Below are 122,967 nucleotides of genomic sequence, written 5' to 3'. Positions count from 1 at the left end.
TCCACGGCGCTCAGTGTTTTATTAACAAAAAAGTAAAAGGTTTAAACAAAACACAAACTTTGACAAAACAAAACTTTAAAGCCAGCACAAGTAGCGTTTGTTTTCTAATTCTTCTCAAATGTATCTCCTCTAGTGTGTGCTTGGGATGCAGTGATACTGTGTGTGTGTGTGTGTGTGTGTGTGTGTGTGTGTGTGTGTGTGTGTGTGTATGCTTGGGATGCAGTGATACTGTGTGTGTGTGTGTGTGTGTGTGTGTGTGTGTGTGTGTGTGTGTGTGTGTTTGTGTGTGTGTGTGTGTGTGTGTGTGTGTGTGTGTGTGTGTGCTTGGGATGCAGTGATACTGTGTGTGTGTGTGTGTGTGTGTGTATGCTTGGACTGCAGTGATACTGTGTGTGTGTGTGTGTGTGTGTGTGTGTGTGTGTGTGTGTGTGTTGTGTGTGTGTGTGTGTGTGTGTGTGTGTGTGTGTGTGTGTGTGTGTGTGTGTGTGTGTGTGTGCTTGGGATGCAGCCTCCATTCTCCATTCTCCAGCCTCCAGTCTCCAGTCTCCAGTCTCCAGTCTCCAGCCTCCAGCCTCCAGCCTCCAGTCTCCAGCCTCCAGCCTCCAGTCTCCAGTCTCCAGACTCCATTCTCCATTCTCCATTCTCCATTCTCCAGTCTCCAGCCTCCAGCCTCCAGTCTCCATTCTCCATTCTCCATTCTCCATTCTCCATTCTCCAGTCTCCAGCCTCCAGCCTCCATTCTCCATTCTCCATTCTCCAGTCTCCAGTCTCCAGTCTCCAGCCTCCATTCTCCATTCTCCAGCCTACAGCCTCCAGTCTCCATTCTCCATTCTCCAGTCTCCAGTCTCCAGCCTCCAGCCTCCAGTCTCCAGCCTCCAGCCTCCAGTCTCCAGCCTCCAGACTCCATTCTCCATTCTCCATTCTCCAGACTCCAGCCTCCAGTCTCCATTCTCCATTCTCCATTCTCCATTCTCCATTCTCCATCCTCCAGTCTCCAGTCTCCAGCCTCCAGTCTCCAGCCTCCAGCCTCCAGCCTCCAGTCTCCAGCCTCCAGTCTCCAGCCTCCAGCCTCCAGTCTCCAGTCTCCAGTCTCCAGTCTCCAGTCTCCACGCACCAACACCCAACCCCGTGAGCTTGAAGCACACACCCTTTTATACAGCTGTACTGAAACTCGATTGCTAATCAATCATTCAATTTGAATCTCGGTACATCTGCACGTGAATTAATTTCTACTCCCATTGCTTCAATACTAACACCTCTTTTAATCTGCATTGTGCCATCCTTGTGTCTGAATACAAATATACATTTTAAATCACTCGTGCTACATAACCCTACATTATATCTCGTGAACCAATACACACACCAACAACACACTACATGTGATACAACAGCAAACACAAAATACACAGAGGGGAGGGACACCTCGCCACAGTGTGTTTGTGTGTTGAGGAGGTTGATTCAATCAACAGATGCAGTGACACATGAACTGAATCATCTCCCCGTGTTAGCCACAATGCAAAACTCCCTTCTTAGAATCTGATTAACCCAACGCCATACCTTAGGAAAATTGTATTGCACGTCACAGCACAGAACAAACGGACGTGTGCTGCTAGCAAAGACATGCTCGCAGAGTTTAAACAAAGCAGTACTGTACTACTTTACTCTGTTTCCATGTGTGCTGTGCATGGCTGTTGAAAGGGATTTCTGAACTGAAATGTAGTGTAGTCATCAGGTTATTGTACCAGTACTGCTACGACATCATTTTAACTTGAGAATCCCTGTTTATGTTATTAAAAAAAAAAAACTTTCTTTAGTGCTGGTTTCAGTGATACATTTTCAAGAAAATGGTTGAAACAAAAAAAAAAAGAATATACTTTTTTTTTACAATGGGAAAATTAAGTGGAAAAATATCTATTTTTTGAAAGACAGCCATTCCTACCAGAACAGTTGGTTTGTGGAAGTTGTTGATTTTACTACTTGTAGGGCATGAGGTGTGTGATAAAAACGCCATTGCCTTGATTAATCGAGCGTGTGAAGGGCTGCTTAAACCTGCGTCATGTTGACACTCCCTGGATAAATCTCTGTATCTCAGGTTCAAACATACTGAAGAGATTGCGTATCAGTACTGCACCACAGATTCTGAGAGATCGATAACAGACACGCCCCTTTCGACTGTTGCACATACACGCCTCTTGACTCAGACTTGCTGCAATGATAAATAGCTGATAAGGCTGTTGTATTCCTGGAAGCAAGACAAACAGAAAACAGACAACACTTTATCTTTACAGGTCAGTAATTACATTAAAATTAATTCAGCCTCTTGGAAACAACCAGACATTAAAAGCAAACACAGAGTTCAATACAATAACTGCTTGTTTGTCGAAGCCTCTTATCTTTGAGAATGATTTTTCATTTTCACAAATCAAATGTTGAGAAAGTAATACAATATAATAATATAATATAATATTATATTATTTGTATAATATATAATAATATAATATTTGTGGGTATACACTGTATAGGAAAGACAGGCAGGACAGAAGAGGAGGAGGGGTAGCGCTATACATAAGAAACAGTCTTGAAGCCCAGGTGTTAAACCTGGACAAAGAAAATAAAACCGAATCAATATGGGTCAGAATAACAGACAAAAATTCAAAAGGCATAATAATAGGAGCATGCTATAGACCGCCAGATTCAGACGGTGAGCAAAATAATCTGTTATACAATGACATTAGAAATGTGTGTAGCAAAGGAGAAGCCATACTAATGGGGGATTTCAACTTCCCCCAAATAAAATGGGAAAACCCGGTGGGTAGCGCGAAGGATGAAATAGAAATGGTGGAAATGACAAATGACTGCTTCCTAACACAATTTGTGAAGGCACCCACTAGAGGGGAGGCATGCCTTGATTTAGTCTTTTCAAATAACGAAGATAGAATAACTAAAACAGAGGTCAGAGAACCACTGGCAAACTCAGACCACAACATGGTCTCATTTGAAGTGTTTTTTAAATCCTCAAAAGTAAAGACTAAAGCTAAGGTTTACAATTTTAGAAAAGCAAACTATGAAGGCATGAAACAGAGACTAACAGAAGTAGATTGGAGTAAAATAGAGAAAACACCCACAGAAGAAGGATGGTTGTTCTTCAAAAACGTAGTACTAGAGGCGCAAAACAATTATATCCCTAAAGTAGACAAATCCAAATGTAAAACTAAATTGCCAAAATGGTTTAATAGATCAATTAAAAAAAATATTCAGCGAAAAAAGGCACTTTACAGAGCATTAAAAAAGGACCAAAAAGAAAGTACACAGAAAGAGTACACAGAACTGCAAATGCAAGTCAAAAAGGAAGTTAGAAAGGCCAAGAGAGAAATAGAAATGAACATTGCTAAGGGAGCTAAAACCAATTCCAAAATGTTTTTCCAATATTACAACAGCAAGAGAACATTCAAAGAGGAGATTAAATGTTTAAGAGATACAAATGGCAAAATCGTAGAGGAAGAAAAAAAAATAGCAAATATGTTAAATGATTACTTTTCACAAGTTTTTACAAAGGAAGATACTGACAACATGCCCCACATGTCATCCAGTTCCTATCCAGTTTTAAATAACTTTAGCATAACTGAGGCAGAAGTGTTAAAGGGACTAGGAGCTCTTAAAATAAACAAATCCCCTGGGCCGGATGAGATCCTCCCAGTAGTACTCAAAGAAATGAAAGAAGTAATTTACAAACCGCTAACCAAGATCATGCAGCAGTCTCTTGACACAGGGGTGGTACCGACAGACTGGAAAATTGCAAACGTAATACCGATCCACAAAAAGGGAAACAAAACTGAACCAGGTAACTACAGACCAGTAAGCCTGACTTCTATTATATGCAAACTTATGGAAACTATAATAAGATCCAAAATGGAAAATTACCTATATGGTAACAGGGTACTGGGAGACAGTCAACATGGTTTTAGGAAAGGGAGATCGTGTCTAACTAACTTGCTTGATTTTTTTGAGGATGCAACATCGATAATGGATAATTGCAAAGCATATGACATGGTTTATTTAGATTTCCAGAAAGCTTTTGACAAAGTCCCGCACAAAAGATTAATTCTCAAACTGAACGCAGTTGGGATTCAAGGAAACACATGTACATGGATTAGGGAGTGGTTAACATGTAGAAAACAGAAAGTACTGATTAGAGGAAAAACCTCAGAATGGAGTGTGGTAACCAGCGGTGTACCACAGGGATCAGTATTAGGTCCTCTGCTATTCCTAATCTACATTAATGATTTAGATTCTGGTATAGTAAGCAAACTTGTTAAATTTGCAGATGACACAAAAGTAGGAGGAGTGGCAAACACTGTTGCAGCAGCAAAGGTCATTCAAAATGATCTAGACAAGATTCAGAACTGGGCAGATACATGGCAAATGACATTTAATAGAGAAAAGTGTAAGGTACTGCACGCAGGAAATAAAAATGTACATTATAAATATCATATGGGAGATATTGAAATTGGAGAAGGAATCTATGAAAAAGACCTAGGAGTTTTTGTTGACTCAGAAATGTCTTCATCTAGACAATGTGGGGAAGCTATAAAAAAGGCTAACAAGATGCTCGGATACATTGTGAAAAGTGTTCGAATTTAAATCAAGGGAAGTAATGTTAAAACTGTACAATGCACTTGTAAGACCTCATCTTGAATATTGTGTGCAGTTCTGGTCACCTCGCTATAAAAAAGATATTGCTGCTCTAGAAAGAGTGCAAAGAAGAGCGACCAGAATTATTCCGGGCTTAAAAGGCATGTCATATGCAGACAGGCTAAACGAATTGAATCTGTTCAGTCTTGAACAAAGAAGACTACGTGGCGACCTAATCAAGAATTCAACAAATCGAAGACTACGTGGCGACCTAATACAAAAAACAATGCAAACAATGTAATGCCATAACCTGTTTTACTGCATGTGGGTTACAAAGCTCTTATCTTTTACCACCTGGTCCCAAAATGAAACATCTTACCGGTAACATTGCAGAATGGTGCAAAACTGCAGAGGACAGGCTTTGTGAATATGGTGTAAAGTCACAGATAAAAATTCCAGGTGCAGGGTTGTAGTGACAGTCCAGGGTTCTTGATGCCATGCTTCACCCACCAGCAAACATCTTCTCTACAGTAGCATCCTGACTTTACAACTACTGCCCTGCAACTCGAATACTGTGTGTGCCTCAGACTGTGTGTGTGCACACGCTCCCCGACTACTGCACTGCAACACGAATACTGTGTGTGCCTCAGACTGTGTGTGTGCACATGCTCCCCGACTACTGCACTGCAACACGAATACTGTGTGTGCCTCAGACTGTGTGTGTGCACACGCTCCCCGACTACTGCACTGCAACACAAATACTGTGTGTGCCTCAGACTGTGTGTGCCTCAGACTGTGTGTGTGCACATGCTCCCCAACTACTGCACTACAACACGAATACTGTGTGTGCCTCAGACTGTGTGTGCCTCAGACTGTGTGTGTGCACACGCTCCCCAACTACTGCACTGCAACACGAACACTGTGTGTGCCTCAGACTGTGTGTGTGCACACGCTCCCCAACTACTGCACTGCAACACGAATACTGTGTGTGCCTCAGACTGTGTGTGTGCACACGCTCCCCAACTACTGCACTGCAACACGAATACTGTGTGTGCCTCAGACTGTGTGTGTGCACACGCTCCCCGACTACTGCACTGCAACACGAATACTGTGTGTGCCTCAGACTGTGTGTGTGCACACGCTCCCCAACTACTGCACTGCAACACGAATACTGTGTGTGCCTCAGACTCTGTGTGTGTGCACACGCTCCCCGACTACTGCACTGCAACACGAACACTGTGTGTGCCTCAGACTGTGTGTGCCTCAGACTGTGTGTGTGCACACGCTCCCCAACTACTGCACTGCAACACGAATACTGTGTGTGCCTCAGACTGTGTGTGTGCACACGCTCCCCAACTACTGCACTGCAACACGAATACTGTGTGTGCCTCAGACTGTGTGTGTGCACACGCTCTCCAACTACTGCACTGCAACACGAACACTGTGTGTGCCTCAGACTGTGTGTGTGCACACGCTCCCCAACTACTGCACTGCAACACGAATACTGTGTGTGCCTCAGACTGTGTGTGTGCACACGCTCCCCAACTACTGCACTGCAACACGAATACTGTGTGTGCCTCAGACTGTGTGTGTGCACACGCTCCCCAACTACTGCACTGCAACACGAATACTGTGTGTGCCTCAGACTGTGTGTGTGCACACGCTCCCCGACTACTGCACTGCAACACGAATACTGTGTGTGCCTCAGACTGTGTGTGTGCACACGCTCCCCGACTACTGCACTGCAACACGAATACTGTGTGTGCCTCAGACTGTGTGTGTGCACACGCTCTCCAACTACTGCACTGCAACACGAATACTGTGCGTGCCTCAGACTGTGTGTGTGCACACGCTCCCCAACTACTGCACTGCAACACGAATACTGTGTGTGCCTCAGACTGTGTGTGTGCACACGCTCTCCAACTACTGCACTGCAACACGAATACTGTGCGTGCCTCAGACTGTGTGTGCCTCAGACTGTGTGTGCCTCAGACTGTGTGTGTGCACACGCTCCCTACCTTCGTAGTTTCCTGCACCCGTTTAATCAGCAATCTGGAAAGGGATACACTTCCCATTAATATAAATATTCACAGCAGCAAACGCCTGAGGTGTCGTGTTTGTCAGTCCCTTGGAGAGCAATGGAATCTGTGTGTGTCTCCACAGCTCAAGGCTCGAGGGTTGTTGTATCCTTTCCAGTGGGCTGTGTTCGGTTTGCACAGATCACCCTGCTCTCAAGCCTCTTCATTAAATGCATGTCAATGAAGTGCTATGGGAATCAGTGAGGCGCATGGCCAGTGCTGCAGGCTCTCCACTGGGATACAGTTCAACACATCAAATCACTTCCTCTCTACTTATCATTTACTAATAATTACTACTGATTGTGAGCATGCTGCTCCATACATGAACAGCACAGTCAAACCACATGTTTAACAATGAACCACAGATCATATGGAACAGATTATAAACACATTTTGTATTTTAATTGTTTTAGACTATAATTTAGATGCACATAAATATTTTTTTCACCAAAATAAACAGTGCTACAAAATAAAATGTTTATTGTTAGTGTGCAGCTGCATGTAATGCTGAGAATTATTTTCAGTATGGTCTCGTAAGGTAAAAATCTTAAATATGTCAAAACGATTTACTATAGTTTACTGAATACTGCGTTGAGCCATAGGTCTGTAAGCTGCTGCTTACTATTTCAGTTGAAAAGCTGTTGAAACTGCAGCACCTGTGAATTACCCACACAGCTCTGGGTACACTGTCTGGGTCTCAACGCTTAGACTTCTTTTTCTTCTTCTTCATCTCCACGATCTCGCTCACGCTGTCCCCGTCGTGGCTGCTTGGCTGACGGATGACCTTCTTCTCCAGCTTGTACTCCTGCTCTCCCACCCAGGGGTCTCCCTTGACCAGGTACTCCCCTCCCCGGTAGGTGATGCTTACTTCTGTTTTCGGGTAAGTGCCGTAGACCCTGCGAAGGTCATCCTTCACGAATTCAGGAACCTCCTTACGGGCCCCGTTGATCCTCTCCAGCTTCCCCCAGCGCAGCTCCCCTTTCAGGGTGAAGCCCTCGGGCCAGGCTCCACTGCTCTGAGGCTCAGGCATGCTGCTGCCGTAGCCCTGGTAGACAGGAGGGTACACACATGGCCTCTGGGAGTACAAGTGAGGGTTCATGGCACTGAAAGGGTTAAATCCGTAGAAGTGGTGGTACTCCACTTGGCCCCCCTCCTGGTTCGCTCCCCAGTCATTCAATACCAGAGTGAGGGGCCGGCTGCTGTAGATGGGGGGCAGGAAGTGGGGGTGGTGGCCCGTCGCTCTCGCTGGCCTCCAATGCCAATAAGGGTTGGTGCTCATGAACGCGCCGGGATGGTAATGCTGAGGGCCAGCATGTGTGTAGTAAGAGCTCATTGCTGAAGATGCTGCTGCATCACCACAGAGAGCGCTCCCTCCTCTCCTAGTTGCACTGAATGGACTTATTTTGTGCTGCAATTAAAGGAGGAGAAAGTGACGTTTATAAAATGTATAATCTGTTAATATGCATTTCCATGTCCTGTGCAGGTAGGTATATACATCCCCAGTTTTGCTGCTTTCCTAGAAAAAAAGGAGAACATTTCTGGGGACCATTTTACTTGTGAGATGTCTTGTTCAGTAAAATATTTAACACATTTTTTTAAAGAGAAGACGATTATCTATCCATGGATACCAAGATATTTAGTAAGTAAAGAGACAAATGTTACAATATTCCACGAATCACAAATCAAACAGAAACACAATAAACTGTCAGTAAAACCCATTGTGCTCCTTCACTATTTCAGCTCCACACTGACAAGCACTCACCTTTCCACACTCCAAACTTGTTCATTTGTTGCAGTTTTTTTGTGAATGGAGCATTTCCTCCGAGGCCAAAGACTCAGAAAACAGAACAAAATTTCCCCAGATCTAGAAAACAAACACAAACCCTCCCTGCTGCTCCAAGACCAGCTGCCTGTGAATTGAAAGGGCTGTGTTCTGTGTTTGAGTTCCACCCTGCTACTGGTTGTAGTGTCGTGTGTTTTGCTTGATTGGGTCTCATGAACAGTCAGGAGTTCAAGCAGCCCCTCCCCTTACTGACAGCTCTGTTTACTAGGAGCATCATGTGAGTCAACTGTAACCAGGCAGCAGACAAACAAACAGGGAGATAACTAAATAAGGGAAAGGACAGCAAGCAGAGTGACATGACTTCCAGGGTTGTACATAGATGCTACACATACATACATACTCATACACACTTACACACACACACATACATACACACACACACACACACACACACACACACACATACATACATACATACACACACACACACACAACACACATGTTGTCTGTACATGTATATATACATACATACATACATACATACATACATACATACACATACATACATACACACACACACATACATACATACATACATACATACATACATACATACATACATACATACTACACAAACTTACACACACACAAACACATATACATACATACACACACACACACACACACACATACATACATACATACATACATACAAGCATACATACATACATACATACTCACACAAACTTACACACACACACACATACACACATACATACATACTCACACACATTTACACACACACACACACACATACATACATACAAGCATACATACATACATACACACATACATACTCACACACACACACACTCATTTCTCAAACACATGTATTAAACATTAATATAGGAGTTTAAATACCAGGACTGTGATTTGAGGTCTACTTGGGAAAATAAAGATTGTTGCATCCCCAGCACACACAAAGGGTGTATATCCTATGATTGTAATTACCAGACCTGTGAACAACTCTGTCACTGTATGTGTCTGTGCTGGCGAGCTGTGTCTCTGCTTCAGAATGACTGCAGTGCACAGTGTCTGTGCTGGATAGCTGTATCTGTGCTTAGAATGACTGCAGTGCACAGTGTCTGCGCTGGATAGCTGTATCTCTGCTTCAGAATGACTGCAGTGCACAGTGTCTGCGCTGGATAGCTGTATCTCTGCTTCAGAATGACTGCAGTGCACAGTGTCTGCGCTGGATAGCTGTATCTCTGCTTCAGAATGACTGCAGTGCACAGTGTCTGCGCTGGATAGCTGTATCTCTGCTTCAGAATGACTGCAGTGCACAGTGTCTGCGCTGGATAGCTGTATCTCTGCTTCAGAATGACTGCAGTGCACAGTGTCTGCGCTGGATAGCTGTATCTCTGCTTCAGAATGACTGCAGTGCACAGTGTCTGCGCTGGATAGCTGTATCTCTGCTTCAGAATGACTGCAGTGCACAGTGTCTGCGCTGGATAGCTGTATCTCTGCTTCAGAATGACTGCAGTGCACAGTGTCTGCGCTGGATAGCTGTATCTCTGCTTCAGAATGACTGCAGTGCACAGTGTCTGCGCTGGATAGCTGTATCTGTGCTTCAGAATGACTGCAGTGCACAGTGTCTGCGCTGGATAGCTGTATCTCTGCTTCAGAATGACTGCAGTGCACAGTGTCTGTGCTGGCTAGCTGTATCTCTGCTTCAGAATGACTGCAGTGCACAGTGTCTGCGCTGGATAGCTGTATCTCTGCTTCAGAATGACTGCAGTGCACAGTGTCTGCGCTGGATAGCTGTATCTCTGCTTCAGAATGACTGCAGTGCACAGTGTCTGCGCTGGATAGCTGTATCTCTGCTTCAGAATGACTGCAGTGCACAGTGTCTGCGCTGGATAGCTGTATCTCTGCTTCAGAATGACTGCAGTGCACAGTGTCTGCGCTGGCTATGACTAATGCCAGAGAGTCACTAAATAAGAACGAATGATATGTAGTTAACTAACTAACTAAATAAATAAAAGGGTCCAAGGATCCGATGCAGTCTAGCGAAGTGCGAGAATGAGGAGTCTGTACGTGGAGGGTGTATCTGCTCTGTTTCTCACTGGGAGGCGCAGTGTGATGTCTTTAATTGAATAAGTGTAAAGGCGTGACACGCTCTGGTTCATTTTGAGGATTTTTAAAGCGTTCTGAAACATATAACCAGATAACCTCTTAGTTTCGATAATGTTATTGTCCAAAATAAAACTGTGCAACAACGGTAAAACAACCCTCGATGTATTCCTAGCAGTTTGCCTATTTTCCCCAGTGCACTTTCAGTTTACTCAGTGTAGCGTGAAGTGTCTCTTTTTTAATTCGGGGTCAAAACAATGTCTCACTGTAATCTGTACTCTCAGTCATGCATGCCAATCGAAGATAGCTTTCACTAGACTTACCCACACATACTATCGCTGGGTTTATTTTTGTCTTGCGAAGAATCCCAGTCGTTTAAAATTAGGTTTTTTGGGTTTTTTTGTGCCCTTTTTATCATTTGTCTTCTGAAAGATTTAGGCCTGCTCTTTAGCTGCCACGTGCCTATATCAATGAAATCAATGTTACTATGAACGCGTTTCTCTGTGTGACTGAGAGACACGAACGGCTGAACAGGGATCAATTCAGTTCTTGCAGGATAGTAGAAAAGTCGAGGTAAAACACAGAGAATCAGAACCCCTAGGTATGTTTGACCTTTGTACAGTGAATTAACTGCTAAAAAGTGTATTCAGTACACACCCATAGCTTGCTAGCAGTTACTCATTCCTAGTGTTCCCAACTACTTTTCCATAGTTTGGCAATTTGTACCGTGGCATGTCTTAACAGCTTGAGTTTGCTCTTCTAAACTTGGTTTCAGCTGTGCGGTCAAGTCGACAGCGCCTTTAGTTAAACTAGTTGTCTTGTCTCAGCAGACAGTATTTCTCATATGGAACAGCCTGAACGACCCTCTCTTTGGCTGGATCAGTGATCGCTCCTTCCTCGGCTCACAGCAGTAAGTCTCTCCTTCTTGTTCTCTTCCACCCCTGTAAACCGCTTCCCTGTCGCCCTGCTTTCAAAATGAAGAAGTAATAGCCGGCCCGTCTCAGATTCGAAGTCAAGTGCTGACGTGCTCACATCCTGTAGAATGTCCTGAATCAGAACTGGGTTGTGTTCTAGCTTCATGTATGAACACAATGCCAGGGTCAGTCACATGGAAGAAAACTACACATTCACAATGAAGTGAAAGGGGTCTGTATCTCTGGATTACATTGGGAGGCTGTGGAGAGTGTATGAAGTGTTCATGTCATAATCCAAGGCATGTTTAAGCAAGAAGAGAACCCTCTGCTCGAGACATTTAACTGCAGGAGGCGGGCCTTACCGAGAGTAAAGCCCTCTTTTAATAGCTGGAATGTAAAAATGAACAGAGTGCATTCTATGTAAAGTTGCAAGCATAGTTTCTGCTGGAGTCCCGCCTGGACACTTGTGTTTTAGAAAGTACTAAATGATCGTAGAGTATATCTTCTCCACCATGAATTCTGTTTCCGTCTGATTTCTCTCCACCTCGTGCTCCCTGTAGAGCAGGGGTTCAGATCTCAAACCCACAGGTGGTTCTAAAGAGGCTGCAGGCTCTGTCCCGGACTGGCCCGCTGTTTGCACTGTCCTTCCTGGTGTTCTGGGTGTCCTGGGCCAGGCCTGGGTTGCAATTCTTCATCTGCCTGTGTCTCTACGACGGCTTCCTCACCGTAGTGGACCTCAACCACAATGCCTTGCTGGCGGACCTGGCCGTGTTGGCCAGCGAGAGGACTCGGCTGAACTTCCACTGCTCGCTGTTCAGTGCCCTGGGCTCCCTGTCCGTCTTCATGTCCTACTCCTTCTGGGACAAGGAGAACTTCTTCTCCTTCAGAGTGTTCTGTGTGGCGCTGGCTGCCTTCTCCGTCCTGGGCTTCAGCGTGGCCTGCTGGCTCCTGCGTCAGAGGTTTCGAGGTAGAGCCAGACAAGACGAGAGGAGGACTCTGTCCTGAAAGAGTATGTTTGTGCTTCTTGAGGAGTGCGAGTAATGTTTTTGTAGAGGTGTTTCAGTACTTGGGGTTTATTACAGCTGTCTTTATGAAGGAGGTCATTCTAGTTGTTTTGAAGAAGGATGAAAACGAACAGGACTGAAAGAGTGTGTTTGTATTGTTAATGGTTTATAGATCTTTCAGTTCTAGGGTTTATTAAGAAAGATTGTAGTTGGTCTTAGGTTTGAAGGAGGGTGGATGATAAGTGTGCTGTGGTCTGTAATCTGTGCTGTTGCAGTAATTGTCTCCCTGCTGTTCCCCTTGGCACTGGCAGGCTGTGTGTTGGACAGGCCCCTCTTGCTCAGGAGAAGGTGCTGACACTGAGGCAGTACCTGAAGCAGCTCTCCAAACACACAAACTTCCTCTGGTTTGCCTCCATGAACCTCGTCCAGGTACCTGATAATTCCATGTTACCTGTGTTTATGTTCTCAATAAATGAGTAAATGATCTTGTGTAGCGCACAAACAGTCTAGCGTTGCCAGGCTGTTCTAAATCTCAAGCGTGCAGCACTGCCTTGACAGCGTCAGTATAATGAGGCTGTGTGTTTACTCACCCCTTGATTTGCTGCATCTTAATTAGGCACCAGAGATAGGGCAGCTCATATTTTACAGCAAGAAAGGGAAGCTCCTGAACTTTATCTGCTCCGGTTTTACCATACACTGCTGAAGGAATATTCATTTATATTTTAGAGAGAATAATTGTTGTGATTTGTTCAACTGCTTTCATTTAGAGCCAATTTAATTGACTAACACTAACTTCAATTTAAATATTGTGTTGCCACTATGAAGATAATTAAGAGAATACTGCCCATTGCAATGTTGATCAGTGTGTTGGAATTGATTAAAAGGAAATGGGGAATTAATTTTAAACAGGAGTTGGAATTGAAAGATGAATTGACCCGACTCTGGCAATGATTAACAGCCGTCTTTAATCTTCCAGGTGTTTCACTGTCATTTCAATAACAATTTCTTCCCACTGTTTCTGGAGCACCTCCTTTCGGACCGAATCTCAGCCTCCACAGGATCCTTTCTGCTCGGTAAGAAACGTACAGGACAGCTACCTGCTAATACTGTACCAGACAAACAGGAACAGTGCAGCTACCTGCCAATACTGTACCAGACAAACAGGAACAGTGCAGCTACCTGCTAATACTGTACCAGACAAACAGGAACAGTGCAGCTACCTGCTAATACTGTACCAGACAAACAGGAACAGTGCAGCTACCTGCTAATACTGCACCAGACAAACAGGAACAGTGCAGCTACCTGCTAATACTGCACCAGACAAACAGGAACAGTGCAGCTACCTGCTAATACTGTACCAGACAAACAGGAACAGTGCAGCTACCTGCTAATACTGTACCAGACAAACAGGAACAGTGCAGCTACCTGCTAATACTGTACCAGACAAACAGGAACAGTGCAGCTACCTGCTAATACTGCACCAGACAAACAGGAACAGTGCAGCTACCTGCTAATACTGTACCAGACAAACAGGAACAGTGCAGCTACCTGCTAATACTGTACCAGACAAACAGGAACAGTGCAGCTACCTGCTAATACTGCACCAGACAAACAGGAACAGTGCAGCTACCTGCTAATACTGTACCAGACAAACAGGAACAGTGCAGCTACCTGCTAATACTGTACCAGACAAACAGGAACAGTGCAGCTACCTGCTAATACTGTACCAGACAAACAGGAACAGTGCAGCTACCTGCTAATACTGTACCAGACAAACAGGAACAGTGCAGCTACCTGCTAATACTGCACCAGACAAACAGGAACAGTGCAGCTACCTGCTAATACTGTACCAGACAAACAGGAACAGTGCAGCTACCTGCTAATACTGTACCAGACAAACAGGAACAGTGCAGCTACCTGCTAATACTGTACCAGACAAACAGGAACAGTGCAGCTACCTGCTAATACTGCACCAGACAAACAGGAACAGTGCAGCTACCTGCTAATACTGTACCAGACAAACAGGAACAGTGCAGCTACCTGCTAATACTGTACCAGACAAACAGGAACAGTGCAGCTACCTGCTAATACTGTACCAGACAAACAGGAACAGTGCAGCTACCTGCTAATACTGTACCAGACAAACAGGAACAGTGCAGCTACCTGCTAATACTGCACCAGACAAACAGGAACAGTGCAGCTACCTGCTAATACTGTACCAGACAAACAGGAACAGTGCAGCTACCTGCTAATACTGTACCAGACAAACAGGAACAGTGCAGCTACCTGCTAATACTGTACCAGACAAACAGGAACAGTGCAGCTACCTGCTAATACTGTACCAGACAAACAGGAACAGTGCAGCTACCTGCTAATACTGTACCAGACAAACAGGAACAGTGCAGCTACCTGCTAATACTGTACCAGACAAACAGGAACAGTGCAGCTACCTGCTAATACTGTACCAGACAAACAGGAACAGTGCAGCTACCTGCTAATACTGTACCAGACAAACAGGAACAGTGCAGCTACCTGCTAATACTGTACCAGACAAACAGGAACAGTGCAGCTACCTGCTAATACTGTACCAGACAAACAGGAACAGTGCAGCTACCTGCTAATACTGCACCAGACAAACAGGAACAGTGCAGCTACCTGCTAATACTGTACCAGACAAACAGGAACAGTGCAGCTACCTGCTAATACTGTACCAGACAAACAGGAACAGTGCAGCTACCTGCTAATACTGCACCAGACAAACAGGAACAGTGCAGCTACCTGCTAATACTGTACCAGACAAACAGGAACAGTGCAGCTACCTGCTAATACTGCACCAGACAGTGCAACAGGAACAGGAACAGCAGCTACCTGCTAATACTGTACCAGACAAACAGGAACAGTGCAGCTACCTGCTAATACTGTACCAGACAAACAGGAACAGTGCAGCTACCTGCTAATACTGTACCAGACAAACAGGAACAGTGCAGCTACCTGCTAATACTGTACCAGACAAACAGGAACAGTGCAGCTACCTGCTAATACTGTACCAGACAAACAGGAACAGTGCAGCTACCTGCTAATACTGTACCAGACAAACAGGAACAGTGCAGCTACCTGCTAATACTGCACCAGACAAACAGGAACAGTGCAGCTACCTGCTAATACTGTACCAGACAAACAGGAACAGTGCAGCTACCTGCTAATACTGTACCAGACAAACAGGAACAGTGCAGCTACCTGCTAATACTGCACCAGACAAACAGGAACAGTGCAGCTACCTGCTAATACTGTACCAGACAAACAGGAACAGTGCAGCTACCTGCTAATACTGTACCAGACAAACAGGAACAGTGCAGCTACCTGCTAATACTGTACCAGACAAACAGGAACAGTGCAGCTACCTGCTAATACTGTACCAGACAAACAGGAACAGTGCAGCTACCTGCTAATACTGTACCAGACAAACAGGAACAGTGCAGCTACCTGCTAATACTGTACCAGACAAACAGGAACAGTGCAGCTACCTGCTAATACTGCACCAGACAAACAGGAACAGTGCAGCTACCTGCTAATACTGTACCAGACAAACAGGAACAGTGCAGCTACCTGCTAATACTGTACCAGACAAACAGGAACAGTGCAGCTACCTGCTAATACTGTACCAGACAAACAGGAACAGTGCAGCTACCTGCTAATACTGTACCAGACAAACAGGAACAGTGCAGCTACCTGCTAATACTGTACCAGACAAACAGGAACAGTGCAGCTACCTGCTAATACTGTACCAGACAAACAGGAACAGTGCAGCTACCTGCTAATACTGTACCAGACAAACAGGAACAGTGCAGCTACCTGCTAATACTGTACCAGACAAACAGGAACAGTGCAGCTACCTGCTAATACTGTACCAGACAAACAGGAACAGTGCAGCTACCTGCTAATACTGTACCAGACAAACAGGAACAGTGCAGCTACCTGCTAATACTGTACCAGACAAACAGGAACAGTGCAGCTACCTGCTAATACTGTACCAGACAAACAGGAACAGTGCAGCTACCTGCTAATACTGTACCAGACAAACAGGAACAGTGCAGCTACCTGCTAATACTGTACCAGACAAACAGGAACAGTGCAGCTACCTGCTAATACTGTACCAGACAAACAGGAACAGTGCAGCTACCTGCTAATACTGTACCAGACAAACAGGAACAGTGCAGCTACCTGCTAATACTGTACCAGACAAACAGGAACAGTGCAGCTACCTGCTAATACTGTACCAGACAAACAGGAACAGTGCAGCTACCTGCTAATACTGTACCAGACAAACAGGAACAGTGCAGCTACCTGCTAATACTGTACCAGACAAACAGGAACAGTGCAGCTACCTGCTAATACTGTACCAGACAAACAGGAACAGTGCAGCTACCTGCTAATACTGTACCAGACAAACAGGAACAGTGCAGCTACCTGCTAATACTGTACCAGACAAACAGGAACAGTGCAGCTACCTGCTAATACTGTACCAGACAAACAGGAACAGTGCAGCTACCTGCTAATACTGTACCAGACAAACAGGAACAGTGCAGCTACCTGCTAATACTGTACCAGACAAACAGGAACAGTGCAGCTACCTGCTAATACTGTACCAGACAAACAGGAACAGTGCAGCTACCTGCTAATACTGTACCAGACAAACAGGAACAGTGCAGCTACCTGCTAATACTGTACCAGACAAACAGGAACAGTGCAGCTACCTGCTAATACTGTACCAGACAAACAGGAACAGTGCAGCTACCTGCTAATACTGTACCAGACAAACAGGAACAGTGCAGCTACCTGCTAATACTGTACCAGACAAACAGGAACAGTGCAGCTACCTGCTAATACTGCACCAGACAAACAGGAACAGTGCAGCTACCTGCTAATACTGTACCAGACAAACAGGAACAGTGCAGCTACCTGCTAATACTGTACCAGACAAACAGGAACAGTGCAGCTACCTGCTAATACTGTACCAGACAAACAGGAACAGTGCAGCTACCTGCTAATACTGTACCAGACAAACAGGAACAGTGCAGCTACCTGCTAATACTGCACCAGACAAACAGGAACAGTGCAGCTACCTGCTAATACTGTACCAGACAAACAGGAACAGTGCAGCTACCTGCTAATACTGTACCAGACAAACAGGAACAGTGCAGCTACCTGCTAATACTGTACCAGACAAACAGGAACAGTGCAGCTACCTGCTAATACTGTACCAGACAAACAGGAACAGTGCAGCTACCTGCTAATACTGTACCAGACAAACAGGAACAGTGCAGCTACCTGCTAATACTGTACCAGACAAACAGGAACAGTGCAGCTACCTGCTAATACTGCACCAGACAAACAGGAACAGTGCAGCTACCTGCTAATACTGTACCAGACAAACAGGAACAGTGCAGCTACCTGCTAATACTGTACCAGACAAACAGGAACAGTGCAGCTACCTGCTAATACTGCACCAGACAAACAGGAACAGTGCAGCTACCTGCTAATACTGTACCAGACAAACAGGAACAGTGCAGCTACCTGCTAATACTGTACCAGACAAACAGGAACAGTGCAGCTACCTGCTAATACTGTACCAGACAAACAGGAACAGTGCAGCTACCTGCTAATACTGTACCAGACAAACAGGAACAGTGCAGCTACCTGCTAATACTGTACCAGACAAACAGGAACAGTGCAGCTACCTGCTAATACTGTACCAGACAAACAGGAACAGTGCAGCTACCTGCTAATACTGTACCAGACAAACAGGAACAGTGCAGCTACCTGCTAATACTGTACCAGACAAACAGGAACAGTGCAGCTACCTGCTAATACTGCACCAGACAAACAGGAACAGTGCAGCTACCTGCTAATACTGTACCAGACAAACAGGAACAGTGCAGCTACCTGCTAATACTGCACCAGACAAACAGGAACAGTGCAGCTACCTGCTAATACTGTACCAGACAAACAGGAACAGTGCAGCTACCTGCTAATACTGCACCAGACAAACAGGAACAGTGCAGCTACCTGCTAATACTGTACCAGACAAACAGGAACAGTGCAGCTACCTGCTAATACTGTACCAGACAAACAGGAACAGTGCAGCTACCTGCTAATACTGCACCAGACAAACAGGAACAGTGCAGCTACCTGCTAATACTGTACCAGACAAACAGGAACAGTGCAGCTACCTGCTAATACTGCACCAGACAAACAGGAACAGTGCAGCTACCTGCTAATACTGCACCAGACAAACAGGAACAGTGCAGCTACCTGCTAATACTGTACCAGACAAAGCTATTCCAGGCACTGCTTGGGGCTGCTGTGTGTGTGTGTACACAGGTGCTGGCACCGCTCGGGGCTGCTCTGTGTGTGTGTGTGTGTGTGTGTGTACACAGGTACTGGCACCGCTCGGGGCTGCTCTGTGTGTGTGTGTGTGTGTGTGTACACAGGTACTGGCACAGCTCGGGGCTGCTGTGTGTGTGTGTGTGTGTGTGTGTGTGTGTGTGTGTGTACACAGGTACTGGCATCGCTCGGGGCTGCTCTGTGTGTGTGTGTGTGTGTACACAGGTACTGGCACAGCTCGGGGCGTGCTGTGTGTGTGTGTGTGTGTGTGTGTGTGTGTGTGTGTACACAGTACTGGCACCGCTCGGGGCTGCTATGTGTGTGTGTACACAAACACACAACATGTGTACACAGGTACTACCGTGGCACCGCTCGGCGTGTGTGTGTGTGTGTGTGTACACAGGTACTGGCACCCTGCTGTGTGTGTGTGTGTGTGTGTACACAGGTACTAGCACCCTCGGGGCTGGTGTGTGTGTGTGTGTGTGTGTGTGTGTGTGTGTGTGTGTACACAGGTATGGCACGTGGCGAGCCCCGGCGTGGTGTGTGTGTGTGTGTGTGTGTGTACACAGGTACTGGCACCGCTCGGGGTTGCTCTGTGTGTGTGTGTGTGTGTGTGTACACAGGTACTGGCACAGCTCGGGGCTGTGTGTGTGTGTGTGTGTGTGTGTGTGTGTGTGTACACAGGTACTGGCACCGCTCGGGGCCGCTGTGTGTGTGTGTGTGTGTGTGTGTGTGTGTGTGTGTGTGTACACAGGTACTGGCACCGCTCGGGGTTGCTCTGTGTGTGTGTGTGTGTGTGTGTACACAGGTACTGGCACTCGAGCCACCGACGACAACACACACACACACACACACATGTGTCCAGACGTGGCACCGCTCGGGGCCGCCGCTGTGTGTGTGTGTGTGTGTGTGTGTGTGTGTGTACACAGGTACTGGCACCCTCGCTGCTGTGTGTGTGTGTGTGTGTACACAGGTACTACACAGGTGTGTGTGTGTGTGTGTGTGTGTGTGTGTGTGTACACAGGTACTGGCACCGCTCGGGGCCGCTGTGTGTGTGTGTGTGTGTGTGTGTGTGTGTACACAGGTACTGGCACCGCTCGGGGCCGCTGTGTGTGTGTGTGTGTGTGTGTGTGTACACAGGTACTGGCACAGCTCGGGGCTGTGTGTGTGTGTGTGTGTGTGTGTGTGTGTGTGTGTGTACACAGGTACTGGCACCGCTCGGGGCCGCTGTGTGTGTGTGTGTGTGTGTGTGTGTGTGTGTGTGTGTTGTGTCATACCGTGGGTCGAGCCGGGACGAGACTCACACACACCACACACACACATGTGTCCATGACACGTGTCGAGCACAGCTCGGGGCTGTGTGTGTGTGTGGTGTGTGTGTGTGTGTGTGTGTGTGTGTGTGTGTACTGGCACCGCTCGGGGCCGCTGTGTGTGTGTGTGTGTGTGTGTGTGTGTACACAGGTACTGTACAGCTCGGGGCTGCTGTGTGTGTGTGTGTGTGTGTACACAGGTACTGGCACCATCAGGGCTGCTGCAAAATAAGATTCTCCCCTCTGTCTCCTGATCTCTTAAGTAATCCTTTAGCTTAGTTCTGTTTTTATTTTCTATTTAAAATGTGTACATGAGGTCTGTCCTTAAGATGAAATACTGCTCGTTACCCCAGACCCTCCACCTCCCTCCCCTTCTCTCTGTCTCTCCCTGGATATGAAATACTGCTCGCTACCCCAGACCCTCCACCTCCCTCCCCTTCTCTCTGTCTCTCCCTGGATATGAAATACTGCTTGCTGCCCCAGACCTTCCACCTTCCTCCCCTTCTCACTGTCTCCCCCAGGATATGAAATACTGCTTGCTGCCCCAGACCCTCCACCTCCCTCCCCTTCTCTCTGTCTCTCCCTGGATATGAAATACTGCTTGCTGCCCCAGACCTTCCACCTTCCTCCCCTTCTCACTGTCTCCCCCAGGATATGAAATACTGCTCGTTACCCCAGACCCTCCACCTCCCTCCCCTTCTCACTGTCTCTCCCTGGATATGAAATACTGCTCGCTACCCCAGACCCTCCACCTTCCTCCCCTTCTCTCTGTCTCTCCCTGGATATGAAATACTGCTTGCTGCCCCAGACCTTCCACCTTCCTCCCCTTCTCACTGTCTCCCCCAGGATATGAAATACTGCTCGTTACCCCAGACCCTCCACCTCCCTCCCCTTCTCTCTGTCTCTCCCTGGATATGAAATACTGCTTGCTGCCCCAGACCTTCCACCTTCCTCCCCTTCTCACTGTCTCCCCCAGGATATGAAATACTGCTTGCTGCCCCAGACCTTCCACTTTCCTCCCCTTCTCACTGTCTCGTCTGTCGCTCTGTCTCCCCCAGGACATGACATTTTCCAGCGAGACCCTCTGCAGGAAGTGGTCCGCACCCAGGAGATGTGGAACCCTGCCTGGTTCAGCACTCTGCAGCAGGGCTGCTTCTACCTGCTGGTCTTCATTCCCATCACCTGCGCCTTCCTGCAGCTGCTGGCCTGGTCCCAGTTCTCATTTCACGGCAAGCGTCTGCAGAGCATAAAGTTACAGAGGCAGAGTGCTTTACAGGAACTTCCTATTGATGTGAAAGATATCTGATCAAAACTTTAAACAACTGCCAAAGCTGGAGGGGCACTGTGCGTGTGCGTGTGCGTGTGCATGTGTGTGTGTGCAAACCAAACCTGCCTTATTTTGATAGAATAAACATTCCATTCCAGAACAATTTAAATATGGACCACAGACTATGGACCAAAAAAAATGGTTTTACTTAAGCTTGGATGTTTTTAAGGTGTAAAAAGAGCATGGATTTGTCTGTGTGTCTGGATTGTGCTGCTGTCCGAGTGCAAGTCAATTCAGCAGCACCACCTCTTTGATTGAATGGCTTTTACAGCTCGTCCATGTGGTGTAAATTACAGCCGTTTGAGAATACATGGAATCACATTAGTGTGCCAAAACAAACTTTCTAGATTTTTAAACATTGGATATATTTTCTTTTACACATTTTTTAAATGAACTATAGATCATAGAACAGGAGCACACATATATGTAAGCCAGTGTATGAAACATGATCGTGTGTGTATAGATAGATAGGGCTGAGTGTGTCAGACTGGTAACCTGCAGACTTGTTGGTTTTATACTTTTTTAAATGTGTTTTAAACCTTAACCCTTTTATTTATTTTAAATTAATGAATAAGGGATTTATGTGGACTCTATTGTGGTTGCTTTTGTATCTTGCACAGTAAAACATGCTTCTGTAACATTTTATTACATTCATATTAAAAAGGGTAAAAAAAAACCTTATTTGAAACCAGTACTGTGTTTAGAGTTTACATAATTCAATTGTGCTTTTCTGTATCCCTCTGGCCGGGGCTATTATGGAGGCAATCATATATATAGATATAGAGATATTTATATAGATATTTATATTGAGACATTGGTATCAAATTGAGATTAAGGAATGTCCCCACCAGGCTTAAACAGATCCCTCAGGCTATGGGCACCGTTTATTGGTAGGACTAGTGAAGGCTGTGTGGTCTAGTTCTTATGAGGAGGCAGACTCACTGACTGACTCACTGTGTGGGACCCTGAGCAAGTCACTTCACCTCCTTGTGCTCCATCCTGCAGATGAGATGTTAAATCAATGTCCTATAGTAAGTGACTCTGCATATAATGCACAGTTCACAGCCTACCTTTATAAAGTGCTTTGTGATGGTGGGCCACTACAAAAGGCGCTATATAAAAATCATATATTATTATTGATGCATACGGAGGTGATGCTGAGTACTGCAGGCTGGGTTGTGGAAGCAGCCACTCCGATAGGTTGATTCAGCGTGACACTGCAGGCAGGATGCATTCAATTAAAAGAACAGGACACGGCCATTGTAATCTGACAGCAGGATGTGCTCAGCTTCATTTCAAGTCCTGGCGCTGGGAATGGAATTCCCTGAATGCTTTGGAACACATCCCATAAGAAAGGCAATGTGTGGGATAGCACAGGTACAGCACTGAATAAACACGTTATATATACACATATACGATAGATACTGTCTGCCAGGGACAGTGGCTGTTACCTGCACATCCTCATCTAAACTCATGTCACCTCTTATTGTCTTCAAATGAACGCATGAATCCCTTTCAGTTTCTTTATCTAAACTATTTCTGTTCTTTGGTTGCATATCAATAATTGTCTTTATGCACAGGTCTGCTAGTGTTATGTAAGATGTAATGTCTTCTGGACAGTAAACTAAGGGGTATTTTCCTCTTCAGTAAGCTTGATTCTTCTCAACAAATCTTCTAGAATTCAATCAAAACAACAAATAACTGGTCACATTTTTATTTATTTTTAAAGTAAGAAGATTACATTCTGTTCTGTCAGTCAGAGCCCTGGCTGTGAGTCCCGTGCTTACAGTAGGACTGTACAGCAAGCTGCTGTTCTTTACACATTGTATGCTTATACAGAATCGATTTCATTAATAATTAGTGCCTGAAAGCAGCACCCCTAACTCCCATCATTTTCCTCTTACACTTCCAAAGTACACTTTCAAAATCTCATAAAAAATGCAACTAAATCTGACACTCCCATACCAAGGCTTGTCACAGAAAACATTCCTAGCTTGTCTTTTATTTATTTCAGAGGATTTTGAAAAAAACAAACAATATTGGTCCATTGCCAAGTAAAAAACGAATTAGTGTCAGCAAATCAAGACAAAGCAGCAATGGAATAACACAAATAATACTCAAATTGTGCTTACAACTGAAAGAGATAAGGAGATTAAAGAAGACAGGACCCATTATTGGTCACACACTACAGACCGGACAGTATTATAAAACACAGACATTTCCCTTCAGAAACCCTGTCTACTGTCGTACAGTAAACCATGCTAATGTGAGTGCAGATATGAAGTGAAGTTCAACCCATTACTTGTTATGGACAGTGCTTGCGTTGTCTTATCATACAATTTCCCAATGTATTTACCTAGAACTTCAAAAGCTGGTCAACAATGTACAGTATCTCTTAATCTCTACACTTAAAGAAGAGAGGCTTACAAAAAAAGTAAAAGCATATAAATAAGTCAACATGCAGTGCACATTCTGAAACCCCCACGGCTCTCAGTGTCCTTGTCAAACAGTGCACTAGATATATTAGCCTTGCCTAGCTTTGGCGCTTGGGTGTATTGAGTTTCCAGCCTCCAGTACATGGGGAGGGATTTGGACAGGGGATAAATCAACAAAACCCTTACAAGAAACAAAACCACTGCTTATACATGGATCTACACAATATATGAGACAAACACGTGAATGAAGGCATTGCAATGCATGAGACAAACACGTGAATGAAGGCATTACAATGCATGAGACAAACACGTGAATGAAGGCATTACAATGCATGAGACAAACACGTGAACGAAGGCATTACAATGCACGAGACAAACACGTGAACGAAGGCATGGCAATGCACGAGACAAACACGTGAATGAAGGCATTGCAATGCACGAGACAAACACGTGAACGAAGGCATGGCAATGCATGAGACAAACACATGAATGAAGGCATGGCAATGCATGAGACAAACATGTGAACGAAGGCATGGCAATGCATGAGACAAACACGTGAACGAAGGCATGGCAATGCATGAGACAAACACGTGAACGAAGGCATGGCAATGCATGAGACAAACACGTGAACGAAGGCATGGCAATGCATGAGACAAACACGTGAATGAAGGCATGGCAGTCTTGGTTTTAATACCTTGAGAGAATTCACGTGTGTCTATGATTAGAGTAAAGCTGGTAAAGACTCACACTGCTATGCAATGACAATCTTTATATTCAATACTTAAAGTATAGTAGAAAACAGTGAATACTGTATTCCAGGAATAATATTCATGATACAGATCAGACACAAAGAGGTCAATACTCCCAATGATAATTGATGAGCAGTAAATGCACTGCAGCCTGATACTACAGTTTAACATTTATTAAGCAAGTGGATACAGGATAGCGTATCATTGGGATCTGTCCAGAATCACTGAACAAAATGGCTAGACTTTACCAAAACATATTCTAAATACCCAAGTGTTTTATATGAGACGTACATGCACTCACATATATATATATATATATATGTATATACACACACACACACAGCTACATTGGGTGTATGCTGTCTATATATACATACACACACACACAGGTACATTGGTGTAAGACAAATGGTTAAATTAAGTCAGTAATTTGGTAGCAGAGCATCTTCAAAGACACACACTTCTAACTCATTCCTGTCTCCCGCTGCTGAGCTCAGCACCAAAGACACAATAAAAACAGCAACAGTAACAAGACCTTGAAGGGGCTGGAAAGGCTGACGCAGAGCCAGAAGCAAGTCCTTCAGTCAGGACAGGGAATGAGAATGGGGGAGAGGAGCTGGCCACTGGTTTTGTGTTTTACACCAAAATGGACCCTGTGTGTGTTTGTTGGTTTGATTTTCACCCTCCCCTCTCTGCAGCTCCCCTGCCCCTCTCACACACACCAGCGCGCTCCTCACTGCAGTGGATCAGCTCAGAGCAGGCCACGGCGCCCTCCAGTGGTCATTAGAAGGTTTTCCTGTGGATGGCTCTGGCACCATCTTCTTCGTACTCCTTCTTAGAGACCCACATTTTCTTAAAGGTGTCCAGGGAGGCCAGAATGGAGCCGCTGCGGGAGACACAGTTTAAAAAAACAACAGGCAGATTGACGGAACAACAATTTGCATTTTAAGGGCCCAATTTTGGAAAGGGGTTTCATTTTCAGTGGAAACGCCAAAAAAATGATTCCTTTTCAAATGTGTTAGCAATAATATACAAGCATAATCGAAACCTGTCCAAAACGAGTCAGAACTCAAATACAAACACACACATTCTAATCTTTTTACTCATTTTGTTATCTGTGTATTTGTGTAAAATTGCAGTACAATGCAACAGTGTAAACTTAACAGATTGTTTGTAGTTTGTCATTAAACAAACATACATAATATACTGGCAAATGCACTGACATTTACCAATGCAAAGTTCATTCACTCCTAACAAAATGACACCTTGTTCAAGTAATGGTTAGTTATATAGCTGTACCAACAACCAACAAGTTCCATTTTACCTTCTCCAGTAAATAAAAAAATAATATGTAGGAAGACTGTATACACATATATGCATTTCACATCGGCTCTGAGAGTCCCAAACATTTATTTACAGGCGCTATACGCTGTTCTGTAACTTGCATATTAAATGATTTCAATGAATATCTCTCTCTCTCGCTCTCTCACTCTCTCATTCTGTTCAGCGATACATTATTCCAGTTTATTAGAAAGCGGACTGTGTTGCTGTCCCAGCTCTTGTCTAGTCACTGAAGGTTGAGCTGTACAGTTAAAATCCTATGATACAGTGAGGTATGTGGAAAACATTTATGTTTGTTAATAGTTACTTATTCTCTGAACTAGAAGTCAATGAAAACATACTGGGCAGCTCTTAATTTAATATTCTTGGTTTGTAAAAATGACTGCAATACTGTCATGCAGGCTACATACGTCTGGCATATACATTGTTATCAGTATATAAACTAAGAAGCATGTGGAATGCAGATGACATTCAAAAGCACCTGTTTTAGCTCTTTAGTTTGAATGAATGCGTTAAAAAGAATCACTTTTCTATATCTGCAGTGTAGTTTATTGGCAGTGTACTACCATTCCTCAATGATACCATCACCTGCTGCTAACACAGGAGCCATGTTGAAAGCCAGGGTGAACGGATCTGAAGTGCTGTCACTGTTTTTATACGGCAGATAAATTATCCCACTTTGGTCTTTGGAAAATAAACTCTGAATAACTAATGAGCCAAACTAGTGGATAGATTCCCGCCGTGCTTTCTGCAGCTTTAAAAGTGGGAAAAACAGAGGGGCAGAAAAAACAGGGCAAATAATGGAGTACAGTGCTATCTTCCAGCAGATCTGCTTTGAAAATAACCCCCTATATGTTTACTCTATACACTTTGAAATCTTGTATACATAGCAACACACTTTCTTAGGGACAGGCTGCTCCATGTTCTCCACTGACAGGGGAGTGATTTGTGCAGCAGTGAGTAGCCATGAGGTCCCAGAATCAATGATGTTGAAAAGTAGTCTTTAGTTTCTCACATAGCTGTACCCTCGGAGGAACAACTGGGAATACAACGAATGACTCTATTAAACTCACCCAATCCAGGTAGAATATAACCTCTCCTGAGGAGCAGAGATCTGGAAAAAAGAAAACCCAAAGTCAAGGCAAGAAGAGGATTTCACAGTTTCTTACTGTGGATAACTATGTCACTGTCCGGTTTATACATAGGTTGATTTGAACTTACTTTAATTTTTACATCTTTTGGAGCCAGCTTCTTCACTTCACTCAACAGTCGATCTCCAAATCCTAAACAAAAACAAATCCAGCAATATTAATACCACATGTAATAACTGAAGTGTTAAGTGTTTACATTTCAAGAGTTAAGTGTAAATGAGCTGATGCAACAGGGACATCTACTCTGTGTCACGATAGATAACATATATCAACTATGCTTTAAAATAAATGATAGAACAGTAGCACCATCTAGTGGTAACACAGGTAAAAATCACGGGTGGAATTTAACCTAAAATCATTTTCATTAAATCGATAACCAGCATGTCAGAAGAACAGTCACAACATAGCAGACAACAGCTGTTTCAATCAAAACCACACAGCACATGCGCTAGTATGTTTCACCTAACTGCTGAAGTTCAAGCAGAAATGTTTATGTTTGATGAACTCTGCATGCAGTGACCCAAGCCCAGCAGACACACCCTTCACTTTCATTGTGCTGTCTCGTGTGTGTTTGTGGGGGTGTGTGTGCAGCCTCACCCCTGAACAGCGTGGAGCCCCCTGACAGTACAATGTTTGAGAAGAGTGTTCTCCGCAGGTCCAGGTCAGATTTCTGGATGGCAAAGACCAGCACCTCATGGATGCCCTCACACTCCTCTCCCACCAGGTCTGGTCTGAACAGCAGCTCAGGGGCACGGAACCGGGCCGGGCCGATCTGCAAGCACAACCCAAAAGACACAGAACTGTGGAACTGCAGAATCAGCAGAAAAACACTGCTCTGAACTGTGGAACTGCAGGATCAGCAGACAAACACTGCTCTGAACTGTGGAACTGCAGGATCAGCAGACACACACTGCTCTGAACTGTGGAACTGCAGGATCAGTGGACACACTGCTCTGAACTGTGAAACTGCAGGATCAGCGGACACACTGCTCTGAACTGTGGAACTGCAGGATCAGCAGAAAAACACTGCTCTGAACTGTGGAACTGCAGGATCAGTGGACACACTGCTCTGAACTGTGGAACTGCAGGATCAGTGGACACACTGCTCTGAACTGTGAAACTGCAGGATCAGCAGACACACTGCTCTGAACTGTGGAACTGCAGGATCAGTGGACACACTGCTCTGAACTGTGGAACTGCAGGATCAGTGGACACACTGCTCTGAACTGTGGAACTGCAGGATCAGTGGACACACTGCTCTGAACTGTGGAACTGCAGGATCAGTGGACACACTGCTCTGAACTGTGGAACTGCAGGATCAGTGGACACACTGCTCTGAACTGTGAAACTGCAGGATCAGTGGACACACTGCTCTGAACTGTGAAACTGCAGGATCAGTGGACACACTGCTCTGAACTGTGGAACTGCAGGATCAGTGGACACACTGCTCTGAACTGTGAAACTGCAGGATCAGTGGACACACTGCTCTGAACTGTGGAACTGCAGGATCAGTGGACACACTGCTCTGAACTGTGAAACTGCAGGATCAGTGGACACACTGCTCTGAACTGTGGAACTGCAGGATCAGTAGACACACATTGGTTCACGGGCATGCCGCAGGATAGCGTCTTGAAGTATGTGCTATGGAGAAAACAGATTGCCTGTGATGAATACAACAACAGTAACAGTATACCTCTAGTCACAGAAATGATGCAGTTATGTTATTGTTACGAGTCGTTTCTTGTTTTGCTGTATTCCTTTCAGAAATAAAATGCAAAAAGGCTTTTTTTTCATATATTTCCATTGATTTCAGCTGTATCAGGATTTCACATACAGGGTTAGTCACGCAGTTTTAAAATCCCCAGCGCTCTCCGGGTTTGATCGTACCTCAATGGTGCTGCCGTCTGGCAGTGTATACTGCACTTTCTCTGTGTCCAACGCTTCATCCTTCTGGGGGTTGATGGAGAGGAAACAGGCACGCTGGAAAACAGAACAGAAATCAAGAAATAACTTGTTATTCTCCAGACAACCTTGAAGGATTCACTTCTCTTATTCCTCACAGCCAACCATGAACTGCAAAATCTGCTGTGTAATACACGTTAAATATGAGAACATAAGAAAATGTTTGGTCCGTCTATGATCGTCCGGTTCCTGGTACCTGATTGATGTTCTAGATGCAAAGTCCTCTGTGTTCACATTCCACATACCTGTCAACCATACCAACAAGCTAAACAGCTCCTCCATGAGTGGCAATGTGTCTGCTATCAAATAATCGCCACGTACCTCTTTGATGGTTTTTACAATCTCAAACTCAGAGGAGGTGTGGAAGTCGTAGCCCTCCTTGCGCAGGTAGAGACGCAGGTAGCGGGAGACATCGCGCCCGGCGATATCGATCCTCATGATGGAGTGGGGCATGGCAAAGCCCTCATAAATGGGCACTGCGTGGGTCACACCGTCCCCCGAGTCCAGGACCACCCCTGTCGTCCGGCCAGTGGCGTACCTACAGGAGACAGGGAGTTCATTGTAAAGGATTACCTCCCATCAATCTTCAGGGAACTCCTGTGATAATAAAGGTCCTCAGAATCCCAACTGGACAGGCAGCTCAGACCCTACTCCACTATATCCCTCAGAGGAGTATCTGGGAGCAGTGAAACAAAGGTAAAGACAAGTGAAAACGTACAGACTGAGCACTGCCTGCATTGAGATGAAGAGCGCGGGAACATTGAAGGTTTCAAAGAAGACCTCTGCAGCCCGTTCACGATTCTTCCGTGGATTTAGGGGGGCTTCTGTCAGCAGCACTGGGTGCTGGGAAATAGAAATAAAAAAACAGGATGAAACCACACAACAGGGGCCTGTGACTCATAGCCCCTTTCTAATCAACAGGGGACCTGTGACTCATAGCCCCTTTCTAATCAACAGGGGGTCTGTGACTCATAGCCCCTTTCTAATCAACAGCTGGCCTGTGACTCATAGCCCCTTTCTAATCAACAGCTGGCCTGTGACTCATAGCCCCTTTCTAATCAACAGCTGGCCTGTGACTCATAGACCCTTTCTAATCAACAGGGGCCTGTGACCCATAACCCCTTTCTAATCAACAGCTGGCCTGTGACTCATAACCCCTTTCTAATCAACAGGGGGCCTGTGACATATAGCCCCCTCCGTAGATGCTGTACCCAAAAATATATTAACAAGTAAACTGCAACATTGTAAAGCTGATCAGAAGTTGTGATCAATTACCAAAAAAAAGTTTGGTTTTGTGGAGTACTTCAATTTTTATTGACTCTATATAATCTATTAAACCATTCAACTGGTCTCAAACTGGGAAATGTACAGGGCTGAGTAGCTTCATCATCACACTGGTAGGAAATATCCCCAGTATATTAAATTCTGACACACAGGCTTGGTTTGACTCTTAACTACGAAATCCAATAGAAATGTGTTACCTCTTCAGAGAAAGTCTGAAGCTGGTCCTTAGAATAAACATACTGCCAGATGCGCTCCATATCATTCCAGTCCTTCACTATGCCATGCTCCATTGGGTAACGGATTGTTAGCAAGCCCCTGTGCTCCTGAGAAGAGATATGGTTACAAAAGGTTAGTGCAGTGTGGAAGGGTGGTGGGTAATTCACTGACACAGGAGACAGACAGGTGAATTTGGCAACACCGCACAAATGCCCAGTTTTATTTCAGGGTGCTGGTTTTTCTTTAGTCCTGCAGATGGCGCTGTGGGTCCGTGGTCTGATTTACCAACGATGGTAAACAGAATCATGGGCATACCAAGCGATTGTACACAATACCGGCGCCCTTGCAGGTGCTTCGAAACAATAATTCAAAACAGAAGGCACAAAGAAACAGGGAAAATAAAACAGTAACAAAAACTACAAAGAAAAGGTGCTGCACTTTGCAGCGATATCCCGGTCGCCACTACCCGCGCGACCCGGATCACCGTCCTACACTGCCGGCTCACTAGCCTGCTCTGATATACTCATCAGGGGTCTGCCCAAGGGTTCCCCGCCCTCAATATCTTGCTCTGCACCTCCGTTTCTTTCTCTCCCACTGGTTCTCGGTCGTTGACCAGCGCGTCCGCACTCTCGGCGCGTTTAACAGGGCAGATCTGAGGAAACAACAGAGCGTTAATTTATAGGGCTAACAATCTCCCAAGACACGCCTCTCAGCCATTCAGAGAGGGGGAAAGTCCACACACCCACTTTCCCACCTCCCCGTGTCACTGCCATGACTCACAGGCGGTTGCTGGACGACTGCCGCCCTCTTCCTGCAGCCCTGTGAACAAGCCAGCAGAGTCAGCACAGATCTCTCCCTGTTACAGGCAGGTATTGGCATCTAAAACTGTCACCTGTCAAATCTAAAGTGGAAAACTGCAGAAGCTGTTTCTGGTAAGGTTACACTTTCCAGTATTATACAATGCAAGACATGCTACTGGTAACACAAAGAACAGTGGCTTTCAAAAGGCTTTGCTTGAATCTTTGCAGAGCTGGATATTTAATAGGTCAGCCCCTTTTAGAAAGAAGACCCTTCTTTCCAGAGGCCCTGCTCCCTTGTTGTGTCTTTCACAAGTGCCACTGAATTTAACATGCAGACAGGATCTGTTTCAGCATTATCCAAAATAAGGTAATCTCAAACAGGGCAGTGTATCCAGATTATTAAAAAGCTGTGACTTTATACAATACCATGCAATACAAATGCATTTGTATATAGCGCCATCACGCCATGGCATCCCAGAGTGCTGTCCAAAGTTAAAAACACAACAAGATATGTACTATATACTCCAGCTACAACCATTTACATAAAAGCACATTAAAAGAGCATGTTCTCAATTGAGACTTAAAAGAATCCGATGTTTCACCCTCCCTAAGTCAACATGAATACAGTTCCACAGGCGAGGAGCACACCAGCAAATCAATCTGGCTCCAGTTGATTAAAGATGATATTTTGGAACAACTAAGAGTTCTGCATTTTCTAATCTCAAAGAACGAACAGGAATATACAGCGTTAGTAGTTCTTGGAGAGAGGATGATCCTAATCCATGAAGGACAGTATACATTATAACTGCAACATTAGGAATGTTACATATTCCTGTATAGATGTACATTTTCTACTGAACTACGCGTTCGTCTGCTCCTATGAGTGACTGCACCCCAGACCTGAGGTTTTTGTTTAAACATTTTTTTCAGAAAGTTTGAAAGGAGCAGCTGCAAAACACCCGTCTCTGTACGGTGCTTCAGATCACTGTTCTTACCTCGGCCTTCGGACCAATAAAAAGATCCCCTTCCAGGGCACCTGCCATGACACGCACATGCTTTGGCCGTCCAACACTGAAAGAGAGAGGAAGATTACAAAGTGAAGGTAACAGCTCTGAATAAAAGAAATAAACCACTGGATTGAGCTACATGGTGCATAAACCCTGTTGTTTTATAGACCAGAGATAACAACGTCGTTGCCCTTGTTATTACAGCAAAGCAGGGGTTCCCAAATTGTGTGAGAAGCCACCGCGGTATCTCTCCTGCTTGCACACCGCACATCACTGGGTATCTCTCCTGCACACCGCACATCACTGGGTATCTCTCCTGCACACCGCACATCACTGGGTATCTCTCCTGCACACCGCACATCACTCTGTATCTCTCCTGCACACCGCACATCACTGGGTATCTCTCCTGCACACCGCACATCACTCTGTATCTCTCCTGCACACCGCACATCACTCTGTATCTCTCCTGCACACCGCACATCACTCTGTATCTCTCCTGCACACCGCACATCACTCTGTATCTCTCCTGCACACCGCACATCACTGGGTATCTCTCCTGCACACCGCACATCACTGGGTATCTCTCCTGCACACCGCACATCACTCTGTATCTCTCCTGCACACCGCACATCACTGGGTATCTCTCCTGCACACCGCACATCACTCTGTATCTCTCCTGCACACCGCACATCACTCTGTATCTCTCCTGCACACCGCACATCACTGGGTATCTCTCCTGCACACCGCACATCACTCTGTATCTCTCCTGCACACCGCACATCACTCTGTATCTCTCCTGCACACCGCACATCACTGGGTATCTCTCCTGCACACCGCACATCACTGGGTATCTCTCCTGCACACCGCACATCACTGGGTATCTCTCCTGCACACCGCACATCACTCTGTATCTCTCCTGCACACCGCACATCACTGGGTATCTCTCCTGCACACCGCACATCACTCTGTATCTCTCCTGCACACCGCACATCACTGGGTATCTCTCCTGCACACCGCACATCACTCTGGGTATCTCTCCTGCACACCGCACATCACTGGGTATCTCTCCTGCACACCGCACATCACTGGGTATCTCTCCTGCACACCGCACATCACTGGGTATCTCTCCTGCACACCGCACATCACTGTGTATCTCTCCTGCACACCGCACATCACTGGGTATCTCTCCTGCACACCGCACATCACTGGGTATCTCTCCTGCACACCGCACATCACTCTGTATCTCTCCTGCACACCGCACATCACTCTGTATCTCTCCTGCACACCGCACATCACTCTGTATCTCTCCTGCACACCGCACATCACTGTGTATCTCTCCTGCACACCGCACATCATCTCTCCTGCACACCGCACATCACTGGGTATCTCTCCTGCACACCGCACATCACTGGGTATCTCTCCTGCACACCGCACATCACTGTGTATCTCTCCTGCACACCGCACATCACTCTGTATCTCTCCTGCACACCGCACATCACTGTGTATCTCTCCTGCACACCGCACATCACTCTGTATCTCTCCTGCACACCGCACATCACTCTGTATCTCTCCTGCACACCGCACATCACTCTGTATCTCTCCTGCACACCGCACATCACTCTGTATCTCTCCTGCACACCGCACATCACTCTGTATCTCTCCTGCACACCGCACATCACTCTGTATCTCTCCTGCACACCGCACATCACTCTGTATCTCTCCTGCACACCGCACATCACTGGGTATCTCTCCTGCACACCGCACATCACTCTGTATCTCTCCTGCACACCGCACATCACTGGGTATCTCTCCTGCACACCGCACATCACTGTGTATCTCTCCTGCACACCGCACATCACTGTGTATCTCTCCTGCACACCGCACATCACTGGGTATCTCTCCTGCACACCGCACATCACTGGGTATCTCTCCTGCACACCGCACATCACTCTGTATCTCTCCTGCACACCGCACATCACTGGGTATCTCTCCTGCACACCGCACATCACTGGGTATCTCTCCTGCACACCGCACATCACTCTGTATCTCTCCTGCACACCGCACATCACTGGGTATCTCTCCTGCACACCGCACATCACTCTGTATCTCTCCTGCACACCGCACATCACTGGGTATCTCTCCTGCACACCGCACATCACTGGGTATCTCTCCTGCACACCGCACATCACTCTGTATCTCTCCTGCACACCGCACATCACTCTGTATCTCTCCTGCACACCGCACATCACTCTGTATCTCTCCTGCACACCGCACATCACTGGGTATCTCTCCTGCACACCGCACATCACTGGGTATCTCTCCTGCACACCGCACATCACTCTGTATCTCTCCTGCACACCGCACATCACTGGGTATCTCTCCTGCACACCGCACATCACTGGGTATCTCTCCTGCACACCGCACATCACTGGGTATCTCTCCTGCACACCGCACATCACTCTGTATCTCTCCTGCACACCGCACATCACTCTGTATCTCTCCTGCACACCGCACATCACTGGGTATCTCTCCTGCACACCGCACATCACTCTGTATCTCTCCTGCACACCGCACATCACTCTGTATCTCTCCTGCACACCGCACATCACTGGGTATCTCTCCTGCACACCGCACATCACTGGGTATCTCTCCTGCACACCGCACATCACTGGGTATCTCTCCTGCACACCGCACATCACTGGGTATCTCTCCTGCACACCGCACATCACTCTGTATCTCTCCTGCACACCGCACATCACTGGGTATCTCTCCTGCACACCGCACATCACTGGGTATCTCTCCTGCACACCGCACATCACTCTGTATCTCTCCTGCACACCGCACATCACTCTGTATCTCTCCTGCACACCGCACATCACTGGGTATCTCTCCTGCACACCGCACATCACTGGGTATCTCTCCTGCACACCGCACATCACTCTGTATCTCTCCTGCACACCGCACATCACTGGGTATCTCTCCTGCACACCGCACATCACTGGGTATCTCTCCTGCTCTCCTGCACCGCACATCACTGGGTATCTCTCCTGCACACCGCACATCACTCTGTATCTCTCCTGCACACCGCACATCACTCTGTATCTCTCCTGCACACCGCACATCACTGGGTATCTCTCCTGCACACCGCACATCACTGGGTATCTCTCCTGCACACCGCACATCACTCTGTATCTCTCCTGCACACCGCACATCACTCTGTATCTCTCCTGCACACCGCACATCACTCTGTATCTCTCCTGCACACCGCACATCACTCTGTATCTCTCCTGCACACCGCACATCACTCTGTATCTCTCCTGCACACCGCACATCACTCTGTATCTCTCCTGCACACCGCACATCACTGGGTATCTCTCCTGCACACCGCACATCACTGGGTATCTCTCCTGCACACCGCACATCACTCTGTATCTCTCCTGCACACCGCACATCACTCTGTATCTCTCCTGCACACCGCACATCACTGGGTATCTCTCCTGCACACCGCACATCACTCTGTATCTCTCCTGCACACCGCACATCACTCTGTATCTCTCCTGCACACCGCACATCACTCTGTATCTCTCCTGCACACCGCACATCACTCTGTATCTCTCCTGCACACCGCACATCACTCTGTATCTCTCCTGCACACCGCACATCACTCTGTATCTCTCCTGCACACCGCACATCACTGGGTATCTCTCCTGCACACCGCACATCACTGGGTATCTCTCCTGCACACCGCACATCACTCTGTATCTCTCCTGCACACCGCACATCACTCTGTATCTCTCCTGCACACTGCACTTCACTCGCTATCTCTCCTCCATGTAGCACCCTCACAGCGCAGAGTGACAGCCAATCTGCAAGGCTCTAATGATCTCCACCAATCAAGTAACTCCCTTACCAAATATGGTCCTCCCACTCGTTAGTCTCAAATGCACGTCACTGAAAGACCCCTCATTCCACCCTCGCTTTGATACGTAACTGAGAGACTTTCATTCTGCCCGTTGCAGTCGACATGGTGAGAATAATGTGTGGGGAAACTGAGGTGAACAAACTCAGAGCCACACCTCTCTCCAACAACACTGAAGAGAAGGAAAGAACATTGACATCTTTCAGCTGAGTGAGCGAATCACAGCATTCGTGAATAAAATAGCTTTCTGGAAGAATAATTGAAGTCAAACTATGAATCCTCCCCACAGCTTTGCAAGTTCCTGGCTGACAATGAAATTATTCAGCCTCCTACACAGGTCATGGCTAAGCATCTCAGCCAGCTGGAGGCACAGTATGCGTCCCTTTTCCCCCCGACTTAGACATGACAAAGTATGACTGGGTGCAAAACCCCTTTCAGTGCATACCTGATGCTATGGATTTGCCCGCAGTTGAAATCAAACAGCTAATTGACATGTCCTGTGATCGACTCTTGCAAGGAACATATGCCCGACTTTCTCCCCTGGAGTTCAGAGTCAACAGTGAATATCTTGCACTCTCAACAGGCACCTTAAAAGTGATAGTGCCATTGCCAGCACTTATTTGTGTGAAGCTGGACTCTCCGCACTTGTGCGCATCAAGTCTCGATATCAAACCACTGTGGATGTAACATCAAACATTAGATGTGCAGTTTCAACCACACTGCCAGATTTCCAGAAGCTGTGTCACAACATGGAAGCCCACGTGTCACATTACACTTGGTGAGTGCATTAAATAACGTAGTCATGTGTTGCTCTGTTTTTTGGTTGCTATGTGTTTTTTTGGTTGCTTTGTTTTCTGGGGTCACGAACATTTTTAAGTCTCAAAATGGGGTCGTGCAGGAAAAACGTTTGGGAGCCTCTGCAGTAAAGGATCAAGGTGTTAGCTTCACATTCAAGCTGTGCTGACTGGTCAACACTTTGCTTGAAAACCGAACCCCATTGTCTCAGTTCCTCATATATAAATATAGGCAGAAGCAGCAGGCTTCCCCTCCATATATGTGAATGATGTATTCACTTACTGTACATATTAACAAATACAGAAACTAGAAATGTGAAGCTGTATCTCAGGTGGGTATTTTCTTAAGAAGAAATATGTTTTAATGATCCCAAGCCTGCAATCTAAACAGCTTCCAGGATGGTTAATACAGAGTTTTTTGGGTTTTTTTTTTTTTCAATTTGGCAAGGCAACTTCTCAAAACCCGCAGAGTTCACAAAAACTGTTTCAAATGTCTACAAATGAAATTTCAAAAACCGGGGCCGAAGGGGATATGTTGAAATGAGTTCAGTTATATTTAGATCTGGCAGTTAGCACTGCACACACACTGAACAATGGATTAGTTATTATTCTAATAGAAACCTAAGTAAACAAAGTACATATCTGTATTCATAAGAGTAATATCTCATAAGCAAAGACAGTCACATTTAAGCCTCTGCAAAGGCCTGAGGAAACATATATGGCTGCATGAGGAGCTCTGGTAATAATGTGCACACAGCACTATATTGTATTTGTGCTGTACTTACTAATTTGGAAAGCAGTACTTTGGAATCTGGTCCCCTGCAAAACCAGCCTTTATGACACCAGACCCCTGAAATCAAAGCATGTTTACAGATAAGAGAATAACACAAGAATGCAAGGCTAAAAGAAAGAATCAAATGATGCGTCCTTTTTAAAATGACCATAAGAAAGTTAAATGGGGTCAACCATGAGAAAGCCAGGAAATGCATTTTACATTTCATAATAAATCAAATGTACAAGCAGCCAGGAAATGCATTTTACATTTCATAATAAATTAAATGTACAAACACGTCAAGTGGGCTATGTGTTTAAAACCACAGAGACTTCACCAAAACCACACCGCAAGAGGACAGTCCAGCCAGAAAATGTAAACCCCGCCCCTTTTTTGTACTAGAGTGACACCGCATCTATCCAATTACAATCTACACGGGGCTGTCTATCCCCGCGGCGTCTCTATTCTTTCATATACAAGGCCTTAATAAATTGACATTATTGATACAGAAAACAAATGCATTGTACAACCCTATTCCTTGGATATATGAGCGCACAGTTAGCAGTATCTCTGATCACCTTTGTGTAAATGGATATATGAGCGCACAGTTAGCAGTAGCTCTGATCACCTTTTTGTAAATGGATATATGAGCGCACAGTTAGCAGTAGCTCTGATCACCTTTTTGTAAATGGATATATGAGCGCACAGTTAGCAGTAGCTCTGATCACCTTTTTGTAAATGGATATATGAGCGCACAGTTAGCAGTAGCTCTGATCACTTTTTTGTAAATGGATATATGAGCGCACAGTTAGCAGTAGCTCTGATCACCTTTTTGTAAATGGATATATGAGCGCACAGTTAGCAGTAGCTCTGATCACCTTTTTGTAAATGGATATATGAGCGCACAGTTAGCAGTAGCTCTGATCACCTTTTTGTAAATGGATATATGAGCGCACAGTTAGCAGTAGCTCTGATCACCTTTTTGTAAATGGATATATGAGCGCACAGTTAGCAGTAGCTCTGATCACCTTTTTGTAAATGGATATATGAGCGCACAGTTAGCAGTAGCTCTGATCACCTTTTTGTAAATGGATATATGAGCGCACAGTTAGCAGTAGCTCTGATCACCTTTTTGTAAATGGATATATGAGCGCACAGTTAGCAGTATCTCTGTTTCGTGACAGCTCGGCTGCTGTGATGTTGACAGGAGAGGCCGGTTATATTATTATGCAGCCGCAACAATAGACCGTAGAGGCTCTCTCAATAAAATCAAAACGATATATAAATCAAGTATAAATGATTCGCGCAGTTCACCAACCTTGTATTTTAATAGTTAATTCAAGGTCTTTTTTTTAGTATTACTTACGTTATCGATAACAACCGGCTGGTTTGCGATGATGTCGTAAGACTCCATGGCGTGTGAGAGGAGACGCCGGTGTGGTTCTGCGCATGCGCGCCGGGAGTGGAAGGCGCTCGAGTTTGAGGATGTGCAAAATAAATTACTATTATGTATCCGCGGTTCACATGCAATCTAGTGGTCTTTTCTCAAGCATTAATCCAATATGTGTTATTTATTTGACATGCACAACGTTATCCGCAGCAGCCGTTTTGTATTGCTGCAATGTAACATGTTCTTACCTCGTACTGGTATTACCATAGCGTTTAAATATTATATTTATCACTTACTTTTTGGTCGATGCATGTTTGTAAAGAAACGCTGACCAGACTCGTTTCACAAAGCTCTTCCGGGTAGCAGGGTTCCGGGTTCAATTCACTTCACTGCCATAATGATTTTTTTTTTCTTTTTTTTAAATCACATTTGTACTTTACTCGTACAGACTTAAAATATTGTCTTTTCCACCTCTGAACTCATTCCTTAAAACCAGATCCCTTCCACCTCTGGACTCATTCCTTAAAACCCAAGATCCCTTCCACCTCTGAACTCATTCCTTAAAACCAAGATCCCTTCCACCTCTGAACTCATTCCTTAAAACCCCAGATCCCTTCCACCTCTGAACTCATTCCTTAAAACCAAGATCCCTTCCACCTCTGAACTCATTCCTTAAAACAAGATCCCTTCCACCTCTGAACTCATTCCTTAAAACCAGATCCCTTCCACCTCTGAACTAATTCCTTAAAACCCCAGATCCCTTCCACCTCTGAACTCATTCCTTAAAACCAGATCCCTTCCACCTCTGAACTCATTCCTTAAAACCCCAGATCCCTTCCACCTCTGAACTCATTCCTTAAAACCAAGATCCCTTCCACCTCTGAACTCATTCCTTAAAACCAAGATCCCTTCCACCTCTGAACTCATTCCTTAAAACCAAGATCCCTTCCACCTCTGAACTCATTCCTTAAAACCAAGATCCCTTCCACCTCTGAACTCATTCCTTAAAACCAAGATCCCTTCCACCTCTGAACTCATTCCTTAAAACCAAGATCCCTTCCACCTCTGAACTCATTCCTTAAAACCAAGATCCCTTCCACCTCTGAACTCATTCCTTAAAACCAAGATCCCTTCCACCTCTGAACTCATTCCTTAAAACCAAGATCCCTTCCACCTCTGAACTCATTCCTTAAAACCAAGATCCCTTCCACCTCTGAACTCATTCCTTAAAACCAAGATCCCTTCCACCTCTGAACTCATTCCTTAAAACCAAGATCCCTTCCACCTCTGAACTCATTCCTTAAAACCAAGATCCCTTCCACCTCTGAACTCATTCCTTAAAACCAAGATCCCTTCCACCTCTGAACTCATTCCTTAAAACCAAGATCCCTTCCACCTCTGAACTCATTCCTTAAAACCCCAGATCCCTTCCACCTCTGAACTCATTCCTTAAAACCAAGATCCCTTCCACCTCTGAACTCATTCCTTAAAACCAAGATCCCTTCCACCTCTGAACTCATTCATTAAAACCAAGATCCCTTCCACCTCTGAACTCATTCCTTAAAACCCCAGATCCCTTCCACCTCTGAACTCATTCCTTAAAACCAAGATCCCTTCCACCTCTGAACTCATTCCTTAAAACCAAGATCCCTTCCACCTCTGAACTCATTCCTTAAAACCAAGATCCCTTCCACCTCTGAACTCATTCCTTAAAACCAAGATCCCTTCCACCTCTGAACTCATTCCTTAAAACCCAAGATCCCTTCCACCTCTGAACTCATTCCTTAAAACCAAGATCCCTTCCACCTCTGAACTCATTCCTTAAAACCAAGATCCCTTCCACCTCTGAACTCATTCCTTAAAACCAAGATCCCTTCCACCTCTGAACTCATTCCTTAAAACCCCAGATCCCTTCCACCTCTGAACTCATTCCTTAAAACCAAGATCCCTTCCACCTCTGAACTCATTCCTTAAAACCAAGATCCCTTCCACCTCTGAACTCATTCCTTAAAACCCCAGATCCCTTCCACCTCTGAACTCATTCCTTAAAACCAAGATCCCTTCCACCTCTGAACTCATTCATTAAAACCAAGATCCCTTCCACCTCTGAACTCATTCCTTAAAACCAAGATCCCTTCCACCTCTGAACTCATTCCTTAAAACCCCCTTCCAGATCCCTTCCACCTCTGAACTCATTCCTTAAAACCAAGATCCCTTCCACCTCTGAACTCATTCCTTAAAACCAAGATCCCTTCCACCTCTGAACTCATTCCTTAAAACCAAATCCCTTCCACCTCTGAACTCATTCCTTAAAACCCCAGATCCCTTCCACCTCTGAACTCATTCCTTAAAACCAAGATCCCTTCCACCTCTGAACTCATTCCTTAAAACCCCAGATCCCTTCCACCTCTGAACTCATTCCTTAAAACCAAGATCCCTTCCACCTCTGAACTCATTCATTAAAACCAAGATCCCTTCCACCTCTGAACTCATTCCTTAAAACCAAGATCCCTTCCACCTCTGAACTCATTCCTTAAAACCAAGATCCCTTCCACCTCTGAACTCATTCCTTAAAACCAAGATCCCTTCCACCTCTGAACTCATTCCTTAAAACCAAGATCCCTTCCACCTCTGAACTCATTCCTTAAAACCAGATCCCTTCCACCTCTGAACTCATTCCTTAAAAACCAGATCCCTTCCACCTCTGAACTCATTCCTTAAAACCCAAGATCCCTTCCACCTCTGAACTCATTCCTTAAAACCAAGCTCCCTTCCACCTCTGAACTCATTCCTTAAAACCAAGATCCCTTCCACCTCTGCACTCATTCCTTAAAACCCAAGATCCCTTCCACCTGTGCACTCACTCCTCTTTCAGATCTGCAATCTACAGTACAGCGCTGTGGAAATCCCTGGCTCTAAAACTCATGTGGAAACCCCGCCTACACCTGGAGGTCCTGTCAAAGTAACCAACCACACTTCGAAATGTCTCTTCTGCCCGCCTATTTCTTTTCCTGATAGGCTACTGGGGGCATCAGTCTAAATTGTCTGTAACGTTGCTCAAGAAGCAACAAGCGTCTCTTCGGAGTGATTGAGGCAGGTTTATTATCCCTGCTAGTGAACACGGGCGATTAATATAGCAATATAGCCCGGCTTTGCCAAGCCGAACGATAACGCAGTAGCTCCTATTTGTGAGATAAAGATTTATTCTTGGGGTTTATCATTATTTACCCATATCGGTCCTGGCTGTGAGTGATGGATGACATGCGGCCTAGCGGCGGCGCCGGAGCCACGGGTATAGCGTCGTTATTCCCCCCGGGTCTGCAAGCTATTTACGGGGAATGCAGGCGGCTGTACCCCGAACAGCCCAACCCGCTGCAGGTCACAGCCATCGTGAAATACTGGTGAGTAGCGCCGGCAGGAGACGGTAGATGGAATAATTTAAACAGGATAATTGTTTTGAAAAAGCTACATTGCTGTTACTTAAAGAAATCAAATCAAATCATTTATTTAATATTTATGTCAATGGACCAACTTAAACTAGAGTAAACCCGTGTTTTAATTTCGGAAGACTGATTGAATCAAAATATTGGCTCCAAAACTTTCGTGAGGCGTAGCTGCTGTTTGCGTTGGGGTGTAACGGCTCAAGCGAGTAGCGCTCTGGTAGGGTTCATTTGTACTGAAGTTTCCAAGTTTCATTTTTTTAATTTACTCTGGAAACCAAAGTGTGTGCCTGAATTCAAAATACTTGTGACAAGCATCGCCTTCAGACCCATTCGAGGTCCACAGGGCGCAAAGTAATACTAACATCTCGCAGGGCTAGTATTGTATTTCTTGTCTTTACATAGAGCCGCTTTTCCGATTGTGATGAAACATGTTAAAGGTTGTGAATAGGCGTCAGTGTTTCCTAACACATGTGTGTGTGTGTCTTTCTTCCATACTGCAGGCTGGGAGGCCCAGATCCCTTGGACTATATTAGTATGTACAGGAGTGTGGGGAGCCCAGCGCAGAATATTCAAGAACACTGGCACTACATTAGCTTTGGGCTGAGCGATCTCTATGGAGACAGCAGAGTACACGAGTAAGTGTGTGGTGTTTTTTTTTCGTCCCCCCTGTTATTATTATTAGTAAATAATAACACGCCAGGTATGTCCTCACATTATATATTTTGCTATTTATTTATAAACATGTTTTTGGTGTGTGTGTGTTTGGAAAAGGGCAGGGTAGCTGCTTGATTCATCCTGGATTATTGTTGGATAAAGTCCTCCCCTGTAGCAGCATCTTGATATTGAACCTTCATGAATTAAGCCTTGGAGCACTGTGTGTTTCTGTGGTTTATAGTGCAGTTGTTGCTGGCTAGTAGGCTACCTACAGTGCAGAGGGTGAAGGCTCATGGTGTCTATACATTGCACACAGTTGAAGACCGTCCATCACATCCTTATCTCCTTTGTTGATGTGTTTATGCCAGCGCTGGCAACTCAATCAACTGTAATATATTTTCAGATTCAAGTCCTGATTTTGAGTGCCATATATCTACTGTTGTAATGTCAGAAGCCTGTTCTGTATGTCTGGAGTGAAGTCTAGGGTAATGTTGTTGACAGGATTTGTTGGATGTTCATCACATGAAATTATTCACTAGATTTTCTTGGTGGCTTTGGAGGAACCAAGCACATTGGTGCTCTAATCAGCTTGTGTGTATCCTGGCTGGTTTGCTCAGTCAGAAACTGCAGGAGTGTTCACCAGGGCACCTTTGTGCTTTGGCATTGGAGAGGGAGTTGGGGGTGGTGGTGGTTACTGCTTCGTGTGTGGGTTTGTATCCGGATCTATGAAAAGGAAGCTAATACAGACTCGCAGCCTTTGTGCATTTGTTAGGAAAACATGTGAAATGCAGGAGGTCACACATTTAGATTAATTTCATATATATATATATATATATATATATATATATATATATATATATATATATATATATATATATATATATGTATGAAAACATCAAATTTGCTGTGTGGAAGATTGTTTTTTTTTTCTTCTTGGTTTTAAGTCTTAAAGGAGGTAATCTTCATTTAAATTGTAGTTTGAGTGAATTGTATGCAGTTTGATGTTCATGAAGCTGATTCTGCAGAAAACCACTCTACTGGCCTTTTATTGCTATGTCTGCAGTTTTGTTTTCTATGCCCCTGCCTCTTTTCCTAGAAATATGCAGTGCGTGGGCTTCAGCTTTGAATGCCAGTCTTCCTTTCCATCTCATATACGCAGCAAGATGCTGCTCGCATTGTTTATGACTGTTCTTTTTAAATAGACCTTGTTTCTGTTGGAGTCCGATCACAGATCTCTGATTCACTATAATGTAAAAGGCTCTCTAGTGTTGGTCCTTATTTAGGGCCACTGATTTTCCATTCTGGGGAACAGCAAATTCCCTTTTTTATCAATGTATTGATAATTAAACATGGTATTTGAACATAAATATATTGTTGATAGTTCAAATAAGTACATTAATAAGTATTGCCACAATTCTTGTATTTTTTATTAAAGCCTAGATTTTTAGTCAGACTCTTGTTGCTGTAAAGCACCTGAAGACACTTGCATATCATAGTGTTTATAAACATTACTATGTTAAAATAAGCAGGAAAACGTCTTCATTATCATACAACAGCTCAGAAAGCAAACGTCCAGCACTGTTGTGAGAATCAGATTTAGTGCTGGACATCGTAGTTTAGTCAACAGATGAAGGGGGTTTGAAAAGACCTGTTTAGCTTATTGCTGGCATTACAATAACAGTAAGGAATCTGAAACAGTTTAGTAGCAGTCCAGAAGTGTCATGTGAGAGTGATCTTATTTACAGTGCAACAAAGCGTTTTACTGGGATTACAATAACCAGGATCAAATATGAAACTTTGAGAAAGACATGTTGACTGACTCGCTGCTGCACAGGTTCAGTGCTGTGTACCACCCCATTGTAATTGAAACAGAGCCCCTTTCAGTGTAAACACATTGAGCTATAAGAGCTGTGTCTCCAGCCACCGTGTCTTTATGAAACAAAGGGTATGTAGTGCATGGTTATATCCTTTACACAGTAAAGCCATCAATTACCTTTAAGGAATGTTTAGCTAGAAAAATAGCTTTGAGCTCCTGTCTTCCTCGTCAGATAATGTAATTTAATTAAGAAACGGCCATGGTTTAACATTGCTAATTTTTGGCTTTATTAAAGGCAGGTAGCGTGGAAAGAAATAAACTAAACAAGAATTAAATATTCCATTAATTTAGCTTCCTTTTGGTGGAAGCCCTGCTTCGTGCGCCGTACCTTAGGTCTACGTTTCTCAGCGTAGAAGAATGCGGTGCTTTGCCGTTTTTGTTGCCGTCTTTTTCTCTACATGTTTAAGACTGGCAATATGCTCTTTCATGGTATTGACTGGTACATGATCAATCAAATGACAGCAAAACTTGCAGAATAATATCCCACAATAATCAGAACATTTTGTAGCTCTGTCTTTTGGTGAAACATTGCATTTGTCTTTCTTTGTTGGTGCCGCCGCCATGTTGCCCTTCAGCAGAGACGTGTGTGAAATCTCTTGATGAATGGACTCAGCTTGGCTGGGTGTCGTGCAATGGGAGAATCGTGCTGAAAAGTTGAGTCATAGCATACGGTAGGAGTAACATCCAGTCCGAGTGCACTCGGCCAGGCAGTTTAATGCAGCTGATCCATAATCAACAGGGCATTGAAAGTGTCCATTGGAAAAACATCTGGAAGAACCAGAGATTGTCTCAAAACAAACGCATTCACTTTAAAGGCAAATGTTTTCTTTTATTAGACTCCTAAAAGTAAACACATGTTTTCCCTTTAGAGCAACTGGTGAATGGATTACCCTTTTAGAAATCTCTTCATTACATGTCCTCAATGTATTCAGTGCAAGTCTTCATGTTTCCTGATTCTGAGCCCAGTTTGGGTTTGTTTTTTTACAGGAATTGAAATGGTGTCCGCTGGATGGAGACGGTTTAATAGCTGGTTTGTTTTCTTGACAGATTTACTGGACAAGATGGACCGAGTGGATTTGGGTTCGAGCTGACGTTTCGGCTAAAGCGAGAAGCAGGAGAGACAGCCCCCCCGACGTGGCCAGCGGAGCTCATGCAGGGGCTGGCTAGATATGTGTTCCAGTCAGGTACAGCAGTCCTGCACACTTAGTCTAGTTTATAGATACCTGCCCAATAGCATGTGGGTTTTAAAACCTATCGATTTCAGATATGGGGAGAAGCGAATATGATATGAGGCCCAAAAGAATATGTTGGAAACAAAAGTAGCAACTCTGTTCTATTTACAGCTAGCACATTCAGCATGAACTAAATCAAGCAAATTGTTTGTATAAAATGGGTATCTAATTCAACATTGAGGACTGGCAATCCCTGGTCACAGCTGTGTTGAGATACAAATACCTTTTCTTTAACAAGCAGAAAAATAAGTTAATTGTTCTGTTTTGTGTTTCCAGTTCCACAGTGACATCAATAGGGTGCTTGTAAGCAGAGCGCGGGATATTAATGCACTCTGCTCCCAAATTCAGAGTGTGCTTGCAGCAGTTGCTTTAGTGGCTGTAAGAAAATGTCAGGTTAACAATTGCAGGCAAAAATGATTGTTCTAATTCTAGAATGATGTGTGTATAGTCGTCCCATCTTGCTGGTGATTATATTTGAAAGGGCATTATATTGTTGCATTTTTACTATTTTTGTTTTTTGTTCCTTATGTACCACTTCTATACCAATGCTTAATCCATAAGTTTATGTGTTAAGTGTATGCATGGCACAGAGAGACTTCAGGCTGTTATCCTGTTTCCTTTCCTACCATCTGCGGTCAATTTGCATCTGGGTGGCCTTCAGTCTTCTACAGTGATAATGCAGTAGTTAGTGTGTGCTCTCTGAACAAGTCAAACACTCCAGCAAGCGCAGATCCATCGCACCAGTGCCTGTGCTTTCTGTGTTCCTTGGTTGTTCCACTTTATAGTCTCTTCCTAATCTGGAGTATTAGTCAGTGGTCTGTTCTGGTGTTTCTCAGAGGTTCTGGTGTCCGTGCCCCAGCTGTTTTTCCACTGACTGTCTTGTTTCTACTCGGTGTTACCACTGGTGCACTGCTGAAGCACGTTGGGTTAAAGAGATAATTGGAACTGCTGCTTTTTTTTTGTCCTGGGTTTGTGAATTGTATTCCTTAGTGAGCAGCAATAGGGACATAATTGTATACAAGCAGAAAAAAACATCCTTGTATGATTTAGGTTTCTAGTTGGTGTGCCCTGTGAGTGGAAAGATTATCCAGCCCTCTGTTCTGCAGAAAGAAATCATTGACTGGATAGTTAAATATTTGATGGGTTTTTTTAGACTGGTTTCAGGTGGCTGTGTTTTCACAGTTACAATTCATTGGTTTGGTGAATCTTTGAGCCTTGCAGGGAGACAGTAACTCTTGAGCGGGCAGGAACTGGCCTGTTTTCAAAGACTGCCGTTGGTATCCTGGAGATCATTTATATTTGCCCCCCAAAAAATCAGTTTTTCAGTGTTTGGAGTATTTCCATCGAAAGAGGAATTCAGTCTTCTTGGAAACAGGTTCATTGTTGGTAATCTAAGCCAAACATTTGATACAATGTAATCTAGAGCTGGCAGCAGATGGGAAGTCCCTCTTGAGGTATTTATAATAATAATCTTTATATTTTTTATATAGTAAAGGTTTTATTTAATTGTTTTATTTTGTTTCCCAGAAAACACATTCTGCAGCGGGGATCATGTTTCGTGGCACAGTCCTTTAGATAACAGTGAATCCCGCATCCAACACATGCTGCTAACTGAGGACCCCCAGTTACAGCCAGTGCAAACACCCTTTGGACTGTTAACATTCCTGCAGGTAATCCTCAGCAAGGGCATTGTGTGGTACAGTGTACCATTCTTACTGTTGAGCAAGCCAAGGGGGGGGGGGGGGGGGTATAGGCTATTTGCATCATACTGAAGAATTTAATAGCTACACATTGTTCACTCTTTACTTTAATACATGGTGATGTTAAGACCCTACATTGTGACCTTCAGAATCTCATATCCATCCTTCTGATCTGCTATCAAAACTGCATCAACATTGTACTTGTGCCTTTTTAAAAGAAAACCCTTCTCCTCCCCTATAGATTGTGGGTGTTTGTACAGAGGAGCTCCAGGCTGCCCAGCAATGGAACGGCCAAGGAGTCCTTGATTTATTACGCACTGTCCATGTGTAAGTACCTCCAGGGCTGGGTCCAAGCTTGTGAAGTCTCTGTAGTATTGTCTTTGTGTGCTTTTCACCGCAATTAAATTAGCAATGGCGATAGAAATTGACATGCTGCAGAAACTGACGGATTTCGTGCATTAAGGCTGTAGTTCATTGTCTAAATATATGTGAGTGGAGGTGAAACAAGACTGAGCTGCTATGTAAAGGTCCAAACAGCATTCGATTAGTACTATTGCAGTTTAGAAGAAAAGCAAGACCAGACGAATGATTCAGAGTTGTCAGCTGCTCGTTGTTTTTAGATTGTGGATTTTGTAAACACTGTACTAAGCTTGGATGTTTGAAGGTGGCAGCCTTACACACTGAAATGTATCATCAGATAGGAAAAGTAGCATCTGAATTGAATGTGAAGAAAATAATAAAGCTTCCTTTTGGTTTTGCATGTGTAGTGCTGGAGGCCCTTGGTTAATCACGGACATGAGAAGAGGGGAGACCATATTTGAAATTGATCCACACCTACAAGTAAGGCCTTAGATATTAATGCAAAATTGTTAGAGAAGGGCTGGAGTGCCACCTGCTGGTAGTGATGTTAGTGTTCCTCCTTTCTGTTTTGTTTTACTAAGTGCATGGGTGAAAGTTTTCTGTCTGTTGGCCTCTCCCAGGTACAGCACACCCTCGCTATAACAACCCTGTCGCGGTCCAAGCCTTTCGTTTGTTTTATCGAGGGCTTTGTTATAGCGAAAGGACAATCAAATGAACGATAAGCGGTTGGAGTAAGTTAATGAGAGGAGATTGTCAATGCAAGTAGAATTACATGTACCTGCTTGTCTCATGTATGCAGTATTCTGACTTTGCTTTATCCTATTCGTTAAAGAATTAAAATGCAGTACAAAAGCAAAAATCTCAAATTGAAGCAGAACATTTATTTAAAATCAGTCTGCCATGAATCGTTTCAAAGTGCACCAAATCTTAATCCAACATGCAAGAAACCTGACCTGAGCTTTTATTCCAAAACAACCCAACATGAAAAGTGTTGTTTTCTTTAATTAATTTTGCTTTGCCGCATGGTTGCTGAACAAGCCAAAAATCTTTTTTTTTCAAGCAATCAGTATAGCTTCCAACTTTGTTGCAACATAAAATGGTTTTCTATTTGGAGCCATAGTTATTTTTTTTTTTATAAAGCGAACACTGCACTTTTTATTAAGACAAAAGAGTTGACGTCACTGGAGGTGGCATCCCGTGCGTACAGACTGGGATGTTGACAGGGTGTGTATCTTTTTTTATTTGGGGTCCAGGGGCCAGGTTTGTTACAATGAAAGGCATTATAGCAAGGGTGTACTGTATATGTATTTATCATGAAAACTGTCAAATATTTTCGCATGTATTTGAGTTTGTGACCCTTTGAGTTTTTTGACTGATGATAGGCTCCCATAGAGCGCAGAGGAGCCAAACTATATGTTTTGCCCATCTGCTTTGTTTTACTCAGTGGCTCAATGAAGACCTGTGGCTCGATGTCTTTCCGGGAGCTACAGCACCCGTGTTTCTAGTACAGGAGACTGCTCAGAGTGCCATGCAGAGGAAGGGTTTCATTAAACCCTGTCTGGCTGAACTCAGACATTCACAGTCTATGGAGGTTGCAGCTGCAGTGCATCTTATCAGTCCAGCCACTGACCTACCCTACCCCCCACCCCCTCCACATCCAGCCTGCTGTAGCCTGTGCTGGTTTGGGTTCCAATGTCTGGGTTGTTCTCGTCTCGTTTTAGCAGGAAAGAGTGGATAAAGGAATGGAGACGGATGGCTCTAACCTGAGTGGTGTGAGTGCAAAGTGTGCCTGGGAAGATCTGAGCAGGCCTCCAGAGGATGAGGAAGACAGCAGGAGTATATGCGTGGGCTCCCAGCCTCGCCGCCTGTCTGACAAAGGTGAGGGAGGGGGCTGGATTTCTGAAGCAGGAAAAACTGTTTTACAGGCCTGCAAGGGAACTACGTATTACTGACATACATGCATGTGGCGTGAATGCTTGTGTTATGTTGAAGAAAGATTCAGTGAATCATCGTTTAACCCTTTGCAGTCCATTTATTCAGCGCTCATCAGGTGCATCAGGTCCAATTTATTTTCATCAGGGGTTGTTTATTTTACATATGCTGTTTTAAAAAATTTTTTTTCAGAGTAAAACAGGTTCAAAAGTAATTGAATCGCAAAAAAACACTCCGTGGTGTATCTACTACCAAGCCTCACCCCTTGTTCACTGTATTTTTCACGTACCTTTTTATAGACGTGCATACTGATCAATCCTCTCCTGAGCACTTGTTTTATCACCAAACTCCTCAATAATGCAATACAAGTCATTATTTTATTACTATACCATCTCAAGAAGCTCTGCAAATGTCTGATTCTTTGAGTGCTGGATGCAGAAGCAGCTACCTCCTTTGTTTTGTCCATGTTATCTCTGTAATGCATGCGTCTATGAGATAGGTGCCCCCCACCCCCCGCACCCCCGGTTTCATTCGGCCATTGAAATGTTTTCTCGGCATTTTCCAAAGGAAAAATACGACTAGAGACCTGTGCTTTACGTCTTTTTGAGACTGGATAGGGAAAATTGTAATGCCGGGCCTGGTCCAACATAGGACTGCAAAGGGTTAATAAACTAGGACTTTTGTTAGGGTGATTTAGAGATGTTCTGAATTCATCTCAAGTCAAATTTCTTCAGACACAGAACAGATCCGAGAGGCCTTGCGGAGAGGACTAGAAATTAACAACAAACCAGTTTTACCACCGATCAGTGGACAAAGACAGAATCATGACCGGCCACAGTAAGTGTGCGTCTGTCTGTCTGTCTGTGTATCTCTCTCTTCACTCTCTCTCTGTCTCCCTCTGCTCACTAAATTTAGTAGTTATGGCCAATTTTCCCCTCATTTTCATTTTTGTATTTTTATTGTATCCCCTTTTATGGGGCTCTTCAAACCCAATTGTCTTTCTGCAGCAGCTGCTCGATTTCCTGGAAGTAGGTGTGTTTGCCCCTCCATTCCAGGGACATTGAGTCTATTATAATAAACAGTGTTGCACAAGGAAAGGTTGTATACTGTATGGATCTCCTGTGGGAGAACTGACCGTGTTTTGTAGAACTGGCATTAATTACATTGTTCAATTCTCCTGGTTTATGTTTGTGTGGTTGCTGTAGAGAAAGGTGTGGTTTCTAAACTCCATGGCACCCACCCACCCATTAACGGTGAAGCAAGAGGAATGAGTTCTATTCTAGGAGCCAGTGTTTGAATCCCGGCTCAGCCATGCTTTGACCTACAGAGCCAGCTGTGAAGGCAGAGGCACACCCATGCACATGCCTTGCCCATAATTGATTTCATTAAATACAGTAGATAATCAGCATTATCAGCCCTTTCCTGCACAGGCAGACCTACTGAGTCTGCACTTTCCTGCCTTCTCACTCATAACCCTGTCAGTGGGGCTGTAGGTTAGTCAGCAGCACCCCCTCCTGAGTTATTATGGGATTAAGCCTCACTCTCTTTCTCCTGTATTTGAAGACGGTTGGTTCCTCGATCAGAAAACAGCTGCACAAACAAGAGTCTTCAATGTCATTTATTATATTCAAACATTCAGGTATAACTGGTTTATAATGCCCCTTCAGGGAAACTTTCTGAAAGCAGTCGCTGTAGACGAGTAATCATTCTACAGCCTGTCTTTAGTGTGGGTTTAACTTGTGTTTTTATTTATTTTAATCACAAATTGAGTGACACGTAGCTCTTTCAAAGTAGCATTGATATGAATAAAATGTCAATTTATTTTCTCTTTAGCCCAGCTACATTAGAAGTCTGTGGTGTTTTTTTTTTTTTTTGGCAACGCCAGGATTCTCCCCACTGCACAGTCCCAGCATCTTTACTGGGCTGTCCCAAATACCAATGTAGGCACTATGCTAAATCTGTTATCTGTGTTCACTACTGTGCTACAAATCTTCCCCCTAATTTCTCCATAGACAATCAGTGGGCCATTTGCAGAGCCAGCAGACTTCAAGGTAAGAGCAAGATGGGGGGGGGGGGGGGGGGGGAACGATGACACACAATGAAATTATTCTTTAATTAGGATGTTTAATGAACATTGTGTCATTCCTGGTGCATGGATAGACACATAATGAATTTGAGTGTGTGTGTGTGTATAATATATATATATATATATATATTGTATTTGTTAGGAACAGAGTTGGGGGTCTGTGGGTTAGGGTCCTATTTGGTGGCTGTATTTTCAGTTTGTCTTTTTTGAAAGTTGTTTCTAAGACTGAAGCACAAGGAGGTTGCATGCCAAACTATGTAGAACTGTACAGTACAGTCCTGTGCATTGCAGAAGGCAAAGTAAAAGATAACTGTCCTTGTGTATTGGGGGCTTGCATTTTTACTCAAGATCTTTTGTTTGTTTTAGTAGTAGAAAGTTATTACCAGGGCAGTGCATTGTTTGACATTTAAACTGTACATTAGCATCAGTCGTGAGAGTAGCAGTGATCTGGAAACCATTTTAAATTCTCCTGTTGTGGCTGGGTTGTTGTGGATTGCTCTGACTCGCTCTGTCTCTTGGTGTATTGGTTTCTGTTTGAAGGTCTCTGGGGGAAATCTCTTTTTAGAGGACTGGTGATCGTGACGGACAGTCGATACACTCCATTTCCTCATACCACTGATACTTGTTATCTTCCTGGGATTGTGTTTTATCAATCATGTGGCTAATTGAGGCGGAGAAAATGACTAATGAGAAGGGTTTCAGAAAGTTGAAAAACAGATAGCCGTCGATCGCCAGAGTTACATGCTTGTAATAGTCGTTTGGTGTTCTAAATGTGTTTCCATGAGCACTTGTGGGAACCCACATGAGGAATTGCAGTGTAAACACCCACCGTCTCATCAGGCCAGCGCAGTGAGTCAGTGTTGAAACAGGAAGGCCTGAGGGCTCTTCAGTGGGGTTTTTGGGCGGGGAGAAGTAGGCTGACTTGAACGCTGTAGAAAAATGAAAGTGAGCAGCTTTGTGGCAGCTTGTTTTTCCCTTCGTTTCTCAGCTGAAGTCGCTGCTCAGGAAGCAGTTTGCAGTGCTAGTTAGTACAGAGCAACCCAAGACATTGTACCTTTGCTGTTACAGACCCAGCTGGCCTCCTTGTGCATCAGACCAAATCCTTTAGCATAGTTGATTAGCAGAATCCATAGTCAAATGTTTTAACTGAGAAACCATTTTGAAAGCTTGAAAAAGAGCTTTAATGGAAGGTGCTAAAATGGGGAAAGTTGGCCATAAATAAACCCGGCACAGTTCAATGCCAGGATGTGAACATGCAAAGGAAATCTTAAGTGTGTGCATTTACTATACTAGTGAGAAAACGTACTCCTATGAAATCCATAAATAGAACAATTAATACAATGCTGTGTTTTATTGAATCATGAGACTGTATTAAACTGTGTTTGTATGTTTTTTGTGCTGTGATGTTTTATTGACAATCAGCTTTTTGTTTCACTGCATGAAGGAGCCGTAAGGACAGTCTGGAAAGTGAAAGCTCTGCAGCCATTGTCCCTCATGAGCTGGTACGCACCAGACAGCTGGAGAGTGTCCACCTCCAGTTCAACCAGGAGTCTGGGACGCTTATTCCACTGTGCCTCAAGTAAGAATGTGGGGCAAGGCAGTGTGATCAAGGGACCTTTTTGTGGTTGAGCATCAAAAGAAAAAAAACAAATATCCACAATCTGTGTTTAAAACGTGTACCTTCCACCTGGAGCAGATCACTTTGATAATAAGAGACTATTCGAAAGATGAAATTGTGTGTCTCAAAAAAACTCCCTTTTATAACAGTGTAGCTTCTACAGCTTGTATCCCGGCTACACCTGCTGTCAGTCCTGTTCTTCTTGATAACCTTCTCTTTGTTATCTTAGGGGCCGGCTGCTCCACGGAAGACACTTCACTTACAAAAGTATTACAGGTGACACTGCCATCACGTTTGTATCAACAGGAGTGGAAGGAGCCTTTGCAACTGAGGAACATCCATATGCTGCTCACGGACCGTGGCTACAGGTGGGCAGGCTGGCTCTCCACAAACCAACACTTTGCATTGGGGTTGACAGTACGTCTGGGTTGTGGGAACAATGAAAAGAAGAAACTTGTCTCTTTCTTTTTAAAAGAGTATCAGTAAGATTCTTAATGGGGTTCTGCTGTTTCTTTGTGGTATTGTTAAAGAAAATTGCTGCAAAACCCCTTCAGAATTTCTGTTTTTGTACCACATAGGAATAAGCCTTCTGGTAACCTTTGGGGCACTGGGCTGTAAAAGCACTTTTATGGTAATTAAGTAGTTTAGGTTATGCAGATGAAGTTTTAAAATAAAATATTTTATGTGTTTCGGTATCTTACAAGTGTATCCGACCTTGCAGTGAAGTTCTTCTGTTAACAATGGATTTTTAATTGAGTCCTGCACAGCGCTGAGCAGTTTGTCTAAAATGCAGTAAAGAAGCCTGTATAATTAGTAGCGGGTGTGTGTATTCAGTTACTGCTCGGCTGTGTTTTTAAGTAGCAACTACCTTACCTACCATCCGTTTAATGAGTTTGTTTTGCATCTGTTTTTACTGTTTTCTCTTGTAGATACTGCTGACTGAGGAGTTTATAGAAAGAATGCTTGAAGATCTAGAGGACCTAACAGCGCAAGAAGTTGTGAGATGATTCTTATTATTATTATTGTGGAATGAATTGGATTGCTTGTTTCTACAGTGATCCTGGATGGTCACACAGCAGTAGATGAATCATATTTCAATGCTCATCTCTATAGCTTCAAGTAAAATGAAAGAATTCCTTTACGCAAAGAGCTTGACAATTCCTTTTAAACTATTCTACTGTTTATTTGAATTTGTTTCTAAAGCCTAAGCTACCCAAGGAGTATAGCTGGCCGGAGAAGAAGCTGAAGATCTCCATCTTGCCGGACTCCGTGTTTGACAGCCCTCTGCAGTAGCGCAGGAGAGATCACATGACAGGTCCCAGAGAGGAGTACACCCAGACTCCACTGCTGCAGTGAAGTGAAGCTAAATGAAAAACAGTAGAGATGTGGAAACAACCTCTGACCCACATCTGGAAACACTGGCCTGCCCATACTGGGTGAGGTGCTGTTTGTCTAAGTGCCCTTCCATTCCGTCCTGCCTCGATTCCACAACATGTCAGCTGCTGTGTGTGTGTGTGTGTGTGTGTGTGTGTGTGTGTGTGTGTGTGTGTGTGATACTATACAAACACTGCATTGTCAGTTGAGTTTATGGGGAGCTAGACTGGGGAACAGCCTAACAGTAATTCCCTGTTCCAGGAGTTATCCGTGTTGGTGTCTGTCCAGACCTGTGATGGGACCAGGAACACTTTTGGGTTGGTTTGATCAATCTATCTATATTTTAGAGCATTTGACCAATCTAGCTGTGGCTTACCACATCAAGGTATGGGTTGATCAAACCAAACCTTAAACTATTGAAAAACAAAAGGACCCTTGCATCAGGTTTCCATCACACAGTTACAAAAGAAACAAGTTGCACATTAATCAGTGTTTTGTTGTTGTTGTTTGTATTGTAACTACTTGACTGAAGTACATGCCAAGTACTCCGTTTCCATGTTTGTACCACATTTTTTTAATTTTTTTTTTTTTTAAGTTGAAGATTACGATCATGCCAAAGATATATATTCCATTGGCAGGTAACTTATTTTCTATTGGAATCAGTTTGAAACCTGACTGTTTGTTATTTGTAATTGTTTTAATTTTGATTTTTTATTCTAATGTTGAATTTTTTTTTTTTTGCAAGTATGCTGAATTTTGTATCTTATTTTCAAAATGATAAATACAATTAGAATACGAACAACCACACGCATAAATATACATGCTGACCAGTAACGGTCTCTGTAGCTCTACTGTTGGTGTCTCTCCTGTAATAAATTATGTGCTTCCCAGCAGCATAATAATACATGCCATTAACCTGGTGCAACATAGTGAAGTTTTAAAGAAGTGGCAGAAAGTGGAAACTCCATTTTGTTGTCTTGCGGTTAAGATCGATGAATAACCAGCTAACATCAGAGGTGCTGGTACAGCATGCGCATTTTTAAATTCTCTGACGTTCTTGACGTGCTTTATTCAGATTAGACCTATTAGAGCAAGTCATGAAATCCAGGGAATCTGTATTTAATATGAAAATGTTAAACTGAATGTTAGTTTCCCATAGTAACCGATACACGGTGTGTTACTTCTACTGGTCAGTATATAAACACTTTACAACATGAATGAACGCCACCATTAAAACTGTGTCTACCAACTGAAAGAAACACTTCAAACAAAGTTAATTGTTGATTCTATGACTTCTGCTTACTTATCAGCAGTGCAAGAAGGTGTTCTTTATTAGCAGAGGTTTTTTTTTATATTGTAGATTATAATGTAAAAAATGTTACAGTATATTAGTGCAGGTTTGAAATGCACATTTTACTTTTCATATCCTTTTTGTGAATCACTAAGCTGCCTTTCTGTAATCATTAAGTGCATTAAAACTATTTACAGAAAGCTCTGTTTCTTTGTGGTAAAATTGGCATTATGTATATATTTTTGTACCTTTTTATTTTTTTCTTCTTTCTGCAACCAGTGTATGGAGATCTCTACATAATTAACAGAAAAGCTAGATATTGTATTTCTCTATTGATTTCCACATGATTAAATAGCTAATACAGTTGCATTCAGAATCAGAATTCCAGGTCCTATTGTCATGTCCAGGAAGTTTATTCATCAACGTCATACTTCAAATTATTTAAAGGGTTATCTGTTAAACTGTGTGCAGTGTTTTTTTTTCTGAAAAGTAGTCTTTCCGGTTTCAGAATGGCCACAGGGTATATAAAGCTTTGTCAGTTGTGCCTCTTTAGTCTTTGATCTCACTTCCCAGCCGGACACACCCTCAGAGGAAAACCAACTCCACGGGGCAGCATGCATTTACTGTATGTGATGGATGGTGCTTTAAAAAACGACATAAGCTGAAAAACACAAGATTGCATTCTATTGCTGCAGTGTGCTGTCCAAGAGCAGCAGGAATTTAACAGCCAAGTCCCTGAAGCAGTAATACTGTGGCAGCGGGGAGGGCAGCCTGCTCTGTGCTGCCAACACCCTTCCTGCTCCACCTCTATTCCTGGCAGGACCTGCTTCCCAATACTGAGCCAGCACTGCGTAGCTTCTGTTCTGAGACATGGTCTGCTTTCTGTAGGACTATTGAACATGTACCAAGATGAGATTAAGGCGGGGCAGTAAAAAAAATCTAAACGGAATTGTTAGGAACTCTGTTACGGAGCACACCTTTAAAATATATTGTTCAGGTAAACACCAGGAAACACAGTTCCATTTGGAGGTGTATTCTTCAAAGTAAGATATCTTTACCGTTTGGTTTTGCAGACTGTTTAACCCATTACATGCCATTGTCCTCATTTGAGGACGGGCTACTTTATAATTTTTTTAGAGCATTTTTTAACTGGCTTTTACCTGTTATTTTAATTCTTTCATTGGTATAACTTACTGTAACGTTAAGTAGCTATGAAGTGTATAAGGCTTGTGTTGGGTTGTGTTTTTAGAGAGAAATGTGTTTGGTACTGAATGGGTTAAAGAAATGTACCTGCAATTAAACACAGTGATGAGACATCTGCATGAAAGGACATTCAAATGAGTATGCGTGACACAAGAGACCAGTAATTCAGGGATTGCATGCGTCATCATTAAGTCAGTATATTAAAGCATTCGTATATGGAAGCTGCTGGAAACATGTAGAAACGGAGCAATCATTACACAGCAAGTAAGCATGTGTTTGTATGCAGGCTAGCCAGATTCCTGAGCGCTTCTGGAGGAGGGGAGGGAGGGTGACTTGAAGGAGTTGGTGCGTCACAACCCTATTGAGGAGAAGCAGCCTGCTGGAGAGTGCAAGGAGCCAGCAGACACGCTCAGGGTAATCTTTTAACTAACCCAGTTTAGAGGGAGGAGCTGTCAAGCTGTTCTCATTAGCCATTGGCTCCAATGTGACCGTGTGTGAGTCTTCACTTACCGCTTATACAGCTGCAGTGACGCACAAGGTGGCCGAGTGATCTGACGCAAGCACTGGGGTGCACACGTGCCAACCATAACCAACTGGCCCTCTCCACACTGGGCTGTAGTGACAAACAAAAAGTACTGCAACTGTTCTAAAATCAATAGTTGTACATTATAAACAGTTAACCTTCAGTGCATGTTCTGTTTGTTTATTAAATGAAATACATATATTAACTGATGTTTACTAGCATGTGAATTAGGGTATATACCTCTATCTTATATATATATATACATACACACACTAACTCATATGGCAGTTAAATTAGTTACTTGAAATATAATACATTTACGATTGTTTTTGACTTCACTTTTTCAAAAGGAATCCAAACATATTTATAATCCAATGTTTTACAAAACTAAAAGGTAGCCTCTTCCGGATCAGCTTGTATACGAAATACAAATGCCCTCATTTGAGAGTAACAAGAAAATGCAGTTTTTTTTTTTTTTTTTTTTTTTTTTTTTTTTTAGTGTATATTAAATAAAGTGCTTTATGTACACGTGTGTTTATGAACATCAGTGTTAACAGTACACACAGTGAATTCGGGTCACAGTCCTATCAGCTGTGATACAACACAAATAAGAAGGTGAAAACTGAAAGGTTAAAGAGATCTGCATGTCTCAGGCTATAGCTGGGTAAAAAGTAATGGAGCGGCACCCACCACAACAAACAAAGAATGGGAGCAACTGCTCTGCATCGTTCTAAACTCCTCCACACCCAGAGACAGACGCCTGACAGCACTGGCACAGAATCCAAACACAACGCAGTGAAATGCATTCCCAGGATTTATCTTGCGTGTCGTACATAAGTATTGAATGCAATTACAGGCCCAGTGCAATGATGTCCAGCTACATGTTAAACAATCCACAGATGTAAGAGGGGTGCTTGTGTGTGCCATTGCAGCTGTGTGCTCATATTCCATAGTCATTTCGGCTTCAACAAACTTTTTAAGACATTTAAAATACAGCATGCACATTCTGGAATAATATTGACATTTTGTCATTTTCATATTATGGCATGTTTTCATATTGTATATCTCTTGACTGTTTATTAACATGTAACTAAGCTTTAATTAATGGTTAATTGCATAGCAATCAAACATTTATTTAATGCCGCTCCTTCCTGCAAATCAGTTGTTTCAATTGTGCGTGTTTAACACTACAAGAAAAGAACCATTGCCCATGCCCTTTCCATACCCAGCTACAGATACAAATCTATTAATAAAAGCAGAACGCCTGGCTTGCAATTTATCACTGTGATATGCTGGCGCTCCAGTCCAATGCAGAAGCACATCCATTCTCTAGGTTTGAAAATTCCAGAGGGGAGTGGGAATGTGATGCAAGTTACTGTAAATCTTTACTCATCAGCCTCCCTTTTAGAGAAAAGTAACAGGACTTCCTTGTATTGGGTGACTGAAATGCAACCCCCCTGAAACAGGAAGTGACTCACTTGGAACACCAGGACCCACAAAAGTATAAGCATTATTTTTACTTATTTTAGAAAGATGGTGTCATTGAAGATGATTGAGGCTGTAAACTGGAGTTGCAGTTCCCAGAATTATGTTATATCTGATTTCAAAATGACTTTTTGTTGGTTTTGTTTGTATAATTGTTTGAGGGTGTGCTGGACTAGTGTGGGCAGCACAGTGTCTTAAAGGGGCACTACAGATAAAGTGCGTGTTTTTATTTTCTCATTTGCTCTTACTCTGGCCCCTCTCTCCCCCTCCCTCCCACTCCTTGTTTCTCTCACAATATCCCCCCATCTTTCATTCTTGTCCTCCAGCACTCCTTTCAATGCAATGAGTCATCTCGCCTCCCCCTCTTGACAGCTGTTTCATTCACCCAACTTCTTCTGACAACAGTTAATAATACCTTAGCATACCTGTAAAGAGGAAACAATGATCTTCTCAGGCACACCAAGATATTTAGCGCACTAGTGTCTCTCCAGTCAAGCACCAGGTGAAATATGTCGTGCAATGTATATGAGAATCACCACTGGCTCCACGGGGGCACAGTTCAGGTGGACACTGTGCAAGCTTGCCCATACAGTTCTGCTGGTGCCTCAAACCTGACCTTGACCTTTAATGAAGGCTGTATCATTGTGTATAGATGAGGTGGTCTTTTGAAATTCCACCCCCCTCTAGACTCATGCTATATAGTATTCCTTATTGTTCCACAGCTTGCTCCCTGGCTCCAGGCCTCAGCTGTTATTGCCCTTTTAAATCAGAGTCCTCCCTCCCAGCTGTTTGAAGCAGACAATACAGTAGCATTTATCATCAGAGACATATAAGATTCCTATCAGTATCACACAGCCTCCTATCCCTGTACTCTGTTCTCATACTAACACACATACAGGACTATGCATAGCACTGCTACTATTACTACTGCTATTGCAATAAGAATAATTGATAACAATAATAAGGATAACCCTTCCAAGGTGAAGAGTGGGCTGTTGTAGCCCTTTCAGTCCAAGCCTCCCTTCTCTTCAGGACACAAACGCGCCTCATTGTGGAAAGACACGTGGACGAGTTTAGGATTAGGAGGACCCCTACAGTACAGAAGAGCTTTTTGGTTGAATTGCTATGATCCTGTAAGAGGCACAAAGACCTCACACGCAGAACAAGGAGCCTCAGACAGACCCTTCAATACATGCTAATGTGTTACATTATGCATGCGAGCTAGTGCATTCACTACATACATACACGCGTACACTATCAATTCAGATTCTACTAGACAAGGAAAGAACACGGATCTAGGTTTTCAAACACATTACATTGCAAATATACCGGGCACACAAGCCATATACAGCAGGTGCATGTTTTTATAGTTGTAGGTGTAATATATATATATATATATATATATATATATATATATATATATATATATATATATATATATATATATATATATATATACTGCCAACATGCAACTCATTCAACGGACACAGTATTAAATAAACGCAGACATTTAAAGAGTTGCCCTTTTAGGAAAATTTGCCGCTTTTAGGGGTGGGAGTCGGGCACATTTAAAGTATCAATTCTGTGACGGATCACGTGATCCTCAGGGGGAGTCAATGCGAGCTGAAGAGAGTTCGCAGCCTCAGTGCTTGCATTCCACCTCACAGCAAGACTGCTTAAGAAAAAAGATATACATACATTAAAAATAACATTAACCATTTTACAAGTACAGGCAGGACTGTATCCGAAACAGTTTCGTGGATTCAAAGGACTATTTTGGTTTTAAGGGAATTACAAGCGCTGTTGGATTTGTGAAGCTTTTTTTAAAGTTTTTTTTTTGTTTTTTTTTTAAGGGTTTGAAAAAATATACATAAATGTCGCTTTTTTTCTTTTAAAGAGGAAAACAAAATGGCTGATGTCAGCAAGCGATAACAAGGGCGAACGGAGCGTTCCCCTTTAAGAGAAAAAGGGTTATCACAATATATTTGTGTTTTATATAGCTTACAACAATACAATGCAACACGAGTAATGCAACACTGCCGCTTTTGAAGAAACGTTTAGGAATATCTAAAGATATCTATTTTTTTAAACGGGTGGAAGACGAAATGGTAAATTACTGCTGGGGGATTCGACTGCGTTTTTGAAAAAAAAAATCGAGTTTTGTGAGGCGAAAATAGATTTCCTCTCACCGTTAAACACGTTTGATAACGTCTTAATCTGTAAATAATGCATATGTTTTAAAATATTTTAAATCTATGTATAGGCGCATGTATATTTTGGGTAAATATTTGAAGGAAGCGTGTTTTGTTTTTTCTTTTTTTTTTGGACTGCGCGATTGACATTCCTTTGTAGCGCTGAGGGGGTGGAGAGAAAAAAAATCTAAATTTAATATATAATAAATGATCAACTTCCGATCAATATATTGTATATATATATATATATTTATATATATATATATATATATATATATATATATATATATATATATATATATATATAAAATAACACAAAATGGCAGAGGCCTTGTCTAATTCGAGTTTTTATTTGATCTGATATTTATGACCAAAACCCTGTACTGTCGTTGCTGCTGGCAACCGAGCCTTTTAAATTAGTTTATGCTGCGAAGTAAAATTTTAAATTGCAATACGAGGTTACTGCTAAGAGAGTATTGATATGTTTATTGCACAAACTTAACCTAAGGAAATTGCTTATTTCTGAATAGAACACAGCTAAACAAAATAAATACGGTTGGTGTATAAGCAGATGTGTATTTTTAATACAGGTGTAATATATAATCACGCTGATAATACTGGGAATTGCCAAGCTAATTTGCACTGTGTCGGTTCCCAGTTCCCAATAATCGATTATAATAGAAATACATAGTGGTGTGCTTGCCAGGCAAGACATACGTTAACAAACATACAGTTAAGTACTCCCTGTTCGTTTGTGTCGAATAGAAACATATATATGCGTATGCGCATTACTGTTTGAAAGGGGGCTGGGTTTGTTTGTTTTTCCGAATAAATTCCACTTTTTTTATAGATCGCATTTCAATTGTATTTATACGACTTGTTAAGTTGGAAAGAGAAAGTGTTTTTGTTTTTTACGACTTGGATTTGATCTTGAAAACTGGCCAGTCTTCTCCCCTTTCCCCGGAGCCGTGTCTGTAAAAGAACAAAAAGAAACGAAAGGCCGTCGTTTCATATTCGTCTATTTGTCTGTACACAAGCCGGCGGTATACCAATGCGCCGTCATAGCTTTTAGGATTTCAATCCAGAATCTTCCAGGGTAGTTATTGCAACACAGAAAGCCTTTTGGATTTTGAGAACCCATAATTCCTCCTTCGACACTGAAAACTAAATGTATCGGGAAGGGACAGTAAAACGCACGACTACCCTTGCACAAGAAAGGCTTTTACGGTTGTTAGTTTAACTCATCTCTTTTTTAAAAAAAAAAATTTAAATAATAGTAGGTATTAAACCTATATATGGGCATATATATATATATATATATATATATATATTATATATATATATATATATATATATATATATATATATATTCAGGAAGAAGTGAACCAAAATTACCTTAAAATAAACAAACAAAAAAGTCGGTATTCCCTGAAAATAAGCATCACCGTAAAAAAAAACAAAAAAAAACCACCCCAACCTCAAAAATCATTAGTATGACTGACAGAAATTAGGATTTTCTCTTTAATGTCAAAACCTTTACACAATAAAGATTGGTAATAACAGTGTTAAATAAATATTTTTTATATATATATATAAATAAATATATAATATATATCTATATATATTATAAAAATTTTTCACTGACGTCTGTGGAGTGAGTGACAACACAGCTACAACGGGAGAGCGGATTTGTTTTCATTCTGTCGGTTTTGTTATTCCACTCGAGTAAAGTAAATCATTAATGCAAAAGACAAACAAAAACCTTAATAAAAAGTTGAAATGGCTGAAAACTGGAAAAACTGCTTCGAAGAAGAGCTAATTTGCCCGATTTGCCTGCACGTATTTGTGGAACCGATTCAGTTGCCTTGCAAACACAATTTCTGCCGGGGCTGCATCAGCGAGGCTTGGTCTAAAGACACGGGTATGGTCCGCTGCCCCGAATGCAACCACGCCTACAACCAGAAACCAACTTTGGAGAAAAACCTAAAACTGACAAACATTGTGGAAAAATTCAACGCCTTGAACGTGGAGAAAAGCCCAGCGGTTTTACATTGTATCTTCTGTAGGCGAGGACCGCCTCTGCCGGCCCAGAAAGTTTGCCTCCGCTGTAACGCTCCGTGTTGCCAGTCTCACGTTCAGACGCACCTACAGCAGCCTTCTTCCAACCCAGGGCACTTGTTAGTGGAGGCCGAGGATGTGCGGGCCTGGAGCTGCCCGCAGCATGACGCCTACAGGCTGTACCATTGCGAAGCCGAGCAAGTGGCTGTTTGCCAGTACTGCTGCTTCTCTCGCTGTGGGGCGAACCACGGTCACTCCGTTTGCGACGTGGAGGTTCGTCGGAACGATATTCGGGTAAGTTATATGTTATGGAAGAATAGCGTTTTGTTTGTCTGTTATCTTGACAAGAATCATCCTCTTTCATATGAACTGGGTGTAGTAGTGATCTGTACCAGGGGAGGCCCAAGTTGGCTCTTCCTCTTCTGGCCTTTGTTCCAAACCCTGCTTAAATGAACCAGTGAAACTCCACCCGGACCCTGAGGTGTTAATGATGTGTCATTTTTCCTGTTACACCTGGAGTGGAATGGTTGACTGTACAGGTGCATCATCTAGAGAAGGGGTTGTGAGGTATGTGACTGGCTAAAGAGAAGTGTGATAACACAGCAGGTAATATGCAACCATTTGTGATGTTGTCAAGGCCCAGTACTAAATAGCCCAACCCATGTAAGAAGGCTGTAACTTACCTGCCTGTCCCAAGATGGGACCCGGTATAATCCAATACTGTACATAGCTTTAATCCACGGGCCCGCCGCCTTCAAGTTTAGTTCAATATTTAAGGTGCAAACAGACATTATATTTAACATTTTGCAATGAGGTGCACAAAACAAAGTTACTGACAGGATTGATCTCCTCATCCAGATTGTCAGCTTCCTTGTGATGCTTGAGTCTCTGTCAAATGTATTTGTAAGAAGACACAGATTTAAACAACCACTCAGTTCCTTGTGTACCTTAAGGGGTTAATCTGTGTTCCTGAATTGCTTCTGTAGAATTCCTAGAGGGCTTTCCTTGGGGACAGTGTTTAAAAAGGAGTTGTCTGGTTTGCTTAGTAACTGGTGCTAATTTCTTGCAGAGGAATGCGTTTCAGATTTCCAGTGTGTCACACCTCCAGACAGAGCCAGGCAGGGGCACAGTGCTGTTACCCAGAGCAGCTGATGCGTTTCAGATTTCCAGTGTGTCACACCTCCAGACAGAGCTGCTTGTTTGCAATGGAAGATTGCATGACTCGGTCTGAGAGCTGCCCTGTGACTGAAGCATGCTTCTGTCAGTGTTCAGCCCCCCTAGAGCATTTGTTTAACCCAATAATCGTTAGATAGGGATATTTGGGTGAAGTGTCCAGTGTTCCATGATGGCAAGGGCCAGATGCGGTGTGAATCTGTGTCATGTAATCATTTAGGGAGTGAAGATTTTAGACCTGTGTGTGTGGTGTGATTCATTTTAATGCATGCTGTGTTAGGAAGTTTCCATTTATTGACTCCAGTATTCAAAAGTTACACGTCCTATAGCGTAAACATTTATCGTTGGCCACAACAAATGTGGCACCTAGTTATAAATAGAAATTAGATACAGAATCAATGACCTAATTCTGTGGGAGATGGCTCAGGTATGGAGGTGATCTGTCAGGAGAGGATTCAGGAGCTTGTCTGGCTCTCACTCAAGTGCCTGTCTTATATACTGTATCCTAACTGCACCTGTGTGAAGCTGAACTTTGGGAACTCTGCTTCCACTATGATATGGAATCTGATTGATTTCTTGGCGTGAGTTATGATTTTCCAGACACAATGTTATGGCAGGTCAGAACATACCCAGTTTATCAATCCCTTGTTCCTGTGTCCGGGCTGGTCCAGTAGAATAACCAGTGCCGCTGGGCTCCAGTGTACTTGTTTAGCCTGTGCTGATCCATCCACTGGTGGAAGTGGAGGTCCAGTACCATTGGGAATGGCACTGGCTGTCAGTAATGGTGCTCCTATGAGTTCTGCAAACACACCTGCCTGTGGGTCCTGGGTCTCTCTCAAGCATACAGTCACATTTCAGATGAATTATGCGCTGGCTTTCTGATGTGGGCTAAGCCGAGAATACCAAAGTCATTTCACTTGGATTGACCACTTTCGCCTAATTTGAATCCAGTTTCCAGAATTCAGAGTAATTGCTGGAAATGCAAGGTGGTGATGAGTATCGATTATTTGACAACATCCTGGTAATCTGTCTTCTATTTCTGGCATGTGATCATGCTAGTGATGCACCCCATTCCTGTGGGAGCTTCTTTGCTAGCGAGCTCATTAGTGGTTGGGGGTGGTGACTCTCTGCATGCCCCACAGATGAGTGTCCTGTGACTGTCTAGTGTCAATTCTATACTCCATGAGGATGTTGGAGTAGTTTGGCGTCTGGATTTTCCGGTGGTCAGGTCCGCTGCGGACCGCTGGAAAATTCTGAGGTGTCTACGATTTAAGTAAGTTACGAGCAAAGACCAAACAAAATTACATCTAAAGTCTATTGAATTCTATTTTTTTCAGGCATTAAGGTGTAGAATGTTATCCCTTATTTTCACAAAAATAAAGAGAGAGGATAGGTTTAAACATACATGGAGAAAATAAAAATGCATTTGGCTTATTAATAAACATCGTTTGGGGTTGCGTACATTCTGTTTGGGCAATTTCTCCTGCTTTGAGATGCAGGGCGGAAGCATGCTCTAAGTGTGGTGATTGATTTAATGCATGTTATTTTTCTCATTTATAGCAAATGTTAATTAAACAGCAGGACCGCATAGAGGAGAGGGAGCAGGACATTGAAGACCAGATCTACAAGCTGGAGTCTGATAAGAGGCTTGTGGAGGTAGGGCTCGTGTGCTTCCCTGTTAGTTTTTTTTTTTTTTTTTAAAGATTTCCTTTTCTCATTTGTGCAAGTTCCCTTTTGGCTTGCGAGAGAGAAGTAAGCAGACAAGCTTCTGTTGTGACAAATTCAGTTTGGCTATTATTTATATTGGTTTTGGTGAAAGGCTTTTTTGGGGTTACAATTAGAATGCTGCAGAAGCAGAACAGGAAAATATTTCCTGCTTTGCGCCTAAACACTGATGGGGTTGGGTAAGGTGTCAGGGTCGAGGGTGTGAAGGTTCAAGGAGAACACAATATATGCTGCTGTTCAATAACATTCCTTGTGTTCTTAATGCTTGATATAGAACAGTCATACCTCTTCATACTGTGCACAGGGAGGGCAGTCACTGTGGGGTGCCCATGGTCTCTCTCACTCTCTCGCTAACTCTCCTGCTCTCCCACAGGACAAGGTGCAGCAGTTGAAGGAGGAGGTGAGGCTGCAGTATCAGAAGATGCAGCAGCTCCTGGAGGAGGACCTGGGGAAGACCCTGGAGATCCTGGACAAGGCACGCTCCAAATTCTGCGAGGAGAATTCCTCTCAGGCCCTGCAGCTGAATGAGCGGCGCCAGGAGGCCAAGAAACTACTGAGCTCTGTGCAGGTGGTGTTGGACAAGACTGAGGACATCAACTTCATGAAGGTGTGCAAACAAACCCTTTATTAAAGAAATAGTCCTGCAAGTAGGATCTTGCATTGTGCACGTTCATTTCAGAATTCGTATTTAGAATCGGGGGACTTCCATCCATTTTAAGATCCTTGTCATTCTGTGTATTGCAACATTTTTTGGTTTAAGTTCTGCATGCAGTTTTATTTTGGCAAACACTGCTGCAGCTATCCAGCTCTCAAGTGTCAGGGATTTTTCTTTTTGAATTTCCTTCGATGTGCTGTGGTCAGCTTCTGGTTCTTTCTTGATTGCATTTCAAACCGTTTTAATACTTTATAAAAAATTAAATACTGTTTTGAAATTGCATTTAGTGTTCATTGCTTCTTTTTTGTCTTTTTTTTTTAGAACACAAAGTCTGTGAAAATCTTAATGGATAGGTAAGTTGAATATTATTATTATTGTTATTATTATTTTATTTGGCAGGTGGCTTTATCCAAGGTGAGTTATAGGCAGTACAAGGTTACAGTGCAAAACAATATTTAAGTACAGTGTAGTTTATAGTAAGTGCAAATACTAATAGAATACAATATTATATAAGAAGTAACAATTTAGAATTAAGACCATTTGTATTTTCAGTGACAATAGTAGTGCAAGGATAGTGCATTAGCTGTGCGGCCAGTAACATGGTGCTGAGATCAGGCAAGTCCAGTGCTTGAGGGGTAGATCAAGAGATCTACAAGTGCATCTAAACAGGTGGGGCTAGAGTAGGTGGCGGAAGACAGTGAGAGGGGCAGTCCTGAAGTTCTCTCCTAGCTGGTTCCACCACACAGGGGCTAGGGAAGAGCAGGAGCAGGCACGGCAGGATGGAGAGTGGAAGGAAGGCATAACTAGTCTGCCAGTAGAGGAGGAGCGGACTGGGGGTGTAGGGAGACATGGGGGATTGGAGGCAGGAGGGAGCAGTATGGTGAAGAGCGCGGTAGGCAAGAAAATAAAACATCTATCAGTACATTTGTTGAAGAAACCAAACCGGTGACCCAATTTGATGTTGTTTTTTCTTTCTGGCAGAACCCAAACCTGCACAGGCAGTGGACTGCCTCCTCACAAAGTGGGTCATCTTAACTCCAAACTCTTCCTCTCTGAGATCTCTAAAAAAGAGAAGAATCTGCGCAAGATGTTGGAAGGTGAAACATTAAAGGCTAGTCTGTTTCTAGGGTTTATCTACTCCCTTAGATGTGCCATTTCCTTTAGTGTGCCCCAGGTGCGTTCTGTTAGCTAAACTCAGAAAAGATTTGGGCCAGTCAAGGTCAGGAATGGTCCTGGCACATTATTGACGCATTAATGTGCATGAACTAGCTGATCAGAACAGTGTGGGGTCGGTTTGATTCCTGGAAAGAGAGCTGGGTGATCTATTACGCCTTAGTTTCTTCACTAGCAGCTGACACCAGAAGTGATCTGTTGAATCTTGGGGCGCTTTTAGTTTTGCAAATCTCTGACACGGCTTTCCCCTTCTGTTTTCCTCTCAGCCCCCTTTAGTGCTCCAGCTCACTTCCTTCAGAGTATTCCAACCTACCCTTGCAGCCTGAGCAGCTCTGGAGCGGAGAAGCGCAAGCACTCCACAGCCTTCCCGGAAAACAGCAACTTCCTGGAGCCTCCGTCAGGGGCGGTGGGCAAGCAGTACCTGGGCCAGGGCTCCCCGTCGGGGGAGGGCCAGTCCACACAAGCCATGGTGCCTTGCAGCTCCACGCAACACATGGTGGGACTCAGCAGCAGCAGTGCCCAGACGGTGCATTCCAGCTCCGTGTTCCCCCCACACTACCCCAGTGGAGGCTCCTCCCAGCAGCCAGTGCTCTCGCAGTACGGGGCGGGCCGCAAGATACTGATGTGCACGGTGGACAACTGCTACTGCTCCGGAGTGCCCTCCGTGTCAAACCACAGCGGCCACCCTCCCTACCCGAGATCCAGCTCCTTCCCCTGGACTGTGAGCTCCCAGGAGTACTCGCACCCCCTCCCGCCCGCCCCCGGGCTGTCCGTGCGCGACTGGATCGACGCCTCGCAGACGCACAGGCACCCCGACTTCTACGGGCTCTACGGCCAGTCTTCCACTAAACACTACGTCACCAGCTAACCTTTCCTGACGTTTAAATAAATAACAGATTTCAAAAATAAAGAAATATGATGTCGGCATAGTGTGCATCCATGAGACTTACACGTGGCTCCTTTTCCATATCAAATCAAATGAAGTCCCACTTCAGCATAGTGTGCATCCATGAGACTTGCACGTGGCTCCTTTTCCATATCATATCAGATCAAGTCCCACTTCAGCATAGTGTGCATCCATGAGACTTACACGTGGCTCCTTTTCCATATCAAATCAAATGAAGTCCCACTTCAGCATAGTGTGCATCCATGAGACTTGCACGTGGCTCCTTTTCCATATCATATCAGATCAAGTCCCACTTCAGCATAGTGTGCATCCATGAGACTTACATGTTCCTCTTTTTCCCAATCAGTTCAGAGCCCACTCGTTTCCATTCCTCTCAGTAGGGATTTTCTTTGTATGTTTTGAGCATCAGGAAAGGGGAAGGTTTTGTCATCATTTTAATGGGGGGTGTTTTGCACAGCTTTTAGTATCAGCTGCCAGCATTCCTGTTTACATGTGTTTGCAGTTATTTATGGTCTGATGGGTCCTATTAGCAAGTTATTCATGGTGTTGCACGGTTGGTTCTGCATTCCAATTGAGCCCTAACTAGTGCCCCCCACCCCCCAAACATACACACAAGATTCATGTTATTTGCGGTGGCCCAACGCAATGAAGTCCAATATAATCATGTTTGATTAATGAAAATGTATTCTAAACTTAAATTTACATTTTGTGACTGATCATCAAAGCAGCTACTAATGAGTAGTGTCAAGGTGCAGCAGTCCAAGCTGTGTCCCCCCCCCGTCCCCGTCCCCCTCCTCATGCACGAGTTTGAAGATTACAGGAGAGGAACCTTTTGTGTGCTGCACCTTAATACTGCTGGTAAGTGTTCATGCATACTGTGAAATAACTTGATTTATTCATCAGTCATTAATTAGATTCAAGTTAAAGTTTGAAAACAATTTAACATATTGGACATGTTGGGCAGAATCAGTTTTCTGATATTGGTTTCTTAATGACGTACTTGGAACACATATTTTAAATTGAGATTACATCCAGGTAAAGATGAGGATTAATCCCAGATCTGTTCACTGCAGCGACCCATAGAGAAGGGCAGAAAACCCTCTTCAGTAGGATTGCTTTCTGAATCCATATGGTTTTTCTTTTGATTGTGAAAAGGACTTCAGCTGACTTCCTGAACTCTTTCCAGTTTCATGATTTTCTTTTTTCGTAAGGTGAGCTTACATGAAAATGCAAAACTCGGTTGGAATGATGTGGTTTTGGAGTTAACAGGCCACTTGTCATGAGGACTGGATGCGGTGCGGCTGTGAATGTTGGAAGCGGGAAACTCGCAGACTGCATGGCCTGGAAGATTGGTTCAGGGTCGATGCTTGATGCTGTTTTTAGTACTTCCTGCAGTTCCATGTCACTTGCTGCTGGGACTAAGTGTTTGCAGGTGGAAGCGCCCCCAGTATGAACAGTTCAGAAAGAGAGAGTGTGTGTTGGGATGGGTGGCTTAAATAGGTAAAGACATTTTTCATACATTTTATATAAAAAAACAAATAATCAAAATACTTTTTGATCTGCTTGGCTGATATAAAACAAAATAATCAATGAACATGTATTTAAAGAAGATTGAGGGAGAAAATGTGGCTTGTATACAATTTTTTTTGTAAATATTTGTGAAAAGATGGGATGTGATTTGAAAAAAAAAACAAATAAACGATGTGGTTTTAAAAAACAATGCAAAGTGATTTGGTAGCCATTGTCCATTTAAAACAGTCACGTGTCTGCTGGGTGAGGCTCTTTGTGTGTGTGTGTCTGCACCTTCCCGGTACGCCCAGGCTCTCTGTGTGTGTGTCTTGACCCTCCCAGTACACCCAGGCTCTCTCTGTGTGTTTCTGCACCCTCCCAGTTCTGTCATTCTTTCCAGGTACAGAGGTTTGCAGCTTTGTGTGGCAATGTAATAGAACATGACTGGATTGAGGGGAGCAGCACTGGAGACTCGGGGAGCATGTAGTCTTGTATGTGTGTGAGAGTATTGCATGACTGAATTGACAGGAGCAGCACTGGAGAGCATGTAGTCTTGTATGTGTATGAGAGTATTGCATGACTGGATTGACAGGAGCAGCACTGGGGAGCATGTAATCTTGTATGTGGATGAGAATATTGCATGACTGGATTGACAGGAGCAGCACTGGGGAGCATGTAGTCTTGTATGTGTATCGGGGTAAATTCATTTCAATATGGAATCTGTTTAGTCTTTAAGGTGAACATGCGGGTTTCGGTGTGCATGGAATTGCAGCTGTTGCTGTTTCTATTCAAGAGAAACAGCTGCAACATACAAGGTAATACAACAAAAGCTAATTCCATTCATGCAATGCTTTTGAATGTAATTATAAACACAAAGTTTGATTTTATTTGTTAGTATGGGTATAAAAGAATGAAGCTTGGGTTGCAGTCTACTAGCCATGCGGAAGCAGGTAATAAAAATTAACTCAGTATTGAATGTTACACTGACAGTGATTCACTGAAGGCTTGCATTCATATTTCAGTGCACTATATATATATATATATATATATATATATATATATATATATATATATCACACACACACACACACAGTACTGTGCAAAAGTTTTAGGCAGGTGTGAAAAAATGCTGTAAAGTAAGAATGCTTTCAAAAACAGACATGTTAATAGATTATATTTATCAATTAACAAAATGCAAAGTGAGTGAACAGAGGAAAAATCTAAATCAAATCCGTATTTGATGTGACCACCCTTTGCCTTCAAAACAGCATCAGTTCTTCTTGGTACACTTGCACACAGTCAGGGATTTTGTAGGCATATAGTCAGGTGTATGATTAAACAGTTAAACCAAACAGGTGCTAATGATCATCAGTTCAATATGTAGGTTGAAACACAATCATTAACTGAAACAGAAACAGCTGTGTAGGAGGAGTAAAACTGGGTGAGGAACAGCCAAACTCAGCTAACAAGGTGAGGTTGCTGAAGACGGTTTACTGTCAAAAGTCATACACCATAACATAACACAAGGTAGTTATACTGCATCAGCAAGGTCTCTCCCAGGCAGAAATTTCAAGGCAGACAGGGGTTTCCAGATGTGCTGTCCAAGCTCTTTTGAAGAAGCACAAAGAAACTGGCAATGTTGAGGACGGTAGATGCAGTGGTCGGCCAAGGAAACTTACAGCAGCAGATGAAAAACACATCATGCTTACTTCCCTTCGCAATCGGAAGATGTCCAGCAGTGCCATCAGCTCAGAAGTGGCAGAAAACAGTGGGACCCTAATACACCCATCTACTGCCGGAGAAGTCTGGTCAGAAGTAGCCTTCATGGAAGACTTGCGGCCAAAAAGCCATACCTCTGATGTGGAAACAAGGACAAAAACACAGGAACTAGAGTGCAGAAAAATGGTAGCAGGTGCTTTGGACTGATGAGTCAAAATTTGAAATATTTGGCTGTAGCAGAAGGCAATTTGTTCGCCGAAGGGCTGGAGATAATGGATAATTGCAAAGCATATGACATGGTTTATTTAGATTTCCAGAAAGCTTTTGACAAAGTCCCGCACAAAAGATTAATTCTCAAACTGAACGCAGTTGGGATTCAAGGAAACACATGTTCATGGATTAGGGAGTGGTTAACATGTAGAAAACAGAAAGTACTGGTTAGAGGAAAAACCTCAGAATGGAGTGTGGTAACCAGCGGTGTACCACAGGGATCAGTATTAGGTTCTCTGCTATTCCTAATCTACATTAATGATTTAGATTCTGGTATAGTAAGCAAACTTGTTAAATTTGCAGACGACACAAAAGCAGGAGGAGTGGCAAACACTGTTGCAGCAGCAAAGGTCATTCAAAATGATCTAGACAAGATTCAGAACTGGGCAGACACATGGCAAATGACATTTAATAGAGAAAAGTGTAAGGTACTGCACGCAGGAAATAAAAATGTACATTATAAATATCATATGGGAGATACTGAAATTGGAGAAAGAATCTATGAAAAAGACCTAGGAGTTTTTGTTGACTCAGAAATGTCTTCATCTAGGCAATGTGGGGAAGCTATAAAAAAGGCTAACAAGATGCTCGGATACATTGTGAAAAGTGTTGAATTTAAATCAAGGGAAGTAATGTTAAAACTGTACAATGCACTAGTAAGACCTCATCTTGAATATTGTGTGCAGTTCTGGTCACCTTGCTATAAAAAAGATATTGCTGCTCTAGAAAGAGTGCAAAGAAGAGCAACCAGAATTATTCCGGGCTTAAAAGGCATGTCATATGCAGACAGGCTAAAAGAATTGAATCTGTTCAGTCTTGAACAAAGAAGACTACGTGGCGACCTAATTCAAGCATTCAAAATTCTAAAAGGTATTGACAGTGTCGACCCAAGGGACTTTTTCAGCCTGAAAAAAGAAACAAGGACCAGGGGTCACAAATGGAGTTTAGACAAAGGGGCATTCAGAACAGAAAATAGGAGACACTTTTTTACACAGAGAATTGTGAGGGTCTGGAATCAACTCCCCAGTAATGTTGTTGAAGCTGACACCCTGGGATCCTTCAAGAAGCTGCTTGATGAGATTTTGGGATCAATAAGCTACTAACAACCAAACGAGCAAGATGGGCTGAATGGCCTCCTCTCGTTTGTAAACTCTTATGTTCTTATGTTCTTATGAGAGCGATACACAAATGAATGTCTGCTGGGAACAGTGAAGCATGGTGGAGGTTCCTTGCTAGTTTGGGGCTGCATTTCTGCAAATGGAGTTGGAGATTTGGTCAGAATTAATGGTCTCCTCAGTGCTGAGAAGTACAGGCAGATACTTATCCATCATGCAATACCATCAGGGAGGCATCTGATTGGCCCCAAATTTATTCTGCAACATGACAACAACCCCAAACATACAGCGAAAGTCATTAAGAACTATCTTCAGCGTAAAGAAGAACAAGGAGTCCTGGAAGTGATGGTATGGCATCCACAGAGCCCTGATCTCAACATCATCGAGCCTTTCTGGGATTACATGAAGACAGAGAAGCAACTGAGGCTGCCTAAATCCACAGAAGAACTGTGGTTAGTTCTCCAAGATGTTTGGGCCAACCTACCTGCCGAGTTCCTTCAAAAACTGTGTGCAAGTGTACCTAGAAGAATTGATGCTGTTTTGAAGGCAAAGGGTGGTCACGCCAAATATGGATTTGATGTAGATTTTTCTTCTGTTCACTCACTTTGCATTTTGTTAATTGATGAATATAATCTATTAACATGTCTAGTTTTGAAAGCATTCTTACTTTACAGCATTTTTTCACACCTGCCTAAAACTTTTGCACAGTACTGTATGTGTGTGTGTATATATATATAATATAATATATAAAATATTTTAAAAAAAAATTGACTGAAAGTTTAGTTGGCCGTTTGTTACTCAGTACAGTGTGGTAGGTCATGGTTGTGACACTTGATTGGCTGAGACAATGAATTTTGCATGGGGATTAAAATATAGTTAATTCAGGAAATAGACAGAAACCAGAAATACATTGCACAGATGTCAGACCTGTGTAATAATACACGATCAGCAGCAGGATGCTTTTCATGTTGTTTGTTTTGCCTGCTTGTGACTGTATTGTGGGGGACACAAAGCGAGCGAGAATGTTGGGGTGTACCGGCATTCTGATTGAAGAACACAAGAGAGAACGTTGGGGTGCACCGGCATTCTGATTTGAAGAATACGAGAGAACGTTGGGGTCCACCGCCATTCTGATTTGAAGAACACAAGAGAGAACGTTGGGGTGCACCGCCATTCTGATTGAAGAATATGAGAGAACGTTGGGGTGCACCGGCATTCTGATTGAATAACACAAGACAAACGGAGGGGTGCAGCGCCAGGTATAAAATGTTTCACAGGCTGAATAATCTTTACAGTGTGCACAATTAACATTTCTGCTAGTCAGCACGTTGTGTTTCCAATCCTTAAAGCCGAGGGGGATAAGCTCAAATCTTCTTAAGCACTGGAGGTGGGGCTGGGTGTCCTGAATTGAGTAACACAGGGGTTTCAGAGCATGCTGTTGGCAAGTCAAACAGGACTGGGGGCCATTTGGAATAGATGTTGGTCCTCTGGTGCCAGGTGATTTTCATTTGCATAAAAGCAAGGGGTTTAAGTGCTTTTGAAAGTCTGCTTTCCTTTCTGAGGGAAAAGCTAGCATAAAGAAATCTGCCCAAAAAATGCCATCTGTTTAAATACATCTGATATTTTCAGTGTGGATGTTCACACAGTTACAACCCCTTCGTTATGTGTTTTTTAAGTTCCAATGCAAATAATTTTCAATAACTTAAATATTATTATTATTATTATTATTATTATTATTATTATTATTATTATTATTATTATTATTATTTGTCAGTCTGTAATTATTAGAGTGCTTCTGAAGTTAATGATAAAACCAATCTTGTTTTCTCTTTTCTGATGTGATATATTTTCTGGTGATGAGACATTGGCTCCTCTGTGACGGAGCTGGGACTGTGTGATGAGGCTCCTCTGTGACGGAGCTGGGACTGTGTGTTGAGGCTCCTCTGTGACGGAGCTGGGACTGTGTGTTGAGGCTCCTCTGTGACGGAGCTGGGACTGTGTGTTGAGGCTCCTCTGTGACGGAGCTGGGACTGTGTGTTGAGGCTCCTCTGTGACGGAGCTGGGACTGTGTGATGAGGCTCCTCTGTGACGGAGCTGGGACTGTGTGTTGAGGCTCCTCTGTGACGGAGCTGGGACTGTGTGTTGAGGCTCCTCTGTGACGGAGCTGGGACTGTGTGATGAGGCTCCTCTGTGACGGAGCTGGGACTGTGTGTTGAGGCTCCTCTGTGACGGAGCTGGGACTGTGTGTTGAGGCTGCTCTGTGATGGAGCTGGGACTGTGTTGAGGCTCTGCTCTTTTTTGATGTCTGGGTTCAGTGTTCAGTCAGGGCTGTCGTTGGTTCTATAGGAGTGCAGTCTAAAAGCATCCTGTGAATGGACATTAAATAAAGGTCAGATATCATCTATACTGTCTGACTACTTTATTTAGGACCTGTATTTAATAGTGGGATAGGTTGTGCTTGTACCGATCACTGACTTGACATGATTGCAGTGCGGATGGTTGGAGTGGAGTGGAATGGAGTGGAGTGCGGATAGTTGGAGTGGAGTGGAGTGGAGTGGAGTGCGGATCTGGAATTAGTGGCTGAGGCCTGGTATTGATTCCAAGTGTCTCTTTGGCCCTTGAAGAAAATGTTTTGTTTTGAACATGTTTTACTAGAAGAGGAACTAGATCACATATCCAGTTCCATGGCTGCACTGGAAAATGACTGTTTCGACAGAGCTCATAAAAAATATCTCACTTTATGCACATTCATATTTACACTGTTGTATATATGTCAGTATTCGTGTTCATGTTCATATTCAGTCTTGTCCACCTGGATTGTTGAAAATCGAATTTCCGCTCTAGAGGATGATGCTGGAGCACAGAGATCCTCTCCTTTAACAGAAGCAGTTTGCGTGGGACTAGACTACCAATAGTCAATTCAAGTGGAATATAGAACTGTCTGTTTTAGTTTCCTTAGTAATCCTCAAATTGTTGATCAATGCAGACAAAGCCCAATATCTGAAATGTTAAAACAGTACCAAAATACACAAAATCCTCCCCAAAAATGGTTTGTCATTTAATTTTAGCAATAATCTGCAGTGTGTCCTACCTACTGTATAACTGATCAATAATCTGCAGCGTGCCCTACCTGCTGTATAACTGATCAATAATCTGCAGCGTGCCCAATAATCTACCTGCTGTATAACTGATCAATAATCTGCAGCGTGCCCTACCTGCTGTATAACTGATCAATAATCTGCAGCGTGCCCTACCTGCTGTATAACTGATCAATAATCTGCAGCGTGCCCTAACTGCTGTATAACTGATCAATAATCTGCAGCGTGCCCTACCTGCTGTATAACTGATCAATAATCTGCAGCGTGCCCTACCTGCTGTATAACTGATCAATAATCTGCAGCGTGCCCTACCTGCTGTATAACTGATCAATAATCTGCAGCGTGCCCTAACTGCTGTATAACTGATCAATAATCTGCAGCGTGCCCTAACTGCTGTATAACTGATCAATAATCTGCAGCGTCCCCTACCTGCTGTATAACTGATCAATAATCTGCAGCGTGCCCTAACTGCTGTATAACTGATCAATAATCTGCAGCGTGTCCTAACTGCTGTATAACTGATCAATAATCTGCAGCGTGCCCTAACTGCTGTATAACTGATCAATAATCTGCAGCATCCCCTACCTGCTGTATAACTGATCAATAATCTGCAGCGTGCCCTAACTGCTGTATAACTGATCAATAATCTGCAGCGTGCCCTAACTGCTGTATAACTGATCAATAATCTGCAGCGTGCCCTACCTGCTGTATAACTGATCAATAATCTGCAGCGTGCCCTACCTGCTGTATAACTGATCAATAATCTGCAGCGTGCCCTAACTGCTGTATAACTGATCAATAATCTGCAGCGTGCCCTAACTGCTGTATAACTGATCAATAATCTGCAGCGTGCCCTACCTGCTGTATAACTGATCTTTCCTTTCATCAACCATCCTTCCCATTTAACTTTGTAATCTAAATTGTCTAGGAAATAGTGTCTAATGTCTACTGCATTTGGCTATTACTGATAAAATAGAAATCAGATGACAATCCTACAGTGACCTTGTTTCTGACTTTCAAAGAGCATGCAAATAAGATTGTCACAGTTGGGCTGCCTTTCATAACCAGACACTACAGGTGTTGAAATCACATGATCTCTACAGGTGAGAGTCATCCACACATACCATGCTGAAGGCAGTACAGAGCTAGCCTGGGCACAGTACCAGGCCTCAATGCAGACATCTGAATGCAGCAGATCCTGCCAGAGCCATGCTGGAGACTGGAGACTGGTCAGTGTGAAGAGACAGCAGAGTCATCAGTATGCTGGAGGCTGGTCAGTGTGAAGAGACAGCAGAGTCATCAGTATGCTGGAGGCTGCTCAGTGTGAAGAGACAGCAGAGTCATCAGTATTCTGGAGGCTGGTCAGTGTGAAGAGACAGTGAGTCATCAGTATGCTGGAGGCTGGTCAGTGTGAAGAGACAGCAGAGTCATCAGTATGCTGGAGGCTGGTCAGTGTGAAGAGACAGCAGAGTCATCAGTATGCTGGAGGCTGGTCAGTGTGAAGAGACAGTGAGTCATCAGTATGCTGGAGGCTGGTTAGTGTGAAGAGACAGCAGAGTCATCAGTATGCTGGAGGCTGGTCAGTGTGAAGAGACAGTGAGTCATCAGTATGCTGGAGGCTGGTCAGTGTGAAGAGACAGTGAGTCATCAATATGCTGGAGGTTGGTCAGTGTGAAGAGACAGCAGAGTCATCAGTATGCTGGAGGCTGGTCAGTGTGAAGAGACAGCAGAGTCATCAGTATGCTGGAGGCTGGTCAGTGTGAAGAGACAGTGAGTCATCAGTATTCTGGAGGCTGGTCAGTGTGAAGAGACAGTGAGTCATCAGTATGCTGGAGGCTGGTCAGTGTGAAGAGACAGCAGAGTCATCAGTATGCTGGAGGCTGGTCAGTGTGAAGAGACAGCAGAGTCATCAGTATTCTGGAGGCTGGTCAGTGTGAAGAGACAGTGAGTCATCAGTATTCTGGAGGCTGGTCAGTGTGAAGAGACAGTGAGTCATCAGTATGCTGGAGGCTGGTCAGTGTGAAGAGACAGCAGAGTCATCAGTATGCTGGAGGCTGGTCAGTGTGAAGAGACAGCAGAGTCATCAGTATTCTGGAGGCTGGTCAGTGTGAAGAGACAGTGAGTCATCAGTATGCTGGAGGCTGGTCAGTGTGAAGAGACAGCAGAGTCATCAATATGCTGGAGGCTGGTCAGTGTGAAGAGACAGCAGAGTCATCAGTATGCTGGAGGGTGGTCAGTGTGAAGAGACAGTGAGTCATCAGTATGCTGGAGGCTGGTCAGTGTGAAGAGACAGTGAGTCATCAGTATGCTGGAGGCTGGTCAGTGTGAAGAGACAGCAGAGTCATCAGTATGCTGGAGGTTGGTCAGTGAGTCATCAGTATGCTGGAGGCTGGTCAGTGTGAAGAGACAGAGGAGTCATCAGTATTCTGGAGGCTGGTCAGTGTGAAGAGACAGAGGAGTCATAAGGAGGCTGGTCAGTGTGAAGAGACAGAGGAGTCATAGGGAGGCTGGAGGCTGGTCAGGCAAGTAATGCATCTGAGTGATGCATCTGTAGACACATTAATCAGTCATGAGTGATGCATCTGTGTACATCCCAGTGTTGAATATCCAAAGCCATTTTCTATAATTTTTCTTTATAATGGTGACTGGTAGCACATTGAGTGGTTCAGCATTCAATCTCATTTCAGAAACCCATTTTTTGGGGTATGATTGGTATTAAATAAATTTGGGGCACAGCTGTACAAAAGGAACATCTTTCTCATATAAATATTTTGCCTGTTTTTGAGCGTGATTATCTATTCAGGGATGCCATGATGTCTAAGGAGCGATTGCTGTGATTTGAGTTAGACGGGCAGCGAGCGCCCACTCCCTCCGGCAGCAGTGACTTGAGTCTGCTCAGCAGACTCTCCTTTTAGCCAGAAAGCTGAATCAGCACCAGCGTGAACTGAAAGTGCTTGTGAGCCAAGCTGGGCTGAAACTGAGGCATCCAGTGTGTTCCGTGCAGACAACAGCTGCAAAACAACTGTCTGACACGCATTAAATAAAACAGAAGCAGCTGTAAAACACCTCCCCTCCTCCCTTAATTTACACTCGATAGACTCCGTCACCAGTGCTTCTCATTTATCCCACAATAGAGGACACCCACACACATGCAAACAAGGGTGTTCTGGTGGCTGCCCATCATCAGCAGCAGTGTGTGGGGGTGTGTGCGACTCAGTTCAGTCCTGGAGCCATGTTGCCCGGGCATTGTCCCCCTGCCACACCCTCCCATCATGCCCTGCCTCCCCTTTGATCTGGCCCTAGCAATGAGGTGATGCTTGGCAGGCTCCGCCCTGTCATCTGCAGCGCCTCTCCAAACTGCATGTGAGACAGAGTGAGTCTGTCTGAATTTTCAAGAGGGTGCACTATTTATTTTTGTTTCTTCCTGAATGCACTAAATGTTAACGTGAGTGTGTGTATGTGATGGACTTCCTTACCTAATGAAGACCCTGAAAAATAAATGTATAAACAATTTGCCAGTTGTTCTTCAGGAACGTGAATTAAGAATTCAGTAGGGCTGGTCGTGCTGTGGCTTTGCTGACTCCAGGCTGATGGAGATCCCCTGCTCCAGCTCCAGGTCTGATGGAGATCCCCTGCTCCAGCTCCAGGTCTGATGGAGATCCCCTCCTCCAGCTCCAGGCTGATGGAGATCCCCTGCTCCAGCTCCAGGCCTGATGGAGATCCCCTGCTCCAGCTCCAGGCCTGATGGAGATCCCCTGCTCCAGCTCCAGGCCTGATGGAGATCCCCTGCTCCAGCTCCAGGCTGATGGAGATCCCCTGCTCCAGCTCCAGGCTGATGGAGATCCCCTGCTCCAGCTCCAGGTCTGATGGAGATCCCCTGCTCCAGCTCCAGGTCTGATGGAGATCCCCTCCTCCAGCTCCAGGTCTGATGGAGATCCCCTGCTCCAGCTCCAGGTCTGATGGAGATCCCCTGCTCCAGCTCCAGGTCTGATGGAGATCCCCTCCTCCAGCTCCAGGTCTGATGGAGATCCCCCTGCTCCAGCTCCAGGTCTGATGGAGATCCCCCTGCTCCAGCTCCAGGTCTGATGGAGATCCCCTGCTCCAGCTCCAGGTCTGATGGAGATCCCCCTGCTCCAGCTCCAGGTCTGATGGAGATCCCCTGCTCCAGCTCCAGGTCTGATGGAGATCCCCTGCTCCAGCTCCAGGCTGATGGAGATCCCCTGCTCCAGCTCCAGGTCTGATGGAGATCCCCTGCTCCAGCTCCAGGTCTGATGGAGATGTTAATACTGATCATATATATATATATATATATGGAACATAATGTTTGTTTGAAACCTTTTCCAAAAAAAAAAAAGTTTGTAAGGCTTTGGAAATATTCAATTGTACTTGAATACAAAACATTTAACATCAGTTAATACCCAGTCGTTGAAAAAGCTTCAAATAAATAATTATTTTAAGAACTACTAAATAAGTCTGGAGAAGAAAAAATTTAAGGCAGTTATTTTAGCAACATGAAGAAAAAAATCCACTGAGATTTAAAACATAAGTAACAAACAGACAGAAGCCTGCACATGCATGCAGTGAATTGCAACTTCCAAAATCTAGATGTCTGAGACAGGAATTCCAGGTTCTGAATATCGTAAGAAAGAGACAGCGGTTCTCTATGAAATGTTTATTTTTCTATTCCTTTTAATAAGATATCTAAATGTACACATCCAATTATATGCTACGATAACATACCACACAGATCCAATATTCATCTCCCAGCAACAAAAATAAAGACGCACCCGCCAGCACCTGCCTGTGCGCGGCCACATACAAACACAACGTAGTGTCCCAACCTGAAGAGGACTGACTGGCAGGGGAACGCGGTTCTGTTCAATACTGCACTAGATCAGCAGCACCTTCACACACAAAGACAAGCTACTGGACACAACTTGAACTCTGTGTGCAAAAACTCTTCTCAAGCACAGGAGAAAAGCTGAATCAATACCAAACCACATTCAGTGCAGTCAAATACTGTGCGCTTTGAAAAAAAAAAATTGTGATTAGGGTCAAACGACACATGAAAACTATATCCGTCATTAAAACAGAAAAGGACAAACACAAAATTATTCTTTTTAAATGTGGTAAATTCTGGTCATTAAAAAAAAAAATCAATATGCTGGAATACCAGTGAAAATTGAATGATAAAATCTGGTAATGGATTATTTAATACATTGTGAATTTTTTTTATTAAAATGCTGCCAGTCCTTGTGCCTGATTTCAGGATACAGAACTAAGTTGTTGTTCTCAAAAGCCCCGAGCTGCTTCAATGTGATGGGAGTGACCGAGTTGCTTCAATGTGATGGGAGTGACCGAGTTGCTTCAATGTGATGGGAATGACTCCCAGCACCAGTTACTCTCTTCAGCCCCAATGATCTTTATATACTGTGGTGGGAAGATCCCGAGGCTTCAGGGTCCGTGTCAGGGCACGGGGGGGGGGGGGGGGGGGGGGGGGGGGGGGGGGGGGGGGGGGGGGGGCATTGATAGTAATTGTCAGTATCTAAAGATTTCGTCTGCAAAGCACAGGTGATGTTTTATATTTAAATGAAAGAAAAATATGATTTTACAAGTTACACCCTTCTAAAATGTTCTGAAATGATTTAGTTTTTCAGAAGAGTACAGACCAGTGATGAACGCTACAAAATGAAAACGAAGAAACTTGTGCTTACAAATCAGAGATCAGCCACTGACTCAAGTCTACATACTGCTGGAAACAAGAACAAATTCCACCTTACACAGGGTGTAAAATTCAAAAGAATGACGACATGGTATTAAACATGTAAAGAAAAACAAACAATTCTTTTAAAAGAGTGTCAGAGCTACACTATGTAGGGAGGGTTGGGGAGAAATGTAGCCATGTTTTTTTTTTGTTGTACAGTCTAAACAATCTTACTGTCCCAGCAGCACAACATGAACAGAACTGTATGGTGTTGTGGAATCCCCTGCATGGTCCTGCAGAAAGACCAGGTCCTGTTAAAGATCAATCCGTGCTCTGTCCCCAGTTCCACGTCCTGGAACACTGCAGAATGTCCTGGACCGCGTGTGGTCAGAAAATAGGAGGACTGTGAGATTTTCTTAGTGTTTAACTGTGTGATGGTTGAGATTCTCTTGGTGTGTAGCTGTGTGATGGTTGAGATTCTCTTGGTGTGTAGCTGTGTGATGATGGTTGAGATTCTCTTGGTGTGTAGCTGTGTGATGATGGTTGAGATTCTCTTGGTGTGTAGCTGTGTGATGGTGGTTGAGATTCTCTTGGTGTGTAGCTGTGTGATGGTTGAGATTCTCTTGGTGTGTAGCTGTGTGATGATGGTTGAGATTCTCTTGGTGTGTAGCTGTGTGATGATGGTTGAGATTATCTTGGTGTGTAGCTGTGTGATGATGGTTGAGATTCTCTTGGTGTGTAGCTGTGTGATGATGGTTGAGATTCTCTTGGTGTGTAGCTGTGTGATGATGGTTGAGATTCTCTTGGTGTGTAGCTGTGTGATGGTTGAGATTCTCTTGGTGTGTAGCTGTGTGATGGTTGAGATTCTCTTGGTGTGTAGCTGTGTGATGATGGTTGAGATTCTCTTGGTGTGTAGCTGTGTGATGGGTTGAGATTCTCTTGGTGTGTAGCTGTGTGATGATGGTTGAGATTCTCTTGGTGTGTAGCTGTGTGATGATGGTTGAGATTCTCTTGGTGTGTAGCTGTGTGATGGTTGAGATTCTCTTGGTGTGTAGCTGTGTGATGATGGTTGAGATTCTCTTGGTGTGTAGCTGTGTGATGATGGTTGAGTTTCTCTTGGTGTGTAGCTGTGTGATGATGGTTGAGATTCTCTTGGTGTGTAGCTGTGTGATGATGGTTGAGATTCTCTTGGTGTGTAGCTGTGTGATGATGGTTGAGATTCTCTTGGTGTGTAGCTGTGTGATGATGGTTGAGATTCTCTTGGTGTGTAGCTGTGTGATGATGGTTGAGATTCTCTTGGTGTGTAGCTGTGTGATGATGGTTGAGATTCTCTTGGTGTGTAGCTGTGTGATGATGGTTGAGATTCTCTTGGTGTGTAGCTGTGTGATGATGGTTGAGATTCTCTTGGTGTGTAGCTGTGTGATGATGGTTGAGATTCTCTTGGTGTGTAGCTGTGTGATGATGGTTGAGATTCTCTTGGTGTGTAGCTGTGTGATGATGGTTGAGATTCTCTTGGTGTGTAGCTGTGTGATGATGGTTGAGATTCTCTTGGTGTGTAGCTGTGTGATGATGGTTGAGATTCTCTTGGTGTGTAGCTGTGTGATGATGGTTGAGATTCTCTTGGTGTGTAGCTGTGTGATGGTTGAGATTCTCTTGGTGTGTAGCTGTGTGATGGTTGAGATGAGCTGTGTGATGAGATTCTCTCGGTGTGTAGCTGTGTGATTTGAGATCTTGGTGTGTAGCTGTGTGATGATGGTTGAGATTCTCTTGGTGTGTAGCTGTGTGATGGTTGAGATTCTCTTGGTGTGTAGCTGTGTGATGATGGTTGAGATTCTCTTGGTGTGTAGCTGTGTGATGGTTGAGATTCTCTTGGTGTGTAGCTGTGTGATGATGGTTGAGATTCTCTTGGTGTGTAGCTGTGTGATGATGGTTGAGATTCTCTTGGTGTGTAGCTGTGTGATGGTTGAGATTCTCTTGGTGTGTAGCTGTGTGATGATGGTTGAGATTCTCTTGGTGTGTAGCTGTGTGATGATGGTTGAGATTCTCTTGGTGTGTAGCTGTGTGATGGTTGAGATTCTCTTGGTGTGTAGCTGTGTGATGATGGTGAGATTCTCTTGGTGTGTAGCTGTGTGATGATGGTTGAGATTCTCTTGGTGTGTAGCTGTGTGATGATGGTTGAGATTCTCTTGGTGTGTAGCTGTGTGATGGTTGAGATTCTCTTGGTGTGTAGCTGTGTGATGGTTGAGATGCTCTTGGTGTGTAGCTGTGTGATGGTTGAGATTCTCTTGGTGTGTAGCTGTGTGATGATGGTTGAGATTCTCTTGGTGTGTAGATGTGTGATGATGGTAGAGATTCTCTTGGTGTGTAGCTGTGTGATGATGGTTGAGATTCTCTCGGTGTGTAGCTGTGTGATGGTTGAGATTCTCTTGGTGTGTAGCTGTGTGATGATGGTTGAGATTCTCTTGGTGTGTAGCTGTGTGATGATGGTTGAGATTCTCTTGGTGTGTAGCTGTGTGATGATGGTTGAGATTCTCTTGGTGTGTAGCTGTGTGATGATGGTTGAGATTCTCTTGGTGTGTAGCTGTGTGATGGTTGAGATTCTCTTGGTGTGTAGCTGTGTGATGATGGTTGAGATTCTCTTGGTGTGTAGCTGTGTGATGATGGTTGAGATTCTCTTGGTGTGTAGCTGTGTGATGGTTGAGATTCTCTTGGTGTGTAGCTGTGTGATGATGGTTGAGATTCTCTTGGTGTGTAGCTGTGTGATGATGGTTGAGATGCTCTTGGTGTGTAGCTGTGTGATGATGGTTGAGATTCTCTTGGTGTGTAGCTGTGTGATGGTTGAGATTCTCTTGGTGTGTAGCTGTGTGATGATGGTAGAGATTCTCTTGGTGTGTAGCTGTGTGATGGTTGAGATGCTCTTGGTGTGTAGCTGTGTGATGATGGATGAGATGCTCTTGGTGTGTAGCTGTGTGATGGTTGAGATGCTCTTGGTGTGTAGCTGTGTGATGGTTGAGATTCTCTTGGTGTGTAGCTGTGTGATGATGGTTGAGATTCTCTTGGTGTGTAGCTGTGTGATGGTTGAGATTCTCTTGGTGTGTAGCTGTGTGATGATGGTTGAGATTCTCTTGGTGTGTAGCTGTGTGATGATGGTTGAGATTCTCTTGGTGTGTAGCTGTGTGATGGTTGAGATTCTCTTGGTGTGTAGCTGTGTGATGATGGTTGAGATTCTCTTGGTGTGTAGCTGTGTGATGATGGTTGAGATTCTCTTGGTGTGTAGCTGTGTGATGATGGTTGAGATTCTCTTGGTGTGTAGCTGTGTGATGATGGTAGAGATTCTCTTGGTGTGTAGCTGTGTGATGATGGTTGAGATTCTCTCGGTGTGTAGCTGTGTGATGGTTGAGATTCTCTTGGTGTGTAGCTGTGTGATGATGGTTGAGATTCTCTTGGTGTGTAGCTGTGTGATGATGGTTGAGATTCTCTTGGTGTGTAGCTGTGTGATGATGGTAGAGATTCTCTTGGTGTGTAGCTGTGTGATGGTTGAGATTCTCTTGGTGTGTAGCTGTGTGATGGTTGAGATTCTCTTGGTGTGTAGCTGTGTGATGGTTGAGATTCTCTTGGTGTGTAGCTGTGTGATGGTTGAGATTCTCTTGGTGTGTAGCTGTGTGATGATGGTTGAGATTCTCTTGGTGTGTAGCTGTGTGATGATGGTTGAGATGCTCTTGGTGTGTAGCTGTGTGATGATGGTTGAGATTCTCTTGGTGTGTAGCTGTGTGATGATGGTTGAGATTCTCTCGGTGTGTAGCTGTGTGATGATGGTTGAGATTATCTTGGTGTGTAGTAGATGCTGTTGCTGTAGTTGTGTGATAAAAGTTGTGGTCGAGTTCAGAGAGTGAAGTTCATGTTCTCTCTGGTCCAGCTGTTTAATCTCTTCTAGTGCACTTTCCTTTTGAAATACATGAACAGCCTTTACAGTTCTACTTTTTCTTTGCATTCACATTTTTGCAGACCCAATTCATGCCATCCTAGAAACAAAACAAATAAGACATGTGAAAATGATTGTGTGTAAAAGTATTCATCTCATCCCCATCTACCCTATTTTGCTAAGAGTATACAGCCTGTAATTCAAACCACAGGCCAGATTACTGCAGGTAAGTGTCATCTTTAGCAATGAATGTTGCAGCGTGCAGACAATGCCTGGGATTGCATGGACCCTAACCCTAACCCCCACACCAGAAACAGGGTTGGGGTCAATTCCTGTTTAAAATCAATACCCTTTCATTTGAAGCCAGTTTAATTGACTGACAGTCACTTCACTTAAGTAATTTGTCACCACTGTTAGTAGCTAATTTGAACAGAATTCAGCTAATTGCAATTGTGATCAATGTGAATGTGAATTGGGAATTGATTTTAAAAAGGATTTGGAATTGACAAACAGAAATTGTCCCCAACCTTGATTTGAAAACAATTCCCGCTTCAAACACCTTCACATGTGCTCAGTGTCTGGCTAGCTGATCAAGCCGAGGCCAGTTCCTCACACGTCTATCTTGTGTGACACATGAGAGCAATGCGATGGGAACAGTCTGATACAAGCGGGCTGCATACCTGCACGCCTTCCCCGGTCAGCGCCGAGCACGACTGGATCTGCCAGATGCGGTCGCGGATGGTGTGCAGATTGAGGCCCTCTGCAATCTCAGAGGCGGGCGCCGCAGTCAGCAGGTCCTGCTTGTTGGCGAAGATGAGGACAGGAACACCGCTGAGCTTCTCCTCATCAAGCAGCTCTGCTAGCTCCTGACAGGGATCACAGGGGACGCTTTCATCAGCTTACAAAATGAACATCTTGCTTTGGAAGACCATCCTTTTACATTTGACTGTTTTACTGGGACTGTTGATTTGCCTGTTGAGGGCTAGTACCTCTGAATTCCATAATTAACAGTAAAAAAAGAGACGGATTCAGCTGCAAGCTCCCTCAAAGCAGCCAGCCCCTGGTGCATTATATCTTAGGACCCAAATGCTCCAACCCCATCCAACAGACCAGCCAGCCCCTGGTGCTGGATATCTTAGGATCCAAATTCACCAACCCCGCCCGACAGACTAAACAATTCAGAGTAGCACAAAATAAATAAATACATAAAACAGTTCACCTGTCCTGTTTCTTCAAACCTCTTCCTGTCCGCGCTGTCAATAACATAAATCTGAAAGAAAAGCCAATGGTTAATTCAGAAACATTACATTTAATTAAACTTTGCATGCACAGCTACTGCTACAGAGGGTAACCCTTCAAGTTCACGTTTCTGCAGCACTTACCAGCACGTCTGTGTTTTCAAAGTAATTTCGCCAGTAGGGTCTGATCTTTCTCTGTCCCCCGATGTCCCAGACATTCAGTTTGAAACCCTGAGACTGGACACTCTTAATGTTGAAGCCCTAAAAACAAGAGAGGGACAGTGAAACAACAAGACCTGCGTTTCTACTGCTCAGCAGGGGTAGGGGTAGGGGTAGGGGTAGGGTTCAGTTCAGTAGTGTTCTAGGGTAGGGGTAGGGTTCAGTTCAGTAGTGCTCTAGGGTTAGGGTTAGGGTTCAGTTCTCTAGGGGTAGGGTTCAGTTCAGTATTATTTAGGGTTAGGGTTCAGTTCTCTAGGGTTAAGGGTTAGGGTTCAGTTCTCTAGAGGTAGGGGTTAGGGTTCAGTTCAGTATTATTTAGGGTTAGGGTTCAGTTCTCTAGGGTTAGGGGTTAGGGTTCAGTTCAGTATTATTTAGGGTTAGGGTTCAGTTCTCTAGAGGTAGGGGTTAGGGTTCAGTTCAGTATTATTTAGGGTTAGGGGTTAGGGTTCAGTTCAGTATTATTTAGGGTTAGGGTTCAGTTCTCTAGAGGTAGGGGTTAGGGTTCAGTTCAGTATTATTTAGGGTTAGGGTTCAGTTCTCTAGGGTTAGGGGTTAGGGTTCAGTTCAGTATTATTTAGGGTTAGGGTTCAGTTCTCTAGAGGTAGGGGTTAGGGTTCAGTTCAGTATTATTTAGGGTTAGGGTTCAGTTCTCTAGAGGTAGGGGTTAGGGTTCAGTTCAGTATTATTTAGGGTTAGGGTTCAGTTCTCTAGAGGTAGGGGTTAGGGTTCAGTTCAGTATTATTTAGGGTTAGGGTTCAGTTCTCTAGGGTTAGGGGTTAGGGTTCAGTTCTCTAGGTTTAGGGGTTAGGGTTCAGTTCAGTATTATTTAGGGTTAGGGTTCAGTTCTCTAGGGTTAGGGGTTAGGGTTCAGTTCAGTATTATTTAGGGTTAGGGTTCAGTTCTCTAGGGTTAGGGGTTAGGGTTCAGTTTTCTAGAGGTAGGGGTTAGGGTTCAGTTCAGTATTATTTAGGGTTAGGGTTCAGTTCTCTAGGGTTAGGGGTTAGGGTTCAGTTCAGTATTATTTAGGGTTAGGGTTCAGTTCTCTAGGGTTAGGGGTTAGGGTTCAGTTCTCTAGAGGTAGGGGTTAGGATTCAGTTCAGTATTATTTAGGGTTAGGGTTCAGTTCTCTAGGGTTAGGGGTTAGGGTTCAGTTTTCTAGAGGTAGGGGTTAGGGTTCAGTTCAGTATTATTTAGGGTTAGGGTTCAGTTCTCTAGGGTTAGGGGTTAGGGTTCAGTTCAGTATTATTTAGGGTTAGGGTTCAGTTCTCTAGGGTTAGGGGTTAGGGTTCAGTTCTCTAGAGGTAGGGGTTAGGGTTCAGTTCAGTATTATTTAGGGTTAAGGTTCAGTTCTCTAGGGTTAGGGGTTAGGGTTCAGTTTTCTAGAGGTAGGGGGTAGGGTTCAGTTCAGTAGTGTTCTACGGTTAGGGTTGCTACAAACCACACAACTAGCTACATGAAATTCCACATGCTGATTCCATAAGATGATTTTTCTTGCATAGAACTGAACAACCAACTAAGAGTGTGAACAGTGGAACAGGCCAGATGATGAGTATCTCTCGTTCATGCAGTATCTTTGTGTACCTGTGTAGGAGTGATGTGACTGATGTCCTCGGACGCCAGCTGTTTGAGGAGTGTTGTTTTTCCTGCATTGTCCAGCCCCAGGAGAAGAATTCGCACTTCCTGATCAGGGGCACTCTTCAGCTTGCGCAGGATCGATAGCAAACCCTGAAAACAAAACAACAACAAAATCAGCTGTGCTCAGTTATTGGTTCAAAATATTTCCGTGATTAAAGAAAAGGGACAATTCCCAAGCTTATTACTGGATGGCAGAAATATCTGAGCTCAGCAGACTGTACAGGCCTGTACGTGGTTTATTAAAAGCAACCTTGTAATATACATGTTTGTGTAATGGTGTTTGTTTTTTTAATACCAGAGACCGGGTAAAACAAATTCAAACAATGTGGAGGTTTTCAAAGGAAATGAAAACTGGGCATAGTGCCATGTAAAAAGCAGCTGCATCCTTTTCAGCATGTACAGTGTGTTGCAGGCAGGCTCCTGTGCCCGACACAGAAAGGCATTAGCAGATTGTGTCACTGCCATATGGTGTGTGCAGCATTGAATCTGTATTCTGAGACACACACAGCAACATTTATAACACTGTCCTGGAACTTACCCCATCAGCTACAATGTGTCTGTCAGCAATGCTGCTGTACAGTAAGGAAGCCCTGACTTGCAATCAGTTACCTGCTGCACGAATGCAGCCTCTATTACAGCCTCTGGCTCTTTCATCAGAAAGATAGGCAAGTCAAGTCATAAAATATACATGACCAAGCCTGATTGGTGAATCAGCTGTACTGTTATCTCTGCTAGACAGCAAGAGTTATCTTTCCTAGATTGCTACACCGTTTTAACAGTGTACTGTATAATCTACTGTCTAGCTACATGAATATGTAAAGGGCTCCTTCACAGCGCTCTCAATCCCTTCCTGTATGCGTGTTGATTGGCCCTCTGTATTTACCTGTGTATAGAATGTATGGTATGTGAGGTGCGTACTGCTGCCAATATCATCCAGGGACCAGCTTCACAAGCACAGCCGACGCTATCATTCATGGACCAGCTTCACAAACAGAGCCGACACTATCATCCAGGGACCAGCTTCACAAGCACAGCCGACACTATCATCCAGGGACCAGCTTCACAAGCACAGCCGACACTATCATTCATGGACCAGCTTCACAAACAGAGCCGACACTATCATCCAGGAGCCAGCTTCACAAACAGAGCCGACACTATCATCCAGGGGCCAGCTTCACAAGCACAGCCGACACTATCATCCAGGGACCAGCTTCACAAGCACAGCCGACACTATCATCCAGGGACCAGCTTCACAAGCACAGCCGACACTATCATTCATGGACCAGCTTCACAAACAGAGCCGACACTATCATCCAGGGACCAGCTTCACAAGCACAGCCGACACTATCATCCAGGGACCAGCTTCACAAGCACAGCCGACACTATCATCCAGGGACCAGCTTCACAAGCACAGCCGACACTATCATCCAGGGACCAGCTTCACAAACAGAGCCGACACTATCATCCAGGGACCAGCTTCACAAGCACAGCCGACACTATCATCCAGGGGCCAGCTTCACAAGCACAGCCGACACTATCATCCAGGGGCCAGCTTCACAAACAGAGCCGACACTATCATCCAGGGACCAGCTTCACAAGCACAGCCGACACTATCATTCATGGACCAGCTTCACAAACAGAGCCGACACTATCATCCAGGGACCAGCTTCACAAGCACAGCCGACACTATCATCCAGGGGCCAGCTTCACAAGCACAGCCGACACTATCATCCAGGAGCCAGCTTCACAAGCACAGCCGACACTGTCATCTAGGGGCCAGCTTCACAAGCACAGCCGACACTATCATCCAGGAGCCAGCTTCACAAGCACAGCCGACACTGTCATCTAGGGGCCAGCTTCACAAGCACAGCCGACACTGTCATCCAGGGGCCAGCTTCACAAGCACAGCCGACACTGTCATCCAGGGGCCAGCTTCACAAGCACAGCCGACACTGTCATCCAGGGGCCAGCTTCACAAGCACAGCCGACACTGTCATCCAGGGGCCAGCTTCACAAGCACAGCCGACACTGTCATCCAGGGGCCAGCTTCACAAGCACAGCCGACACTGTCATCCAGGGGCCAGCTTCACAAGCACAGCCGACACTGTCATCCAGGGGCCAGCTTCACAAGCACAGCCGACACTGTCATCCAGGGGCCAGCTTCACAAGGGGGGTTCTATAATGACCACATAATGGAGAGTTTTAAACCAACACTAAATAGTTTAAAGACCCGCGGTTTTGTTAGCTAGGCCGCTGCATACAGTACTAGGTGAAATGAAAACCTTGCTGAATGTGTCTAGTGAACCCCAAATCCTTTCTTACACGCTGAACAAAACATGTACTTGCGGCTGAATAAAAACGCAGAGCAGTATATAATCCACAGAGCAGTGCTGCTCCGTGTTAACTGGAACTTAGCTGCACTGCAATACAATGAATAGTTTATTTGCTCATGAAATGAATATGCTTGCTTGCTCGCTGCTGTGCAATCAGCCTAGCGCTAATGCGTGCAAAAACTATGAGATAACCTGGAACACAAAACAAAACGAAAACAGCCTCTGTAAAAACGTTTCAATGTATGCTTGGTCTATTTAGCTGTGAATATCCTCGTAACGTTATTATTATCATCCTCTGTAAAAACGTTTCAATGTATGCTTGGTCTATTTAGCTGTGAATATCCTCGTAACGTTATTATTATCATCCTCTGTAAAAACGTTTCAATGTATGCTTGGTCTATTTAGCTGTGAATATCTCTCGTAAAGTTATTATTATTCATGTTTACGCATCCTGCGCTTGCCCATCATGGCTTCCCAAAGCAACGACATACATACATAAGGATATATTTGATCAAGCTAGATACCGATTGAACGTGACCGTCTGCCGTTGCAAAAAACTAAAAGAAGAATACATTCACTAATTAGGATCCCTCTGTGCCGGTGGATTTAACACGGTGCACCGCTTTTCTTACAATAGTGTGATCCATTACAGCGCAAATGTTAAATTATTCCTGGACTCTTAATTCATAAACAAATTAACTCACCATCCTTTTGCTTTCCTCTGTCTCTGCGACGCAGCAAGGGTTACTATGCAAGGTGGTGACGTAATACACAAAGGTTTGTTTTTTTTGCCGAGAAGGGAATCGAGTTGAAAAGCGCATGATTCGGTGACGTTAATAGTTGTCATGTGACCTGCTTTTCATTGTTAGTTAATGATGTGACGGTACTTGTTTTAAAGCGCTATTTCAAAAACACACAAGACAGCAGAACTTGAGAACTTAAGCTCAGTCCGTGGACTCAAAGAACAATAAGGAGAGTGGTTTTCTACCTGATTGCAATGCCCGTTTGTCTATACATTCATATATGTATGTGTTTATAATATTTATTTATTTATTTTTATTGCATTTATCTTTTTTCACTGTTATTTATTGCCCTATATTAATATTTACTGTTACATTTCTACATGCTATTGTTATAATGTAATTTCTTTATGTTGTCTTTGTTACCACTGTTCATTATGTAGCGACTCCTGTTTTTTTTTTTTTTTCTTCACAGCTTTGCATTAGCCTTTTGCATTGTAATTGTAGCGATTCAAAATGGGTTATTTTTGTTAAAGCTCTGATGCTACCTTTGAATGTAAACATCAGTCCCTTTGCTACTATCACCTGAAGAAGAGGCATGTGAGGTCTTGAAAGCTGGTGATTCATTATTGTTTAGTTAGTCCAATAAAAGGAACTCCTTTGTCTGTCATCTCTGGACTGATACGACGACCGTTTCATCTATCAGCAATTATCTGAAGTTCGTGTCGATCTTATCATATAAAAACCCTACCCTTTATTTAAAGCGTGTCTCTGCAATATGTTTTTTGGGGTTGTTTTTTTTTTTTTTTTTGCTTTTTAGATAATGATAAAGTTCAGAATAACATTATATGAATGGCGTTGATGTTTTGTTCGCGGAAACGACACGAACGCCAGTGTTATTTTGAGTAGGCGAATTGTTACACGGTGTTTATTTCTCACAAAACATCTCTCGTGTACAACCACATCAATTCTCCCCAAACTAGGTATGAAGTCACTCTGTTGAATGAACACAGCATCTCCAAACGTGCTGATGAATTAAAGACCCCCACACGCAGCGGGGGCGGGCTTACGATGCAAATTGGGGAGCGGCCCCTTGCTTTCCATTGGTTAGGTGAGTGCCACGTGGGAGCTGAAATTGATCCAGTGTAAGTGTGGCACTATTTTCTATTCCTCCAGACAGGAAGCGGTATTAATTGTAATCAGAGGGCTACAGTACGGTATGTGGTTTACACATTATTCAAATTACCGAAGGCTGTATAGAAGAGTTTAATAAAAAACAAACGAGTCTTGACTGAGGAGAAGGATTTCAAAATACATTTTAAAAAACCCTCTCGTTTTATAAAACTCGTGTCATTTTCTCCAACCAACTGGTAAAACGAATTCTACCGGCTGTCCAGCCTTGACAAGAACAACAGGTACTGCGATAAAAAGACTATTGGTGCCTGGGGTGGTTTTGTAGGTGTTTGACTGTGCTTGCTACCCGTACTGTATGGGGTTGTGTTAATCTCAGAGATTCTTTTACACAGAAATACAGGACGCAGAGGTAATGCATATATACAGGCGTCGATGTGCTGAACTTGCTTTCCAGTCACCCTGTACATGCAATGGAAAGTCAGCCCTTCTGCTGGCAAAATATCCCGGGATAAAGCATGAAGATGTCTCTTGGATATCTCTAATTGCCCAGCCTGTGCTTCTTGCTGATCTGCTAATAAGTGAAGCGCATGGTGAAGTCTTGCTTCCTTTAGGAGTGTGTTCTTGCTATGTTAATGTGTGGCTGCTGCACTGCAGGCCTGTGTCTGTCCTGTTGCTTATCATCACTTTCTGTAACAGCATGACTCTCATAGTACAGCGGCTTCATCCAAGCTGTTATTGAAAGGCACGACTGTGACGCATGATGAGATGTGAGGAGGCTGGGAAGCGCAATGGATAGGACAGAGGAGGACAGAGTGCACCATGTTACAACTTAAAAACTACTCAAAATGAGCTCAGGAAACCCACAAGAAATGGTTATTGTTATAAATGGCTTACAGAAAGACCCCCAGATTCACCTTTCATAAAACCAGCTGTAAATGCATGTGAAATACAGGCTTCTGGCCCGTAGATGAATGTGGTTTCTTTAAGGCTGCTCCTCAAGCCTGTTCTATTAATAATAGTTTGTTGAAATAAGAACAAAGTCTTGCTCGTGTTCAGGTTGAGGATATTCTGCAGTTTGATCTGTGTTGTTATCTGCATCGGTAACTGCACAGGGATTAATGTTTAACCTGACAGGAGAAAATTAACCAGACATCAGCATTGTGCTCACAGCACATAACCTTCGAATGAAGACATTCTTCTCAAACTAGACACGGCTCTCTGTAATTAAAACAGCTTATATATCAAATTCTTGTTTTTTTTTTTCAGGCGGGTCAGGGAATTGGAATAAGACTCCCATTGCATAGCAGTTTGAGTCATTCCTGGTTTTACTATGAGTTCAATAAGATACATCTCAGCTTGTCACCTATACTGGGGCTGATCAAGCTCATAGTAAAACCTGGAATGGGTGAAACTGCTGTGCAATAAAAGTCTTATTGCCATCCCTGGGGATGATGTAACACTTGATGAGGGGTAAGGCTGTTCCTTATTCAATCCCAGTGCCGGGTTCTGAACCTCTGTTTTCTCTGTCTAACCAGGACCGGCGGGATGGACGTGAGTAAGTTTGACATTGACGCCCCGCGCTGGGACCAGTCCACCTTCGTGGGGCGTCTCCGACACTTCTTCAACATCACTGACCCGCGCACTGCGCTGCTGTCGGATTCAGAGCTCGACCAGGCCAAGAGGCTTGTGGGAAGCTGCAGGTGTGCACTCTCTCTCACACTCTCTCACAGTCTCTCTCTCTCTCTCTCTCTCTCTCTCTCTGTCTCTCTCTCTCTCTCTCTCTCTCTGTCTCTCTCAGGATGAATTGAATTGTCCTGTACTGCATGTAGTTCCCTTCTTGGAGTGTGTCACTATTAAAATCAGCAGGTGCCAGCAATGCGTCCCGATGCTAAACCTGCTCCGCCCTGAACCCCTTCCCAGGGGAGTCTGTATTTCTTTCAGCAGGTAACCAATGAAGTAAAGACAGTAGCAGAGCGTTCGGCAGTTATAAGGGTGAGCAATCAAAGCTCTGCTAAATCTGCTGATTTACTGGCACCAGACCATGACAGGACCACATTTCCACAGGGCACTTACACCTCACCCCTGCGCTCCCTTATTTTGTAATATTACTTCCAGTGGAGTCTAGTAAAGAGTTCTCAGGTTAGAGCAGTGCTTCTCATCCCTGGTCCTCAAGGACCCCTGTGTCTTCTGGGTTTCATTCCAACTGAACTCTCAATCATTAAACTGAACCCTTCATTGAACTGACAAGTAGCTTAATGAGGCCTTTTTAATTGTTCTCAGCTCCTAAAAAGTTGCAGATTTCGAGTTAATTCTATCATTTCATAGTTAAGCTGAAATCGCCCAGCTGTTTAAGAGCAGGAAACAATTAACAAGACCTCATTAAGCTAATTGTCATTTCAGTGAAGGGTTTAGTTTAGTAATTGAGAGCTCAGTTTGAATGAAAACCAGAAGAGACGGGTCCCTGAGGACCGGGGTTGAGAACCTCTGGGTTAGAGTGTAACTCAGCGCTAGTGCCTGCACAGAATCACAGTTACTGCAACCTACTGACAAGAGCTAACACTGGCTGACTGTACCGGAGCTGGGCTAAAGGCAGGTCTCTACTTCCCTGGAGTGCAGTGGAAGCTGACCGGGCCCCACGGTGCTGCTGCTGTGTTTCTGTCCCTCAGAGCAGGCAATGTGCCTGCAGGCACTACCGAGGAGCAGCTCCACTACGCAAAGAAGCTGTACGACTCTGCCTTCCACCCGGATACTGGCGAGCGCATGAATCTCATCGGCAGGATGTCCTTCCAGGTCCCCGGGGGTATGGCCATCACCGGCTTCATGCTGCAGTTCTACAGGTGAGTCCTGCCTGTGTTTCATTAATCTCCCAATGCAAAGAGACACACTAATCAGGGTTGGGGTCAATTCCTTTAAAATCAGCTCCTGCTTTTCAATTCCAGCAGACTCAGCTCTCATGTTTTGTAAGGTACAGTAAGGATTTGCAGACTCTCATGTTTTGTAAGGTACAGTAAGGGTTTGCAGACTCTCATGTTTTGTAAGGTACAGTAAGGGTTTGCAGACTCTCATGTTTTGTAAGGTACAGTAAGGGTTTGCAGACTCTCATGTTTTGTAAGGTACAGTAAGGGTTTGCAGACTCTCATGTTTTGTAAGGTACAGTAAGGGCTTGCAGACTCATGTTTTGTAAGGTACAGTAAGGGTTTGCAGACTCTCATGTTTTGTAAGGTACAGTAAGGGCTTGCAGACTCTCATGTTTTGTAAGGTACAGTGAGGGTTTGCAGACTCTCATGTTTTGTAAGGTACAGTGAGGGTTTGCAGACTCTCATGTTTTGTAAGGTACAGTAAGGGTTTGCAGACTCTCATGTTTTGTAAGGTACAGTGAGGGTTTGCAGACTCATGTTTTGTAAGGTACAGTGAGGGTTTGCAGACTCTCATGTTTTGTAAGGTACAGTAAGGGTTTGCAGACTCTCATGTTTTGTAAGGTACAGTAAGGGTTTGCAGACTCATGTTTTGTAAGGTACAGTAAGGGTTTGCAGACTCTCATGTTTTGTAAGGTACAGTAAGGGCTTGCAGACTCATGTTTTGTAAGGTACAGTAAGGGTTTGCAGACTCTCATGTTTTGTAAGGTACAGTAAGGGCTTGCAGACTCTCATGTTTTGTAAGGTACAGTGAGGGTTTGCAGACTCATGTTTTGTAAGGTACAGTGAGGGTTTGCAGACTCTCATGTTTTGTAAGGTACAGTAAGGGTTTGCAGACTCTCATGTTTTGTAAGGTACAGTAAGGGTTTGCAGACTCTCAGTTTTGTAAGGTACAGTGAGGGTTTGCAGACTCTCATGTTTTGTAAGGTACAGTAAGGGTTTGCAGACTCTCATGTTTTGTAAGGTACAGTGAGGGTTTGCAGACTCAGCTCTCATGTTTTGTAAGGTACAGTAAGGGTTTGCAGACTCTCATGTTTTGTAAGGTACAGTGAGGGTTTGCAGACTCATGTTTTGTAAGGTACAGTGAGGGTTTGCAGACTCATGTTTTGTAAGGTACAGTGAGGGTTTGCAGACTCAGCCTCTCTCTCCTCCTATCTCTCTAGAACGGTGCCAGCTGTGGTGTTCTGGCAGTGGGTCAACCAGTCGTTTAATGCCTTGGTGAATTACACCAATAGAAACGCAGCCTCGCCCATCACACCAAAGTGAGTATTAAACTCCTCTTACCAAATGAACAGTCTTCCTTTCTATGTGTCTGTGTAGACTAATACCTCCCTGTGTCTCTCTCTCAGGCAGATTGGAGTGGCCTATGTGACAGCCACCACCACTGCCCTGGCTACAGCTGTGGGGCTGAACCTTTACACCAAGGCAAGCCAATCCAGTCCAGTGCGGGCTGTCACTGCACACAAATACACCCAATCACTGCCCGTCAGAGGTGGCCAGAGACCAAGGATGTCAACTAATGGGTTTCGTTCCGAGTTACAGTGACTCCCATCTGGGCCTCCACATAACCCAGGGGCAGCAATCAAAGACTCTAATTTACATGCATTTTCAGCCAGCATGGTTTTTACTGCACACTTAACTCGCTGTTGAATGTATTGCAGATCTCATTACCATTCTTATCTGTACTGTGTTTGTGTCTCTGCAGAAAGCGCCTCCTTTAGTAGCCCGCTGGGTTCCTTTTGCTGCCGTGGCAACGGCTAACTGTGTGAACATTCCCATGATGCGACAGCAGTAAGTGGTGTTGCTCTGGGCTTCCAGTGAAGGGCGTGGCAATCTAGAATGAGTACAGCTGCCATCATTAAAGACACGGCTTTGAGGCAACACTGTCTCTAGTAACTTGACTTTCAAAACATTAAACTGCAGTAAGAAATATGCACAGTGTGTTACTAAGATGCCTGCAGCTTTAGGGCTTCAATATCCTTCAGTTAAACATCCAGGTCGCTCCTCAATAGAGATATTTCAGAATAACAAAATGATTAGAAATGACAAGCTGAGATGCACATTGATAAGATGGCAGTGAAAAGGTAGTCCAGCAGCAGGGTTTTAAAAACTACAACATAAAGACAGGCCTTCCACATTCCCTTTTGAGACAGTGATACAGAGTTCTCATCTGGAGGTTATTCTGAGCCCTTCTGCATGTCTCCTTTTCTCCACCCAGAGAGATACTCAATGGCATCGCGGTTGTGGATGAAAACGACAACAAGTTAGGCTACTCCCGGGTAAGTAAGAGAATGAATCTGCCCAGGTGTCACTCCCGGGTAAGAGAGTGAATCTGCACAGGTGTCACTCCCGGGTAAGAGAGTGAATCTGCACAGGTGTCACTCCCGGGTAAGAGAGTGAATCTGCACAGGTGTCACTCCCGGGTAAGAGAGTGAATCTGCACAGGTGTCACTCCCGGGTAAGAGAGTGAATCTGCACAGGTGTCACTCCCGGGTAAGAGAGTGAATCTGCACAGGTGTCACTCCCGGGTAAGAGAGTGAATCTGCACAGGTGTCACTCCCGGGTAAGAGAGTGAATCTGCACAGGTGTCACTCCCGGGTAAGAGAGTGAATCTGCACAGGTGTCACTCCCGGGTAAGAGAGTGAATCTGCACAGGTGTCACTCCCGGGTAAGAGAGTGAATCTGCACAGGTGTCACTCCCGGGTAAGAGAGTGAATCTGCACAGGTGTCACTCCCGGGTAAGAGAGTGAATCTGCACAGGTGTCACTCCCGGGTAAGAGAGTGAATCTGCACAGGTGTCACTCCCGGGTAAGTAAGAGAATGAATCTGCACAGGTGTCAGTCCCGGGTAAGAGAATGACTCTGCACAGGTGTCACTCCCGGGTAAGTAAGAGAATGAATCTGCACAGGTGTCACTCCCGGGTAAGAGAATGACTCTGCACAGGTGTCACTTCTGCCCTGGTATTAATACCCCTGTACTGGTGTTCACTGTGCCCTGGTAATTATATCCCCATGCTGTTCTTGCAGTGCTCCCATGGTTTCTCTCTTTTCTTCTCCTCTGTTTTGCTTAGAGAGCTGCAGTAAAGGGGATCACACAGGTTGTAGTCTCTCGGATCACCATGGCAGCCCCAGGAATGAGTGAGTATCAAACAGGATTAATCATTGAAGGAGCTGGAGCTGGAGCAGGCAGGCAGAGCAGTGCTCAGTATTTCTGCTAACAAAGAATCTATGACCCATGCCTGGTCTCCAGCAGGAACATTAGAGATGTACAGTATGCCTAATTTCCTGTCTCATTTAGTTTTGCAACATGAAATCATCTTTAAGCAGTTTGTGTCCAAAACACCTCCCTACCAAGAAAATAGAGTTTTGGATATTTACATAAATTAGATTGCTTTATTAATTAAAATAGAACACTATGTTTTTTTTTTTGTTTTTTTTTCATTTTAAACAAAGCGGATGTATACTCTTGAAATGGATGAATACATTTTTGTTGCTATTCTCAAGCTCCAAGCGATTTGTCTTTGCAGTTGTTCTGCCTATTTTAATGCAGAGGATTGAGAAATACCCATTCATGCAGGTAGGTGTCGTTTCTTTTTTTAAGCCCTACAACCAGATGAAGAGCCCTGGGAATGAGGGGGAGTGGGTTGCAGGCTTCATCCGAGAGAGACGGAGCTAGCTGTGCAGTGAGCAGCAGCCTTTTATCACAGACTGTGGGACTTCCAGTGAGGGGGGGGGGGGGTGTGCTGAATCACACGGAGTGTGTACAGCAGGCAGGAGGAGGTTGTTTGTGAAATATGATAGAATGTGTTAGAGCAGAGAGTACAGTTTGTGTGTCAACATCATTATTAAAATCACTGTGGATATGTTCAGTCTCATTAGTGCTATACACTACCTGCTTTGGAGGATAAGAATGCTATTCCCTCTTTTCACAGAGAATTAAGTTTCTCCACGGCCCCCTGCAAGTGATGATGGTGGGGGTGTTGTAAGTATAAATTATTATACTATTTATTTACATAAGTTCAACCTTAAAGAATTTGACAAAGTGCAAAATGTGATGCATGTGACTGTTACAGGAACCCAGTAATTACACATGAACATGTGTGCTGCTTGAGACCTCATGAACCAGTAATTACACATGAACATGTGTGCTGCTTGAGACCTCATGAACCAGTAATTACACATGAACATGTGTGCTGCTTGAGACCTCATGAACCAGTAATTACACATGAACATGTGTGCTGCTTGAGACCTCATGAACCAGTAATTACACATGAACATGTGTGCTGCTTGAGACCTCATGAACCAGTAATTACACATGAACATGTGTGCTGCTTGAGACCTCATGAACCAGTAATTACACATGAACATGTGTGCTGCTTGAGACCTCATGAACCAGTAATTACACATGAACATGTGTGCTGCTTGAGACCTCATGAACCAGTAATTACACATGAACATGTGTGCTGCTTGAGACCTCATGAACCAGTAATTACACATGAACATGTGTGCTGCTTGAGACCTCATGAACCAGTAATTACACATGAACATGTGTGCTGCTTGAGACCTCATGAACCAGTAATTACACATGAACATGTGTGCTGCTTGAGACCTCATGAACCAGTAATTACACATGAACATGTGTGCTGCTTGAGACCTCATGAACCAGTAATTACACATGAACATGTGTGCTGCTTGAGACCTCATGAACCAGTAATTACACATGAACTCATTTTACTTATCTTTTTCCTTGGATTCCCTTGAATGGTTCAGAGTTCTGTTGAACTGTAATCATTTCTCACAATCCACCTTTCATTATCTGTGCCTGTAGAGTCCTAGTTACCAGGTCCTTTCAGTTCTGCTGGCCTGAGCGTTTTCATACTAATGCTATTGCATCCATTTCTCCCTGTCATTCACAGCTTGATCTACATGGTTCCTGCAGCCTGCTCACTGTTCCCACAGAGATGGTAAGTAACAGGTTTCTTTATATAGCAGGCAGATGCAGCTACCCTGCTAATCTACCCCACTACCCTGTACCCTCAGAAACTAATCTACTTTCCTTACAGGTAAGGCTGTATTTGTTTTCACGGTTATCAGAGCGTTCATGATTCCCATTGTCGTGTAATGCGTATTTCCCTGTGAAAATTCCCATCACTTTAATTACAGCGAGCGATTTCCTTATTGCTGCTCTACCCGTTCCAGGTTAACGCCACACTTTCTTTTGAATGTATTTCTTTATCCCCAGCTCCATGGCTGTCTCGCACCTGGAGCCGGGACTGAGAGACTCCATCAGAGCGCGCTTTGGGGAGGGTGTCGGATACGTTTACTTCAACAAGGGGCTGTGACTTGGCTGTGCTCTGAGACCTGGGAACAGGCTGTTCTCTTCGACCAGGCTGTGCTCCGAGACCAGGCTGCTCTGAGAGCTGGTTCCTGGGTCTCTACAGTACGACTACTTTTCATTTGGTTTTAATGGCTCTGAACAGATGGGGTGGGGATGCTGATTAAACAAGGACTGTTTTTGGGGGCTGTATTTCCTTGTTGAGATCTGTATTTTACCTCAAGATCACTGTGCTTTGAAGAGTGACGCCTCTGTGAGTGTTCTCCTTGCCTGGAGTTGGAAGTTCTCAGCTCTTCTGCCCTTGAGGTGTCTCGCCAGTTAAACCTGCATGCCCACGCCATGCCCAGTTAAACCTGCATACCCACACCATGCCCAGTTGCCAATCAGGAACTCCACTGGGACCTAGACCTATTCTCCCATTGCAGTTCCTGTTTGGCAGTCCAATGTTACAATAAAACAGTATTCATATATTGCAAGGTTGACCGATTTAACTTTTTTTTGTTTTAAACAAAATGAATTGTTGATTACGTTGCTGAAAACAAAACACGGGTATAAAAGTTTGGAAAAATAAACTGAAATAGAATGAAAGTGTTTTTATTTATACTGTGTGTGTGTGTATATATATATGTGTGTGTATGTAAATGCAAGGATATTGTACAGAAAGCCCAGTGGCTACGACGACTGCAGTTTCAGAGGTAGAAGATGCCGTCTACAACGGAGAAAAGACAGAGGACTGCTGGAAACATGCAAGCCTGCTTTTAGGGATTTCACAATTGAAAAAGAAAACAGGAGACAATCCTGATGCCCTTCAGCGATCAGTGATCTCTTTCCCAGTCAGACAGCATTCATACACTCTGCTCAGCAACGGTTCAACTGTGAAGAGCACGGCACACGCAGATAAAAACAAACAAAAATAAAAAGTTTAAATTAAAAGGCTGATCATGGCGTATATTTACAGGAGATTCTTACACAGCGCACTGTATGAAGAGAACATGTTTGAATGGAGCTCCCCCACTGATCTGGTACCAAGTAACCATGACAGCTGCAAAACAAAAGGATACAAGACTTAGGTGTGCGGTCTTCCTGGAAAACAGACAAACAGAAAATGCAAGTTTCCATTAATTAGGAACAGCTCTTGTCTGCCACTGCGATTCAATGTGTTTAAATGCACGTTTCCATTAATTAGGAACAGCTGTTGTCTGGCACTGTGATTCAATGTGTTTAAATGCACGTTCCCATTAATTAGGAACAGCTCTCGTCTGGCACTGTGATTCAATGTGTTTAAATGCACGTTTCCATTAATTAGGAACAGCTCTCGTCTGGCACTGTGATTCAATGTGTTTAAATGCACGTTTCCATTAATTAGGAACAGCTCTCGTCTGGCACTGTGATTCAATGTGTTTAAATGCACGTTTCCATTAATTAGGAACAGCTCTCGTCTGGCACTGTGATTCAATGTGTTTAAATGCACGTTTCCATTAATTAGGAACAGCTCTCGTCTGGCACTGCGATTCAATGTGTTTAAATGCACGTTTCCATTAATTAGGAACAGCTCTCGTCTGGCACTGTGATTCAATGTGTTTAAATGCACGTTTCCATTAATTAGGAACAGCTCTCGTCTGGCACTGTGATTCAATGTGTTTAAATGCACGTTTCCATTAATTAGGAACAGCTCTCGTCTGGCACTGTGATTCAATGTGTTTAAATGCACGTTTCCATTAATTAGGAACAGCTCTCGTCTGGCACTGCGATTCAATGTGTTTAAATGCACGTTTCCATTAATTAGGAACAGCTCTCGTCTGGCACTGTGATTCAATGTGTTTAAATGCACGTTTCCATTAATTAGGAACAGCTCTCGTCTGGCACTGTGATTCAATGTGTTTAAATGCACGTTTCCATTAATTAGGAACAGCTCTCGTCTGGCACTGTGATTCAATGTGTTTAAATGCACGTTTCCATTAATTAGGAACAGCTCTCGTCTGGCACTGTGATTCAATGTGTTTAAATGCACGTTTCCATTAATTAGGAACAGCTCTCGTCTGGCACTGTGATTCAATGTGTTTAAATGCACGTTTCCATTAATTAGGAACAGCTCTCGTCTGGCACTGTGATTCAATGTGTTTAAATGCACGTTATTTTAAAAAGCACCAATCTCAGCCTCTATTTACTGTAATTGTATTCCACAGCCGGGAAGAATGTAGACGGGAGAGGTGATGAAAAAAAAAAAATATGGCTTTATTGCACCTTACCAAATTTAGTCCACTTGATAGATGAATTGCAACGTGCTTTGTAAACCGGTTTAATTGAGGTTTAAATCTGAAAACGAATCTTCATAAAAGATAGGTCAAAAAGGGTTTTTCAATTTCAGCGTGCCAGCAGTGGGTTAATTTAGCCAATGTTGCAATCCACCAGCAGCAGGTTTAACTGCGGTTTACAAACCTTGGAATAACACTTTGTGACTATACTGCAAAGTTAAAATGTTATATAATTCTCTCTCGCTCTCTCTCATAAATAAAGATTGCAAACGATAGGCACTGTACCCTTTAAAAAAAAACAAAAAAACAAAGAGTCCACCAGAGCCCAACGGTGCATGCTTGAGTCATTAATATATTTCTGTAAGAAAAGATTAGGGATATTCCTATCTGAATGATTTAAATGATCTGCTGACCTGGCACTGTTTAGACTAATGAAATGGAGCCCCATGTGTACAGAGAAAATACAGGCAAGTTCCTTATCTGAGTAAAATACATTTAGAATTCTGTATTGTGTATTCTTTAATAGGTCTGCCATTTAACTCACAGATCTGTACAGTGTGACAGCCTGAATACCACCAGCCTATAGTTTCATCATCAGCCATAAACCCCACCCCCACCCAATCTAAGAGAGAAAGAGAGACCCTCTCCTGATTAACTTACACACTGCAAAGGCTCCTGAGAAAGAATGGACCTGTTACTTTTCTGTATTTTTAGCACCATTTAGAGTGACACATTTACCAAAATATACTTAACAAGTTAGTTTGTCGGGTTCTCATGTACACTCAATAAAGGAGTTCCTTTTTGAATCACATAACTTCATTATGTCACATTCTTCAGCTCAACAAAAATCCAGAACTGAATGCAGTTGCATTTTATATCCATTAATAATGCACATTTGCACCACATTGCAGGACTGTTGTAAAGTGCAACTCTATAGGCAGGGCACCTTGCTTTCACTCTGCAGGGTTAAACAGAATATATATATGCTCACAGCACAACCATCTTCTCTATAGATTACAGACACATTTGTTTGTTGTCATTTTAATGGTTTTATTTGTATAAGTATTACATAACTTGTGTCTGTCCTAAAACAAACAGAACATCCCAACAACATGTAATGCAATGTTGTAGGTATAAACACCATATTTCCTGTGCTGCTACAGCTGTTCACTGAAATGAGATACTCAATCAGTTTCTCAAGATGCAATGAAACAGCATTTCCCATAAAAAAAAAAATGCCACAGAGAATGTAAACAGATGAATGAACAATCATTGTGAATGCAGATTAGAGGAGGAAAGCAATACTGCCTGGATAGACGTTGCTGTGAACACAGAGCTGGATTTACAGATCTTACAAGTTAGCAGCTCGAACAATCCAAGCTCTTAAATGTGGATGCTTTATTTATCCAAAAAGTGAAATGAGATGAAGCTGGAAACTGCAACTCTGTAAAACAAAGAGCTAGGAGATAGAAAAGCCAATGATAACAGCGACTATAAGAGGACAGGCAGATGTGTTTAGCTATATATGCACTCTTTGTATGTCTACTGCACTCATGTGGGTGGGCAATTTGGTGTTGTAGATTCCAGTTGGGTTTGGGGTTATTGCCCCAGGGGACATTCTTCTTGAACTAAAGAAAATTATGACTTCTGTTTCCTGCATGTGTCAGGTTATCACAATACTGAACTTTTATTTCATACCATAAAACCTGGAAGCTTAGAGAAGGTCTGTTAAACTAGATTGTCTTTGTTTTTCTTACATTTTCTTACAAATTCAAAACACTATTTCCTGATTGACCAAAACCATTTACAACTCCCTCCCAGACATCTATGGCCAGTGTCTTCCATATTAAAATGCCTCTTGCACAGACTCTGCTTCACCAAGGATTGTTCTGTTTAAAATGGATTTCACAGCAATTCATTCCACCAGGTTAATGAGTTATGAATGACAAGGCAACCAATATTACATAACACATCTGTTCCTTATATACTTTAAATTCTTCAGAAATGCAAATACAAGTATTTACAATTTTACAACAATAAGTTCCCAAGCATTTAAAAAATAAAATAATAAATGAAAAACAGTCAGACCCAGTTCTGAAGACAACTGTACTCTGTAATCTAAGTGCTTTCCTGGATCTATTAATCTTATGTTAAGCAAAAAGTAAAACAAAATGCACTTAAATATAAAACATTAAAACATCAATAAGATGTGCAAGCAGAAAGCTACAAATCCCTTTAACAATTACATATCTATAGGGTTGCTTTCATTACTAGTGCCCGAGCCCCTCCCACCTGCTTTACTGGGGCTCTTGGCCACACTGCATAGCACTACTGATCATGAAGAAATAAGGGTAACAATTATCAGCATGTTTCAGGAAGACAAACAAATACAAAACATTAAGGACAAAAAGGACTGTCAAATTCTATTTTACTGCCATCACAAAAATAGCATTATTATAAGCAGCATGTATATTCCATTATTAACACAAGCATATGCACATTTGTTGGCTTCCTTGAGGCTGACCATAAATCAAGTCAGCCCGCAGCACACTTGTGGTTCACATACCACATTCTGGTTCTTCATGAAGCAAGAGAGTCAGACTCCAAAATCAGACAGGTGTAGAATGAAACCTTGCTTACCTGGTACTTAACAGAAACAGAATGGTCAAGTGGCTAAAGCCGGAGGCTGGAAGCCAGTGAATTCAAATCCAAACTTGAGACAACTGGTCGCTGCCAAGCCTTTGAGGAAAAAAATCCCTTCAACAGCAAAGGCTGATTATTCAACTCTATCCAGCTTTCGAACTTGGCACAAGCAGAAAGAACATCTGGAAGGATGAAGGCAGTTGTGACCCTGAACACCAGACCTCCCTGTGCTATTCCAGGAAGGACAACAGACAAGACTACTGAAGAATGAATGGCTGAAAATCATCCCACGTCTATGAAGCTTACCTTCTGTATGTCTACCTTTTGTCTGCTGCAAGAAGTACAAACTGTTAAGGTAGCACAAACGTCAGCCTATTCAATAGAGCTAGATGTATTTTTATACCACTTCATTCACATTCAGAATAGTTCACAGACTCCTTCCCATGAGGATCACACCCTTTGGGAATCCTTCCATCTTTGCCACTTCAAAGCAGCCCAGCTTGCTGTAAAAGTCCAGCATTCTCTTATCATTCTGCCTCACTTCACAAAAGGCACCATGGGACCCTGAACAAAGGAAAAGAATTGAAAACAGCATGAAGTAAACTACCAAGTGTTAGGTGCAGATACAGATTGGAAACCTGGGAATTATGCCTAGACTTGCAGTGACACACTTACAACTGGTTTCTCAGAACCAAACAAGGCTAGCAGTCCAAGATTAGTACAACACAGGGTCTGTGAAACACATACAAACTGGAACTTAACCCTTACCCTTCTGGTATACTGACTAAGAAAGAGGCAACAAGAGAGCGATGAATCCATATAGTCTTATCAGTCACTGTAGAATACCCCATAAGACAATAAAGTACTGACTCGACATTCACACAGGAGAAGATGCTTTTTAAGCTACGGCAACACAGCAGACAGGCTGCAGAACATTAATATGGATTCAATGAGGAACCTACCGTTGGCTTTAATGGAGGAAAGGAGGCAACCCATCATGCTCTTGGCGACACTAGGGTCTGTAACCTTCCCATGAATATCCACTTTAATCAGGGAGGGGAAATTACTAAGAAATGACTCGGGAAGGCCCTCCTCTTCCTCATGGAAACTCAACATCATTTTCTACAAAAAAAAAAAAAAAAAAAAGGGAAGATGATCAGGAAGCCATTAACGAGGGGCACTGTTTTGTGAATACATTTTATTTGTACTGGAGATGCAAGGAGGAGGCATCTTTCTCAAAGTCTGAATTGAAACGTGGAAAAAGAAAATTCAATGTTGTGTGTGAGGGAGAAAAGAAACAAAAACAAGACCAGGTCCAGAATTGCTGCTGACCTCTGCCTCAGACAAGTCCTTCTCAGAGTCAGGCTTGTTATACTTCTCCTGCATGCTGGGGATCCAGCTCATCTTGCACTTCTTCACAAACGGCTTGACGTCCACTGTGCCGACAGCATACCCACAGATGCCCTCATTATCCTCTAGAACAAACCCATAGTCTGGGCTGAGCGTCAGAAATCCTCCCACTAACCTGTGATGGGAACCACAATCACAACATTAAAAAGGTCTAAAGAGATCTTCCTTATATTGATCAATCAATGTACCAATCTATCAGTAAAACTATCCTATAAAATGAAAACTCTGAATTCTATTGAAATGATGTGAAGTTTTTCAAAAATAATAAATTAACAATATTATTAACAGACCGTTTTTTTGGGACCATTTCGACTACCAATATTGCATACCAATAATTGGCAGAAATAATTGGATTCATTTTGTTGATAATACAACTGGAAACCATCCATTGAAATTGTAATTTAACACTTTCACTGGAATCTATTGTTTTAATGCATCTCCGCACAGCAGCTTGGCTACAGCGGTTAGTGCATCTTTAAAAAGGACAGATATTACTATTAATAAGAGACACAATAAAACAGCGACTACACATCATGATATGTTATTAATAATTGGTGCTGACTCCAGTTCTATTTATATTGTCTCTCAATGGCTTACCTATCTCCAATTAAATCAGGCTGTTCAGGGAAAGGAACCCCCTCCATGTCTTCATTGTACATCTCTCTGCAGATCTTGTACACAGCAGGCTATAAATCAAGCACAAAATAAGCAATGTTATGGGGCACATTAACAAACCAGGCAGAGGACTGTGTTTAAAGGCAAGTATGTGTACATGTTTTTATGAAAGGACTACAATACTGACCTCATCTTCTGGAAAATATGGTCTTATGGAATAGATTTTGGAGGTTGGCATTGCAGGGGGTGGCTGGTAAAAAAGATCATTTGCCCCATCAATTGGCAACAATCGCTGTGGAGATTAAATACAAATTGAGTGAGTCACAAACACAAAGAACCACCACCAATCTATGCTGCAAAATTGGATTTTACAATTCAATTGATTTGCTACAGAGCTACACACTGAATGCCCAAAAGACAGATTCCATTGTCTACAATAAGAGCTGCCCAAACTAGCCAGTTTATACACATAGAAATAATGAGAACTGATTTGATTGTGTGCGTTTCAGCGTGTATCGTCAATAGCAAATTTGAACACTTTACTTCTTTGAAGCTATATATATATATATATATATATATATATATATATATATATATATATATATATATATATATATATATATATATATATAAGCAGATAACAAATCTATTTTGAAAGTGACAGGAGAGGCTTGGTCTGAAAAGGGGCTAACTGGCTAAAGGAGATGTGCGTTCCCAAAAGCTGGGCATTGCAATTCGCACGCGTCAGCATTCCTGTGAAGAGAAGTGCTAGTGCAGGGAGGGGTGAAGAAAAACTCCATGGGCAAACTTCAGCAACACAAAACAACTCACACACATTTGTTTTACAGGGTCATAATCTCAACATTACAGCTTCGTCTTTGCAAGCAGACAAAGGTTTTTACACTGGATACTACACGCTCGTCCTGTACTACAAGCATGCTATTAAGACAGAATTATTTTGGTGTGTACTTCAATATTTAGGATCTTTAGGAGAGAAAGAGGCTGCATTTTTTTTTGTTGTTTAAATTTTGATCATGGAGCTTTTTTAAAATATATTATTTATTAAATATTTGTGTAAGTAGGCGAAGTTGCAGTGAGCACGCATGCGCATCAGGTTGCACGCTAGCGCGCGAGGGGAGAGGGTGTACCGATCGCTGTGCTACCTGCAAAGAAATGAGATGTCACGTGAAAAACATGGAAACACGCTGCGCTTTTGCTGGCGCATGGGAAATGTAGCATCTCCTTTGGGCAGTCACTGAAAGAAATAAACCTTCACATTAGTTTTGCTGATAACAAAAACAGGCCCAAACTAGGGGCGGGAATTTCGGATAAGATATTCGAGTATACCAAGAATAAAAGTTTTGAATACCCGAATACTCAATCTCTAATTACTCAAAACAGTGACAGGTCCTTAGAACGCATTAGCAGCAACCACACATAGGGACGCATAGATAAACACACCTACAGTAACAGCGAAGAAACATCTATGGTATCTAATGTATGATTTAAATTAGAAGTAAGAAATAATACACAGCAGAGTGGTTTTAACTATCAAAACGCAGAACTTTATAAAAAGGGCCTTCAAAACATTCAACTGCATATTTAACACACTTTGACTCCTCATATAAAACACACAACATGACTGCTTACTAGTTGCTTGCTTGCTTTTTGCTATATTGTGTGTTCCTGTAAAGTAGCAGACAGGAGATTGCATTTTAGACTCGTTGATTTACGATACAAAACACTTGTGCTGCAGAGACTGCACTGCATGGTGGTCTCGTTTTTCAAAATACTTTAAGATGCCAGTTTCACTACTCGTGTAGTGCGCCCGCCTACTGCCAGTTATCAGCGAGGGGAGAATTGTAGTGGCTGATCACTTTTAACTTCCTCCTCTCAAATACTGTGCCAAGTTTTTTCAGGTGTAGTTAACGTATTTTTCCATTTGTTTTAGAAATGAACGAGTATTCAAAACTTGATCAAAGTACTCAGGTAGTCATTTTATTTAGAATATTTGATCACTCGAATATTCTGACTCGCCCCTAGCCCAAACGAAAGTGTTTTTTAAAAAATGATTATTTATTTAACCCTTTCCCCCTAACTGACCTTTTAGCAAAGTTGGAATGGTTAGAGTTTTGAACCAATACTGACTAAGTATCTCCTGAATTACAAAGAAAGGTCTGTGTGCCACTCACCATACATCAGCTTTAAGGGAAACAAACCTGTTTGCTATATAGGTGAAGAGGGAAAAGGTTAAAACAAAAATTGTTCTCTTTATAAGCAAGCACACCTATAACAGACCAACCCTTTCATATCTACACCAATGTAGAGGTGTTTTTGTTGCAACAATCAGCTGTGAATTGGATATATTGATACCTGGAACTCTCCCGCTAGACCGCCTCTAAATGCCCAAGGCTCTTGGTCTCCACTTAAGAACTGTGCTGACGACTGACTACGACACCCTGTTGATCAGATCCAAGCGGAGAACATTACATGAGGGGGGCTTTCTGAAGGAACAGGGGATACGGCAGTGCTGGTGGGGGAGGGGTCTCTATATTCAAGCACTCCAAAATAAAAGAACACAAAAGGAAACAAGAAAATAAAACACACTAATCTAACTTTGCGAAAGCAGAAACTCCTGGGGTTGTAACAACTAAACAACAAAAGTACCTTTTTAAAATGTAAACAGATTGTGCACAATTATTCTCTTAAAACACAACCTGCATCATTTTATTAAACATCTACAGTATGTAGAGCAACATGAAGTCAGTCACCTTCGCAAATACTTTGATGACTGGGCCTGCAATGGACAGTGGTCCATTCATTCATCACAGACTCGACTGTCCAGACACGTTAAACATACTGGTACTGGCATTGTTACAGCCCCAAGCAGAAACATGCTTTTTTTGAAGTCACATTTTAATTTATTTATTGTTGTCTTGTCAGATGACTTAAGTTAACAACCCTCATACTTCTACTGTACCTTAAAAAGGTACAAGTCATTTCCAATACATAGCTTCAATTTAGCTTTGCTTTGTTTTAAATGGAGTCGGGTCTCTTATTAAACTCATGTGACAGGACATGTTCAGCAAGCGCAGAGAGGACAGCGTGTGCTTCAGCGAGATCTTTCTTTCACCAGCACGTGAGCAGCACATCCTCCATTTAGCTTGTAAGGCACAGTCCCCAAGATGCATACATTTAAGGAATTCAAAAACAGATTTGAACTTCTTCATTTAATACTCAATATTTGCAGTACACACTTACAATATAAAGTTTTTATTTTTTACTTTGTTAAATCTAATAATTAAATTAGAAAAGCTATTACTTTCAAGAAGTAAAAGCCAAAGCCATATTCATGAATTCCTTTTATCAATCGCATTCGGGGGTGCAGCCAAACTAGCTCATTAAAAAAAAAGGTTAGAGAAGCTGGAGCAATGGGAAAACATGTTAATAATTCTTATCACTTTAGATTTCGCTGCGCAAATGTGACTTCATTCGCAACGCATACACTTAAGCTCCCTGAAATGTTGTACGAGTGTACCGGGCAGTGTTGTGATACGCTGTCGTTATGGATTCTGTCCCGTCAGTGAGATGAGATGAGGGTAAAAGCTCTAACCACGAATCCATCTCACTGACAGGGGGACAGAATCTGTGATGCAGTGCATCACACAACACTGTCCGCTACACTTACAAATTCATTTCTAAAAAAGCTACTATTTTAATTTAAAAAATGAAACAGATAGAGGCAGCACGCTGCGTACATCGGCCACTGTCAATCCAATGGCTGTAGAAACTTGAAGAGCATTCTTCCATCTGTATATAGTGAAGGGAAAAGACAATAGCAGAGGTCATTAGTAATGGTTCATATTACAAAGCCAGACCAGACTGCAGACTGCACTGTTAAGGTTATCATTACAGAAGAAAGCCTAACCCCTTTTAAATGGCAGAGGTGAACAACTACGCAGAACCTGAAGATGCAGTGTGTAGGCTGACAACAAAACAACCTTGGTTATCAGTTAGTTAACTGTGGTGGTTCATACCACCTGTCTGCAAATAAAACGGGTCCATACATTCCCTTTAATGATTGAGTGGAATTTCCTCAAAACGTCAGCAGGAATCAATATATGGTTAAGCAACTTGGAAGTCACCCTACAGCATTAACAAAAGACAGCTTCTTTATGAAAAGATTCCTCAAGTGAGGTCAAAAGAACTCATAGCCGGGGTATACCGACTCAGATTTAATGACAAAGTCATGCTGCCTCTCAGACCTGGGTATGGGCAACAAGGCAGGTTTGTACTCATGCAGGGATGAACAGAAAAGTGCACCATGTCCTGGTATATACATGTACACATTCTTTATCTCCTGTATGTTTGTGCTTTCGATTTTCTTATGAAGGATCTGCCAGTTGCCCACCTCAAGCCCCCATTCCGCTTTTAAATCTACACAGTTCAGTTTTTAGCAGTGCTCCCACCAGTTGTTTGTTGCTGCCTGCTGTGCAAGTAAAAGAATGTGGACAGCTTTCCTTACAGCTGGAGAGACACCTGCAAATGAAATGAGCTTACTTGTGTAACCCAAGCCATGCTGGTGCCGTCAAACAGTGAAAACTACTTTTACAAGCACCCACTGATTTACTAGAAACACAGCAGTGACCAGTCAGTTGATTACATTTCTCATGTGCTCAACCACTGCTGTAATTATACCACCAATGGTTTCTCTTTGTATGAGAAAACAAAGTGATTAAGATAGTTCAATAAAAGCCCACCCTATATATACACTATATTGTTTGCACCAGAATAGCCTTACAGAGCCCTCTACTTGAAGCTTGCATGCGCGCTGGACTAGAACGGATCGACTTTCCTTCATGACCAGGGCCTTTAACAGAGAGGTGGCAGCAGATGCTACTGTATAAAATCAGCAATGATGTCACAAGACACACAGCAAGCAGCAGGACCACTGGAGTGTCACTCACCAGAGTTTAAATGATTACAAAAGATATACAGCTTTGTTTATATGTAGAACAGAATAGCATGACTGAGTTGGGGAACTAACAAAGAATAGGGTAAGCTAACACTGCAGTCTGCATCCAGTCAGGCGCAAAACAAAGACACATAGACATATAGTCCAAACTACAGCAGTCTGTATTTATGTTTCTTACTGAATGTATTAGCCCAAGAAATGCTAATCAGGTCTATTGAGTGTATAGATGTGTGTAGATGCTAAGTCCACACACCAGTGCCGTGTGTACATGAAAATGAAGTGCTATATACGCCTGGTTAAATGTCAGTAAGAAGAACATGTAAGAAAAAGTCTGTGTTCTAGTGAAACTAAAATGAAAGTTGAATCCCAAACTGGGCTTTTTTTATTTGTATTTTTTGGGCTAATCAATTAACAGAAAAGCCACCTTTTACAGGTGGGGTGCTATCCTTCATTGTACCTACCTAACCACTGAACAAATGACTTCACCATTGAGATGATACTCTTAATATCCCAAATGTAGGGATACAAATCATAGAGAATGGTCCTGTTGGCAGAGTTGGAGAGGCGTGTGAACATCTGAATCACTGAACAGCACATCTCCTCAAACTTCTCTGCTCGAGCACGCCATTCATTGACCTGCAAAGGAACAGGGTTATAAATTAAAACTTTGTAATGTTTCATTGTGACTTATTATAAAAAACAGATTTTCATTTGGTTTCTATTTTTACAATAATTAAAAAAGCAAAACTCATGCACATTATTATTGTTAATATCTGTGTGTTTACTTTTTCAGGCTCCTTCCCTTTGGAATTGACACTGACCACACTGCTGTTAGCTCTCAGCCAGTTGAATTCTTTGAGCATCTGCACAGCTTTGGGCCCGTGTTCATAGGGCAGGTAGAAGAGTTCTGCCAGCAGGGTCAGATCCTCGAGGGTCAGTGCCTCTGCGCTGTACAGAGGCTTCTCATTGGGGCCCGGCACAAACGGCTCTTTGTTCAGCTGTTCATCTGTTTGCATTGGTGCAATGTCACTCCCAGAGTCCTCCTGAATAGACATCTCGGGGGACTTGGACTCTGCACTGCTCTCCTTGTCTGTGTCCATGGGCTTCAGCTCCTCGGTCATCTTAGCCTCGACAATCTCAGTCAGGATCTGGTTGACATTCTTGGTATCCAATTCATCCTGTTTCTCTAGCACCATCTCCATGGGTTCTTCATCCGACTGAAGCAGCAGCTGCTCCTTCTTCTCTTCCTCATCCTCCACCTCCTCATCCTCTACCTTGCTCAAGGGGAGGGGCTCTTCACTCAGAGCTGTTGCTTGGCTCATGATTGGCTGCTGGTAAACGGTGCTAACCATTGTCGAGGATCCCAGGTTTGGCGTTACCAGAGATGCAACATCAATAGCGGTGCTCTTTGCTCCACTGTGAGGGACCTGCCGACCTGATTAACAAAACACATGAAGCAACATTTAACTGACATGGAATACAAAAATAACATCACAAGTGGTCACTGTGCTAATTATTGTTTTTATTGCATACTGTAGCTTTTGAAAGAAACGGTATGAAATAGTATGTACTGCTGTCTTGCGCAACTCCTTAGTAAAAATGAGATGTCATTTTCAATACTTACACAGAGCAAATATTTGACAAACTAGATTATATTTAAATAAATAAATGGATTTAGTGTTCTTTTGAATATGAAATTAAAAAGCAAACAGGTTCTTCCAGTCTGTCCCTTGCTGGTTTCACACCCTCCTCCTCCACTAAAGCCCACTTGACTTACTGTTGTACAGATGAGGCACTCCAAACTCCCCCAGCCACTCTTGCAGGGCAAGCTTCAGCGCCAGCTGTGGACTGTACAGCATGTCCGTTTCGATTTCTTCATCGCTTCCTTCATTCTCCAGCTTAATCTGAATAGATACTGTACTGTCCTCACCGTCACCTGAAAGATGAGCAGATGGCAGGGACTTATTCTAAGATATTCAGAAGGTTGCCCTTACCAGCACTATGCTCATGTGTAATGATGCCCTAACAACATTACAGAGTTTAGATGAAGAGAACATGCCAGTTCAGATGACATACACTTTGGGTCCTGAGCCAATGAAATACTAAAGTTTTCAAACAAACGACTTACTCATGACAACATCTTTTCGGACGCCGTTCATGTTGGATTTGTACCAGGTTGCCAGTGTATGGATGGCCACAAAGTTGGTCTCAAATTCACAGTTGGGGTTGGTCAACACACCCTTCAGCCTGGGGATGAGCTCTGTTGACCGGCCCTTAAAGGGACCAAGGAACAGCCTCTTTTGGTCGTAGTCATTGGCATGGATGTTGTCCCATATAACTGGAGCTCTCTTTAAAATTCTGGATACCTCTTCAATGGACTCCACTGTGATATCTTTAGATACAACCTTGGGACCTGAGAGCAGAAAGTGGTTCATCAGTTACATAAATGCACAGCTCTTTCGCTGCTGCAATCTACAAATAACAAAAAACATACAAAAGTCACTTCATTAAGACTTAACTCTTTGAGCACCAAGTAACTTTAGAGAACTCTAAGGTAACTAATTCCATAGCGTGTCTTAAACTAAATAAATATTGGAACAGCATTAGTACTGACACTTGTGATACTAGTGCCGAGACAATTGATTACAGTACAAGACACTACTTTACATGTCATTCTTAAAGATAATCCCACCTGTCCATAGCACATCGATTCCAGGTAACAACTTCTCACCAACTGTTAGCAAATACGGTGACTGGGAAACATTTGGATAGCAGAAAGTTCCACAGTATTCTGCATTAAAAAAAAACAGAAACAGTTCAAACAGACTCTTGTTGTTGCAATTATATGTTATACAAAAAAGAAAGAAAGAAAGAAAGAAATAATTATTCTTGGTTACCTGTAGGGCAGAACAAGAAAGTTTCAGGTTCTCCCAAGTACTGGAAGATCTCATTAGTCAGGGAGACCTGGGCATGTGCAAATGAGCTGAACACTTCCTTGTCTGCTGGGCATATATTGTGCTCAATATCATCAAACAATAAGGCAAAAGACTTGCAGCCAAACTGGGAAATCTGGTTAGATAAAAAATACTTCATCTTAAAACAGCAATTCATCAATAGGAATTTTCAAAGAAACTCTACCCACAGTACACATATGTATTTTATTTTATATATTCTAGTTTGTTTCTTGCAGACAATTTTTAAAACACAGCACATACATAATGACCAGCAAAAGCTAACATGCTATACTTTATTTGGTGTAAGACATTCATTCTATGTCTTCATTAGAAATTATTCTTATCTGGAAAACTTTAACAGCAACAGAATAATGCATGGGGTATGAGAATGTACTGGGAAGCTACATAAACCCAGATGGGTTAATCCAAGCAACAGAAAAAAATGACACTTACTAAAAGAAGAAAATTACTAACCTGATCTAACTTCCTTTTCAAAGTTACAACTTCTTTCTGGTTGGAAAATGTGATATCAAGCCCTGGCGAGATGGCATAGATGAACTCAATTCCATATTCTTTTGCCGCAGAGATAAGGGTCATGAGTTGCTCTTAAATATAAACAAAGATTTGTACAGAGATTTAAACACTGCATTACAGCGGTCTGCCAGTACGATGAAGCCGGGCATGTCCCATGCACACATTACCACAGGGGCACTATGTGGATTCCATTTCACTGGAGTTTGCAACTAATTTCAGATTGCATAGTAACCTTTCAGTATAAATACGACACCCATAAATGCACAGAGCATGTGGTAGAGCTGCACAAACAGATTATTAGGTGAGGGTCATTTCTGCAAACTGAGCTAATTAACCATGCCAAGTGAAACAAGTGAAGAAATAGCTGCTTGGCTTTTTTGTGGGCTGCTGTTCTCCACAGAGTCAAGAAAATCAGCAAACGCCACAAATCCAAGCAGTGGTTTCTTCACTTGGTAAGTTACACCAATAACGCCCACCTGATTGTCAGCACCCGATTTCTGTGGAGAGCTCAATCCCAGTAATCCATTCGTGCAGCACTAACATACAGATCTCAATTGTTCTGGTTATCAGTGGACTTACCTGCTTCTTCAACAGAGTACATTTCTCTCCAAAACACTCTGTGTTTGTAGTCATCCTTTGGAGCATAAAGGTAAGTATTTAACCCCCATTTCTGTAGCCTGTGTAAAAAACAAACAACTAAATACAGAATTTGTAAATCAAAGCAAATTAGAGATTTCTGAAAGAAATGTAAAAATGGTTTGTCCTTGCAGCATACAGTGCTCCCTGGTGTACCAGTTCAATACTTTGCAACACCATTACAATGCACGATTGTGATAAGGATACATCTGTAAGCCTTTTCTTTTAGAAATGAAAACAGAAAGGAATGCTATTACCTCCTGAAAAGCTCTTTCCTTTGCTCCATAGTCCATGGTCGACCATAGAATCCTATGCAAAAAAGAAGACTATGATCAACATGGAATTCCTCTGAATAGCCACATTCCCACATTGAAAACACTGACACCGGTAATGCAGCCCCTTCAGTTTCTGTGGCTCTGGCATAAAGTACTGCAGGTCCAAGCACCAAGTAATTCACAGGTAGAAGACCATTAGAATTAACAGGGGAAATTGCATAAACTGCAATACTTCATTTTTTGTCATTTCTATAGACTCAATTTTTTGGTAGAATACATCCACTGACTGGAGAACACATTGGCCAGACAATCCTAGTAAAATGTGACAATCCCACACTGTTGCAGGCAAATGTATAATCAAAATGTGCAAGAGTATAATAACTACACACCTGACCTACTTTTCTTACTCTCCCTTCACAGCTTAACTACTTGTACAGTTTCATTCGCTAATCAAACAGACTGACGGGTACATTGCATAACCCTTACAGCAGGACAATGCACATCTGCTTTAAAGTATTATACAAATCTATAAATACACAGTATTGACCTATATGCATTGTGGGTTAAAGACGATGGATACTGAAGGACCTCCCAATAAACAAGCTACTTCATGATATTGTACTGGCAAAGTCAAACATGTAGACCAGGTGTTACAAGAGAAGAAAATACAAAGGCACCTCCTTTACCACTAGATTACAATGACAGTGACTGTACATTTATTCAGGAAAAACACCTGCAACAAAATGGCTGAACAGAATGCTAGCTGAAGACGTGGAGAGTGAACACAAGCACTTTTGAGAGGAAGCTCAACAATGCACTTCTCTATGAATGAACTTAATTACTTCATGCATATGAAACCTGGATAAACCAACTGAAACGTGTCATCTTGTTTCAAAGGAGCTTATCCAGGAAAGAACACAATAGGCCACACGTATAAGGAACACATGCACATTGACTAACAGATCTTACACAAATTAAGACACAAAATAAACCAGTCCAATTGTAACGCGTACAGAATCACCAGAACTAGTACTTTCACACATTTTGCAATTAGATATATTTAGCTAACCACAGATGCCGCCCCAATGTTGCTAGCATTAATATTAACACACACTACACATGCACACGTGACAGTGAACCGTTGTGTTGTTTTGTGTTGATTTTTAAGAGGTTATAACACTGTTTGATAAATGCACCCCGATCTACACAGCTGTCAGATCAGCACTGGGCGTACCCTGTGTTAGTGTACCTTGTGTTAGTGTACCCTGTGTCAGTGAACCCTGTGTCAGTGTACCCTGTGTCAGTAAACCCTGTGTCAGTAAACCCTGTGTCAGTAAACCCTGTGTCAGTGAACCTTATGTTAGTGTACCCTGTGTCAGTAAACCCTGTGTCAGTAAACCCTGTGTCAGTGTACCCTGTGTCAGTGTACCCTGTGTCAGTGTACCCTGTGTCAGTGTACCCTGTGTCAGTGAACCCTGTGTCAGTGTACCCTGTGTTAGTGTACCCTGTGTCAGTAAACCCTGTGTCAGTGTACCCTGTGTCAGTGTACCCTGTGTCAGTGTACCCTGTGTCAGTGAACCTTATGTTAGTGTACCCTGTGTCAGTAAACCCTGTGTCAGTGTACCCTGTGTCAGTGTACCCTGTGTCAGTGTACCCTGTGTCAGTGTACCCTGTGTCAGTGTACCCTGTGTCAGTGTACCCTGTGTCAGTGTACCCTGTGTCAGTGTACCCTGTGTCAGTGTACCCTGTGTCAGTAAACCCTGTGTCAGTGTACCCTGTGTCAGTGAACCTTATGTTAGTGTACCCTGTGTCAGTGTACCCTGTGTCAGTGAACCCTGTGTCAGTGTACCCTGTGTCAGTGAACCTTATGTTAGTGTACCCTGTGTCAGTGTACCCTGTGTCAGTGTACCCTGTGTCAGTGAACCCTGTGTCAGTGTACCCTGTGTCAGTGAACCCTGTGTCAGTGTACCCTGTGTCAGTGTACCCTGTGTCAGTGTACCCTGTGTCAGTGAACCCTGTGTCAGTGTACCCTGTGTCAGTGTACCCTGTGTCAGTGTACCCTGTGTCAGTGTACCCTGTGTCAGTGTACCCTGTGTCAGTGAACCCTGTGTCAGTGTACCCTGTGTCAGTGAACCTTATGTTAGTGTACCCTGTGTCAGTAAACCCTGTGTCAGTGAACCCTGTGTCAGTGAACCCTGTGTCAGTGAACCCTGTGTCAGTGAACCTTGTGTCAGTGTACCCTGTGTCAGTGTACCCTGTGTCAGTGTACCCTGTGTCAGTGTACCCTGTGTCAGTGTACCCTGTGTCAGTGAACCTTATGTTAGTGTACCCTGTGTCAGTGTACCCTGTGTCAGTGTACCCTGTGTCAGTGTACCCTGTGTCAGTGAACCCTGTGTCAGTGTACCCTGTGTCAGTGAACCCTGTGTCAGTGTACCCTGTGTCAGTGAACCTTATGTTAGTGTACCCTGTGTCAGTATACTCTGTGTCAGTGTACCCTGTGTCAGTGAACCTTGTGTCAGTGTACCCTGTGTCAGTGTACCTTGTGTCAGTGTACCCTGTGTCAGTGTACCTCTATGTTAGTGTACCCTGTGTCAGTAAACTCTGTGTCAGTGTACCCTGTGTCAGTGAACCTTATGTTAGTGTACCCTGTGTCAGTAAACTCTGTGTCAGTGTACCCTGTGTCAGTGAACCCTGTGTCAGTGTACCCTGTGTCAGTGAACCCTGTGTCAGTGAACCCTGTGTCAGTGAACCTTATGTTAGTGTACCCTGTGTCAGTGTACCCTGTGTCAGTGAACCCTGTGTCAGTGTACCCTGTGTCAGTGAACCCTGTGTCAGTGAACCCTGTGTCAGTGTACCCTGTGTCAGTGTACCCTGTGTCAGTGTACCCTGTGTCAGTGTACCCTGTGTCAGTGTACCCTGTGTCAGTGTACCCTGTGTCAGTGTACCCTGTGTCAGTGTACCCTGTGTCAGTGAACCCTGTGTCAGTGTACCCTGTGTCAGTGAACCTTATGTTAGTGTACCCTGTGTCAGTGTACCCTGTGTCAGTGTACCCTGTGTCAGTGAACCCTGTGTCAGTGTACCCTGTGTCAGTGTACCCTGTGTCAGTGAACCCTGTGTCAGTGTACCCTGTGTCAGTGTTTACAGTAAAGTGCCACCACGCGTGCTTCTGCTTACCCTCCACCACGCCGCCGACAAATTTCCTGAGGCCTGTCGTCTCAGCTTGGGGCGCCGCTGCCGCCGAGTCTGCCAGGATTGCGGTCCCGTCCACCGGTACCGGGCTTGGGCTGTGGCTGGGCTCCCCTTCCGTTGTCTTCTCATCGTTCTGATTCTGCTTTTGAACCATTTCGGTATACACAATAATCGATGTATGCAAATATAAATTATATAATAGCTAATCCTAAATCAGTCCAAAGCCAATCTTTACCATTTAACACGCATGACACGAAATGTAATGCAAGGTGTATATTACTGAGTGATTTAGCTAGGTTAAACTACTGAGAGATATAACACAGTTTAGATTAGCTAGGTTAAACTACTGAGAGATATAACACAGCTTAGATTAGCTAGGTTAAACTACTGAGAGATATAACACAGCTTAGATTAGCTAGGTTAAACTACTGAGAGATATAACACAGCTTAGATTAGCTAGATTAAACTACTGAGAGATATAACAGTTTATAGTAGCCAGGTTCAACTACGGAGAGATCTACAGTTTATATTTGCGGTCTTTCTTCGCTTTC

The 122,967-nt window shown here is 43.4% G+C and overlaps 7 protein-coding genes and 1 pseudogene across 12 annotated transcripts; 4 read left to right on the top strand and 4 right to left on the bottom strand.

The window, feature by feature from the left end:
* Window positions 1–7,173: 7,173 nt before the first annotated feature.
* Window positions 7,174–8,665, bottom strand: LOC121325139. The gene is made up of 2 exons (XM_041267444.1): window positions 8,473–8,665; window positions 7,174–8,118 (listed from the first exon to the last, which is right to left on the bottom strand). Exon 2 carries the CDS (start codon window positions 8,041–8,043, stop codon window positions 7,408–7,410), a length of 636 nt encoding a protein of 211 aa, XP_041123378.1. The 5' UTR covers window positions 8,044–8,118; window positions 8,473–8,665; the 3' UTR covers window positions 7,174–7,407.
* Window positions 8,666–10,575: 1,910 nt separating this feature from the next.
* On the top strand, window positions 10,576–21,738 carry LOC121325847 (annotated as a pseudogene).
* A 1,533-nt stretch (window positions 21,739–23,271) lies between these two features.
* On the bottom strand, window positions 23,272–39,437 carry LOC121326096 (alpha-centractin). 2 transcript variants are annotated; one of them, XM_041269267.1, is made up of 12 exons: window positions 39,362–39,376; window positions 38,009–38,073; window positions 36,421–36,601; window positions 32,499–32,574; window positions 30,685–30,810; window positions 29,922–30,046; window positions 29,525–29,741; window positions 29,129–29,221; window positions 27,839–28,013; window positions 27,312–27,373; window positions 27,164–27,204; window positions 23,272–25,635 (listed from the first exon to the last, which is right to left on the bottom strand). In XM_041269267.1, exons 4-12 carry the CDS (start codon window positions 32,544–32,546, stop codon window positions 25,533–25,535), a joined length of 990 nt encoding a protein of 329 aa, XP_041125201.1. In that variant the 5' UTR covers window positions 32,547–32,574; window positions 36,421–36,601; window positions 38,009–38,073; window positions 39,362–39,376; the 3' UTR covers window positions 23,272–25,532. The 2 variants fall into 2 exon arrangements, with proteins under 2 accessions (XP_041125201.1, XP_041125200.1); XM_041269266.1 differs by lacking the exon at window positions 36,421–36,601 and having other exon boundaries at window positions 39,362–39,437.
* A 2,999-nt stretch (window positions 39,438–42,436) lies between these two features.
* LOC121325793 (suppressor of fused homolog) lies at window positions 42,437–55,832 on the top strand. 2 transcript variants are annotated; one of them, XM_041268838.1, is made up of 13 exons: window positions 42,437–42,786; window positions 43,329–43,463; window positions 46,406–46,542; window positions 48,118–48,260; window positions 48,532–48,617; window positions 49,058–49,130; window positions 50,375–50,528; window positions 51,317–51,419; window positions 52,595–52,633; window positions 54,113–54,247; window positions 54,516–54,654; window positions 55,216–55,284; window positions 55,490–55,832. In XM_041268838.1, exons 1-13 carry the CDS (start codon window positions 42,638–42,640, stop codon window positions 55,577–55,579), a joined length of 1,452 nt encoding a protein of 483 aa, XP_041124772.1. In that variant the 5' UTR covers window positions 42,437–42,637; the 3' UTR covers window positions 55,580–55,832. The 2 variants fall into 2 exon arrangements, with proteins under 2 accessions (XP_041124772.1, XP_041124771.1); XM_041268837.1 differs by having other exon boundaries at window positions 50,372–50,528; window positions 55,490–55,831.
* An 8,161-nt stretch (window positions 55,833–63,993) lies between these two features.
* LOC121325661 (E3 ubiquitin-protein ligase TRIM8-like) lies at window positions 63,994–70,651 on the top strand. The gene is made up of 6 exons (XM_041268507.1): window positions 63,994–64,706; window positions 67,146–67,241; window positions 67,684–67,917; window positions 68,287–68,318; window positions 68,947–69,062; window positions 69,405–70,651. Exons 1-6 carry the CDS (start codon window positions 64,134–64,136, stop codon window positions 70,004–70,006), a joined length of 1,653 nt encoding a protein of 550 aa, XP_041124441.1. The 5' UTR covers window positions 63,994–64,133; the 3' UTR covers window positions 70,007–70,651.
* Window positions 70,652–87,208: 16,557 nt separating this feature from the next.
* Window positions 87,209–93,577, bottom strand: LOC121326011 (ADP-ribosylation factor-like protein 3). The gene is made up of 6 exons (XM_041269148.1): window positions 93,512–93,577; window positions 90,421–90,564; window positions 88,765–88,881; window positions 88,602–88,652; window positions 88,063–88,248; window positions 87,209–87,482 (listed from the first exon to the last, which is right to left on the bottom strand). Exons 1-6 carry the CDS (start codon window positions 93,512–93,514, stop codon window positions 87,435–87,437), a joined length of 549 nt encoding a protein of 182 aa, XP_041125082.1. The 5' UTR covers window positions 93,515–93,577; the 3' UTR covers window positions 87,209–87,434.
* A 119-nt stretch (window positions 93,578–93,696) lies between these two features.
* Window positions 93,697–103,486, top strand: LOC121326010 (sideroflexin-2-like). Of its 3 annotated transcripts, XM_041269146.1 has the most exons (13): window positions 93,697–93,832; window positions 94,531–94,962; window positions 96,217–96,381; window positions 97,348–97,518; window positions 98,760–98,858; window positions 98,946–99,021; window positions 99,302–99,387; window positions 99,815–99,875; window positions 100,667–100,733; window positions 101,123–101,172; window positions 101,528–101,577; window positions 102,512–102,559; window positions 102,838–103,486. In XM_041269146.1, exons 3-13 carry the CDS (start codon window positions 96,227–96,229, stop codon window positions 102,935–102,937), a joined length of 963 nt encoding a protein of 320 aa, XP_041125080.1. In that variant the 5' UTR covers window positions 93,697–93,832; window positions 94,531–94,962; window positions 96,217–96,226; the 3' UTR covers window positions 102,938–103,486. The 3 variants fall into 3 exon arrangements, with proteins under 3 accessions (XP_041125080.1, XP_041125079.1, XP_041125081.1); XM_041269145.1 differs by lacking the exon at window positions 94,531–94,962; XM_041269147.1 differs by lacking the exon at window positions 93,697–93,832 and having other exon boundaries at window positions 94,674–94,764.
* Window positions 103,487–107,253: 3,767 nt separating this feature from the next.
* On the bottom strand, window positions 107,254–122,747 carry LOC121325549 (protein O-GlcNAcase-like). Of its 2 annotated transcripts, none has more exons than XM_041268209.1 (16): window positions 122,402–122,747; window positions 119,210–119,261; window positions 118,896–118,993; window positions 118,257–118,387; window positions 117,726–117,897; window positions 117,521–117,619; window positions 116,957–117,241; window positions 116,606–116,764; window positions 115,614–116,263; window positions 115,290–115,464; window positions 112,227–112,312; window positions 110,041–110,145; window positions 109,836–109,924; window positions 109,161–109,353; window positions 108,791–108,950; window positions 107,254–108,392 (listed from the first exon to the last, which is right to left on the bottom strand). In XM_041268209.1, exons 1-16 carry the CDS (start codon window positions 122,568–122,570, stop codon window positions 108,256–108,258), a joined length of 2,760 nt encoding a protein of 919 aa, XP_041124143.1. In that variant the 5' UTR covers window positions 122,571–122,747; the 3' UTR covers window positions 107,254–108,255. The 2 variants fall into 2 exon arrangements, with proteins under 2 accessions (XP_041124143.1, XP_041124144.1); XM_041268210.1 differs by having other exon boundaries at window positions 115,650–116,263.
* Between the last annotated feature and the right edge of the window lie 220 nt (window positions 122,748–122,967).

The sequence above is a fragment of the Polyodon spathula genome, chromosome 13 (assembly GCF_017654505.1).
Source record: "Polyodon spathula isolate WHYD16114869_AA chromosome 13, ASM1765450v1, whole genome shotgun sequence".
Lineage (NCBI taxonomy): Eukaryota > Metazoa > Chordata > Actinopteri > Acipenseriformes > Polyodontidae > Polyodon > Polyodon spathula.
Note: the sequence above shows the minus strand (reverse complement) of the source record. Positions and strands in the feature narration are given on the sequence as shown.

Excerpts from the sequence above, each read along its gene's own strand:
- LOC121325139 (XM_041267444.1), bottom strand. The coding sequence starts at position 8,043 with ATGAGCTCTTACTACACACATGCTGGCCCTCAGCATTACCATCCCGGC.
- LOC121326096 (XM_041269266.1), bottom strand. The coding sequence starts at position 39,409 with ATGGAGTCTTACGACATCATCGCAAACCAGCCGGTTGTTATCGATAAC. Across the intron at positions 30,047-30,684 it reads TTCAGACTTTCTCTGAAGAG|CACCCAGTGCTGCTGACAGA; the intron begins GTAACACATTTC and ends TCTATTTCCCAG. Across the intron at positions 27,374-27,838 it reads GGGCTCCACGCTGTTCAGGG|GATTTGGAGATCGACTGTTG; the intron begins GTGAGGCTGCAC and ends GTTTTTGTTTAG.
- LOC121325793 (XM_041268837.1), top strand. The coding sequence starts at position 42,638 with ATGGATGACATGCGGCCTAGCGGCGGCGCCGGAGCCACGGGTATAGCG. Across the intron at positions 43,464-46,405 it reads GGAGACAGCAGAGTACACGA|ATTTACTGGACAAGATGGAC; the intron begins GTAAGTGTGTGG and ends TTTTCTTGACAG. Across the intron at positions 48,261-48,531 it reads GACTGTTAACATTCCTGCAG|ATTGTGGGTGTTTGTACAGA; the intron begins GTAATCCTCAGC and ends CCTCCCCTATAG.
- LOC121325661 (XM_041268507.1), top strand. The coding sequence starts at position 64,134 with ATGGCTGAAAACTGGAAAAACTGCTTCGAAGAAGAGCTAATTTGCCCG. Across the intron at positions 68,319-68,946 it reads GTGAAAATCTTAATGGATAG|AACCCAAACCTGCACAGGCA; the intron begins GTAAGTTGAATA and ends TCTTTCTGGCAG. Across the intron at positions 69,063-69,404 it reads TCTGCGCAAGATGTTGGAAG|CCCCCTTTAGTGCTCCAGCT; the intron begins GTGAAACATTAA and ends TTTTCCTCTCAG.
- LOC121326011 (XM_041269148.1), bottom strand. Across the intron at positions 88,882-90,420 it reads GTCACATCACTCCTACACAG|GGCTTCAACATTAAGAGTGT; the intron begins GTACACAAAGAT and ends TCTTGTTTTTAG. Across the intron at positions 88,653-88,764 it reads TTGAAAACACAGACGTGCTG|ATTTATGTTATTGACAGCGC; the intron begins GTAAGTGCTGCA and ends CTTTTCTTTCAG.
- LOC121326010 (XM_041269145.1), top strand. Across the intron at positions 96,382-97,347 it reads AGGCTTGTGGGAAGCTGCAG|AGCAGGCAATGTGCCTGCAG; the intron begins GTGTGCACTCTC and ends TCTGTCCCTCAG. Across the intron at positions 101,578-102,511 it reads GTGATGATGGTGGGGGTGTT|CTTGATCTACATGGTTCCTG; the intron begins GTAAGTATAAAT and ends TGTCATTCACAG.
- LOC121325549 (XM_041268209.1), bottom strand. The coding sequence starts at position 122,570 with ATGGTTCAAAAGCAGAATCAGAACGATGAGAAGACAACGGAAGGGGAG. Across the intron at positions 110,146-112,226 it reads GTCTAGCGGGAGAGTTCCAG|CGATTGTTGCCAATTGATGG; the intron begins GTATCAATATAT and ends TAATCTCCACAG. Across the intron at positions 109,925-110,040 it reads CATATTTTCCAGAAGATGAG|CCTGCTGTGTACAAGATCTG; the intron begins GTCAGTATTGTA and ends CTTGATTTATAG.